Source organism: Athene noctua, chromosome 1 (assembly GCF_965140245.1).
Source record: "Athene noctua chromosome 1, bAthNoc1.hap1.1, whole genome shotgun sequence".
In the NCBI taxonomy this organism is placed as follows: domain Eukaryota; kingdom Metazoa; phylum Chordata; class Aves; order Strigiformes; family Strigidae; genus Athene; species Athene noctua.
Window position 1 is genome coordinate 173,716,719 of NC_134037.1, and position 121,896 is coordinate 173,838,614.

General features: G+C 40.4%; 1 protein-coding gene and 1 long non-coding RNA gene across 4 annotated transcripts; one reads left to right on the forward strand and one right to left on the reverse strand.

Moving 5' to 3' along the window:
- Positions 1-63,930: 63,930 nt before the first annotated feature.
- Positions 63,931-64,820, reverse strand: LOC141971951 (uncharacterized). The gene is made up of 2 exons (XR_012635336.1): positions 64,724-64,820; positions 63,931-64,169 (listed from the first exon to the last, which is right to left on the reverse strand). It is a non-coding gene; the product is annotated as an uncharacterized LOC141971951 (long non-coding RNA).
- A 362-nt stretch (positions 64,821-65,182) lies between these two features.
- Positions 65,183-112,977, forward strand: TAB3 (TGF-beta activated kinase 1 (MAP3K7) binding protein 3). 3 transcript variants are annotated; one of them, XM_074905576.1, is made up of 8 exons: positions 65,183-65,327; positions 93,343-93,531; positions 95,925-97,059; positions 97,204-97,377; positions 100,572-100,732; positions 103,944-104,037; positions 105,608-105,691; positions 108,444-112,977. In XM_074905576.1, exons 2-8 carry the CDS (start codon positions 93,430-93,432, stop codon positions 108,590-108,592), a joined length of 1,899 nt encoding a protein of 632 aa, XP_074761677.1. In that variant the 5' UTR covers positions 65,183-65,327; positions 93,343-93,429; the 3' UTR covers positions 108,593-112,977. The 3 variants fall into 3 exon arrangements, with proteins under 3 accessions (XP_074761677.1, XP_074761657.1, XP_074761668.1); XM_074905556.1 differs by having other exon boundaries at positions 95,925-97,377; XM_074905567.1 differs by lacking the exon at positions 65,183-65,327 and adding an exon at positions 79,800-79,816 and having other exon boundaries at positions 95,925-97,377.
- The last annotated feature ends 8,919 nt before the right edge of the window (positions 112,978-121,896 follow it).

The window sequence follows — 121,896 nt, forward strand, 5'->3', positions numbered from 1 at the left end:
CTTTTTCCTTTTGCCTCCAGCTGCAAATCACTCAATGGCCACAAAGAGCCAGCTGAGTGTGTCACAGCCTGCCATCATCCCACAGAAGGAAGAGCATTAGTTGCCTGTTGAGGCCGGGTTTACATTAACAAAGATAGTCATTGCCCTACTGCTTCCCAGCTGCAAATGCCTGATGATAGCTTTGGTAGTCGGGGTCTTGTCTTTTCTTCACTTTCCTACAGCTTCTTTTCTGCCAGGGAGTTATGGCCATGACCTGGCTGCAGGTGCTACTCACACAGCGGGGGCCACGCATGTGCTTTATCCCTTGGGAACCTTATATATCAGAAGAGCCTTCTCCTCTGTTGGTCAGGACTCTTCACAAGAGCCACCTTCTTCTTCCCCACCCTCTCTGCACTGCTTTTGAATTATTTAAAAAAGGAACAGCACTGAAGTGAGTCATCCCAAAAGGCCCTATGGATGGACGAGGGGAGGCTCAGTGAAAAGCCCTTCAGTTCTCTCATGTTCCTGGTGCCATACCCCAGAGCCCAGGCTTTGAACCTGCCCTAGGCTCTTCTGCCCTCTCCTGTAATGCTTTAAAGTCTGGGTGGGACAGTACAGAGGATGTGGTGGGACCTATATTCTCTGTATAGTGTAAGGCTCCTGGTATTAAGAAACCCTGCCTTTTCTTTCTGGGGAAGGAGTTTTAACCTAAGTTAGATGCTACCTAAATTTGGCATTTCCTAAGTCCGAGCATCTAACAGTCTCACTTCTAAAAGGAAGGACACTGAGGGCAGGGCTCCTGGCCTTGCTCCTTTCTCCTTTTTCTTCCCTTCCACCACTGCCCTCTTCGCTTCACTCTGGAGCTGTGAGAACTGTGGTCCTGAGCTGGCAGCAGTATCAGCATCACCCACACCTCTGACCACTATACGTGGCTTTCTTGGTGCTGCCAAAACAACTGTGCAACACCGAATCCGCTCAGCTTTATTATATTGGTTGTGTCTGCACGAAGTGCCACTGTGAGCAAGCCATGACTCCGCCAGGTCACAAAACAATGGCACCAGAGTGTGCGCACAGCCACGGTCTCAAATCCAGTGCAGAGGAGCAGTGTCTGTGTGTCTGTCCTGATGTTCTGCAGCTCCCGTTTGTGATTCAACCTGGCTCTGCGGTGCACTATAATGGACTGTCTGGGTATAACAAACACTAAGGGAAGTGCTGGATGCCATGAACTAGATCGTCACTTAAAAAGCCCTAAGATCCTGACAGACAGAGTTGCATATATCTTTTGTGTCATTACTGCATAAGAAACTGAGAAATCCACGGGTGGGATTCATTATGTGCAGCACATGATTCTGTGACATAGAGAAGAGACACGGGATCATTCCCAAAATATCCTTCCTACTGATAAATTGCAGCAAACAGGTTTGAAGCTGCGCAGCATGAAGGATAACCTACTTAGGATGAACATGTGCGTGATGCTATCAGCAATATTGATGCAGTTACCACACTTCACAAAGGGTTTGAGAAAGGGGTTATATCAAATCACAATTGGCAAAAGCACAAGGGAGCCTGTAGCCTCAAAGCAAAGGCACCTCACTTATCTCCCTGGCTGGGCTTTTCCCTCAGACCCAGAATATTTGTTCACTGCAGCCTTCCTCCTCCCATATAGTGCATTTATAAATATAAGAAAACAGAAAATAGGGGAATACTTTGTACGTAAATGGGTGCTGGGGGGAGACCTGGTGTATGTGTGTGCCAGTGCACACTTAATTTTGGGCAGCTCCTGCAGAGGTGCCTCTGGCCAATCAGCCACCCCACAGGGAGATGGCATGGTGGGGCAGGGGCCCCTTCGCAGGGGGATGAGACTTTGGGCATCCCCGAAGCCAGGCTGGGGACTGACCCCCAGCCAGGTCAGGGATTTGCAGGGGGAATTAAAATCCATGCATTCCAACAGTGCTGAGTGCAAGTGGGGGGGCGAGGACACACAGAGACAGCAAAGCAGCAAGAGGGCAGCTCACTTGTCAGGGTGGTTTGGTTTACACATGGTCCAAGTGCTTCAGAAGATAATTTCAAGGTGGCACAGGCAGTGGAGCATCTTGTTCAGCAGTGCGCTTGCAGTAAAGGCTTCTTTAAAGCAGAAATAGTTTAATTTATGAAAGGCTCACGTGGGGCTTTTCTGTCTGAGGCAAGAGCACCAGACGCCTGATGTTTTCCAAGGCAGTCATCCATTAACATGCAATTTCCCCATCCTTCCCTGAACTCTGCAGCCCTCTGCTAAGCTCTGGTGTGCATTGTTTCTGTAAGCACAAACCAGCATTTTAATTTTAAGTGCTTGACAGTGTCATGTTTTTCACTGCAGTTGTTCTTACAGCCTGCAAGACCCCGGGTTGTATGCTGTGCTCCAGTAAAGGCAGCAAATGGCAACACAAGGAACAAACCGCTTGGCACTTGGAAGGGAAGGGAAGGGAAGGGAAGGGAAGGGAAGGGAAGGGAAGGGAAGGGAAGGGAAGGGGGAAGGGGGAAGGGGGAAGGGGGAAGGGGGAAGGGGGAAAGAAAGAAAGAAAGAAAGAAAGAAAGAAAGAAAGAAAGAAAGAAAGAAAGAAAGAAAGAAAGAAAGAAAGAAAGAAAGAAAGAAAGAAAGAAAGAAAGAAAGAAAGAAAGAAAGAAAGAAAGAAAGAAAGAAAGAAAGAAAGAAAGAAAGAAAGAAAGAAAGAAAGAAAGAAAGAAAGAGACAATCTTTCAAACTGTAGGAGCTAACAAAAGACCCATAAAACATGTCTGCTTCCCCCCATAGATAATATTTAATATGATGTACAGTTATAATGCCATACTGGTCTAGCATGTCCGATCACACTAAATGCAGCCATACCCAATAATCAGGCCTGCCTGCACACCGGGAACACTCTCTTCAGTCACAGATAAGCAAACAACAAATCTTTCTCTCTTCTGTAGCTAGGCCAGTGCCTTTACCACCCTTTGGTGATTGCACTGCAGTCTGCAAAGCAGTTGGGGGTACATATGTGTGTAGAAGCAGCAGGGGTTATATAGAAATATATATATATCTAATCAAACTTTTATTAACCCGTGGCCTTCCAGCTGAAAAGAACACCGTCAAACCAGTGATGATTTGTAACAGCTGCAGCTTCCTGACTGAGTAGAAAATCATTTGCAAACTACTCCTGATTTTCTGGGAGGGTTTTCATGATGTGCCAGCACTTGCCGGGGGCTGAGCTTTGCAGCCCACGCTGAGCGTGCAGCCACTTGCGGTTTGCTGCGGGGAGGGGATGCCCAGGGCCGGCAGCAGGACTGTGGGCCCACGCCAGCCGGGGAGGAGGGTGCCTTGCCCAGAGAGGTGACAGAAGAAAGTCCAGCTGGCAAGTCCTTACTTTGGGTTGTTCATATGGCTTTTTGTTATGTTTCAGCATGGCGAGGTGCCAAGCCATGGGGAGGGCAGTCCCCAACACCTTGCAGTCTGCAGCACTCTGACGCTGGCTTGTAGTGGGAATGTCCTCTGAAATCAGGGTTTATTGCTCCTGCTGCCAGGCTGGATAGCTGGAACACACATCACAGTGAAGAAAACAGAAACAGAGAAGCTTTTTATTTCTTAAGCAGGCAAGTAAGCAACTCCATGTCTGAAATATCATCCAGCTGTACAAAAGTTCTGAGACCTTCAGATTTCCAAAATGTTTCTATTCCTTATTAGTTAATAGATCACATATGATCCCCAAAAGCTACCCCAAGTACTTTGGCTCACATTTACAAACTACCCCTCATTCACCGTGTCCCAGCCGAGTCCCACCTGCCCTGGGGGCTGCTTCTTCTTCACCACACAGCACTCTCCCTCCCCTCCTGGGATCTCCACAGGTTCCCCCAGTCCATCCCTCCTCTCTCATTTCCCAGCACCATGGGGTGGTGTCTTTGGAGTGCTGTGGGGAAGCCAGGAGCCTCCTCATCCTCTCTGGAGGAGCAGTGGCTTCTCTCGAGGTGGTAGCTGTCCATGGGGTCTGAGGGGCAGAGGCAGAGACTGAGCCGAGCCACTGTGGCCATGGCAGGAGGGGATGGAGGACCTGAGGAACTAGAGGAACACAGGGAGGTTTCTTCCAGGGAGGCAGGAGCAGAGGGAAGATCCTACCGCCTGGAGGTGTGAAGACCTTCCCAGCCATCCCACTCGTAATGGTGACAAGTGCGTCATCTGCGAGGTGGCAAGAACAGGATGAGGAGGAGGGGAGAGAGAGGGAAAACAACTTAGATTCATTTTAGCTTCCCATAGAGGCAAGTATGCAACAACACGCACCACAAGCTCTCTCACTCTTTTGCCTCAAAAGTGGTGGCTCACACAGGTGTGGAAAGCTCTCTGCTGCCGACCTTTTTTTGGCTACAGCCCAGTGCTTTTGATCACTGTTGCTTGCTACTGTTTGTGCCTTCTGACTACCTGTCTTTCTCCCACAGCTTTTACCATGCTCTCGCTGTGGTTGCCTTGTTCCCCCCTGCCATTTGTTTTGTCAGTGGTTCTTCTCTTCTTCTTCACTTTGTAAAGATGCCGTCAGCTCTACCCCCTCCCCTGCCTGCCTTCTCCTGTCCCCTGGCACACACCATACCTAGAAAACAGAAATTTGCTGGCCAAACCCTTCCAGCTCTCAGCCGCTCTTTCCCCAATACCTACTGCTGTCAACTCGATTGGAAAGTAGCTCCTGTTCTGCTTCCACCCCATAAAGTCAACGTGATCATACCTGCCAGTGTGCTCCAGTAGATGGTGATGAAGCACAGCTGGCACAGCTGGAGGGGGTGGTGCAAAGCCCGAGCCCCTTGGCCCGCTGGCCAGCATTCACGTTGGGCTTTGAGTGCAGTGCAAGGTCTCACGGGTTCACAGATCCTGGTGCAGTGCTTGCATGTGACTCCTGTGGACAAACATGGCGTTGGATGAACCAATTACAACCTCTGCAGTTCAAAATAGGAAAGGGCAGAAATGTCAGCCAGGCTTTGTTTTCTTTGGGCAGGCAGAGTAAAGGTTGTTGGTGCACAGCAGGTGGATGTATCAAACACAAATGCTTTTCTATTACTGCTGGATGAAGGTAAGTGCAAACAATCAAATGTCCTTTTTTTATTTTCTGTGTCTCCCTCTGCGACGCTGATAGAGGAAATCCAAATGTTTCCAAGCAAGCAGTGCCTATCTGCAGTAGGCAGACAATTTCTAAATGTATTAGCAGCACAGAGTCAATAGAGAAATAGCAGTCCAGCATATCATCCAATTTTCAAATGTAAATAACTAGACCACTTTTAATTTGAAGCACTACAGCAGGGAATAAAACGAACCCTAGAAAATGCACACAGCAATGACTGTTTGTCGTGATGCATCACCTTTAAGCGTGCCTGTTATTTTTCCCCACTGGCTGCTATCCCACAGTGCAGAGACAAACCAGTGGTCTCGCACATGAAGAGAGGTCTGAGCCCCCAAACAGCCCCACCACATGATGGAGAGGGCACTGATGCCTCTGCCTGCTCACAGGTGGCTCCTGGGGCTGCACGTGAGGCTGTGCCGCAGACACACAGGGCTGAGCACCCTGTGCAGGATGCAACCCTGCCTTGCCTCACCTCTCCTGCTCTGGCACGGTTGGAGGAGAGAGGACATTGAAGAGAGGAGCTGGCAGTGCAGCAGGTCTCCAGCAGCAATTCTTTGCCTCTCTCTAGAGACCCTTTGTGCTCCCCAGCATCGGCCTCCCAAGCAGCAACACCTCAACGTCCCAGCCCATAACCAGCACTGATAAGGCAGTTACGGGCAGAATAAGACATGGGATGAAGCATCTGCCTCCCTCCACAGCAGCTGCAAGGAAGAGAGAAACACCAAGAAACCCTGAGGGGACTCTGGAGAGGAGGGGGAAGAGGCAGAAGAACAATACTTTTAAGCAAAACTCTCTTGGGATTTGCCAGTGTAACTAAGAGCAAAACTCTTGAAGGGAAGCCTCTTACAGTCCTGCTGCTGGTGGCACATGCTGGCTTGCAGTGAAGCCCCAGGAGGAAGGAACGTGCTGCAGCTGCAGCCAGAGCTGTTGCAGATGACCAGGCTGTGCAGCTGTCCTTGCCCTTGCTGGGCACTGGGCTGCTCCCACACCACCCATCCCAGGGGAATGGTGGGGGCTCTCCCACTGAGCTGGGAAAATGCGTCTGACAGCAAGACAGGCAGTGACAAAATCAGTCTGTTCAAAGGAGAAAACCGATCAGGCAGGTTATATCTTGTGGTATCAGCCAAGTGAGTGGGCTCATTCTACTTTGAGCTTTCCTCACTCCCTTTCTGAACCACCAGTGGATGTTTGCACGGTGCACATGAGGTGGGATGTGCTGGAGGTGCTAAGCGTCAGTCTGCCAGATTGGAGAGGTCACCTTCTCAACACTCACCAGCCCATTAAAAAACAACTGTGCAAATGAAAGAAGAACATCTGCTGTAAAGCCCACTGCTTCCTGAGGCGAATCTGGTGCACTGGTGGAGGTGTGGCTCCTTAGGGAGCCACTGGCAATGCCAGGAGGGCTGGCTGAGACTTTCCCAACCATGAACATGTGCAGCTGGGCTGTGCGAAAAGGATGGGTTTGGTTTTTGCAAGAACCATGTCACAGCAGGTTGCATGGAGCAAGGGAGGGTGCAGGGAGCACATGAAAGCCTGCAGTGGTGATACTGCCTGCATAACAGGAGCGATGTTGTAGACGAGATGATCCGAGTATGTGAACAAGGCAAGATTCACAGTATCTTTCATTACAGAGCCTGATCTAGTTGGAAAAAGAGACCCTATTTCAGGCAAACATGACTTTTAAGCTTCTTTGCCTAAAAGTTAGTCTGCACTTGTTTTCATTCTTGGTTGTTTTTTTTTTCCCCCCAGACTCATGAAAAATACACCAGAGACAAAAAGTGAAACATCAGACAGAAACAATGGGAGACCTAAGACTTCCTATACGCCTAGTGTCAATGTGGAAGGGAGGTCCTCCGCACTTATGGGGGGCCTGATGCTGAGACCTCAAACATTCCTTTGCCAGTGCCAGGACCTTGCTGGCAGCCGCAGCTGTTGCAGCAGTGCAAAACCACATGAAGCTGCAGCCCTAGCATGGAAAGGCAGCAAAGCTGGGGGGCTGGTCCCCAGCCTGGTGCTCACTTGTGGAATGGATTTTTTCTTAGGGAAAAAAAATTAAACCACCACAAAAAGTAGAAAAAAAACAGTGACCAGAACTGGAAACTGTTAAAAGTCTGCTCTTTTTCAGATTTTTATTTCCCATGTAGATCAGCTGGTGTTTGGCCCCATGTGGTTTGACATGAGTCACAACGTATATGCTGAGGTCCAGCCAAAATTAGCTGGTTTGTATGGTGGTGTGCTACCTTGCAACCACTGATTCACTGCAGTAGAAATGATAGATGTTTTACAGGAGAAAGAGAAGGGGAAAAAAACCTATGAAGTCCCCCAGAACTTAAAACAGTGGCTGTGCTCCACCTACTGGCTAGTAACAACAAAGTGAAACGTGATAAAAGGCGGCATCCTTACAGAAAGCCAAACCAGCGCTTGATGCTGCCATCCTCTTGACTTTTTACATTTGGAGGGGAGCCAGGGGGAAGAAGAAAGGAAAAAGGGATGTGAAGTAGAAAGGAGAGTGAGAGAAGATGAGGGCTGCATGGCAGGAGAAAAAGAAATAAAAGAAAAGAAGACACAGCTCTTTTGATTTAAAAAAGAGATGCTTCAAGTGTATGTAAGCTTGCAGCAACCTTGGCCATATAAAGCCATTTTGATTTCCTTTAACACTCCCAAAGGAGAGTTCTTTGAACGCTACATCCTGGCTTTGATTGATGCCAACAGGGCTTATACCTAAACTAGCCGAGGACACATCCCAGGCTGCTGTTTGCTTCTTTTAGCTGCTGTAATCCTTCCTCTCCAAGGCTTTGGGGCTGGGCAGGGCAGAGGGATAAAATTCCCAGGGCTCCTGCTTCCCCTGCACCCTCTCTTGCAGTGAGCATAGCTTCTCCTACTGCCATTACAATGTGGAGTAGCTACACATTTATCTCCTGCTCTTGGTTCTTGAGAGCAAACCAAACCTTGCTTTTGTTAGCCTCCTTCCCCAGTCCAGGACTCTTTTTCCATTCAGGTCATTGGAGCCTGGAAGAAGTCACTGTCTATGTAGGATGTATCTTGTCTCATATGATCTTCAATCTCCACAACATCTCCTGTGAAAGACAGAAATACTTTTTCTCCACTTGCCAGGGCACAGGCAGAGACACAAAGCAGACTGAAGGTAAGATGTTCAAAAGTACACAGTGTCAGAGCCTCTGTGATGACTTAAAAGTAGATACGACTTGGACATTTAAGTGCCACTAGGCTGGTTGAAAATCAAATCCTCAATATAATCTTCTGGGAATTTCTTGGATTCACCAGTGTGAGGCTGCGGTCTGATGGTTTGTCAAATTCAGGGTGGAGCTGCTGCTCAGACCTGAGCAAGTAGGTGAGACACTGCTAGTCCCTTCATCAGCCAAAAGGTTTGTGCACAGGACACAGTCAAGGGAGGAGAGAAAGGGAGAGCTGCTATCATCACTCCAAATCCAAAAGAAAAAAAAAAAGCATTTGCAAAATAGCACTTCTGCAGTGCTCTGAGGTGTGAAAGGGGTATCTTGCTTGCTGCTTGCTTTTTCTTAAGAAAAGGAAAAAAAAAAAAAACAACAAACCAAAACACCCAACCTTTAAAAGATCTGTCCTGAAGAATTTTTTGCATGTTTAAATCTATATAATATTTTTATAAACGTCATATATGTGTGTATAGGTATACATATACACTTATATATGTGTATATATATACACACATACATATAAACGCACCTATATATACATATATATGTATATATACATATATTGTACTTATGTACATGCATACACACATACATATGTATATATACACAGATGCTTTCACATAGGGGTCAGGAAGCTCATTTCTGACAAGGTCTATTTTTAAAATGTTTAAGCACATGGGTGCACACATGTAGTCAGCTCTTCCTGCGCTTAGACTGTCCAGCTGCATATTCCCTCCGCTATAGTGTCATACTAATGTGAATATATGGCCCTGGGCTTGCTCTTGCTCTGCCCAGACAGCTTTGAGCACGACCACGGTGAGCATAGGTCCATCCCTATCCAGCCATATAGACCTGTCTGAAGTTGTTCAGATCCCTACTGTCCTTGAAAGCCTCGTGCAAAGCAATTGCCCAAGACAGTGAAGAGTGTTCGTGACAGAGCAGTAACTAACCATAGGTTGATGCAGTAACAGTATCATTTAATATTTCATGGGACAGCATCTGAGTATATTTCAGACCTGTCCTGAATACAGATGTTACCAGTGGGTTGTAATTTGTCTATGTCTTTGCCTGCAGCTGTTCCTTTCTATTATCCTAGCAAATATTGCAGAAATGCATAAAAGCTACGCAAGAGTGGTAGGCTTATGAAGTGCACTTCTGCTGCCATTTCCTTTTCTTGTTATTAATCTACTCTACTTTTTCATCATTCAGTATCAAGTCTGTATCCTACTAAAAAAAAAAAAAAATACTTCCTTTTTCACTCTGCATTGATATGAGCCTTTAATTCAACCCTGTCTGCTGGCTTTGACAGAGCCACGCTAATTTGTAATCAGATTCAGGCTATGACAGTGTTCAAGTGCACGCAAAATTTGAAGGGGAAAGAAGGAGGAGGCAAGATTGAGAGAGAGAGCGAGAGAGAGGGAAAGGATATATGAGTGCAGTCGCTGTTTCTGATGTTACATTCAACTTCATGTACTAGTGCAAAAAGGGGCACAGGGAAAGATATTTTCTTGGGGAAACACCGCTTCCAGCCAAAAACCTGCTCTGCTCTACCTCAGTGTATTACCACAACAGGACAAGTAGAGAGGAGAAAGAGACAACAAGGTCAGCCGGGGAATGAAAGGAGAGCTAACGGGGGCCAAGGGCACAGCTGAGGGTAGAGAGACGATGGAGATGCAAGTGATGAAGCAAGGAAGGGAAGTAAAACAATAATGTGGGAAAAAAAACAAAACCATCAAGAGAAAGAAAAAATAAGGGAAGAAAAGAGCAAAAAGAGCACAGAGAGGGGAAGAGAAGGTGTTCTGATAACTTGTGTCGCACCTCTGACTGCTCCTGGCTGCATCTGACTCTCAGGCAGGCAAGAATGAGTGTCTGGGGAGGTTTGCCATCCCTGTCCAAGCATGTATGGGGCCAGCTGCTACCAAAAATGAAGCTGCAGCACCCTGAGTTCCTTCTTTTCCCTGTGATCTGACAGTCGCTGAGTAAAAATAGGTAAGGTTCTTGCTTTTGCTCTGGCACTGTTCTGTTAAAGCCTCCCCTTCCTTCTTCATGGAGGCTTGGGATACTCCAGTCCCCTTTCTTACCCCTCCTTCTGGGTAGGAAGCCTATAGGTGTCTAACCCAACAGTTTTCAACATACCCTTTACTACAGATGGATTATTCTAAGCGCATTTAATTTTATTTTCTTCTCACTCTATTAAAGGTGCAAACTCTGGTGGACTTTTTGCATGACAAATCTCCAAGGCTGTCATGTGATGTCTATTTTTTTTCAACTCCCTTGAGGGGAAATACCTCCTGTTCTGCTATGCACATGAAATGGCTGATTACACATGAGTTAGTACACCCAGCACCCAGGCATACTGTATTAAAATTGAAATCCAGGGGCATACAGATTGAGCATTAGAGACTGTTAATGACTTTTTCTGATGATTTTGGTCCAGAAATGTGATCTTAGTTATTTGTTACTTAAAGGGACCTAGGCAGAAATAGAATTCAAAGCTATTGATCGTAAACACTTTTTTTCTACAAAGCAAGCCAATATGAAACACTGAGCGAGAGCAGGCTGAGTTATGTTATGGCTTCTTCTCTTTTTTCTCCCTCGTGAAGAGGTTTCAGCAGGGATTACAGCTTTACAGTGAAGAACTATGTTCTCCAGGTGAGCTGAAGCAGGATATATTTGAGGTTTGACAGTCTGTATCAAAGTCTTCCTCCGGTTTAGACAGAGTGTGCAGAGCTTTGAAAGCTCTTAGCACCAGCTCAGCTCTGCTCCCATCACACCGGTGGACATTGAAAGGGGACAGAGTCACAACAGTGCTCAGCTTCTGCACAGGGGCTGCTGCATGCCCCTGGATCCAGCCAAGTGGGTGCTGCTGGTAGGCACGTGCATACTCCCCCCGCCCCACAAACACACACAAACAGGTCTCTCAGGTGACCTCCAGACCCTACAGTCACTCCAGTGACTTGGACCTCCTGATCCCTCCAGTAGCCAACTGGAAGATTCTCTGGTCTCTCCCTGGCTCCCAGGCCACTCGACTTACCCTTTTCGCAGTCCAGCTTCAGCTGCTGCCACTCAGACACCCCCCCCACACACACAAAATGATCAGAAATGGAGCTTAATGAGAAAACAAGGAAAGACTGCACTGTCCAGGTGCAGGGCAGGGCCAGACAAGTGTGGTGACCAGCAACTTATGTAGACAACCACCCCCTTTTATTCCTTTTCCCACACTTGTTCCTTCCCAAACTGCCTTGATCCCTCTCCTTCCCCATCTTGGGTTCCCTCCCATCCCAAAAGAGCCTATGTCATGTGTGGTCCCCAGATGCTCTACTCTTCATCCCATAAAGAATCCCGTCACCCCACAGGCAGTGATGGGGGGAAGCCAAGGGTGTCTGGATGCCTTTTGTTGACCCCATTGCAATGGAGGTCCCACCTGGCCGTGGGGATGGTCGCATCCTGTGACAGCCTGAGGAGGGACAGGAGCAGGGTCATGTCCCCTCCCACCCATGTGCCTCTGTCCTTTTATGTGTGTGGGGACACCAGTCCTTCATCCAACTCTACCAAGTTGCCCTTCATTCAACATAAGCCAAAACTACTCAGTTGCTCTAAAGTTCATATGAGATTTTAGAAATGTCATAAGCAATAAACAAAATGGTGCTCTAATGGAAGGGGAGGTGATATGTTGAGATGACATGTCACCACCCTCAGCAGTTGCCATCACCTGTCACCAGTGTCTTGTGCATGCAGGCACGCACACACCTGGGATGAGGACAAGTAAAGATTTCTGAAGTGAAAGAGGAAGGATGAAAGAGGTGTGAGGAGAGAAAATATAAGCAGAAGGCAGAGACAAGCTGAGCGGTATGCTGGCCTTGACCTGCTGCTCTCAGAAAGGAGGCAGGGGACAGGTAAGGGGCAAAGAAAGGACAGGGAAGCAAGAAGGAGCACAATAAATCTTCTGACGAGGTCTGCAGGGCTAATTTTTCATCTGCAAATACATGGAAACACCCAGTGAAGGAGAATGTGAAAAATTAATTACATATTAAATGAGGCAGCGCATTCAAATGTGGTAATACAACAGCACAGAACTAAGAGGACCAGTGTCAAATAATCTGATTACACTGAAGTAAATTTTCCAGGAATTCAGAGACAAATAGAACTGTACCTAAAAACACATAACTTATGAAAAACTCAGCGTGACTCTGAGTGTGAAGTGAAAAGTAACCTTTTTTTGGTAAGTCACATAGTTGGAAAATTTTCTACAAGAGGAACAAAATGATATCCACAATGCAGGGTTTCATAGAAATACCTGTAGTAGAAATACCCATGCTGCCAGGAGTTCTGCCACTGACAAGCAGGGAAAATTACCCTCCCCAGGCTCTGCTCCTGCTTCAAAGCAGTACAGGGTCTGACTGGTATGGGAAGGGAGGTGAGCAGCTGGGAGGACCAGGCAGGCGAGCCTGTGCCCTGCCTGCCTGCTCTGCCACAGCACCATCAGTGAGGCACCTTCAGCTCTCACTAAGGTCATTCATACTAGCATGAAATACATTCATGAGAATCCTGTAATGATGGAGTCACAGGACGGTTTGGCTTGGAAGGGACCTTCAAAGACCAGCTAGTCCAACCCTCTCTACTGTGGGCAGGGACATCTTTCATCAGACCAGGTTGCTCAAACCACATTCTACGTAGCCTTGAACACTTCAGGGATGGGGCATTGCTCTTTCTGCTCTGAAACTCCATTTCATTATTCGCTTTAATCTTTGGCAGCTATTAAAATGAAGAGCTGGAAAACAACTGTTCTCTTCACTTCTTAGCCTGGATTCCAGCATTTAAATTTTTTAATAAATAACATGAATTTTTTAGCTCTTAGCTTTTATTTTCATTCTTCCAGCTCCACTCCTGAAAATAATCCTCTCTCATCTTTTCCTTCACATCTCACTAGAAAAAGGAGAGAAGCTCAACTTATGACTGAATAATTTTCACAACAAACAGACTTCGAGAGGGAAAAAGAAAAGCATGATAGACTAGAAAATTATTCTCCTGCTGAGAGAGAGCCTAAGAGACCTATTAGAGAAATACTAACAGTAGTGTTATAAGAATGCTACATTTTTAGAATGGACATTAAAAGAGCTAGATGCTCAAGGATCCATGTGAGAAATTTATAGAAGAAACTGCAAACCAGTTTAAATTCGTAGAGAGATTTAATTAATTGTGAGACTGATTTGTGTTGATTTCATCCCTAGAAGAGCAGAAAAATATAAAAATTAAATACTAGGGTTTATAGGCTGCACACTTTTTTGCATGCAAAAGTCCCTGTGACGAGGCATATCTGTCTGAAACCACGAAGATTACACTGAAGGCTAATGGAAGAATAATAATTATTTTAAAAGTAACCAAAGAACTGCATTGCAATTCATCCTTTAAAAACACTTTAGGAAATGCTATATTAGTGGTTCTGATTCCCACACTTTGTTTTGTTCTGGTGAGCTACCTGGAACCATGGTCCCACTCACTATGATTTAAAGCCTCTCCCTGTACCATAGGTACACGGCTCTGTCTGTGCCTGGGTCTTTGCACCATGACTTCTCCACATTGTCTGTCCCCCTCCGGAGTCACACTCACTGCTTCTCTAATCCGTGGATTCACCTGCTTTCTCTGGCACCTCTAGACATTTTCCAGTGCTTTTAGCTCTTTTTCTTTGGCTGGCTTTGTCATAAAACCTGTTGATGGTGCCTGCCCTGGTATTAGCTCATCAGTTTATCAATAGCAAAACCATCTGAAACAAGCATTGTCTTTTTGTCTTTGGCAAGTGCCGCCTCAATGACCTTATATGGCTGACTCTTTTGAAATCATCTATGAATTTTATTTTAATAATATACCAGAAGTAAGTCCAGAGCTCCTGAAAATTAATGACAGATTTAAAGAAGGATCATCATAACTATATTCATGCACACACACACACACACACACACACACATATACAGAAATGTCCCTGATAATAGAGTAACAATAAGAGAGGCAAATGGGGGGAGACTGGACAGATTTAAGAGGTCAGGAGGGATAAAGCAGCTTAGGGAAGGAGTGGGGTTTGAAATTAAATTGGAGAGGCTTTTGAAAGGAAAATGATACTTCAGGAGAGGTTAGGGCTTACTGGAGAAGATTTCTGAGGTGAGAATATAGCAGAATAATTAGGATCAAGTGAAGGGGAACATAATGAGATTGGATGGTGAGAAATGCCATTTCGTTGCTGTGACTGAAGGAGTTAGTGTTATAGGAGGTTTCTGGCTATGGACAAGCCAGTCTCATAGATAAATTATCACCCCGCAGCGCAAAGATGTGCTAATACAATTTTGTGGTTCAACAGCAGTTTCGTATGGGCTGTAAAGCAATTGGTTCATAAATTAAGAAAATTCACAAATTAAGAAAAAGCAATTCACAAACACCTTTCAGCATCCTCTGAAGACAGGCGTAACTGTGTCTTGATTTTGCTGCCTGTGCTGTTTTGGACCGTATGTCCTTGAGCATCTCTAGTAGCCTCCACCCCCACTGCCTCAGCAGCACCTGTTTTTTCCAGCCAGAAACTTTATCCCAGCGTTAAAAAGGTTGCTTGGGGAAGTCACCAGGATTTCAGGCCATCTGAGGGCTCGTTTTTCGGGACAGCAGTTCTGGTCTGAGACCTGATGGCCCCTGAGCCAGAGCAGGGGTGCTGTGCAGTGAAGGCGCACTGACTCCTGCGTGCCTCATGTCAGCTTGGACTCTGTGTGCTGAGTACCATGTCAGGTAGCTCAGCAAAGCCCTCAGTGGCCAGAACACACTGGATTTTACTGTGTATGCACTGCATGGGCATGCACACGTAAGTCTTTCAGGATTTCCCTGTGGAAAATATGGAAATCGTCCTGCTGAAAGTAATTTTTCTTGCATAGGCTGTTATAGACTGTTTTTCTGTATATTAATTACATTTTAAGTGCATTTGCTGAAGCCTTGTTTTGCTGGGCTTACTAAATTAATGCCAGGAAGACGCTCGTTACAGGCAATGGAATGTGAAAATTATTGAAGTCCAGAATATGGTTTTGTTCATTTGCAGCATATGTATTGGCTAGATAATACAAAACCCCAGGGTTTAAGCAATTGCAGAGCTAATGTTTCACAGAAACAGCACAATCTCTTTGTGAAACTACTGCAGATATGGAACAGTGCCTTTTGCCTCTACCACTTATTTAGCACCTTCAAATTGCAGACACCACTTTCTGATTCCCTTTGTGTGTTTATTTGATCTTCACCCATCATGGTGCTCACCTGGTGACTGGGAGCACATCTTTAACCTCTAACGTTGTCACCAGAGCTGCAATAACATGAGCACTGCGGTCCTGGCCACCCCCTGTCACCTGGTCTGTGCTCAGTGGTTAACGTCCAGCCATGAGAAGATGACACTGCTGGAGAAGGTTGAAGGTACAGGGGTCCTTCTGAGACCTTGCTCACATCAGTTTATGAAACACATACAGAAATAAGCGGAGCCTTCATGTCATGGTAAAGACTAACAGCGGCTAATTGCATTTTCTAATACTTTCCTGACGAATGTCAGATGTAGAGACAGAGATTGCTATCAAGCATTTGCTTGGAGAAAAATATGACATGACACACATGACACTAAAGCAACATCAGAATCGGGGCATTTGCATTTCCCAGTTCCCACTGCTCAAGCCCGCTATGTTTCCTTCTACTATCAGACCATGAGAGACACGTGCTGTCTGCAGCACTGATCTCCTACACACCCCTTCCAGACGACACAGAGCACAGCAAGTATTTTCATGTTCCCAGATGTGCTGGTTTGAGATCCAATAAGCCCCTGATAATAGAAGCTGAACCCTCCAGAAAAGAAAAACATTGTTCACTCTGCCACACGGTTTTACATGCCTTTGTAACATGTTATGTATAGATTTTGGTGATGCCTGATAGCCCTTAGTGTTTCCTAAGTGAGAAAAGACAGTGCCATTTTGTTACTGGCAAATAATACTGCAACTAGTACTAATATTAATACCTAATACTACTAAATAATACTAATATAGCAACTAATAGTGGAGCAGGGCTTTACAGCAGATAGCTCACTGAAAACTTTTGCTCAAGTAAGGAAAAAAATTAACACAGGTTCAGACACACACGAGACAGAAATGTTGGATGTTGAGAAATGTTTATCCCGTAATGCCACCAGTTTGCCTCTTGTATCTCCTTGAACCTTTGTTTTCTACTGGCATCTCCGACTGGGGCCAAATACCACTTACCCAAACTCGCAGCATGTTGCTCAGCTGACCTGTTATATACGTGGTAATGTCACCACCTGTCAGTTTGCATTGCCCTTGTTAGACTTCTAAAATGGTAATTTAATAAAGGAAGGTGATACGAATCATCAAGGAACAATCTGAATTATCATCTGTAGATAATTCATTATGCGCACATTTCTGGTGAGATCCTTAAATCAGCAGGGCTTCTTAATCACAGACTTAAAAATTTTGTCTGTAACAGCTAGAGACTTGACCCATAAATCAGCAGCCAGGCCAGCAGGTCCAATTAATGCTTCACATTCTTTCCCTGTGAGAACAAGACACTTAATTACCACCAAGGTCACAGAAAAGGGGGAAAACCCTGTAACACAGAGTTGGTTTTGACGGCGTCAGTTCTAGCAGCGCTTTCTGAAAGGAGAGCGATTTGCAAGTAGAAGATGAAACCATGGCTGACAACGCTGCTGCAATATTGCTGTCCTAACAGGATGATCTAAAGGAGTGCTAGTACTGTTAGAGTTAGCACAATTTTTCTTCCTCTGTCAATGGTAGATAATACTTGCCCAAGAGAGACAGTCATACTCTATGTCAGATTTTATTAGTAAAATTAGTTAGTTATTCTGATACAGCCTCCTTTTTTATTCTTCAGTGAAGAAAACACACAGTTTGCATGCTTTCCTTTAGGGGAGAGGAAGCATTCTGCACAATTTACGGGAGGAATCGGGTGGCCATGAGCTGTGCATGGTGCTGCTGGCTGCAGCAGCTCCCAGCTGGGATGCAGGGCTGGAGGCACGGCGTCCACCTCCCGCACTGCTCGGTGGTCCACAGGGGTGGGCTGCAGCCAGCCAGCAGCATTGCCAGGGAGGGACAGAGAGCTTTGGCTGAACCTACGGCCCTCCCTAAAATGCATTCACCGGGAGGCAAGGGAAAGGAGAGGGGGCATCAGCAGGTACAGCCACCTTCGTCGGTGCAGATGTCTTCTTCTGCCCCATTTTGACAGATGGCCCATGTAGAGAGGGATGACGGAGGACCAGAATTAGCACAGGCAGAAGAAAAATGTGTTGAGCACAGCTCTCTAAAGTGCATTAGCCTACCTTACGATTTCAATCTCTTATTTTCATGAAATGGCATGGATTTAGCAAGCATATAAAACCCTGCAATTTGAAAAGGAAGTATAGGTTTATAAATCCACACTTACCCAGCTAAGTAAATGGCTTGAATCTCAGAAGTGCTAAGCCGCTGCCAGATCCCCCTGAGGCAAACAGCACTGAATATCTGGTGCCTCTGAAAGCCAGGTGATAAATTTCCAAGTTTTGCAAACTCTGGGCCTAGAGTTTTGCTAATCAATAGTCGTCACTCAGATATAATGAGCTGTCTAATAGCGCCTAGTTTGGATGATGGATGCTTGTCTGATCCTGGAACAAAGATATTAACCAACCAGCCACATTTATTGGACTGAATTCAGCAAACCAGAAACAACTAATTAGTTCTGTTAATACTCCTTTGAAATAGAGTTAGGAGTTTGGACAGGGTTGTTTTTCCCTTGTTTTTCTTTCTTCTCTTTCTAGCAGCACAGGTGATACAGTTCATTCAGGTTGGGAAATGCCCAAATTCTGGTCCAGCTTTCCTTAATGGGTGGCTGAGCAAAGCAGACCCCCAAGGAGAGAAGGTGGAATCAGCCCTGCCCTCCAGGAAGAGGAGGTTTCTGTGACATCTTAGTGACTAGTACTATGTACTAGGAATCCTCATGTCCAAGATTTTCAAGGGTTCAGCAAATTTGAGATGTCCCAAACTTTGTGCTGGAGGAGATGGTGTCTCCTTTTGTTTTATACAATAAAGAATACACCTTTGTTTGTCCACAAGTAACAATATTAATTATTATTTATATTAATAAGAACCATCGACTAAACTCATCTTGAAAATATGGCTGGCTTTCAAGCATGACTAGTTAAATACATTTTCACTGGTGCCAAAGCCATCCGCAAAAAACCATTTGGGCTGTAGCATATATGCAAGGTCAGCCTTTCCGTGTAACTAATTCCACTTGTATCTTGACTCTTACAGGTGGTTTTCTAAGGTACCCTTTGGATAACAGACTTTTACTTGGAGCAAGGGTATACTGGAGAAAAGGAGACTGTAAATTGGCTGTGTTCCAGCTCCAGAATGAGGACTCTGTGGCTATTTTAGTTTCTTCCTGGTTGCTATATGGTAATTTGATCGTATTATTTTACTTCAGTTTGAGATTCTGCCTGTTTTTCCCAAACTCCAGCATGGGACATGTAAAGAGACAAGAGATTTATTTCCAGACTCAGTCAGTTTTTTAACATGGCGTGCTCAGTAAATGAGTGTACTCCTGGCTGGGAAGCAGCAATCATGTCAGCAGGTAGGATTCATCTCTCTGACAGATAATGGAGGGAAGATGTTTGATGTTTTGCAAGGTATGGACAAGTGGCTCCAGCATTCAGAGAGTGACTGAAGAAGGCATAAAGTTGTCAAGTGTCTTCCTCACCTCCAGGGCTGCGATCAGCTAGAAGCAGTTTGTCTAGAAGAGAGAGCTTGAAAGATTACATGCAGCACTATAAACTGATGATGCATGAATCTGAGCTGTTACAGTTTAAGTAGTGACTCTTAACTAGCAAAGATGCATTTCTTAAAAAGACACTGCTGTATTTACTTTTATTAGCTGCTGCGATACCATGTCAAAGGTTCTAGAAAGTGTCTCGCATTAGGTAAAACAGAAAAACATTTCTCCTCCAGTAGTACTAGGCTGATAAATGTAATTACTTCTAGGTATGTTTGAATGATAAAACCAGGTTGGCTTTGTTTGTGTTATTACTACTCATACATGTTTTGCTGTGGATAAGATTCTGGAAATAGCAAGCACAGCGCTCCCCTACCTGGAAGCTGTGCTGTACAACACAGCAGCACTTGAAGCCCACAAAGCCCCAGCGTGAGACTTGGGGTCTGCCCAAAGCAGTGGCGTGTCTCTTGCTCACAGTCCCTCGGGAGAGGGGATGCTAATCGCCTGCTTGTCTGCTCCAGCGAACATTTTTCATGCTCCTCCTTCTCTGGCCCTTTGCAGTGAATCTGAAAATTTTCCAATCCTGAAAATTCAGTCCTCTGAATACTTCCCCTAAATGCCCCAGGGACATCTGCAAGCCACGGCTACTGGGACACAGGGAGACAAAGTCCACTGACTTTGTTCATTTTAACTTGTTTCAGGCTGTCTTCACTTCCAGAGGAGTGTAATGGTAAAACAAAGCAGACCACAAAGTCAGCTATTTTTTTTTATACAGCTTTTCAAACAAATGTTTGAAGAAAAAGCAACACAAAATGCAATTTTAAGGGTAGGAATCAGATGCTTTTCAGATTGCTTAATTTATCTGAACCAGAGGACTGTGAAATGAACAGCCCCAGGCGGGTCTGACCAAGAGGGCTCCAGAGCTGGCATGGGACTGTGTGACTGATTCCAGGAGAGAGGGTCTCCCTCTCCCCTGCTGCCTTCCGTAAACCTGAAATTATTCCCTTTCCTCTCAAAAAACCTGCCTTTCTGGAGTAAATAGCATTTGTCATTACCAGGAGGGGATGCTGACACTCCTTTTTTCTTAAGGCTGGCATCAGTCATGTATGTGTGGTCAGACTATCAGACCAAGCAGACAGGCTACCTTACAGAAGTAGTATCAGCACATTTGACTCGATAACACATTTTTTATCATTAAATAAATAAGTCTCCTAAAAATTCCCACTTCAGCCATCAGCGAAATATTTTACCTACTAACAAACAACCACATCTTGCTGCTGTGCAGCTTTCGGAAAGCATTAAGTCAGGCCATTAGAATTCATTAAATGTTCTTAAAAATCACAATGGGCATATTATCTCATAGGCACACGCACTTACACCCACACATTGTTCTCTGCCCAGGGAACACTCCCTGTCACCTTTCTCAGCATTCATGCTCACCAGGAGCATCTTTGATTTTAATGAACTCAAGGTTTTCCCATAACTACCGGTCTCCAGGGCTCCGAGAAAACAAACGCTCAGGAATGGGATTCACATGGCTGCATTGTATCGGCTATTACAATCCTGTTCCTACAATACGGACTTAATGGCATTGGAGAGCCTTGCTGTTATGTCATGCATAGATCAAAAGGGGTTTAAAAGCCTTCCACAAGTTTTAAGGCTTGGTCCTGCCGGTAATAACATCAATGATGACATTGTGATTGTATTTGATAGGAGCAGTAGCAATCACCTTGGGTCTCATCCTGGGAAGTACTGAGCTGCTGCAGCCCCCAGGAAGTCCAAGGAGAGTAGTTCAGTGCCATTCAAAACCACATCCTTATTTATTAACAGTATTACCAGGTAGTCCAATTAAACCTGACAGTCTGTTTATAGAAGCTTTCTGCCCAGTAGCAGCTATATAGGTATCAGGCAACAAACTGTAACACAGCAGCAAACAGAGCAAATGATGTTCTTGCTGGTCTCTTCATCATTTGAGCATTGTGAACATTGTTCACAAACATTGGTACAAGTCCAATAATGGTCGTAGCACATTTATGTCTAGCTTTAGGTGAAAAAACACCAAAGCCTTTTTATGCTGACAATGCTTCCCAAAATTTATTGTGACCTTCAAGAACCTGAAAATGTTCTGCACCATCATCATCTCAGGGTCAGTATACATTCAATATTCATTAAAAAAAGAAACTGCAGGGATGACAGAAATCTGATGGTACACATTAGCTGCGGAGATTTCTGAATTCCCAAATTATCTGACGTGAAGGCAGCCAGGGGAGAGGGGGGAGAGGAGCGCTCTGGCAATTATCTTGTCTGAATTAATTATGCCTCCAGTTACAGTACACATGCAGCCATAGGTACTTCAATAACCGGTTAGCTCCCCTTTTGTCTAATCCCTCCTCCCCAGCACCATGTCTTTGAGAACACGACCAGACCAGACAAGCTTCCTTGTCTCATGTCCTTGGACCATTTGTTACTTTGACTCGTGTCGTCTCTTTGATACCTGAAAGCCTCCGGATGGGGTTTGACCTGGGGAGGTGTGACTCCAGCACGGTGCTCAGCAGAGCAGGAGCCAAGGTTTCCCCATGTGAAGAGGACTCCACACCTCCAGAGATGTGATCTGAAGTCCAACCATTTCAAACTCTGCTCCTTTCTAATCTTTTTTGTGCTTTAACCCAGCAAACAGGACTGCATTCTGTTTCCATCACTTTCCTTCCTGTCATTTCTCCAGTGTATTTTATGTCTAGCCATTTGATTTTTAAGTTCCACAACTCTCCAATTACAGTGTCTGCATGGTATGATTTAGACAGTGAAGAATGGACCTTGCCAGGATCCCAAATGCAGTGTCCTCTCTTGCCTTGTTATAGGAAAGCCTGCGTCTCTTACTGCTGTCACTAGCCTGATCCTCATTCACGTGGCTGGCCACAGGCAGGAGCCGACTGTCACTGTCACAGCTCCCTGTGCCAGGAGCCTGGTCCTGCTGGATGTAAGTGGATCCTGGTAAAAACTGCATGGAGTAGTCCTCTGCAACACCATATGTTTGCAGCTGGATTTTCAAAAATTCTCAGGAAAGGCCAGTAAGCAAAAGTAAATATGCAGTAACTGAATAAATGGGAAGTAACAAATAAATGGGCCACTTACACATGTTTTAATAGATAAGGGACTAATGAATAAGATATCTGTAGCCCTTGAGAGGGCTAACAAACATCTGCACGAGTACTCTGCTACTGGATGGTGCAGAGACACAGAGTGGGGCATTTCCAAATACAGAACTCAAAGGTACACTCTGTATCCCCAGCCAACAGCACAGCTCTGTGCAGGGTTAACATCTGCAGAAAGCCTCCGCTTGGCAAACAGGACATTAGGCTGCTGGATGCCAAGTGTGCTCTTTGACCACTACCTCTTATATCCCCCTTACAAAGACATGTCTCCAGCAGAAAAGCCAAGTTTTGTGCCCAAGGCTAGGCAAAATTAACTTGGTCTCTGAAGGTCTGTGAATACAGACAAACCAGGGCAGTCTTGTTAAGCCAGCAGCAATCAGCCTCACCCTGGAGGGCCAATATCGGGTCAGGGTCCCTGGACTACCCAGAACAACTAACGTTGCCACTGCTATGCCAGTACTGACTGGTGTGAGAGTAGCTACGGGGAGAGGCAGGTCCTGGAAGAAGCCGCCAAGAAGACCTGCCTTTGGCAAGACCAGATTTGATGAGATCTTTGCTCAGAAGTGCAGCGCAAACTGACTTGGGGCAATGGCAGGCTTTCGCTAATGGTGTCTTTGAAGATTTATGTACTCAAAACAACAAGAAAAGAAGCTGACGAATATTCTGGGCACAGCTTTGACTTTATCCACACTATTTTCTATCCTGGCGTATTTCTGACTCACATTAAAGATGTTTAGTGTTATGTTCATTATAGCATCTTTCGCTGGAATTCTTGTCTTGGGTATGAAGAGATAATTCACATGAACATTTTTTTTTTTCCATTATGGGCCACATTATTAAGTCCATTATTGTATTTTAATTGATGTTATTATAGTAAATGAAGTACTTTGGCATGGGTTAGAGATAGTTTGTTAATAACACTACTACTAAAACACTAAAATCTGCCTTTCTATTCTGGTTGATGTTGAAGCTTTCAAAATTGTACTCATTCTGCCACATAGCCTGCGATCACAAATCTGGCATTATCCTACTGTCTTTTTATAGTGCTTCTAACTTCTCTAATAATTTGCTGTTTTAACAATGCCCCAATATATCACTGAACCAGAGGTGACGCAGAACAATATGTCATGTCTGGTTATGGTCATTGTCTGTGCCAAACAAAATTTTATCCTACCCAAAAGTCTGAACAACTTCAGCTCTGTTATTTAAATAAGTATTGACAGAATAACTCTCAAGATATTTATAGAATTTACTCTTAGCAAATTGTGGGGCTTATTTACAGTCTGTTGGGGTGTTTTTTCCCAGTATTTGTGTCAGATGCCTTTGTGGCTCCTACAACCTCAGCAGAACTGTAAACATCTTTATCATCACCAAATCCTTTCCTGCAACACCCTGCATGTATTAACAGATTGAATTTGTCAGCCACAGTATTTCTATTTCTATTCATCATGGACAAATTTGCAGCTTTCTGTCCTATGTCATGTTCCAGGTTAAACAGAATTAAAGAATAGTAAAAAGCACAGGCATCTTCTTTTTCTAAGTAAGATGGTTTACAGTGAAATACAGTAAATGGGAACCTCTTACTAACATGTAGGCTGAGCTTTCTTTCAAGATAGGACTTTAGTTCAAAAAAAGGCTGAGATGAAACATCTAGTAAGAATCACCATCAGCACAAAGTAAAAAAGGTAATTATTTAAGCTTGTATACAATACTTATGCTTGGGTCTTAAACAGACAGAGGTTATATCTATACTATTTAACAGCATAAGACATTCCTGGTCATTGCAATTTAATCAGGTATTTTTTTTAATTAATACAAGTCTCTGGGACAGTTTTGGCTTAGGGTAAATTCTACTCTCTGTAGTCTGTATCCTCAGGCTATGAGTTCGCATAGGTCAGGGACCATCCCCATGACACAATTTGTATACAACTACCCTGCTTGGGAGGCTAAGAAAAACCAACCGTGTGGATGCAGACTCTTCTGCACTGACTTCATTCCCAGAGTGTGGTCTTCAGCACATGTAATTTGTTAACAGAGATGTAGCCATCTAGGTCCGCTGAAATGATGGCCACTTTGGCAAGTCACTTACCTATAGACTTCTATTTTCCACAGAAGACCAAGTCACAGAAATGAATGAGACAGCCTATTTTCCAGCCAGAATGTGGAAAGACCATTCCCATCAGCTTCAGTGAGAGATGAATCAGGTCTTATAGGCAGAAAGCTATAAACAAGTAAAGCATTCAAGGAAACCCAATCTTTTTTCTCTATGAGACTGCCAGTCCAAGCGTGTTATTCATGAAACTCAAACAACTCACATAAACTTCTGAAAGTTTGGGAGGAGGCTATCTGGATTGGACTATTTGACACTTACACCCCTCACCCAAAATACTACAAACCTGATCAGTACAGCCCGTTCCCGGCCCTTGAGTCATGGTCAGGTCAAGCACGGCCTCTATCCCCAGGGACTGTTCTGTGACCAGTGGTGAGGTAGCGCAGACTGCTCGTGACTTGGGAGAAAGCAAGCCAGTGGTGCAAGTTCATTTCACCACGTTTTATGGTGATCCAGCCAAAAGCTCAACCCCTTCCCAGCCATGAAGGATTCTAATTCACATCATGCTAGGAGTTTTCTTTCACTCTTCAAGGCATGTGGTGTATTTTCATAGCTTTCTTTTTCATAGCTTTCTATCACATGGCAATTTTTGATGTGCAATGGGTCAGGCAGGTGGACCCTGCCTTGACTCTGTCATTAACTGGTGTGAAGAGCTTAAATATGCCCCAAACCTACCTTGTTTGTTAAAGAGGTGATGTGATCAACTGGATGCATGTCTCTGACTGCATTGCTCTTCTTGGCTTTAATTTCTGTCTTTTTGCCCCAATTCACACTGTTCCCACAAAAAATACATTAGCCTTTTATACTGGTGAAAGAATATAAGGCTACAGGACTGTTCATCACAGTTAAATGAGATTCAAGGGGCACAGCACAGAGGGGCTTTCTTACAGATCTCTATCAAACTGACAACAACCAGTTTAACTTGTGTCAGCAGTATCACCACTGACTACGGGTTCTCTTTCAAAGGGAGAAATGCTACTCTACTACTTATTCCCACCTAACACCTCCAGAAATGTAGAGCAGAGATCAGGTATAAATTGTTATTTGTCCTAGAATTTATATGTAGATTACAATGTGTGGAAACCCTTAACTATGTGAAATAAATGAATTAAACATGACATCTGTAGATAAAGCAACAGTTGCACATTTTTATGGACTCTCTGTCATATTCTTTACTAGGCATAGGTATTTCATCTAACTCTGTAATGTACAGTCTTACTCTCTCAGGCTTTTAGTTTTTCAGAGGAGTCTTTCTCCTGTTCTCCCATGTGATAAATTTTACTTCTCCTCAGATAATTTACTCCTTCCAGGGAAGACTGAGGCGTGGCAGCGTGGCAGCCACTGCAACTAGTGATGGTAGCGCTGGAGCAGTGCCACAGTCTATGAACTTCCAGTTGAACTGCTGAGTTCTCTGAGCTCCTGTCTGGGTTGGTTGGTTGGGTTTTTTTAAGACACAACTGACTGAAAACAGCTCTCAAAAATCTTTACTTAGCATTATGGCATACAGTAGCCTACAGACTACAACTGCATTGACAGGACCCTTAAGCATTTCTGGAGAGCAAGAAGCAGTACTTCCTTTGTTATCCAGGTCTCATTCTTTCTTTGTGTGGAGGACAACTCATTTTGACTTCTAGATAAACTCAGCATTGGGAATGAAGGTATTTTGCTAATCCAGCTGCTTTCACTTCCCTAAAGAGGAAATTTTTTTAGGCTTAACATGATGACCTTCCCATCACCTTCAGAGCTTTTTTTTCCCCATATTGTAGCACTGGACTCCAAGAGTTTCTCAGTTTTAATCTTCATTCTGCTAGAAGGGTCCTCTTTACTATCAGGAGGTGAATTAATACTCCAATGCTCCATTTCCCCACAAACATCAAGGGATATTGTGGTAATAATCGGAAGTTTTTGACAGAGCTCTCATTAGTAGGAGTTTCATTAAAATTTTATTAAAAAAAAAAAAAAAAGACTCTCCGGCTGATATTAGAAAATAGTATTTTATGCAGAGGAGACAATCATTTTGAGATAAAAAAGTCCGAACGTGTTCAGCATGACTTCTGTTCTTGTCTAGACATAAAAGGCTCCCGTTTCAGCACTGTGCTGACTTCCGAGTCCCCTTTTGCATGACCTGAGGAAGCATCTGCTAGGTTGGTGCAACAAAGTCATTGGATTCTTGGTTTCTTTTGTGAAAGATATAAATATAATCCCCAGCCACTGTTGTAATATGCATCCCTTCTCTGCTCCCTTCCTTTACCCGCAGAGGGTGAGAAACTGTTACACCCCCTACATCCCCTAAGGAATGGCCACTCTGCTGGGAGAGACACACATGAAACACAGGGATCTCTGCTTCTTGAGCAGCAGCCCAACACCAAACAGTCATTGGATCAAACACAGGACACAGGAGCTGGAGGGGCAGATCGTCAATGCCCCATCTCCTGGGGCATGTGCCAACCATAAACCACATAAACTGGTTAGAAAAGGCTGAAAGGTAGGAACTGAAATCTGGGTGACTGAGTTCTTTCCAGTCTTTTCCATCTACTTGAGTAGTGCTATGTGTAGCAATAGTATATAGCAAGTCCCTGGGCAGAAATTAAAAAGGCTAATGGAATCCTTGTCATGTCTGTGTTGTTCTTTAATATTCACATTAACAGTTGGGAAGCATATCTTGGTAGACAGGTATTTAAAACTGTTTTTCCCTGAAGAGGCATCCTGCCTACTATACACACTAATCCTTTCCTGATAATGGATTTGGCAAATGGGCCTTTATTTGTGCCCCAAAAAAGCACTTCCATGGTCCTTCTAAAAACCCTGAAACTTGGTGTAGCTTGCGCATATTCCATTTCATCCAGAGTTTTGGGGGCTCAGACACATAGTGTGAAAAGTGGCTGGCATAAGGGAAGATGGGCCAAGGAAGACGTTATAACCAAACTGCTGCTTGCACTGCTTAAGTCTGTGTGTTTCCTAAGGGTTGTGGATGTTATTTTTTTATTTGTTCCTTACCACGTCTGATTGTGATGCTTTTGTGCATTTATATATAGAGCCTTCTTCCATGAACAGTGGGATTTTGGGGGCTTCCATTCTCTCAGCATGCCTGAAGCTGCCAGTGCAAGATCCTCTCACCATTTAAGGACTGCAATATTGGTTTATGTTCTTATCGGCTTCGGGTTCACCATCCCCTTGAGAAAAACAAAGCGCAAAGAAACGCTGTAAGGAACAAGAGGGCCACTACGTGGAGTAGCATAACGGCTGGGGTGTCTTCATCCCGAGAAGTACAATAAGGGCTTTTAGAAGATGGCTGGGGACCCACCCCTGACCTAGATCTGTAAGGGCGCTTGGTTAGCTTGCTGCAGCCTATGCCGGGAGCCATGGCACACTGGCCTCTCCTCACGCCAGGAGCCATGGCTCCCCACTCACTGCTCCCACCACATGGCCCTGGTGTCAGCGCTGCTGGTTCCCAGCCCTGTGGCAGATGTGGCTGCCCAGAACAGTGTCACAACCACTGGGAGCCTATTTATTTTGGTGGGTTGTAAAAGGGCTGTAAATATGCCACGCCTCCAAAACCAATTCCCAGTGCAACAAGAAGGCTTTCCTTTTCTCTCCCCACCCACCTATTTATTATTTTTCCCCTTCCTGTAGCAGTTGGGATAGACAGCCCTGGCAAGCAGAGGCAAGCTGCCCTGGGAGTGTGACTGACTGGAGGAGGAACAAGGAGCAGCAGCTGCATCAAAGGCAGCCCCACCATTGCCAGCTTTTCACACTCGCAGTATGGTGCTCCTTTAATTGAAAAAGGAGGCCTTAACAGGCCCAGGGAACTGCTCAGAGTCTGCTTCTAAAAGGTACTGAGTGCCAATTCAAGGCCACCAGGTATTTTCTCACTCCCTGGGGTTTGGCTTGAGGCAGATCTGTGCTTCTCAGGGGCTGCTTGGGGTTTACCAGCTCAGACTTTCTCAGGTACCATGTCCCGACAGAAGAGAGTGTTGCTGCCAAGTACTAAGAGGCACAAATAATGTTGTTATGCTTTGCAATCAGATACTAGATTTTGCTTTGGACAGTCAGTTGGCAGGGGTCATGTTTTGAGCATTTTAAAGTGTTACCCACACTCCTTGCTGACCAGAATGCTCTTCTTCAACGCTGCACACAAACTGGGACATCTACAATGAAAATCTGTGATTTTTCTGTGCAGCAGAAAAATATATTAGAGTGTTGGATGGTAGAATCAGATGAATGAAAAAAGAGGAAGGTGTCTTAAATATATTTTAATGTGTTTAAAATTATTCTTAATCTGTTAACTCGCAATGTTCACAGAAGCAGCAGGAATGAACTCTCATATTTCTGCTTTCAGTGCTGGTCAGTTTTGATGTGCACCAACAGATGAGCTTCCCTGGCATTTGATCAAGATGGGTCTCTATTCCCCCTCCTGTTTCTAAAAGGCTCCTCCTTTCTCGTCCTCCTTCCCCTGCTCTCCTCCCACATATAAATTAATTTAAAAGGCAAAATGGCCAGAATGCCCTTCTACTGTAACTGTATGTGGACTTCTTTCAAAACTCTCTTTTAGAGCTCACAAGTAATTGAAATCCTCTCATTCTGAGGAACCAATTTCTGAAGTCATGTTGCCCTGACTGGTTTTGCTGTCCTGCATACACCACACTAAAGAGAGGAAAAAGTAAACTCCAGTGCATCTGTGGTACCTATAGAAAAATCTCTCAGAAGGACAAAAAATTTGCTGAGAATTATGTATGCCATTCTAGCTTCTTGTTATGTTCAAATACTTAATGACAGCTGAAAAATATCCTCTGATCGCAACTGCTGAGAAATATTGTAGTAAATCATGCTTATCTGCATTGTTGTGGTTTTCTCCAGTATTTGTTTCTACAGTGAAAAGTAGTTTTTCCTAAAAGCAATACTGCACAATTCATAATTAAAGGAACAGAAGGTGTTATTATACAGTTATGCCATGTTTGTGCTTTTACCCAGTCGGTTCTGGCCTGACGCAGATTTGTGAGTGTCAAGTGCTATAAATGGCATGTGGGGGATATTCATCTTTCCTGGGTCCACTAGGTAAGACATACTGCTGTGTGCCCAGACTCTCCTTGCTAGCCAGCCTCGCTCCCCACCAACCCTCAACATGTGATCTGGTCTGGGCGCATCACACACTGGTGGAGAGGCCCTGCAAGGCTTCCTGATGACTCGGACACACAGTCCAACAGCAAAACCAGATGCATGCCCTTTACAGCCTGCAGGTTTGGTGCTTTGGTTTTCGTCACCCAGTGAAAACACTCACAAAAGTGACAGCTACTCTTTGTCAGAGACAGCTGAACCTTGAGTACAATTTCTGACAACACAGACTCTGAAGGCATTGCTTTGGGACATCAGCATGAATGAACCTTGTGAGTAAGTAGGTAGGGAAATACACCAAGATGTTTAAGATCCTCTTTTTCCTGGAGATATGCAGCAGTCTGCCTTAGAGCAATCACTTCTGAAAAATCAACTTGTAATAGCAATTATTACATTTATCTTTTGCTTTGTTTGAACCTCATCCTGGGAGAGAGTATAGAGGATTTGGATAAAAGCCTAAACCCAATTAATCTCTTCGGGTTTTATGTTTCCTTAATTTCACTTTATTTTTTTAGTATATTTTACATACAAAATTCTTTCATCTAGGGAAGCTAAGTTTACATTCTTTTGCTATGCCAGTTTATTGCTGAAGCAGGATGAGGCAGTCCATAGTTCTGCAATGCCATTCAGTGGTTGCAGGTTATACAGCATTCACACTGAAGCACACATTACTGATGGCATTTAATTTCTCTAAAGTATCACACTTGGACTTAACCAATGGGGAGCACTTTTGGCTTAAAGAAAGGGCTGTATAATTATTCTTGTATAATTATTCTCCCTCCCTTAGCTGTTTGCTGAATGGCTTCTTTGCTTATGCACATGGTGAAGACAATATCCAGAGGTTGGAGTCAGGAACTCACTGCGCACCATGTTTGGGTATATCCTCACTAAATCCTGAGGTGAACAAATTCCCGAGTAAGGAATTGAGTGTTTCTTAAACGCATAGATGCATAAGGGTACTGATACTTTTGCAAGACATAAAAACAAGCCAGGATATGATAGGAAGGCAGCAAAACCACGGCGATGTTAATTACACAGCAGCAAGAGAGTGGCTCTGCCGACATCCTGGTCTGTGCTTGCGGCTGGTAACACCAATTAGCATGTCGCTGCCTCACCTGCGGTGTGTTCATTAGCATATGCACATTCACACATCTCGTAAATTTTTATCACATTTAGTCAAAATTGTCCTTCTGTTCCCTTTCACCCTTCGGTGAACGGAGCGGGTGAGAGACAGTTTCAGAGGCTGCACTGGCCATTTCTTGACTAGTGGTGGCAGCTGCCATGTCAAGGCAAGGCCACTGACTGTCCTACACTGTGGAGGGAAGTCAAACAAGCTAGGACCTTTGGGCACCAGCAGAAAAATTGTAATATAATTACTGGAAGGAATAACCATTGGTACATCCTCCACCAAATTTTCTAGGGTTAAGCAACCCTTTGTTTTTAAGTTCCCATTCTAGCTGCTTATAGCAAACACAGCATCACACGTGCCCTTTATCCCCTTCTGCCCCTGCTGCTGTTTGCAGCAATGAAAGCCTTCAGGTGCTCCACAGCACCTCAGACGCCTCTTGATTAAGAGGCTTCTCTCTCCTTAGAGGGCCTGTCACTAGCTCACTCAGTGACATCACAAATTCATTGTCCCAGACTTATTTCTTTATTAAATTTCATTTTTTATTTTTAAAATTTTATTTAATTTTATCCTCTCCCATGATTCTTGAATTAAAATACAGCTTTTCTGTTTCCTGAGGTGTTGAATACTTTCAAAACTACTGCTTAGGAAAAAAAAAACACAACATTTTCAGATAGTTTCATTGTGTTTACTGAAAATCATAGAGAAATGTTTCATTTCTGCTAAACTGGGCTGCCAGGCCTCCTACTCAGGCAGTTCTGCAGACTTTACCTATCTGTGCACACACTGACAGACTACAGGCCTGTCACATGAATACCTGCAACCCGCTAACACTGTTGTCATTAAGAAGTTTGGAAAGCTGCTGTTTCTTCTCCCTGCATCAAAGGGACCTCTGATGAGCAGAAGCCAAGCAGTAAATCTCAAAAGAGGGCTTCGTCTGAAATATCACAGTAACCCCCGTGCTAACAGTGAATACCTAATGGAGACAGTTAATTCCCAGATAAGCCCAGATCAATAAACGCAGGATGAAGCTTGTGAGTATCGACAGCAAAGTCTCCTTCCTCCAGAAGCTGCAGCACAGGATGGGGCAGGAGGTGGGGGCTGAGCAGGGCTCGGCTGGAATATGCTTCCTAAATCTCATCCTTATTGACATCTCCCACTGCAGCAGTGACACTCATAGCACTGACCAGCTAAAACAGGTTAGAAAGGAAAGTCCTTCTCAAAGCAGTGTGTCTGCATCCTCCCTCCCCACCACAGAGCATCCCCCAAGCCGAACTTGCTGACTGCAGCCCTCAGGCTCAGATACTGTTGTGATGGGGTTTAGTACAATACCCTGGCTGACAGGCAACAGATTGAGGAATAAACAGCAAAAAACTTGTTTTTTAAAACCAAACAGCCACATTCCTCTTAAAGGAGAAGATCACATGCAGACAGTCCCTGTTTACTTGATCAGGCTATGGAGATTGTGGGGACTATGTCAATTTTTTTCAGAAACTATTACAGAGCCAGCATTGAAAAAAAAATGTGTATGATACTCAGTTTTTCACAAAACCTCCATTGATTTCTGTGGCCCAGATTCAACAAAACACTTAATGTATGCTCTTAATTTTGGCCTATTCCATACCCTAGTAAAGCAAATGAGCAGGGAAGCAGGGAATACTTCTGCCCCACTGAAATGAAACCTTTGTCACAGCAGAGACCAGCCCCAACCTTGCTCTGCAGAAGACTGTGTTTGTGGGCAGTCTGAATGCCCAAAGGTTGAACACAAGGAAAGCATGGAGCACTCTCAGATGGAAGAGCAAAATGGAGACAACAGCTGAGCAACATGGGGGTAGATGATGGAGTGCTGAAAAACGTATGTTGAAAGACAAATGGAAGTGCAATATTTGATGGTTGACATTTATTTAAATTTGAGGGAAAAAAAAGTATTTTAAAAAAGCAGGCAAAGAATGTGGAGAAGATCTAGAGACAAAAGGAGTCTACATTTTCATGTTCACATTGCTAGCAACATTTCTTAGGCTATTTACAATGATGTTTAAGATTAAAAATCTTTGGCATTACTTCAAACAAGCAGGCAAGCTAATCAAACTGACATCAGAAGCTATAGTAGCAGTTTGGTAGGGAAAAAAATAAACATTATAGATCTTTGTACAAACACAACCAGTTATATTAACCTAATATGAGGAAAAAACCTTTATTTAGAAAGAAAATATTTTAACCTGAAAAGCAATCATGTGTCAAGTAAGTCTCACTTCCAAATGACTGGAAGTGCTCTTCTGTGGAGATTTATATTTTAAAATGATTTTTAGAACTGTTTGACTTGCTCTGCATCCAGCTGAGTGATTCCCTTCACAAGAGGGCACTGGCACAAATCAGCCAAAGATCTTCCACTTGAAAATGACAGCAGTTTTGATAGGGTTCAGTATAATTTCACTTAACCCTGGTTTTCTGATAAGGATACTGTATGTGACCACAGCAAGCAGAAATAGTGGCTCAGCATTAGGCATTTAGATGTTGCCATCCACCTAACACTCATACAGATCAATCTGAATGCTACTTTGCTGACTCCCTTTTTGCAGGTATGTGATGACACAGTAATCAGGGGAGATATAACATAAAAATATGTTAACTGCATATCAAATCTATTTGATACTTAAAGCACTAAAATGATGGTTTCTTTTTCCAATGGAGACACCAAAGGTCTCCTGATGAACAGATGCAGTATTGGAGGAGGTCAAAGCATGAGTGAGGCATCCATCTTTTTCTGCATGTCAGCTCTGCAGTTGATCTACTCAGAGAAGCAGTGTTTTGAGATTAAGGAGTAAGGAGAGTTGAGGAGGGAATACAGTCACTTAGATGTCGTCTGATTCTTGGTATGCAACATTAGAATAACAGGACAAAAGATTCTGCATTATTTTTTTTCTAAAACTGGGAAAGTTGCCTTAGTTACCCATTCTTCTCCAGCTGGACTCTTCATGGTGAGGTAAGAAGTTGACTTGACTCTGAACTGAAAGGCTGAAGTTTCTATGTATTTCACCAGTCACAAAACCACGTGAACCCCATTGCAGCTCCCGGTAGCCTCAGAGGGCACCGCAGGACTGAATTGCACATCTCATCCCTACAGGGACGTACAGCACTGAACTCACAGGTGAGTATTGTGACAGACACAGCTTTCCAAACAGCATGACTATTGACATTGGTGGAGTAATCTCTGAATAAAATTACTTTGCAGTCAAAAATTTTGCAAATTTAGGCCCTGTTTACTTGACTTGTCCTTTGTTTCTGTGACCCATCAAATCTAAATCAAGTTTCAGGTTGGAAAAACATGCTAGATGCTGTTAGTTTTGTCATTCAATACATTGTGACTTTACAATGTTGAAAAATCCCCAAGGTGTATGCTATGCCAATTAACTTGCTTTCAATAGCTGAATACATCTGAATAATAAATTCAATTACAACCTCTGTGTATGTTATGGAAATGGGATGACATGAGGCCATGCTGATGTTTATTTAGCTGTCTGAGGATGATACACTTAATACGAGAAAAAAATTTAGAAAAGATTATCATCTTCATTGCTGAAACAGAAGTGAAACTAAGTCCTGACCTTAAGAAGTCTGACTATGGTTGTAGCGCTGCAGAGCAATGAGGGCCAGATGAGAAGACGGTGGAGCCGGCCAGGGGGTTCCCATTAGCTTCTACAGGCAATGACTCCGTTCCTGGGCTTATGCCCAGGTAATGATAATATTGTGAGTGCAGAGAGAATATGGCCAGCAAGACAGTTTTTTGCCAGGCAGCAGAGTATATCCCCTGAAAGAGTAATCTGGTGGCTGGTTCAAGAGAGAGGAGCAAAACCTCCAAACCCTCCTTTCAGACTAACTTAAAAGTTTCATACTGAGAGTTTCCCCCAGTGAGGTCCAGCAACACCCATTTCTTGCACAGGTCTGAAGGAATTGAAAATGTCTTAGAGAGCTCAACTGGTTTGTGATAAACTCTTGTGCAAAACTCTGAGGTAGAAAAAACTCCATACCTGTCTTGTGAACTATAATGTGTCCTCTGTCTAATTTGAATTAACCCACATTGCTTTATTTTTGTAGTTTCCACTTTTCTTGTTTTAACTGAAAAGCCGAAGGAAAATCAAAGGATGAGTCCTAAATAAAACTTGTGATAATCCGTCATTTACATGATATAAGTATATTCATGTTTGTTGAAATCACTTCCTCTGCAGATAAACGCATACAACTCCTCATCCTCGGCTCAGGAGAGAACATCAAATTGATTACATATGTGTACACTGTGAAAACATGAACATTTGCCTACTTTGTTTCACCAGCATTTGACTATTATGAAGGCATGAAAATATGACTTTAAGCATTGGCCTCAAGGACTAAATAAACAGAGCATAAGGAAAATCTTGCCTCCCTCACAACTTCTGTGTTATAACCCCTCCTGACTGACCTGAACACTCTTTATCATAACCTTGTATTTAATTATGAGCCAAATAATTATTTTGCACTAAACATAGCATAAACTGCATGTTAATCAATGTAGGTCAGTATAAGCAATTCCTATTGAAACCCTATTTATCGGAGTTATCACAAATAAAAAGAAGGACAATTTAAAGCACTGGCTGAAATTAAGAAAGCCTGAAGGCAATGCTTTGTCTAAGCAGTGCTGCTTTTCAGCTGCCCATGCAGCCCTGCTGGGTTATGCCAGCTCTGAGGTGTCCCCTGGTGGTTACTACATTAACAGGACCAGCCACTAACTGGGCAAAGCTTTCCTGAGGGATTAGATCAAATGCAAGTAATGAATCAGGTTAGATGTAGGTAAAATAGAAGAGATATTAATACAAAAAAGTATCTGAAAAAGCTTTTATAAGGTAAGGTTTTTTTCTTTGTAGCATGGGGAGTTGCCCACCTCTGTGGATTTCCAGTGTCATCTAATCCATCTCTCGCAATGGCAGGAACCTAGTGTGAGACCCTGTTCTTTTTCTGAGACACATTACACCTGCTTTGGTTACATTTTGCTTCTAACTATCAGAAGTGCTGGAAAATATTTTTTGTGCCCTGCAGTGCCCAGACATTTATAGTATAATGCAAAACCCATTCACATTGCTCAATTAGCAGCCCGTGGAAGTTTGCAGGGTGATGGTGGTCAATTCTGGATCTGATTTCCCAAAAAATATTTCCTTGCAGAAGCTAAACTGTATGATCTTGCCTTTTGACACATCCTGTGCAAAGCTATGCTTATTCAAACATATGCTCTTTACTACATTTTTGCTGCTCAAAACAGTAAGAACAAATGTAATATAACCTGTTGGTGCAGCAGAGGAATTGCAGGTCAGAGATGTGAAGCCCAGTCTCACTGATACTTACTACAGAGGAAATCTCTGTAGGGTAAACATTGGCCAGGCTAAAAGCAGGGAAGGAATATGGACAGAAGGAGAGAATAAATCAGCATCTTAGGAATACTTAGCAATGTGACCCTTGCTCCTTCTATACTACTGACACTTAGATCCTCACCTTTAACTGAAAATATGTATCCGAGGCTTGAGGGGATAGTAGGGTATAAAAATTTTATTGGAGCTAACTTGGTATGGCACACTGAGAGAAATACAGCTTGCAGGTCATCTCAAATTAGTGCCGATAAAACTTTTATGTACTCTTTCCAAGTACTTACATAACGTTCTCATCTCAGCACTAGCCAAGTGCCATGTAGCATCAAAGTGCCTTGCTACTCCACATTGCCATGATTCTCTATCTGTTTCAGATGTTTTGGGTACTACCACCCTAGAAGTCACATACCAAATCAAAATGCATGGAGCTAAGAATGTTTTGAAATTATTATTGAAGCAATTTTTTATCTCTCTGCCTAGAAAGTAAATTATTTTATTTGTCCCGGGTCATGCTGTCCCAGCCATACAAAATGCCAAAGGAGAGTCTCCAACAAAGGAAATTTCAGTGATGCAAAGCAAAAAATCCAGTGGTGATTTACTATACTTTTGTGAGTGGACTGGGACAGACTCATGTTGAGGAGCAATCTTACCTCAGCTCACTTGCAAACCCACCGTACCAGCTCTGCCCTGCTGTTTGTAGATGCCTGACCAGGAGCAAAGAGTTTAGGGAGGGCACTGTGCACAGGCAGCAACGTCCCTCTGTTATGGAGGCTCTCAAATAAACAAGCAACCACCAAAAATTAAGAATTTATCTTCAACACAATTAACTAGTCCTCCACAAATTACAGGTTCAAATGTCTGTGAGAGAAGACAGAACAAATTCCTAGGGTTTAAGGATAACCCAAAACGCATAACAAAGAACTCCTTAGGGTTTAACGACAACCCCAAACCCTTTAACACTCGCCTAACAAATGAGGGCTCTCAACCTTGAGGACCTTCTCAGGGCAGCGTGCTGACCCAAGTCACCTCAAGGAGTTTCCTTGGGTGGCATCATGACCCAGGGGGAGAGTCCTCGACCACAGTGTGCAGCTCCAAATGGCTCCCCCAGGGAAATCCATTTATACCCACACCAAATCTGACCTGTAGTTAATAGCAGCTCCCATTGGCCAAAGGCCCCAACTACCCTGAAGACCTGAGAACAAGGGCAATCAGTAGCTGCTACGCTTCAGCAGCCAAGAAACCATATTTTCATTGGGCGGATGCACCTGCCATACCCCCTGACACTGGATATTCCGGGCATACTCCTAACCACCCTTTTACTTTTCGAATTCAGCCTTGTCACGGAAGAATGTTTTAGATCACTTAAAGAATCACTGTCAAAGGTATCAGCAAAAAGTTATAAATTTATGTGAATTTATAAAAGTGCAACTTAACAAAGTTCAATGGCAAGGTTCACTCACTTACTTACTAGATGGGAGAATTACGCAAAAGAAAATCAAGTTAGGATCAATTGAAAACAATTTATACAGAGACTGAAGATATAAAACGGTAAGGGAGACCCTCCCATTGAGTCACGAGGTTCAGATTGGATCCCCTTGCTTTCTAGACTCCTTCTCAGAGAGGAGTCTAGGTGTGGCTAGATCCAATCTTAGTCCCAGACTTGGTCAATGGTTTATGCCTAGTGGAAGGGATACAAAGGGTAAGGAGACCCTCCTGTTGAGTCACGAGGTTCAGACTGGACCCCCTTGCTTTCTAGATTCCTTCTCAGAGAGGAGTCTAGGTGCAGCTAGATCCAGTTCTAGTCCCAGACTTGGTCAATGGTTCACGTCTAATGGAATTGATATAAAGGGTACGGAAAATGTCCTGCTGTGTTATTACATTAATTTGTCAGGGAATGAGTGATTATGGATCTGACACAACCTTGAGGTAGCAGCAATCTAAGATCTATTAGCACTATTACTGTAAATCACAAGATTAGGTCATATGATTTTTAACAATACTTAATGATCAGCCAAGTATCAGAATGGCTTAATAAAATTTGCTATAACCAACAGTATAAAGTTTCCTAAATCAAATACACACACGAACACACAGGCACACAAAGATATAGAGGTTAACATATGATAGTAAATTATTAGTACCAAATGATCATTGAAACTTCATGAAATCTAATTGTAGTTAATTACTCACTATTCTCCTTTGTCAGTATTTGTCAGCAAATGATTTTGAACCCTTTTCCTTTGTTGGCATGTACCAGTGGACAATCTTGGAAGCTTTTACAAAATCTGTTCTTCAAAATCCTCTCAAAATCTGCTCTGAGAGGCATCCCAACTCAGAGAGAGATACTGGGTCACAGCCTGCTGTGATCCCAGAGAGCTCAAAGGGCCTGACTTAGGATCATTATTTATAGGATCGCAAGATGATTGACTTTGGCCAGTACTTTTTTTCACTTTGGTCACAATTCTTGTCAGGTAACTCTGGCACCTTCCAGCGCAGGCTACAACCCAGGCAGCAGGAGTTTCAGGAATAGTTCCCAGACAACAGGAGTTTCAGGTACAGTCAGGGAGTGCCTAATTGTCCCAACTCACTGTTAGGCAGCAGGAGTTTGGGTAAAGTCAGGGAGTGCCTAATCATCCCAGCTCACTGCACTTGTATAAAGGACTAGAAAGGGTCAGGTCGTCCCAGCTCACTGCACTTGTAACCAAGACAATAGCACAATGTTGGCTGACTCCTGACTTTGTAATGTGGCTCAGGGGGTCTGCACCATCGCAAGCATTAAGGGGCTACTGGGAACTAGAAGGAAACAGAAACGGGTTTTTTGCACACGAGAATGTGCTGATTTTGAGATCTTTGAGATCTGACATTTTTAGAACTGGAAATAATATTACAGGGAGAAAGTAAAAATATCCCTGTTTTTTGTGGTATTGAGTTATACTTCAAACCCTGTGCACTGAAAAGCATTGAATTTTGAACATCTGAATAGCTGACAAACTGAACCATGCCTTTTTAAATGTGGGGAGATGTTTGTATGAGAGAAAGAGAAAAAAAAAGTAAAATCAATAATGAAGAGAGACTGTTCCAATGTGCTGCGTCCTTGGAAATTAGAGTTAATCCCAGAGAAATGGACTCACAGGTAAAGGGCAGATGCATAAATCATTAATGCATTAATCTATGCATAATTTCATATTTACTGTAGTTTCCTAGGGAAGCTTAATTTATTCTCGTACTCAGACAACAACAATGTTTTGACCAGAGGTCTTTCTAATCAGTTATTTGCACCTGGCTGAACCATATTCAGGACCACGCTCCCTGATACAAAACGGCCAATCCTGTTTCTTCTCCATTTTTAATACACTTTTTTGAAGGAAATTCTTCTCTGTGAAGAGATCACCCAGCAGGCATCCTAAAACTGAGAAATAGTACTGAGCTGTCAGGTTTAACATCCTCCTTTGGTCTTGCCCATTTCATTCTGCTCCAGCTGTTTTCCCTAGTGCTGTAATGAATAGGGCATTTGATTTCTTTTTTAGTACAAGTTCATATCAATTGCCATTTTTAAGTATGAATTGGGCACTGAAACCCAATGTCATACTGGTAGTTCTTCCTGTAGCTAATGTCGCCAGACTTAAATGTCTTGTTTTCAGATGGTCATGATTTAGTAATCTTTTAACATTTGCACCAAACTTTTCCAGGCAGGAGGTTTGCTTTGAGTTGTCTTTTGTTGATTTTAAGTTTAAGTCACAGTCATCCAGCTGTTTCAGGGAATTAAGAGAAAGAGTTGGTAGTGAAAAAAAGAAGTATGACAGAGAGAATCATGCTGGTGTCAGCAGTGTGTCCTGCCAGGAAAATCTATCCACTCCAGTGCCATAAGCGATGAGCATTAAAAAAGCAGAGTTTATTTACAGTTGGTAAAGACTTATTAGGGATTAACAGGGAACTTTCCAAACATTATAAATGAACTTTAGCACCTCGCAGCCTCGCTGCTTACATACATACTCAGTGTCCTCAGCAAGGAACTGACCACGCTTTCCCACTGAGCGATTGGGACTAAGCCAGTTTACTGCTCAGTTGTTCCTCTGACTGCCCCAAGTCAGAGAGACACAAGAAATGCTCCAATACTCATCCTCCCTCCAGCTGTCGAGTGGTGCCCTTGGTGCTTCTTCTGCCATTTGCGGTTTAAGGCGAAAGAAAAGGTCACTCACTGGAAACACAAGTGATGAAGACCCAGACCTGCAGAAGGCCAGGGCAAAGACGGGGACAAAGCGCCAACAAAGAGGGGGCCCTTGATAGAAGGGCGCTTGAACACGTTGAGCAATTTTACTTATTGCTTTCACCATGTTCTCTACCTCTGAATTCCTACTGATCTCTGTCAATAAGGTATTTGTCCCAGTTTTGGCAAGGTGCCCTCTTGAGTCAGTTCTGGACCTGCTGGCAAATGGGGCACCTGGATTCTCTGCAGGTGGGTGGGAGCTGAAGAGCATGTGATTTTGAAGCTGGTCATTCTGCAAGCACTTGTTGGGCATGCTGGGAACCCGCTCCATGATTCCCTTTCTAGCTGAACAGATGGGCTCTGGGAGATGAAGTACTAATCATCAGTGCAGATGCTCTTAGGAAGGGAAAAGCCGCCATTATTCTGATTATTACAGAAAAAAGATGAAGGATTTCCATTTCTCCCTGAACATGAGGAAGATTCTTGTGCTAGTAATTACAGAGGTTTGCTTATGCAGAATTAAGTCTCTGTATATCGGAAGTGACAACCTGCCTCAGCAGAAGCCCTAATCTGCCTCGTAATTAACAATGAGTTCCAAAGAGCCTGGATCAGCCATTCAGGTTGCCAGCTGCAAATTAGGACACAGTGAGCCTTAAGACCTTGGTATGCCAAGATAAAATGCTTTCTTGCTTAAATCAGAATGTCTCATTCTTTTACAGCTTTTCCAGATCAAAGTCTTTCATAACTAAGGTCAGTATCACTGTCCCCTTTTTCAACAAAAGGAGAAGTGGCAGCACAGGGAGATGAAATAGCAGTCCAAGATCATCCAGCATGCCCAATGGCAATTGTAGAAACATAAATGAGGACTCCTGAGTCTCAATTTGGTGCTGCAACTACCAGATTTTTTTTTATTGAAGAGAAACTATGTTTCAAATAGTCAGAAACACCATTTAAACCTGACAGGAGAATTAACACAGAAGAGAGGCTGGGGAACACATAGACCATATAAATGATTGCAGAGGGATTAGGCCTTGCCTTGTCTTCTGGTTTAGTTGGTGGGAAACTGTGCTACAGCACAGACCTGCAAATTGAGCCTCAAGGTGTCAGAGAAAATGGAATGAGCTCTGCAACTTCTTGTATGATTCCTAATAAAATCAAAAATTCTTACTCCAGAAGCCAATCCAGCACACTGATGTGGTCCAGCAGGACGAGGCAGATGGACAGCACTAGCTTACATAGCTTTTCAGAGTCTGGCACTCTGGCTTCTGTCAAGAGACTACTTAAATTATAGATGACCCAAGTGAAGCTTTTCAGAGGCACACATTAGACCCTGTGTAGCACAAAATGCATTGCCAGCATCTTTTCATAGAAAAACATAGACAGTGCATTAGGACTGGAGAGCGATTGTATTGTTTGGCTCAGGAAACCCAGACTGTGTTCTCACTGGCCTGACTCTGTCCTAACTGGTTTCTCATCTATAAAACTGCAGCAATGCTACCTTTTCCCAAAGTACTTTCTTTGTGAAACTACTCTGAGACAGCAAATTATTATTTCTTGCTATTCACAGCTGGTATACTTGCACTGGGGAACCTGAGAAACAAACACACAGATATGTGGCTAGGGAGAGAATTAGAGTGCACCCTGTCTGGACCTCCACCCATGATATGGGGTTCAGCAGATGGCCAAACACACTTATCCTACAGCTCAGAGTTTGTGTAGCAACCGCCTCAGCCTTAATCCCTGTTAATTTATTGAGACATTTTTCAGAACAGAATTCCCACATGAGATCACAAAATCCCCAATGAGATCACAAACTGGTCCAAAACTACTACTCTACCTTCAAATGCTCCGATTTGGATATATGCTAGAAAAGTCAGCTGTGTTCAGTTTGAGCTGCTAACATACACAAATCAGAAGCCTGCAGAAAAAATGCTGTCCTTTGGTAAGATTTTTTTCTTAATCTTCTGAAAAAAAAAAAAAAAAGCAAGAATAGTTCTACACATCTTTATTGAAAGTGTCTGAAAAATGCCACTGCATGGCACCAGTTTTGAACATGTTCTGTCAGAACCACTTATGTGGCAGAAGGAAGGACGATGTATGTGACACTGCATTGCTCTATTGACACATATTGCAAAATAAGTACCACAAACACCAGTCTAACAAATGGTTTCTTTAAATGTCATATTAAAGCTATAAAAGGAGCTAAAGCAGCTATCTGAACTCTGTTTTCACATCTGCGGCACACACCCAGAACACAGCCAGTGCTGAGAATCACTGCAGCCACTGCAGCTAGGAGGAGGATGTGGTCAGTGAGACCTCAGACAATTTACTGCTTGCCAGTTCTAACACCTTTCAATTCATGACTCCTTTCACTAAAATTAACTTTCTAAAGACAGGATATTATTTCCCAAAATCTAACATTTACTTTTCTCATTTTTCTAATACACTGAAGTAATCTCTCAGTGGAGATCACAACAAAACATGACTGGGTAACCCAGCACTTCCTGCCTTGCTCTTCATTTTCTACTTTGTTTTTGCACACACTTGAACTCCAAAAGGTCATCTTAGGAACACTGCACATCATTTCTGCTCATCAGAGGTACACAGGTTTTGAGTGCCGAGCACAGGTCAAAAAGAGGGAAATGCACAGGGAGTTACCAACACAGCCTCCACCATGTTATTGAGGTTACAGCTGTCTGTCTTCTCCTCTGCCCCAGCTTCTGCCACAAGGCTGGAGCACCCTCAGAGGTTTTTTTTTTTAACACTGGAACTTGCCTGAGGGACCGCTCTCCTTCCATTTCCTTGTTTTCATTCACAGTTCCTCACTTTCATACAATTATGTCCATGTAAGCCAAATACCATGTCATTATTCTGCCTTCACTCTGTATTATTTTAAGAGCAACCTGCACACTGATTCCATATCAGGTGAAGCCCCAAATCATTACAAACAGGGTACTTTCCACTAACTTCCATTAACTGGATACATACAACTACCATGTTGGATGCTAGAGAACAAACAAGTATTTCCAATGTCTAAACTTAGCCCTGACACAGAGTGCTGTCTCCTGTCTTTGAAACAAATCTCCAGTGTGTCTGTCACCATCAAAGCAGTGCTCTGCTTTCCTGCTTCTACCTGTTTTAATCACAGGCATGCTCATTTAGCTTACAGAAAGAAAGTGATTACATCTGCAAAAATCTCAACTGTGATGCATTAATGGTAACATTCTTAGGGTTGCATATGACCTACACTTTATATTATTTTGGTTTTGATATTGCCAGACTGAGCAACAGAGTGGAAGATTATTTTTCCTAGCCATTATACTTTCTGTCTTACAATCTGCTAAACAAATCTTTCTCAACTGTGAATCCCAGCTAGCAGTAATGTAATTCACAGCTGTTTACTTATCTTGGCTCAAGCCACGCTGAAATATATATGGCATACTTATCTTCTATTGCATCAACTTTGCTATTTGTTAAGAAATAAAAAAGCATAATTAAATGCTAAACTTGCATTTTTAAACAAAATTTGTGATTATTACAGACTAAATGATTGTCTCTGAAATGCTAATATACTGATGCATCTGCAAATTCAGGCTTTGGGTTCGATGGCAATACAAAACATAAATAGATGCCCAATGCCTGAAAATTTCATGTTAAACCTGAGATAAGAGACAGGAGCAGTCACTAGAGGGAGACAATGTAATAGAAGAACACCTCCAGAAAACTTGGAGAATATACAAAAAGCTGCATAATCCATGCCTGTGAGTCTTGAGGGACAGCACAAATGTTTACAGTTTCACAACCAGCTTTATTATGACTAAGATCTGGATAAAGTAAATTGCATACTGGATTCTCCACCAGGAGTACTTGGGTCAGTGAAGCCAACAGTTTTCATAGTAAATTGAGGAAATTCAGGCAAAACACTTAGTGAATACTGGCAGTAAAACAGTGGTCCCTGATAGGGACTGTAAAAGGACTGAAAATACTTCTTCCTCAGGGACCTCCTTGAAGTTTGTCAAAGGGGGTTTTTTTTCAATACAGGAAAATCATATTAGTTTAGCTGTGCTGAATTAGCAATATTCTTCCATGAGGGAATTGTTTATGCTAATCTAATCACCATTATTCATTTATAACAGTATTCACACCGAAGGCTACCTTTTTAATAGCTAAAACGATACAAAACTTGTTTTAGGTAGACTAAAAGTATGCAAAATAAGCATCCAGTGCAAAAGTCGGTACTTTAACATAAAACATTTCTAAAACAGACGCTTTACCGATATCTGCCACTCGAGTCTCATCATCTGTAATTATGGAGCAAAAGCTTCCTCCCAAAGCCTGCTTTCTATTTATCTCTCAGACCCCTCTTGAGAAAAAAATAAAGCATAATCAGCTTCACACTAATTTGTGTTCTCTGTCTTCAGGGGAAAAAATAATTCCACATTCTCCTGTTTCTGCCACTTGTAACAGAACTGAAGACATCCGGCATGCTAGGTCTGCTTGCAAGTACCCAGTGACAAGTACTGTAGCAGCTGCCCTCAAGTATGACAAATGTTTGTTGTTTTCTTTTACCAAAATGTTTTACTTTTTTACTTAAGAAAAAAAAAAATCCCTCTCTGCAATCCTTTTATCTGCTTAAATCTTATGCAAATGACAAAGGTAATTATATAAATTACAGAGAGTGAAAACTGATGTAGTCACTTACTCAGGGCCGAACATGAAGAGAATGAATATTCAAAGCACTGTGATGTACCACTGTGTGAGAGGAAAAGACTTCAGCCAAACTGAATTAACTGTTTATTGGCAGCACCTTCAAACTGAATCTTGCTTTTATGAGTGACAAGGTCACTTGACAACTAGTTCTCACCAAAATCAGGAATCAGAAGAAACAGTGAACCACCAGCTCCTGCCTTTGACCAGAAGCAGAATCCTGCACACAGCAATCCCCCTCCTTCTAAACTTCAGAAGATCTGGACAGCTTCTCTAGGAATGAACAGCATTTCTTGTGGAAACTCAGTTTCTACTAAATTGGGTTTAGATGCACTCCAATTCTGCCTTCACCCCAGGCATTACATATTCTTAATAAATATTAAAAAAACAAAAATCCAAGAAAAAACAAAATTAGAAACCCTACAGCTGGGATACAAGGATTTAGATGAAAAAAACACTAGGTCTCTTGTCACAATACTCAGCTTTTTTCTTAGTCTTGGAGATCAGCGTGGCACTGCCTTTGATGGAAGGGTGAATTCACCTGCCTGATCCTACACAAAGAGCATTCGGGCTTCACGATGATGGATGTGGTATTCAAAAGAGGTGAGGTCTGCTAAGCCATGAGTGAGCTGTATACTCCTGAAGGAGTATGGATTGGAAACCCTCTGCAAACGATCTTTTTCACCTCAGAGGAAGGGTCTGTTGCTTTTTTCTCCTTGTGCTATGATTTGTGGTTTTACTTGAGGGAAGAAGTGAAGAGTAGGCTGCTTGCTTGAATGATGTTGACTGGTTTCCATGTCTTTAGAGCTGCCTGAAAAGGCTTCTGTGCCATTACCAGGACTCTGCCTGTATGCATTATAAACCATAAACACTTCAGATGGCAAAGTAGATGAGATTTGAGTGAGAATTTGCGTTAATCTCTTTCAACTGGATAAAGTAGCTGTTCAAATTACTGCGCAAGGTACAGCACAGCAGGTGGACTCTGCCGTTTCCATCCCTTTAAAACCCTTCTCTGCAAGGGTCTTTCCTTGGCATGGTAACAAAATTTTCCCACAAAAATACTTTTAGTGTTTGTTTCAGAGTAACCTTAATGGATTTATTTACATTCTGACAATTATATCAGGCACTTCAAAATACTGTTAATGACTCTAATAATAGCAATAAAAATGCATCATTTACTCACTTTCTACTCCTAACTTAAATCAAGGGGTCATCTACAGATAAAATCTGTTAAAACTGTTGTCACTAATTTTAATCCTTCTATATAATACAGCAGACATTTATAGAGATTGTTATGCTGATAAATTTCTCTGTACCCCATGTTAATTCTAGCTTGTTATGGTTTCTGAATGCCATTCATTTATTATTGTGCATACAATTTCTGAATATGTAGAAAGTAGTAGTGCTGGATATGCCTGTATTGTTTTAAATTAGGGAACAATCCTTGTATTTTCAATGAGGTGTTATTTGACTAAAATATCATTATAAACCTCTATACCTATGTTGCAAACTTCAAAATATTTTTCTTCTTGTTATTTGAAAGTGTTCATCAAAAAAATCCATGCTGCCAAATATTACTTTCCTAAGCAGTCTGTTTTTCTTCCTACCACAATATTTTGTTCAGCGTCATTATAATGAATAATCATATTCTTGACATAATTAGCATTATATTAACAAAGCCTCATATCCTCACTGCTAATGCTCTACGATATTCTGAATACCCGTACTCACCAATAGGTAATTTGTGTTACGCTGCTTTGTTGTGCTCAGAGTTGTGCTAGACCACTTCAAGATTATTAAAATTAGGCATTAATCTGGCTTTTACCCGTTCTGTCTATAAGTGTTTGTAAAATCCAGGCTGCTTTTTTTCTTTCGTAGGTTTCTCTTTGTATAAAATCAAAAGTAACAAACCGGTGTCCGCAGACTGTTCTGCAGTTTCTCCTGCCCTCTGCTGGATGCGATGTTAAAAACAGCTCCAGGAATGGATTGCCTTAGCCAAGGTGATGAATTTACCCTCTTTCTGCATGTCAAGCGAATATTAGTATTTCTGCCCTTTCTGTCAGATGGTCATTTGCATTTGTGCAAAAGAAAGACAAAAAATTATAGCTACTGTTTTATTTAACAGGAAATATAAAATAGATAGGGGTTTTAGGTTTCAGCTTTGGCACACTTCTTGCTCATACTTCATCTTAAACTGGAGTACCTCCCCTATGAGCACAGGCTGAGAGAAGGTCAGCCTAGAGATGAAAAGCTTCTGGGGAGACATAGGGAGCGGCCTTCCAGTACTTAAAGGGGACTACAGGCAAGATGGGGAGGGACTCTATCAAGGGGTGCAGTGATAGGATGAGGGGTAACCTTGGAAAGAGGGTAGATTTAGATTAGATATTAGGAAGAAATTCTTCACTGTGAGGGCGGTGAGGCACTGGCACAGGTTGCCCAGAGAAGCTGTGGCTGCCCCCTCCCTGGCAGTGTTCCAGGCCAGGTTGGACGGGGCTTGGAGCAACCTGGGCTGGTGGAAGGTGTCCCTGCCCATGGCAGCGGGGTTGGAACTAGGTTGGTCTTTAAGGTCCCTTCCAACGCACACCATTCTATGATCCTGTGATTAAGTTTGTGGGCTCTCTGAAACCAATTTAAACATAGGGGTACTATGAAGTTAAACACTGCATGTTTGCTGTCCACTTAATCATAGAGTAACTTACACTGGACAGGCTTTCTGGAGGTCATCTGGTGCAAGCTTGAAGCAGATCCAAAAAGGTTGTTGTGCCCAGTGGAGTCCTGAGTACCTCCTGGGATGGAGACCCCACCACCCCCCTCTGGTCACCTGTTCCAGTGTTTGACCATCCTCATGGTGAAAACATCCTCTGATCATTATCCACAAGCTCTCAACTGGCTCATCACCCCACCACACATTTGCACAGAGCACAAGCCTTCCTCCCTGCCTTCCTGGCTTTTCTTTCCTGAAGAGCCTATATCCACCTATGCAGCACTCCAGTCATTTAACTATCTCACCGTGAATGTCCCAAGGAAGGCACAGCTCTGCAGCTGTACACAGACTTCTAATTTCTCCTCTTTGTTACCCCTGCAGCATATGTTTGTGTACAGACACTTGAAATGGACCCTGTCATGCTGCGTTCACAGAGAAGTACAAGAGCCTCCCCATGGTGCTGTCACTGCCCCACTGCTCCCTGTGCCTTCACTTGTCTATAGTTTATGATAGACTTTCCCCAGCTTATCCAGTTTCAAGTTGTCCTCACTAGGTTTGAAGCCTGCTGAAAACACTCTTGCCACACTTTTGCAGATGGATCCTGCTCCAGCTTTGAAATCATTGCTCCTTCAAAACAATCACATGTGTGCAGACGTCAAACTCCTGTCTGTGACAACAGCCATGCACCAATGCTGATCCATTGGAGGTACTCACTCCCGCCCAAACCTTTCCCTCTCACTGGAAGGATAGAGAACACTACTCGTGTCCCCTCCCGTGCCATACTGCCAATTACGGCTGGTAAAAGCCCACAGTTTTTCAAAAGCCCATTATGCTGTACCCTTGACCAAGTCACACATGTATAGTCCCACATGAAGGACCAAGTCATGCATGTATACTCCTTCACGAAGAGGCTGGTGTCTAAAAACAAACAAAAAGCTGTAACACTAGTGGCAAATTTCATAAGCATCAGCAAAGACAACAGTACGTTAAACATGATCTTAATTTGTGACATGCCTTTGAAGCTATGCTACATGCTGAGAATGCTGACACCACGTAAGTGGCATGTTCTATGCCCTTATCTGCACTGCTTTGCATACAAAATGAATCAACAATTTCTCTCAGATAGAGAATCCAAATCAAAAACGAGTAAAAATATATCTAGTCATACCACTGTCATAAATTATTAGCGGAGAAAAATTTCAAACAGCAAGAGGGAAAAATTCCTATGCTTTCTTTTTAATGTACTTTCAGTTCTCTTGGAAGACTCCTAACTAGAAATTCCAGTGAAATCTCCTGTTTACTCTCATGTCACACATACACTTGACAATACAAAATCAAAATTTCTTTCTGTGACTCATTAATGTAGTCAAGCCTAACCAAAAGCATCCATTCTAATTATGACAGGTATGGTCTTTGCTGCTGATACATCTTTTTGCTTATTTGCATTTCTGTTGAAGACACTGGTGAGGATGCTATATATTTAATTACCTTTCTACAGTTCACTTTCATCCATGCAAATATAATTACTTCAATCTGGACTAAATCTATATCTACAGAATGTACTAAAACATTATTTATCTGATTACTTTTCTTCATCACGATCAACTTTAGCCTGTAATCCCTATATCATTCTTTACTGTGCTATTAGAAAAATTATTTTGGATTTCCACACATGAATGTAGAATCTGATCAAGGATACTTGTATAGCCCAAGCAATCCTGTATGCTGCCCACATTTCAATGGCAAAAGATTCACTGTATTCACATAAGTGAAAAAAGGATGAAGGCTTTGATTTAAGATTAGCAAACTTATGCTATCAGGAGATAAATAAAAAATTAAGTGAGCTACTTTCTGTGTAGGAAGAAGATGAGATGACACCAGACATGGAAACATTCTAGCATCAAGGATTCCAGATGTCCAGTGTAACACACTGGGGCAAACTAGGGCAACTAAACAAAGCAGCATTTTCAGGATTTCTAGAAAACTTTAGAATTTAAAACCATAGAAACTAGGTGAAAGATTCTTCATAACCTTCTGAAAAGGAGGCAGCTACTAAAGGATCACAGTTACACAAACATAACCCTCTTTAAAAGGCCCGGGGTGGAGCTAGGAAATTATAGACCAGTTTGACCTTGGTGGTAGGCAAGATCCTAAAGATATTAATAAGAGATGAGATCACAAGGAACACAGACTGGGCAAAGTGATTAAAGGACATAATCTACTTGGATTTCAAAAAGGTATTTGACATAAAACTGCAAAGTAGATTAATGCACAATGGTTGCAAGCATAACATAGAAGGTGCCATCCTTGAATGAATAATGAGAAACACAGATACAGATACTATCTGCAACTGCACTCTCAGAGAAGGATGTTAAAAAGTCAGATTCATTTGACATATAGGCTGCAGATGTGCTACTAACACGCACTAAGGCTGATTTGCTATCCTAAGGCTGCCTGGTCTCTTAAAGATATAGTGAGCATACTTTGCTCGCAGTTACACTAGTGAAGTTAGTAGAGTTGCTTAGGGTCTACAATGGCAGGATAGACTGGAACCTACCCGAGGTCACTTGTCTTTGACTAGCAGGGGTGTTCCCTGCATTATTTTGCTAGAACTAGAGTTTTTTTGGTTGTTCCCTGCCCCCAGTATACTGCATCGATTTTTTAGTGTTAATCAATACAGGTAGACTGTTAGCTAGCAGAGATTTACCACAGGGGGTGCTGAAGGCTATGTACATTCCATATTAGGTATCACATTTTCCTGTGAATCTACATTATTTTGATTTGTCGGTATTATTTTGGATTTACAACAGTGTGGTTAAGTATTTAGCCCCTCTTCTGCAGTGCTAAGTACCTTGATGGTCACTTTCAGGAAGATGATTCTGTACCTTTGTATATTTATATCAATATAAATCCAGGGCAAACCAGAGAAAGCTGTTTCACTAATATAAATTTAAAAAAAAACTAGCATTGAAAGGATTAAATGCATACTTTGGGCCATATTATCCAAAAAGTCAATTGCAGCAAGAGAGAATTTGGCATATGTAGTTTCTTTACTGCCGATCCTTTTGTAATGCCAAAAGGAAGTTCCAACCAATTACAAGCTGACATATATAAAATATGAATCCACTGGGACATTGTAAGTCTCCTCTGGAAACCCCATCAACATCAACAGCTCACTCTAATACCAGCAACTGCTGTAATAGTTGTTCAGAACAGTCATTCCTTTTCCCAAGCATAAAGTTGAAATGGCAAGATAAAGTTGCTGCTTACACTCATGTCGTTACTTCATTTGGTTATATTTATCTCATTACTACGGGAGAGTTTGGCAGTTTGCTGAAGCATCGTGATGAACCAAAGTTAATGATAGTAGGGAGGCCAGCTCTGTTCCAGATTTGTCATGTGGATGTGATGCCATGCACTATGACTGCGATATCAATGAAAGAATTGGAGTCAGCCGATCACTGCAGATTCAGTCGCTAAAAACTACCACACCCCCACAACCTCAAGTTTCCCCACAGCAAGAGGCAACCATACTGCATACTTCTGGTACTAGGAGAGGCTGCTGGCAGGAAAAGGTCCAGAGTATGTATAACAAAGTGGCTATGAATCTCTTAAGTTCAGCTGACAGCCATGCACGTGCAAGTCACAATGCCATTCAGATGCGTTGTGTTGGGAGTTTGGTTTATTTTGGTGGGGGTAACGTCGCACCAAATCTTGTTCTGAACTTGGTTTTGTGTAGCAGGAACCCCCTTAGCTGCAGGATGAGGCTGTGAGACAAGACATACACCAATATGGTTAACAGTCAAGCTCCAATGTTTATTAGAAAACCAAGTCCTTATATATTCTAGTGACAGCAAATCCGTGTGTTGCTCTGGCGCATGCTCATTTCAAAAACTCGTTCCTCTCAGCACTTTCAACAAGCACTACTAAGCGTGCACAACCGGTAGATAAATTTCTGCTTTGTTATTCTACAGATTCCTTTCTTAACTGTTTCTTCCCTAACGAGCAAAAATACTTTTGCTTTTAGCCATCGTTAATCTAGACGCCGTTAGTCTTCTAACACAAGTACGTCATTAATTTAGACATCGTTAATCTTCTAACCTGAATGCTGATGACACTTTTACATTGCCAGTGATGCAGACGGTTCGCGACCCGGCATACGCACCCACAGTTTTGGATTCTATCAGAAGTATTATCAGAACGTGACAGTAAAAAAGTTCCATTAAATTCTTTCTACATCATAGACCTCATACAAACCCAGTCCTCTCATTTAGCAAAGCCGCACAACCTGGGTTGGGAAAATGCACTTTTCAGCTATTTGCATTTATCTTTTTGCTAATGGTGCTCCCCTTTTGTTAGATCCCTCTCAGATGAGAATTTCACACATCCCTTCTCGAAAGGAAGAGAAAGTCAAAGAAACTATGTACTGATCCCGCTTCTTGTTCATGTCACAAATTTCTTGTAAAACTGATTATAGGCAGCCTTAGGCCTTAGAGTTCATGATGCCTTTCTTGTGGATGAAATGCACTATAAAAAAGAACCTTATATTTTATTTTTAATTATGCCTCTGGTCCTTCTCTATGTCAGAATAGTCATAAGCAGTTAGAAATAAAAAGAAGGAAGTCTATTTGCCAAGAGACTCTTGGGGATGACAAATAAACAAAACCCAATCTTTCCTCCCTACAAACATTTAAAATCTCCAAGAGATCTCTCTCACAATATATTGGAGTCTGGTATTTTATCCTCTCCCTTTTCACTGGAAGCCTGGCTAATTTCTTGGGGGTTCCCGTCAACCCTCCTCAACACCTCCTGGGCTGATAGTTCAAGATTTTGGCCATTCAGATATGGTGGATTAGAGTGAACATGGAAAGAAACACGTGTCTGTAGGAAGTAATGTGACAGAGGAACTTAGTAAAGATGTAATTATAATTAAGGATCCAATTGCTTCACTACACAGTCTAACAGAAGAGAAAATCAAATTCACATATTTCCTAAAGCAGAGAGAAATGACCACTGGACAAAAAAATGGCACAACATTTATCTACTATGATCTATCCTATGACCACTGGACAAAAAAATGGCACAACATTTATCTACTATGATCTATCCTAAGGCAGAAAAAATGAGTAAAGCCAGGAAGAATAAGGTTTACTGAAATATGAGTATCAAAGGCATGGGGAAACATCTCACATGCCAGGAGCTGGCAGAGAGTATAAGACATTTTTGGAGAGTCATGGCTGAAACAATTTTGCTTTCCTATGCATGAATGGTCTTCTCTTCTGGGCAATACAGTTCACCTCAATGTGTTATCGAAAATATAACCAACGTTGATTTTTGACCCCATCACAAAAGCATTTTACATTAGTGACAAGCTCTGCTGAGTTTTATTTTTTCTTACATGGACCCTGAATTTTATACAGTTATGACTTTAAATCCTTAAGCTCTGTGTCCTGGAGCAAGCAGACCCAATTAAGCCCAGAATTCAGACAGCACAGAGATAGCATGAAATTACTTTTTTGCCCACCTTATTCTCTACTGAAGCCTTACACCAGACTAAATACAGAATATGGCCCATCATTCTACATGACTTGAATTAGAATTGTTAATCAAACTGAAGTACAGTTAGAAAATATGTTTTTACTAAGAACATTTATTTTAAAACATTAAGACAGCAATGATGTAAATATGTTAACATATGAACTGTGTTCACCTTAAAATTTTATAGAAAATGGGTGCTAATCCCTAAATAGCTTACTTAGAAACCTTCTTTTTAAAATAAAAATTATCAAACTGCATTTTTTCATGTAACACATTAGAATACAGTGGCTGATCGTTACTTATAAGTCAATTCTGCTGAGCCAAACCTGCACTCTGTTTTAGATTCATGCAACACCTTGGTACTAAAACTACCATGGCTTCCTAGGGGTAGCGAGCAGCAGGTTTTTTTCAGGGACATAAAAAAGCCCATGATGAGGAGAACAGAAGTGTTAATATTCTGTGCTTTCTGTAAAGCTGTGGAAAAAGATATACATGTCTAACAGATCCCTCTGTCTTCACGGATGCTTGCTTTCTTTTGCTACGGAATTGCCATGGAACTGCTCCCTTATCTATAAATTGAGGGCTGTGTTGCTGCGCTGGAGGTTTAGCCCTAAGGACAGTGTGTCTTCTAAGTCCTATAAAGGATTTCAGTGAGCAAAGGGTACTCACTTAAAGCTGCAAATCTGCCTGAATCTGTCTGTTTAGCCTTGTGACTAATTGAGCATCTCACAAAATGAAGGCAGCGGAGGGAAGGCGGTACCAACTAGGCATGCAAATTAAATTGTTACAAAGATATGTGTTGAACAACTTTAGATAAAATGAATCACATTACTATGAAAAATTATAGGCTGCACAATTACACACACTAAAGATGCTTCTAATTACCCCGTGTTAATTATCTACTTAAAATACTTTGGGGAGGATGAACGAATAGGAGATCTGTTAGGAACTATGCTTCTGCTGTTTATTGTTCAGGAAGCAATCACAGTATATGAGCTAAATTGTCTGTTTTGAATGAACACTTGGAGAGCAAAACAAAGGTGTTTTCTATCTTAGAGAGCAAATGTATCAATATAACCATATTTTAACTATACTGACAAAATCACATGTAAGAAAAAAGTAAACTGCCTCACAATTTCTAGGCCAAATTAAGGACTCGGCGACATGTATTACGAATGTTCTGGTATCACTGAAGATGCAGAGATGTAACTGAAGCAGGCACTTTTCACACTATTTATAAAAAAAAAAAAAAAGCAAACAACATCCTGTGCAGTTTTTTCTGCCAGTGTTCAATAGTTATGAAATGCTACTATTCCAGCCCAGAGTGTCTCCTACACACTGACCCTTCTCTTCACCATGTCAAATTATGAGACATGATGTAACATAATAAGTGCAATCACATGACAGTGTAAGGACACTTCCACAGCTGGTAGATACCAACATTAATAAATCATTATATTTATCTTAGAAATGGTTGCAGAACAAACAGAATTGGGATCTAACAAAACTTAGCAAGATGCTAAGGTCCCACAGAAACCTGCAAGAAACTGCACAAGAACAACAGTGTGCACAGAAGCAGGTATTTCTATACCTTGGCAGCAGTGTAACAGAAAACGTAAATGGTCAAAGATGAGACAGATGAAGACATAACACAGGCAAAACCCAAGAGTTTGGAGAAAGTTACGTACGTAAGAAGACGACATTAGACTGGAACTACCATTTCAATTCTAATTACAAAGCTCATCCTGTAAACACTTACCTAAACCGACCTGACAAAGTCTTCATTTCAGTTAGGACTCCAGGTTATCGTACTTCATGCATGATGGCAAAAGGACAGCGATCTAAACAGACCTATTTATAGACTTTTCCTGTTCATAGACTACATGGAATCAAAATTAAAACAATTTAGCCTCTGGCAACTTTGACCTGAAAAGCAACTGCTGTTTTGGTCTATTAACAATCTTTAAAGAGTATACTGCTCTGGTAAGAAATTCTGGGTGGTCACTTGGCTTCAGGGCTATGAGCCTGTCACAGTAAAATCTAGATAAGAATCTCAGCTTACACTGACAACTGAGAGGACTGAAATGGAAATATACATTGACAGTGCAGGTTTCTCTGATGTCTGTGGATCCTGTCATTAACAACTGAAAATCACACAGCAATGAAAATCTGCACACTGTCATAACTCATGGAACAAAAAGCCCAGAAAAAAACCACCAAACACCAAACTACAGGAAAAAAAAAGATATGCATGTTTAATTCTCTTTCAACTGAGTATGTTTTCTTCTTGATTCTCTTCTCATATATTAAGGGTCTGAGCCTACGTACACCAATTCAGGGGGAAATCTTCCAGTTATGTTGTTTTTAAATGTGCTCCTTAAAAATCTAAAAATAAAAAGACCTGTGATGGGTTTAAGAGTTTATTCATGTACACTATTTTTTCTATAGCTACTTGAAAATAAAAATAATCAATGCTGGTCCCATTTGATTATTGTCCTCAAATCTGCCTCATCTTTAAACAAAACCAAACCAAACCAAACAACAAATCATAAACTTTTGCAAGTCCTTGCAAGCTTATTGACATCAGTAACATTTGTGTCTGAGTGAAGCTGCAGGGCTGACAGAATTCAATAGCACAAACTTGCTCCTGGACCTACACCAGCTCCCTCTGTGTACACCTTGGCAGACACATCTTCGGGCTGAAAGACTGCAATGAGATAGGAAACAGAAGAGGTAACAATCAGCCCCAGCCTTCCCTGTGCTGATGGGTCCCAGAAGATTTATGGCATTGCTAAGAAAGGCACAGGGCCAGGAGTCCTGCAAACCCTCCACTCCAGGGATACTAGTGGAGTTTTGTCTACGCTTTGAATCTGGCTGCCTTCCCATGCAAACGATGCATAAGGATTAACTTCTGTGCCAAAGTAAGCCCAAATAATTTTGCCTTGACTTGAATGTTAACAAGTAGCAGACCCTCTGTAAGTGAGGCTTGAAAGGTAATTTTAAAAAGCAGCTGCTTCTTTAAACTTCACTGTAAACTAATCTCTGTAAAACTGAATGGCTTTCACTTGAAACCAGATGCAATATAGCCTGATAACTTGAGGTGACAGTTTTGGAGTGGGGTCCTCGTTTCTAAGGAGGAATGCCATTCCAGCTATTACATTGCTAAAGGTACATTTTCAAAGGCGTATGTAGACTCTGAAACAAAACATTTTCTTGGAGACAAGGTAGACACAAAAGTAACTCCAGACCATTTAAAGTACAGTCTTCAATAGTAGTGCTATCAGCCACTGTCTATGTGAAAAATGTAACCCGTCAAGAACATGCTCTGGTGTTTCATTGCAATAAAGGATTGTGTAGCTCCCTTGTGGTAACATAAATTAAAAATACACAGCTATCTGTGTTTGGAAATAAGTAGCTACCTCACTTTACATACAATTGAATGTGCATGTGAAGAAAAAAATTCTAGGGAGAGGTTGAAAAATATGATTCCTTATAGTGACACTATCATTAATGACAAATGAAATACTCTTAATTTGTTTACTGTTTCACCTAGTTCCCTGACATTATTTCTCTGAAATACCAAGTATTCACTTTCTCTTTTCCATTAATTTCAAAGTAATAATGAACATTCTCATTCTTTTTAACTTGCATTCACTGTGTTTACTATTGTGTTGGCACATACTTTGACACAAAGGAGAATACATTGCTTGGGAAGGACATTCCATTTCTCTAGTGGAAAGCTGCATGTCAGATTAAAGGGTTATTTAAAAGGTATTAGCTCCCTGAGTTACAACTCTCTGGTACTCAGCATTCATTTTTTTTTTTTTTTTTCTTCCCCCCTGTGAACTATGCCTAGGTCACAAATTATTGGCCTGAAGGAGACCATTGCACCCTAATTTTGCCTGGTTATACAACTCAAGAGAATTGCTAAAATTCTCTTTCCTTTCTTTTGCTTGCTCTTACTCCTGCAATACCTGACAGAAGGTTAATCAGAACTTGTCACAGAAGGTTAATCGGAACTTGTTTCCATGCTTTGCTTACCTGTGTAGAGAAAAAAACAAGGCTGGACTGTGACAGCCTTGAATAGTACAGAACAAATGTACCTAAGCTATGCATTTTAGAATAGTTGCCCAATTCTATACATTTCAAGTCTTCCATACAAAACCACTAAGTTCTTTGTCTTCAAGAGGATCTACCTCTTTGCATGAAGGAGAAAAACGGTGGACTAAGTTTGAGGAGTGTTTAGTTTTCAAGAGAGCGGAAGGTGATGAATCTTTATTACAAGTGTCTCAGTGAAAAGACTTCCATAGATCATTTGGAACTTCCTAAGAATAGCCTTATTCAACATTCATCCAATTCTGCCTGGTGACAGCAGTGCTTGTTTCCAGTTTTCATATGCTTTATATTAGGTCCTGTAACTAGCTTTTCCCAACCAGTGGTCTGTGGATCAAAACAGAATCATAAATACTTAATGCTTGTGGCTTCATTCATTAATTGCTTTGAAGTTATTACCAAGGAATATGCAGCAGTTAGCAAAAGGACCTCAGCCGTAAGGAGAAGTGATGATTTCTTTTTGTATCAGCCGTCATCACATTTCACTTCAGTTGAGATAAATCACATTGGAAGTGTTGGAAGCACGTGCTACTAGTGACCACAGCATCAGGCAGAAAGAAGGGACAATGCTTTTCAGCTAGCTGAAGGTGAAAGAAGTCCTGCTTGGAAACTAATGCAACTCAGCAAGCAAGTTTACTAACAAGTCAAACACCATGCATGACCTGTTATGATTTTGACAAGTAGAAGCTATGTGCCCCCAGCTCTACATGAGACACATTTGTCAGTGACTCTGCAAAATCTCATCGCTGCATACAATAGTCCGTAGCACCAAGGCTGCAGAGGGACACGGTATTACAAGCACTGAGGTCATATCGCACACAATCCTTGAGAACCACCAACACTGTCTCATCCTTTGCTCTGACCTTAGGTTACCATTAGACCTCTACAATTTTCACAGATGTCACAGCTTGCTGGGAGTTCAGTCCTTTACTGATTATTGTCCTGAGGTGGGAGATTGGAACAGGGAATGCAGTCCCAGATGTCTTCAGAGTTAAGTGTTAGCGTCTCAAGAATTGAGGGAACTATTTTGATAAAGTGTTGCAGCACAAACTGGGACTAAAAAAAGTCTTAGCCTCCACTCTCCCTGAACTACCAGCACTCTTCAAGAACCCCACCCTTCCTCTACAAGTGGTGCTGCTGACTAACAGAACTACTCCGGCTGTAAGGTGTTACGCAGTACTAGCAAGATAATCAATGGAAATCAATGATCAAGACATTTTTAACTATTTAATTACTGGGCCTATCTTAAAGCTTCCTTTTCAACGTCCCAGAAGTTCTAGGTTTTGTCCAGTGACTGGAGACAAAATCCTCCATGACTACCTAGCAACACGTGCAGGTCATAAATTATGTTAATCTCTGGCTGCTAACCCAGTCTATGTACTACACCACTGCAGCCCCTGTGCAGATGTCTCCCCAACAAGAGTTGGTTATAGTGTAGTTGGGCATGCTCACATTAATTTTATCTAGCTAGAAAAAGCAATAGGAGTAACACAGACTCAAGAGCACACCCTTCATCACAGACTGTACAAACAGGCAGAAAACCCTGCATATATATAAAGTTTATGAACCCTCACTAAAGCCTACAATGCTATGTTTTTAGGACTGTTAAATTGCATTCTAGCTAGGTTAAACTTGGTTTGGTTACGCCCCATCATGTACTGAGTAAAGACACTGTAAGTGCTAACTCAACAGACTGAATGCTGTTTTCCACACATCTTAAGCAGCCTTAGTGCTGCCCAAAACATTTTAGATGGGCTCAATCAAACATTCCATAGCAGGATGCAAAATACAATCAAAACAATCACATAATGAGATCTATTGTATTTTAGTTAACGAGTAGGAAACCCCCCAAACCTCACATAAGTATTTAGTTTTTATTCGTATCCTGCAGCACAGTTTCAACTTGCTGTAGTATTACAGAGTATGGCTTAAAAATAATTTTCTATTATACCTGTGTATCTTTCCAGGACTATAACAACAGATATCAAAAGGAAGTATTTGCATCAGAGTCAAAACACACTGTTCCTTCCCTCAACAACCCACACAGCTCTAACACCCTTTATGTCTCTCTTGTCCGACAAATATGAGCAGGAAAGCAAAAAAGAATATAAGAAACATTTGATCTTCAGGCAGTAGTGCTTTCCGTATGTTGCCCAAAACTCTTATAAATTCCCATAAGGACAGGTATTTCATTTCTACAGATTGGGTTTTTCTGACCCAATCATTCTGACTGCTCTTACTAGCAACCGTATCAGATGTGATGTGCTATCTGTCCATATTCCTGTTCACAGGATAAGCTGTCACTGAGAAATAACTGGGCCACTGTACAAAAGTACCATCTCCCTTTCAAATGTCACACCTCAGTGAAAAAATCTGGGAACTGGAAATACCACCCTGATACTACTAGATCCGATTATAGGAATTGTGGCAAAACTGTTGCTCTCATCTTGAATGGATTGCAAACCGCCAAATCATCCAAAATTAAGAAAAGCAAATGTGATCTTCTAGCACACCAATTTACAAATGTAACTATTACTCCTAAGAATTTCAAAATCCATTACCAGCAATTTTACTAATCACCAGTCTAGGTAAATCCATATAACACATGTAGCTCATAAATTGTCTTACATCACAGTCATTGTGTCCACTGCGGAAGTACAGCCACACCCAAGATAAAAAAGGACAACTAATTTTATAGAAGACAGTAGTCCCACACAATAGCACTGGCACAGAAGGAGCAAATAACATAATTCATTTAAATTCCTGCTACCGCAGGGAAACTAGGTAACTGGAACTGACCAGGGCATCAAAGGTAACTGTAATGAAAAATACCTCCAAATGAATCAATTCTATATATCATCCAAAGGATAAATAGTCTTCATGTGGATTTAGAAAAAAAAAACCAAACACCAAAACCACAAACCCTCTTTGAATTAGAGCCTTTGACCCCTAACAACAAAAATGCATGCTCATAAAGGTATACATGCAAGCATGTCTTTTCACTTCTCTCACGCTACATATCCCATTGAAACATTCAAAAAACACTTAGGCAACAACACTTACTTTGTAAGTTATTACTGATTTGATTCATCAGTCTTTCAGCACCAAGTAGTTCTAGTGACAAGGACTGCAGTAGTTAAGGAGACTATGCAAAGCAACACTTTGTTTTTAAGCATGCTTATGAAGAACCTGTATTTGTGTAGAATCTAGTTCTTCCAAGTCACAGACTAGAAATCTGCAAAGCAGCAAAATCAGTTATGGAAATTGCAGAGAGAAAAATGGAGACTGCTGTACAGCTCTTCTTCAAGGAGAGTGAAAGCCAACTGAAAGGTGCACGCTGGCACTAGCTCTACTGCTCTTCCCAGCATCTGCGTTGTTCTCTGTGCCAAAAGACCATTCCCCAAACAGAAGCAGAGTTCTGTCCCTGCTTGCTAGACTCACTCACAGAACTTAAGAATACAACGACACGCCTCGAAAACGTTCTGGTGTATGCACAGATGTGATTGCAGTGTTGTATAACTGAAGTGGACAATGCCAGACACAGAAAACATAATAAATGAGGGATAATGTCCTCATTTACTGGACATACATGCACATTTATTCATACACCAACAGCTTCTCCAAACTGTGTTGGGTAGCCCTTCAGAGCGTGTAACAACTAACTGTTGCTTAGATCTGCATTTCATAAGGCAGAAAAGATTACACCTTTAGACAAAGTAATAACATTTTTTGAGTGTTCTTAGGATTTTTTTCCATCTTCTCAGAGGTTTATTTTGACTTCTCAACTTTAGTATTGCTGTGTTTACTCTTTAATTCCAAGATATCTTCATTTTGAACACAGCTTCTTGATCCATGATCCCTGTTAAAACAATAAACATTTTATTCTGTTTTCTCACAGTCATGTGGCTGATGCTGCTTTGAAATAGAAAAATAATGAGGGTACCTAGTAGAGTCAAAACAGCTTTGCTGCAAAAGGAAAAGTACAAGAAGTGATGCGTATGTCCAAAAAGTTTTGACAAAATTTGGAATCTAGTAGATGAATTGTGCTCTAGAAATTGTTTTTAGGGCATAGAATTCACCTTAAAATGAGGGAAGGCCAAGGATACATTCCTTAAAATGTAATGAAAGACAGAAATGAGGTGGTCTTTATAAGCCAAACACAGGATTTATTAAAGAACAGCTAGATGGATTTAGAAGTTTAAACTGACATGTCAGGACTAAAAGTTTCTATTTAATTCTGTAGGCAGAATTAAAATTGTTATAGAAAGGATATCCTTCACTGTGAGCTCTGGTTCTACAGGCTTTTACCTAAATAACCCTGCTTAGACCTTTAAGTCTGCAGCTTCTTGTAGACAAGTAAACTATCGCAGGAGTCAGCAGGATCTGACACTAACACAAGGTATTACCACAGTCCTACAGATTATTCTCATTCCAAGGTAAGTTTCTTCCATATGGAGAATGGTATGAAAAAATGGCACCTCCTTACTCTAGACACACATTCCTAGCTTTTTTTTATAATGATGTTAGTTACTTAAAGTACACAAAGACCAAAAAAACGTTACTTCTTTTTGTAACTAAAACTATGACAAATGGATTCATGCTGTATTCTACTTTATGCATCATCAAATAAAACCGTTGGGTATATTTCAGTGACAAAACACACATTACTGACCACAGTGTAACACGCAGAAAGAACTTGGTTTGACTTTTTAGATTCAAGACTCAGTTTACAGTGCTTACATTGAAAAATTACACTTCTGATTTGTAAATGGAACTAACTCAGTATAGGAATCATTCAGACAGAAAACATGTGGAATCCTAGATGCCCATTTTATCAAGATACTTTTCTGGCTGCAATTCTTGGGCACAAACATGCAGAAAATTGCTTTCTTCCAAAACAGGAAAATGGGTCTCTCACATTGCTGTTCATAAAGAGAAAAGGGAAGCAGAAGTAACTACATTTTTGTTCTGCTTAAAAATGAATGTAGCATGGAATTTAAATCCCAACCTAAGGCCTTTCAAAGATGGGCAGTAATATCTGCCATAAGTGTTAAATTTAAAAAGTCACACAAAACCCAGGGGCATTTTCATCTAGAAGTTATTACAGAACTGGATTTAACAATGAATTCCATTCTACTTTGAGTTACTGTCTGAGCTGCAAGTATTGAGGTCTAGTTTTCAAATTTTTCATTGCATATATTGCATTTTTTAAAATACAGAGAAAAATGGTGGCGTATTTCAGACCCCTAATACACTAGTTCTCACACAGCTGTCCAAGAACTGCCCTGATTAGTTAGTGCCAGCTCTCCTTGTTTCTAGCTGCTAAATCCCATTAGAAGCAGCTAAAAATACATTAAATACTTTGCTAATATTACTTTTCCGTATAATCAATTGTTGCAGTTGTCACATGGATAAGAGACAGAAGAACTGGATCAGCAATAACATGAATTCCTTTCCAGAGATGTGTTCAGCAAAGTTAAAACACACAATCTTTGATTTCTGGGGTAATCAGGCACCTAATACCCATAAGGGGTTTTTTTCTAAATTCTTGAGCAGAGGATTGGCTCTGCTATGATTAATCATGAAGCTTCAAGACAGATTCACTTGCCAGTAGCATAGTCCTGCTCTCAAATCTATGACTAGCTAAGGGCAGATGAAAAACACAAAGTCTCTGCAATTTCTATTGCAACTCTCCTGCTTTGAAAGTGGGATGGGTGCAGATAAATTAAGCAATTGCTAGATGATAGCCTTCCATTACAGTCTATTGCAGAGGACTGCAGGGGAAAAGAACTATTTCCAAATAAAATTAAAGGATTGGTTGCTGCTGAACTGAAATGGAGCCATGGAGCTCTCTTACATGATGCTATGCTGGTTCGTCAAGAGATGCTGGAGCTGCAGTAACAGGGAGTTTACAGAGGGACAGTGAGAAACAGTAAAGGTTTGACGTGGATGTTGATTTGAAAGATTTGGAAGCAACAGATGACAGGATGAATTAAGACAGTAGCTCGACAGCAAAAAAATGCCGAACAAGTCAGGGGCAGTACATGTAACCCAGGGCACAGAGACTCATGTGTGCAAGGATCAACAGCTACACAAAGGGCTGTTTCTCACATTTTAAGACAGTGAGACTACGTAGAGCTACCGGAACTACTCATGGGATCCAAAAGCATGCATTTATATTTGGAAACGATGGATTTTTGCTGAGGAATGTGCACTTCAGCATCTTGATATTAATTCCAATCATAGGATAAGAATCAGTCTCTGTTAGATAACAGTATTGTTGCAACAAGTTCCTGTTTACTTCTGCTTTTACATCTTGCCTCTCCAGAAATGCCAGTCAGGCTTGGCTTGTTTCTGATGTAGGGATTAGAATACAGGAATTCCTTAATTAACTTCACGCAATCTCTAACACAGGAGCCAAGGCCTCCCCATACAGCAGACAACATGGAGAGTCGGTAATGGCAATACAAAATAGATGGCCCCTCCTTTCAGCCCTTCACCCTGCACTTCCCAGATCTCTACCAGAGAGAGACAGAAGGTGGTTACAGGAACTTAGCATCTGCTCTGATTAATTTCTTTGCAATGGTGTTTCTGTGGCTCTGATGAGCAGCGCCAAGCAGAAAAAAAAAAAAAAAAATCTATTCAAGACTGATGCTAGCTAAACAAAGAAAAATACTGGAATACAAAAAGAAATGAGAAAATAAATCATGGTCTTTATCATTTGGGACAAGACACTTTAGACCAGTTTACACAGGTGCACAAGCAGAACGTAATATCAAACTAAGGCCCAGCCTGTGGATGAAAAATCAATGTACACCCGCTGAAGCATCTGAAAGGCTCTGGCCTCAACAGGAACATTCCAGCCTCTGTTGACGTTAATGAAGAGACCAGGTTGGATCAACCTGTATCATCACAGTCGCCTGAAGCCAGTCCTGCAAGCAGACGGATGCAAAAACATTACTTGGAGTGGCACAGGATGATGAGAGCTGCGGGTGGGAGCACAGCACACAGGCGTTTATATGCCAACAGTTATCCCCTGCTTCGTGTCCACACACCTTACTGTCGCTGTCAATATTCAGCGAATAAAGCCCACAAGTTCCAACAACCGCCTGACCATGCTCGGGAAGAGGCTCTGGCCAAGGGGAAGCCCTGACACAGGGGTGCTGGCTCCCACCGGCTGCCCCTGAGCCCGATGCCCCCGCTACCCTCCCGGCAGCCCGACGCTCGCCCTGCCCGGGCCAGCCGCAAGCTGCCGCCTCCCGCCGGCCCGCGCAGCGCCACGGCGGCCCGGCCTCAGGTCACCTCACGCGCGGGCGCTGCCGCGCACACCTCTCCCCCTCCGCCGTGCCGGCCGGGCGCGGGGCGCGGCCGGCAGCGCCCTCACGGAGCCCCGGGGACAGGCGGGGCCGGGCCAGGCCAGGCCGGGCCGGGCCGGGCAGCCGCCAGCAAACCGGGACCTGCGGCGGGAAGCCTTTACTTAACCGACCTGAGGGGAGAGCTCGCGGGACGAAGGTGCGGGGGGACGGGGACGAGCGCGGCCGGGGCCGCGGACCCGCCAGCCCCCGCCTCCCCCCGCGGCCGTTTGTTACCGCGCGCGCTCAAGCCCCCGCCCCCCGCCCGGTCTCGCGAGAGCGGAGGCCGCGGGCGCGCGGGCCGCGCCGTGCCGGAGCCGGCTGGGCGCAGGCCGGGCCCCGCCCCTCGCCGCGCGCCCGGCGGCCCCCGCGCCCCGCCCCGAGCGTGCGGCGCAGCCCCGCCGATCCCGGAAGCGCTTTCCGGCCGCGCGCCGCGCTCAGGGGCCCCCTCCCCCTCTCCCCCTCCCCCTCTCGCGGAGCCCCGGTGCCGCCCGCGGAGCCCCCCCCCCCCTCCGCGCGCCCTCACCGGCGGGGCGCACGCGCCGCTCCCGCTTCCCCCCCCCCCCGCCGGCTCGCGCCCAGGAGGCGCGGGGGGGCCCGCGCGGGGCGCCTGGCGTGCCGCCCCCCACACCCCCCCCTCCGTCAGCGGCCGCCGTCCCGGAGGCCCCGGGGCAGAGCCGAGGGGCCGGGCGGGTGGGCATGCAGCCGCCGCCGGAGCCGAGCCCCCAGCGCAGCACGGTGAGGGGGCAGGCCCCGGGGACGGGACGGGTGGGGGGGACGGGCGAGGGGGAGGTGTGTGGGACCTGAATTCAGGGGCGGGCCGCGCTGCCCCGCTGCCGGGGGTGCCCCGTCAGGGAGGGAGGCTCAGGACGGAGTGGGGGATGACACCTCCGTGCTGCTCCCCCCGTCCGCAGGGTGGTGGGGTGATCCCTGCACCCTTCCCCCCGCCTCTCTCCGGCCGTGGGAGAGGCCGGGTGGGAGCCCGTCGGCGGTCTCGGGGGAGCCGGGCTGCCCCGGGTTGAGGGGAACCTCCGCGGGGTGGGGGTGTCCGCTGGGGTGTGCGGGGGCTGGGGTGTGGTGATGGGAGGGTGCTCCTCTTGATGCTGCCTCTTGTTATGCCGCCGCACTCCCCCGCACCGAGCAGAGAAAACTTTGGTCTTTGTTTTTGGAGCCCTTTGGAGAGGGTGGCAGGTTGACTGCCCGGGGATCCTCTTAGCAGGTGCTGTGGTGTCTGCTGGGCCACAGATGCTGCTCTTGTTGTCTAAAAAAATCTTAAACAGCAAACAAATTCACAGGTAGAAGAGCTGCCCCGGTCTCTTCGGCGTGTTGACTGCAGTAGGATGCAGCTGATGTTGTGGCTTGTCTCTGGAGATAGAAGGCCCCCAAAGGTAGCAAGGCCTTAGTTATGCTCTGTCCAGAGTCTTGTCTTCAGGTCAGACTTGAGATTTTATCGGTTGTTTGTACAGGTTTTTGGGAAGAATAGATTGAGTTTTCTTTTGGTTTGTTGGGGGTTTTTTTGGGTTTTTTTGGTGTGGTGGTTTTTTAATATAGGTGGATATAGTGAAAGGATGCTACTCTTATTTATGGCTTGATACAGTTCCAGTGTTGGCGTTTGACTATGCAGTTGGTGTGTTTTCCCCTTGTTCAAACATGACTTGTAATGTGATATTGGCTGTTCTTTCCCTTGCTTAAGCAAGGAGAAAACAAGGAGAGGAAAGGCAGTTGCTTAGATGCCTTGAGACTAACTATACTTTGGAGTTTGATAGAGAATCCCTGTCACCAAAAAAATGGAATGGGTCAGGTATGCCATGCTGGAAGCTAATGGAAAAACTTAAAGCAAGACGCTATGTTCAGGTAAATATGCATGAAACTGTCTTTGAAGGTTTTCATTGGTAACTAATTTGAAGATGCTATTTGTAGTCTATTAATATCTTTATAGCTGATGAATAAAGTAGATATTAGCTAAATAAACTAATTAGCTAAAAAGATATCTATTGATAATGCTTTTATAATTGCTTTTATAATAACTACATTTCAAGATATTTCAGCTTGATGATGTACAGTAGCTTTTCTTTTCCCTTCTTCCGTTCCAAGTAAATACTGAGAGTGGACAGGCCAACCCATCCCGCTGAGGTATTGATAGGCGTCTTGTTATTTTTAGTGCTGGTGTTCACTGTTAGAAAATTGAGTAGTAATTGTTTATAGGCTTATGTTCTGTGACAGGTCCATTTGACCAGTTCTGTTTTCAGACGCCTTAGTATAAAAGAACTCTGAAAACTTACAGGTAAAGTCTGCATGGTCAAAGGTCGGTGTCTGTTCTGATAGCTTTAATTTTGTTTTCCGGATCTGTGAGAAGAGCAACACTTTCTTCTGCCCCTTTTCAAGCAGATTTTCAGTTAACATATTTCATGTAAAAAGAAGAAATGTTAAATTCATTTCCTCTTAGTAGTGAGAGAGGAACAGGATTTTTAAAAATAAAGTATTTCACAACATTTGTTAAAGCCTGCCCTTTGTCCTGTCTTGTGAATGGTGTCAGTTGATAGGAGCAATCTGAAGAATGCTGTAACAGCCCGTATTAATATACATAGAGACTGTCTCAGTTCATCCATAAAATTATGTATCAAGTTTTACACATATCAGTAAAGGATAATAAAATCAGCATTTAAGTCTGCCTTTAATCTTAAGCCTTTTGATTTAGGTACAGTGACTTGGATAAGTGTGATGGATGCTTATGAAGCTATACTTTTATAATGTATTTTTATCCGTCTTGGGTCACAACCTTTACTATAAGTGATTGCAGATAAATGTAAAGAAGGTATTGTGAGATCTGTCTCCATTCTTTCTTGTTGTTTCCTGGATTTCATCGAGGTTCCTTTTTCCTTACATTAGTTGTCATCTTGAGGAAGACAAGATAAGTTGAATAGGTGTTATGAAAATGTGTGAGGTGTTGTGAAAATGTGTCGTATTTTCCACCCAACTTTGGCGAGATGTCCATGCTGATGTCTCTACATTGAGTTGCAGAGGAGTAACGGTAAACAGTAATCCTCATGGTAAAGGATTCCTTTGAAGTCATCCAAGACAATACATTAATATGACTCTTAAGGTTATCCGATAATAACCTGTCTCCTTCTGTTCCCTCTCAGAAATTATGTAGTGCTTAAATGAAGTTAAGTTTTTGGTTGCGCTGGTCTGTAGATGCTTTCTCCTGACTCTGTGATGATTCATTTTGTATGTATTTTTAAATAGCATAAGTAGTCTTAAAGTATGACTTGCAGAAGCATTCTTGGTTAGGATCAGAGTTACATGTTTCTTTATGTACCACAGTGCATAATAAGTATAAAACTTAAGAAGATGTTTTATTAAGTTATTTTTCAAAGAGCTGTATCTTCAGGTGGGATGATAGTTCAGATCTTCTACAGCAGCAGTGTTTTAGCAGAATCTCTAATGATACAAGCAAGAGCCTTTGATTTACTCCTTGACACCAAAGATATTTTAGTGATGATCCAAACATTGAGTAAATTATTAAATCTAGTAAATTTTGGATAACATCAAGTCTGTAATGTATGTTTAGTCATCCAGCTCAACTATGGTATGACACATTTTGCTCTAGGGGTGTCTGTATGATGCTCTTTCCACTGCTGTGAGCTGAACTAAGTGCAGTGCCTGGTGTGTATGTACCTATGTATGCATACATAAATGTAAATAAAAGTATTTGCAGTGAGAGTTATTTTTGATACATGGTACATTTAAAGGTCAGGTAAGAAATGGAGAATGAAACTAAGAGAGTTTATACAAAGCCTCAAACTTTTTCATAAGCACCTATTGGACTACCGACTGCAAGTGTTTCAGGTTAGAAGGTAAAATACCTGTGGCTTGTGGTTTTGCAATATTTTTTCCTGTCCCTGTTACTGCCTTTACTCAAACAAAAAAATAAAGCTAAACTGGAAACTGGTTGGTACTGCCTAGTGCAGTAAACAGATATGAGGATACTTTCAAACCCCTACCAAACTTTTGTGGTATTATTTGTCTTTTTTTTACAAGTTGGAACTATCCTTCCTTTCCATTATGTCTATAAAGTAAATTTTCTGTAGACTGTTAATTCTTTATGGGCATAATAGTCTAAAATATTGTCAAAAGGGCTATATTACCTGTCTTGGTTTTGTGAAAGACCCAGATTCATTTTCTTGAGATAGAATGTGTGGTGATGTCATGGTGCCAATTCGCATGTGAAGCATTCTTTCTAAATGGGAAGATGAGAGTTTTGAAATACTTGTTTAGACTCATGTATGCAAATGTTGAAGGTGTTGGTTGAAAACACTTCTACAATAGGTTCTTGTACTCTGCCAAGCCTTAAAGTACCAGAGTTGTCCTTTGAAAGGCTTTCAAGTTGTGAATATGGTAGTAATGCTATGCAAATTTGTCTCTCCAGCTTCAGACAAATGATTGACCTGACAGTGTGGATGGTTCTGTGGCACTGTGATTCTGAGTATCTCTTACTCTGAGTTGGTCAGCGACTTCTATGCTGTGTCAGTCAGTGCTTAAAAGGTGGCACTGTGGTGTTAGTATCCAGGAGACTCATATGCACAACTACCAGAAGAAACATCACTGAAGCCTTTTTTTATTGACATGAGAAGATGAAATACATGTGGCAAAATCCAGTGAGAAGGCAAGACAAAGTTATGATGTTGCTAATAAACCATACAGATCAAGACGGGCAGTGAGTTCTTACTGTTTGAGTTTTTCTTGTTCTTTTTCTCTTTTTTTGAAGATTAATTATACTAGATAGATCACACTCTGTGCGTGTCTCAGTTTAATGTCAGAGAACTAACATTTCAATATCTTACACTCCATTGATTGCTACGTTGAGCATTTCTCTCTCTTCAAGTACTGTTTCATAATAGCCAGCATAGCACTGTAGTATAAAAGTGAAAAATGTTATCTCTCTTAAGGTTATATACATCTTTGTGTTCTTAAGAAGCATTAGTTCTTGAATTCCAGATGGGCTTTATTTTATTCGGGGCCTGAATTTAAAGTAGTGGTATTTTAAAAGTGTCTTCAATGCCTTACCAGGTTTTGTCCTAACCTAGTTCTATTGTAAGGCAAATTACTTCTCCTTTTGCTCTCTTCAGAGGGTTCTATAAGGGAGGATGGCTTTGTAAGCAAACAGCAAAGCTACAGAATTGAGATAAAGGTCATTCTGTTATAGTAGTTTTCAGTAACCTGACTGTCACACCTTAAGTATAGATGTTTTCTTACCTGCATGTGGGTTTACTGGTGGATACTTAAGAATGTTTTCTTAAAAACATCTTTCAGTAGATGTTCAATCAGTCATGTTCCACACACAGTATGCTTTAATAAAATGCTTGCTTTCAGATGAAATTGTATATCCACTAAAGTGTATATTAATTTGAAAAGTGGATCAATTTCTGTGAAATTATGGTTGCTCTAGGGATAGTTTTAGAAAAAAATTCTAATACTATCAGTACTTGTCTTGGATGTTGTGGCAGAAAAAAAAATGGATACTTTTCTAAAATGTCTTCAGTATTGACTGTTTTGTCAGATTTGGTAACATGATCCACAGCAGTGCTAGTATTTTAATCTTGTTGCAGCTTTAAGCTTTCTTTTTTCCCTTCCTTGGTTATGTTCTAAGGTAATTTGTCCTCAAGTCTCATCTGTTTGAACAATTTCTGCTAGTTTACAACGTCACAACTAGTAAAAATAGCTGGTGGAAGTCTTGTTTTGTTCTACATATGTCATAGCATTTACCACATTGGTATAAATCATCAAGCATAATTCCTTTTGTTCTGTGAGGAGTTTGTATACTTTGGCTTTACTCAAACTGCGGACATTTGTTTGTAGGACTTGAAAGAGTTATGGATTTGTTTTCTTCTTTGTTTTTTGGCTTTAAGCAGGGGATCAATAATAGTTCAGAGCAAGTAGAGTGGGTGGGGGTTTTGTTGGTTATGATTTTTAATTTTTTCTTTTACCTGGGTGTTGTGCAAGTTACTAAAGGAATGTAAAATTTGGCTTTCATGTTGATGCTCTTGAAGATCAGCTTGCAGAAGTAGTAAGTCAGGCACTAGGTCTTTTGTGGAGATTACTGTTGAAATGTATCTGCCTTTCTTTCCTGAAATTCTTAAGATTATCTTGATGTAGTGTCAAATCACAAATGATACGTCCAGATAAGGCAGTGTTAACTTGGTACAATTTCACTCTGTTGCTTCATATTTGCTCAAAAGGTGTCTAGCAAGCATTTCTACATCAAATGCCATCTTTCTTCCCACTGCTGACTTGAAGGTGTTAAAAACTTTTTAGTATTTTGGGGTAATTCTATTGAAATGCCACTATGTGTCCTTTCCTGGTACAAATCAAGTTTTAGCTGATAGGTGATCTGGAAGTGTACAGATGTGACTTCAATAATCTTGGAATTGCTAAGTGGTGTCACTGAATTCAGGGCACTTACATGAAATTATATTTTAAAAGAGACATTTTTGTTAGTGCTTTTGTAGATTAGAATGGGTTTTTCAAGTCATTCATAAGTTTGAAATGGACAGCAAGGGGCAATAGTTATTTTAGCCTGGGTCTCTGCTTTATTTCCTGGTGTTAGGACAGCATTGTAAAAATGTGGTTATAAAAGTTTGCTTGCTGTTCCTTCTTCGTAAACATGAGTGTTTTATACAGATATTTCAAAACAGATCTCACTGTTGGTCTGAAAATGCTTCATGTGTTGTGAGCTTATGAGCTTTTTGAATAATTGTTCAAGATGATGTATGCAGTTTTGTACTTTCTATACTGAAGACGTTAGCCTTCGATGTGTACAGGTCTCAGTAGCAGGTAGTGTTAGTGAGGCAAGTCCCTGTTTGCATCCAACTTCCTTCTGTGTTGATTTGAGCTTATTAGCACTTTCTGTAACAAACATATTCTTTTACTGTTGTTTTCTTGGAATACCTAGTTGAAAGGAAAAGAGGACAGAAGAGGAAAACAGTTTCTACCATAACCGTTGAAGTGGAATTGAGTTTATAAATGAAGGATGCAGCCCCTCTTAAATGAAATCTGCCTCTTTGCTTTTGAAGCCCTTTCTCTAGATACACTAAGTTCTTTTGCTTTAAAGAAAGTTTCAAGTCAAGTAAATGTTCTACCTGCCAATCCCTTTCTGGATTTGGGAGTTGAAGTAAATGAGGCTGAAGGTAGCCTTACCTTAGGCCTAAGAGAGACCTAAGTGAGATCGTCTCTTTTGATCTGTCATTAGAAATTATTTTATGTGGTATTTAATTTTTTTAAGAAAGATAGAAGAGAGTCCAAAAGGCACAAAGTGTGGAAATAGAATCTCTTCATCTAGGAGAAAGGAGTCTGTGAGAGGGTGATGAAAGTGGCTTCTGTTGAGGACAACTTGTAAGTTTTCCAAAGACAAGAAAGGAACTTGCTCTCAGCAACTCTGTACAGCAGGCCTTGATGGTTTTAGTACCATTAGCTGGATGACATCTTCCTGTAGTAATGCTGACGTTGAGGGATCTTCACTGATCTTTCCTGTTGTTACTCAGTGAGGCACTAGTACTGACAACACAGACATCGCTGGTACTGTGACAAACAGTACTTCTCTTTCTGGAGAAACTCACAGTCACTTGAAAACTGCTTTTCCCTAACTAAGACCACTTTCTGTAAAAGTTGTAACAAAACCACATGACAAGTCTTCTAAGAGCATACGTCACCCAAGATGTGATCAGGGTACAAGGCTTGTGTTGTTTGGTTCTTATCTGTGCCAGTTTCAGTTCTGGGCTTTTCATTTTCAGAAGTCCTGGGTCCAGTTTGTTCTCATGTACATCCATTAGTGAGAGGTCAAAACACAGCATTAGTGGACAGGTGTCTTCAGTCTGATGGAGGATTCCCCTCCTAGAAACAACAGAAAAGATGAGGAAAGAGCTCCTTCTCACACATTTTAAGGAATCCATATCTTCTCAAAGAGAAAATTCTGGTTACTCTTCTGGTGGTTGGGGGAGGTGGAGAAAACTTTTAATTGCCAGTTCTGGACCCATGGAAGCAGTCCCTGTGGGGATTGCTGTTCACAGAATTGATCTCTCTAAAAACTGAATGAAGAGGAATTGGTGTTAGGGAACTGGCAGGAAAAGATCAAAAGAAGTTTGACTCTATTCTTCTGTGAATTCAGTTTTAAAAAACCTGCACAAACCCAAACAGCGAAACCCCAGTCTTTTTCTGTGTTTTTTTTTTTTTTTTCCCCTCTCATTGACTCCTGTTCAAATCTGCATCATGGATCATTTAGTCCATCTTTCTGCAAAGAAATCTAAAGAATTCTCTTAATGTCTCTTGTTTTTTGAAAGGTCCGAAAGGTAAGGTTTTCATAAGTACTCAGAGTGTGAGAAGAAGAGGAACAGCTTTAAGTATTTTTCTTTGATTTATAGTCTTTGATTCAGGAGGGAAAAAGTGATTATGACATTAACATTTCAGTATCTCTTGTTCTTATGTTTTTATTATGGGATAGAACACAGAATCTAGGAAATACAGATGTGTCTTATGGTAAGAGTTGTGCTCTCAAGACAGCAGCATATTTCTGCTTTGGGGCTACTCTGAATAAATTTGCCTGAACATAGTTACTGGTCAGTTGTATCCACTTGTCCATTCACAGAATATTTGAGTTTAATCTTTGTTAGCAGTAGTTTATAGTAAAGGTTACTGATAATTTGAATTAGTTCCTGAACACTACTTTCTGAACTGAGCATGTTTATATACTTTTTTGCCACTGTTGGTTATATTGCCATCAGTAAAAATAGTTAAGATGACTGCTGCATTCTTATGTGGCACTTGTTTTTAAATGAAGCTATTTATGATACAAGCTATTTAGTGTGTTTAGAAAATTAAAAATCTACATGCTTAGGGGGAATGCAGTTACACTTGCTTAGACCTTTCTTGTGTTTGCTTTCCCCAAGTCTTTTTTTTTTTTTTTTTTTCCTGCAGTTGGTTTTTGGGGAGTTTTGTTTGGCTTGTTTTGTTTTCCCAGCAAGTGTATAGTATACTTAAACTTGTAGGGCAAGTTATTTCTGTGTATAGTAGAATTTTTGAACTATGTAAACATGTTACTTAATTGCAAATTATCTTCATTTTTATTAAACTATAAGAAATGTCAAGCAATCAGAAAAACTTGATGTTTCTGGTAGGTTGTTCATGAGTAGCTATGATCCCATGTTATGTAGTATGAGCATCTTTGTTGCTTGGTTACTTGGTAGTGTGTACAGCCTGACAGAATGCTACTAGAAGACTGTGCAGTAGACAGGTACTCAACAAAAAAATTTCTGGGTATTCAGGAAGTATTGTGATGGTTATTTCAGGAATGCATTCTGAAAAAGCAGTAAAATTGTTGTATCGCAGCTGTATTAAACAGTATTTAACTAGGGTTCCTTTAATGGTTAATTATGTCACTAGCTATGAAAAAAAGAATGCTTAAACATTAAATGCATTTACTAAGGTGTAAACCTCAAGATTGAATTATAATGGGTTGTTATGCATATATTTGAGTACAGGTAAGTTGCATTCGTTTTATGGAGTAAGTTACAATAGTCAAAGATGAGTAACTTCTGAATATATTCATGGAATCATAAAACTTTCTGCTGAATAACTTTTCAGGAGGGATCTCTGAGGATTGCAAACTTTTTAGATGTTTTAGTTCTTTCACGATGTTAGATTAAACTCATCACTTCTGTGCATCTCATTAACATACTAAAATTTTTCAAGCACAGTATAGGCATTTTGTATAGTTTGCACTGCTGTTTGGCTTATTTTCTCTGTTCTGTGATCTTGTTTGCTAATCCCTGAAATTCATCTAAAACTAGTCTGGATTGATAGCCTTGTTTTGCTGTGATCAAGGCTAAGAACTCTTAATGATTCTTCCAAATAAAAAAGAAAATGAAGACTCTGAAAGGCAGGTTTTCATGGAAGTTGGGAACAATCAACTATTCACCAAGGTTTAGATTCCTGCCTTGCTTGGATATCATTTGGATTTTACAGGAATAGGGATTGTTCTATCATTTAACATTGAAAATAAGACTAGAAACATTACCTGGTTTTCTTCAGTGTCTAAAACACTAAGTGAAGTATGATCAACCAGATACGTTGGTTGCAATCAGAACTATTGGTTGCATAGTTGGTTGCAATGATGAGGTTCCCATGTGTCCCAGAAGGAAATCTGCTAAATGGAATCAAAGATTTATGGCTTGGGCTGCTTTTGTAATGGGATAGTCTAATTTCTAATAGTCTTCTCTGTCTTACCTGAAGGGAGAGCCTGCTTTGGAGGTCTTCCTGGCGGGATCTCATCATGACATTGGGATCTATCACTTCTTTCTCTCAGCCCTGGCTGGCCTTTTCTGTCTCAATGTTTTGTATTTGATTTCAGCACAAGGTTTCATGGGGTTTTGAGGTGAATCAGGGAGCTAGTATTTAGGGTCTGTAAATCAAAGCTCAGCTTTAATAATGTTCAGTTTGCTGTTTGGTCCCTGAACATTTGTGCTAGTGCATTGGGAGGAGCAAGCATTCTAAGGAAAAGAGAAGCAAATTCTTTTTCAGAATTACTGTATTTTTGCTGGTTTAAAGTGGTTATGAAACAGTGAGATGAGACTTCCTATGTGATAATTTTCTCTTGTGGAAGCACCCAGAGTTTGTGCTGTAGCTAAACATTTTATGCCAATAAATACTTCCCTGGACAAAGGGATTTTTTTTTTTTCCAAAACTTATTTCCTGAAGTTAAAGGGTTTTTGTACCTCATGCTCACTTGTTTCAATTTTTAATGTTTTTCGGAGTTCAACAATAGCAAAACCCCCTCTCTTTTTCTAGGATTGCCATTGTTTGTTTGGTGTTTCAGTTGTGACACCATATGCTGGAGAAAAAAATGGATGGTTTTGCGTGTTCAGTATTTCTTTTCCCTTATAACTGCATGTTTCTGTCTCTCTGCATAGAAGGGAAGTAGACTGCAGCCCTACGCTCCCTATTAAAAAATTTTGTAAGAAGCTTGATACTTGGCTGTAGTTATGTTTGTACTTCTTTTTCTGTTAATTATTTTGCACTTCTGATGTTTAAGAAATTTTTTTTCTTCCTTTTTTTCTGGAAATAGCATTCAATAGCACCTTAATCAGAAGTTCCAGCATTACAGAATTTGCTAGTAAGTTAAGTCTTTCTACTGACTCCCAGACTAGCCTAGGTTAGTTTTCTCTAAAGAGGCATATTTGGTTTAAAGTAGTAATTTAAAAACTGACTTAAAATGTAAAATACATCTGAAAGTTCAATTTTGTTTAGATAAAAGCAGTTGTATGAACAATTGTGTAAATTGGGAACATGTGATTTTCAATTCTGGTAATGAGTTTTCCTTTAATTTTGGCACTTATTTGGAAGTGATCATTTGAATTTTAAAAGTTGCTTTTTGTAATAAATTATTAATTCTCACCCTGCATACAATTTAAGCATGCTTATTATGATTCTTTGATGATGGTGTTCAATTATGGACAAGTTTGGTGTACATGGTGTAAGTAAGTAGGCAGTCAGTACTACAGTGTTTGAACTTGTAGCTTAAATGGATGCTTGTTTTTCTTTATGTGCAGTTTCTGTTTGCTCTGGAATCAGTTCAGTTGAATTGAGCATGTATAACTACATAAAGAATGTCTTTACTCTTACACATACTTGGAAATTTGTTTATTCTAAAGGCAGTGTCTCATTAGAAGAGTATTTTGTCTGTGTCCAGTTAATTTACTTTTCAAATACATAGAAAGTTGCTCTTCTGATCAAAGTGAATGTTTGGGTGTGGAAACCTGATGAATTATCAAAGTAATAGAGATCCTGTATTTGAGCAAGTATGTGCAGAGAATTGAACGTACATTTTCTTTCACAAGTGTTCAAATCTGTGTGAAATTTATTTTTAATTGACTTCAAAATTAGGCAAAATTGTACTAAGGTAGTTGAATTAAGAGTAACTCCATAGGTTAAACGGTTCATACAATAATTGAGAATTAGTGGGCCTCAAGTATCCCAGATCTTGTAAATACCCTGAATGAAGCCGAGTAATCCTTCCTGGCAGAAGTTTGCTAAAATACTATATTATTATGGAAATCTCGTAACTATGCTTTTGATTGTGGTTCTCAGGTAAATTTTGTTTTTAAAAAGATTCCACTCTTTTTTAGTCAAGAAAAAACCCAGACCTTAAACGGTACTGAAGTTGGGTTACAATATTGGAAAACTGGTGATGTGAAATAGTAATTAAGGTAAGAATCAATGACTTCTGTATTAAAAGGATTTTTAAAAAGGTAAGTTACCTTTGTTTTTTAAATCTGATGCTGAATCAAAGGAGCAGGCATCTTACAAAGGTATCTGAATACTTAGTTGGCATATTTCTCCGGCAATTGGAAGGAACAGAGAATCTGCATATGATATATAGTTGAACTTAACAGGTGTGCTACAGTATTGCTCAGCTTATCTGGCCATTCAGGTATTGAAAACCAAGTTTTAAATATACAGTTTCATTTAGCAGAATTATTTGTAAAATGTGCTTACCCATAGCATTTTAGAAGTATGTTTATATCTAATTTTCAGATAGGCTTGAATTCTGTTTCAAAATAAAGTAATACTGTTTAGTTGTCCAGGAGGTGTAGAATTGTGTTCCAACCTGTAGGGAAGAATGACACCGAGAACAAAATAGAGATCCTTCTGAATAAGGCTTTTGCTTAAGCAGCACTATAAATGTCAAAAGATTTTCAGCCCCTTCTTTCTCCTCCATCTTCTCTAAAACCAGAGAAAACCCAAAGCCTACACTTGAGTCCACGTCATGCAAATGCTTAGAGCTGTGATTTGTGTTTATGCTTGTGAGAATTCTGAAGAGGTCATTGGGCTGTTTAGTTTAGCCAAGGATACAAGGATACTTTGTGCTATGATTTCAGAATCAGGGCATCATATTACAATGTTACTTTAACTTATTTTTGCTTTCAACTACTTTTTTGGTTCTGAAATGTACAAATCTGTCACTTTGTGCTGCTTGTGTCTAGGGCAGGCACTATCTGTCAGTTACTGGCTTCAGGGGAATACTCTGGTGGCAGTGTGTTTGGCTGGCAGGGGGATGGCTGCAGATTATTTTAAACCTTATTTTTTTCTGCTGTCTAAACTCCTATTGTATACAAGACTGCATTTGATTTGCGGGAAGATACATGACATTGATTTTTTCCCTCTATGTTTTCAGCAAATGATACTCTTCTAAGACTCCAGGAAGTTAGACCAAAAGACCTGTGTTTCAGGTTGAAATTCTTCGTGTCTAAATGAAGAGCTGGGCATGCTCCATATTGTTACTCTCTACAAAACATGGATGTTGCCACTTCTTAACAGTAAAGAAATTGGGAGATTGGTTAAAGAACTGACAATACTGCATCTCCTCCTTTGCAGAACCATCTAAACAAAGAACTCACTGTACCATATCAGGTGAAAGAAAGACTTTTACGTTCTTGCAGCTTGCATCTGCAACCACTCAAACTGCTGGACGGATATCTGTTGCACTTCTCTGTTGTGAGGGTGAACACTGAGCACAGCACAAATACTAGGGCAATTTTAGTGTAGTGTAAAGAATGTTTCAAGCAGTTCTTTTGCTACTGCTTTATCAAGTTATCCACAAGACTCCATATATCCCATAAGAACAGAGAGGTCTGTTAAAACAAAAAAGGACAGTGTTTTTGGAGGATATACCTAGCTTGAGCTGCTGGACAGCATTTTCTTGTTTTAGAGAAATGAAATAATCCAAACCTCTTTAAGAGTAGAGTGAGTTACTAACTATTTTAAGTAGAAGTTGTCTTCGAGCCTGTTTGTTTTTTTTTCTTCTTCTAAAGCAGGATTATGAGGATAGCATCCTAAAAGGAAAGAGAAATCAGTGCAGGTTATCCTACCAACCTTAATGGAGTACAGTAGAGCAGATCATTGTGGAAACCATCTGGCTTTAGAGATGATGATTGCTTTAAGTGTTTTAACATCCATGTTTAACTTGCATTTGGAGGAATATTTGTCATATAGAATAAAAATAAGGTATTTTAAAAACTGAAATTGTGAATACAGACTTTTGGGTGAAATGCTTTGAAAAGCCAAATACTACTTATTCCTTAAAGTTTCAGAAAGTGTGCTTCATTCATCGTGTCTTATATTCAGATTTATACCTATTTTTTTTTCCTGTAACAGTACCTGATGAAAGTGAAATTTGCTCATAACTTTATCATCAGCCATGCAGTGTCAACTGTAGAAAGACTGGCTAGGAGTAAAGGACCTTTTTCCCTTTAATTTTCATACTGTAAGCCTAATTTTGTAAAGCCACAGAGTTGTTTAACATGTTCCTGCTACAGATTGTGATCACAGGCTCTGTGAAAGAGGGATTTAGCTCCAACGTTACAAAATCAGTCTTTTTATACTTAGCCGTGTGTAAAACATCATGCATGTTCCAGCCAGGAATTGTGTTAATCTCATCACTTGCATCTGAAATTTTCTGAGCTGGTACCTGACGAACAAAAATAAACAATTGTTATGCCTGATGACCTGAATACTGACAACCTGCCTTTGCAGACAATGTCACTGAGTAACCAAGGTGTCAGGACTGCAAACAGAGTTTTCCTTAACCTACCAAAGTCATGACTGCAAGCCTTTGAGAGAGAGGTAAAGCATGGTCTTTACAATCAGTTTGTGCTGTTATATAGCTATGAGTGACCATGTTCATAAAACTTCTAATTTAATGGTAAATTGATAGAAAAATCAGTTTCCAATCCTGTCCTCTCTCCAGAGCATACAGAAGAGCACCAAAGTTAATTGGCAATATGAAACAGGCATTAATATCGCTTGTGGAAAAGGTCAGTGTTGGTGGCTGCCCGTTTTCTGCTGCCATCTGTAGTTTCTCAGCCTGCCCTCTCTGGTGTTAAAACACCTGATCTGGTGCCAGGCTCTCTGTAAGGAAGAGGAGACTCTAAAGCTTTTATCAAGTAAAGCTATTGGATACTGTTCAAGTCCATTGAAGCTACAAGAATTTTGGCAGGAATGCATCAGTGCATTTTAGGATGAAGAATTGTATTCATATTCTGGTCTTTTGATTATCTGTTTTGTCTTGTCTTATTTCTGGCCTAGGATTATGGAACAAGTGGGTCTGAAATATCTAGACTTCCTCAGGGAGATTTTCCACTGAAGCAGTTTCACAGTCAGGGCAGCTACAGCTTTATGTGAGTGTCGGTTATTTAAATGTTACCTTATACTACCAAGGTTTCTCACTGTGACAGTTATAACATAGACTTTGCTTATGAAAAGAGGGAAAGTCACAGCTCTCCTTCCACCAGAGTCCTTTTGTATCCTATTAGTATTCTTTATAGAGAAGAACGAAGCTGGTGCAGAATGAAAATGTTTTAAAATATCTGCATTGTATAGTATCTAAGACACATCTCCCCTGAAAGTCAGTCTGGGGCTAAGCCAAGATAAAATTTTGCATCTTAAAATAATGTTAATAGAAAATGAATCTGGCCTTAAAAGAAAACAAATTATGTTGCAGAAACAAAAATCTAATATTAAGGCACTCTTACTTCCCTGCTCCCAAAAGCAAAAGGGGGGGGGGGAGGGAAACCAAAACAAAACCAAAAAACAAACCCCTAAAAGCTTAATCTAGGGTTTATGACATCTGTATATATACATATATATAGCTACATACAAACGTGTGTGTATATATATATATGTTGTTGACAGGTGAAGTTTTTGTTTTAAGGTATCTTTTCTGTTTTGCTAGGAAATGGGGTATGGCAGTTCCTCTCTTACGGAACACAAGCATCTACAGATGTGCACGTATGGTTATAGATAACCTCAACGTGTTAGTATATTATATTGGAATAAACATACACGGATTAATGTAATGTTATATGTAACCTTTTAACATGACCCCTTTTTCTGACGCTCTTATTGGGTGGGTATTCATGTAAAGACTTGTCAGAAGATAGCACAAAACAGGCAAGGTTCATGTTACAGTTCCTTATCTTAAAAAATTCTTCTGGAATGACAGAAATTACAGGCATGCCTGTCCACCATATTTTATAGCAATTAGTCATGTCGAAGAAATGTATGCAGTCAGGCCACCAAAGCTTAATTCAGAACTTCGAAAGTGAAAGTTTATGTTTTCTGGTGTGTAGGGAGTATGTGGTTCATATTTCTCTGTACTATCAATAATCTTTTGCATTGCTCTGTATTGACTCCTGTCCCTTGTTTTTTCTGTATCTGCTCTCTCCTTAGTTCTGTCTTATTTTTTGTTCCTGTGTATATGTGCCTGTCCACTTCCCTCCTCTGTTTCCTCTGTGTAGAGAGTCATATCCTCCATCAGTATGTGTTTGCTGGAGATCCTGAAATGAGGTCTCATCCCCTCGCTCAACTCCACTTCTTTCTAATTCAAGTTTTTTCTTCTAGTCTGAGGTAGCCAAAGTGTAGAGAGGCTAGTAGTGGTCAGGCCAGAAAAAGTGTTGCGTATGTGTTCATGCTTCCCAGTACCGTTTTCTTTCCTTTCTCAACTGGTCATCTTGGGTATAAGAGTTGTAGTGACTATAGTATGCAGGCAGTCTTTGCAGTAGATGTTGCTTTTTGCATTGTTGTCAGTTATATGGGCTGCTAATAAACTTACACAGGTCATTTAAATTGAAACTAATGCTAGTAGGTATCTCTTTTGTCTCTACAGGAAAATGAATACTTCTTTATACTTATGCTTTGCATTCATTTTCTCATTAATGCAGAAAAATATGAAAGTTTAAGATGGGGCATGTTGCAGAATTTGTTTGCATCCTATCCTGTAATGCTCTTCCATATATGCAGTTATCAACAAAGTAGAAATCTTTGATGCAATCAGTGTATTCAATACAGAGTGTGTTCAAGGTTTGTCATATAAAAACTCATCAGAGACTTTACATTGTGCTAGTCTGGTTATTTTTAACTGTTGTAAACAACACTATTACTGTTAGCCATCACAAAAGTCTGCCAGAGAGATTTCAGAAGCAGGAAACCTGATGTTTGAACAGTTGATTCAGAACTTTTTTCTCCTCTTTCTCCCTTAAGAATGGCTTAATTCAAATAGTTAAGTTTCGTTGGTAGCATAAACAATAAAATTTAATTTTTAAAGTTTATATTGTCATAAATCACTCATCCTATTGCTAATTCATAGCATGGTTGTCTAAAAGGAGTGAATTTACATTTTGTAGTTCTTGCACAGCTTCAACTGACTGAGAGGACAACCAGCTTTGCTGTGAAATTGCTTGCTGAGCCACCCAAGTAAATCAAATAACTGGTTAAAAATTCAAATGTTATAGCTTTGAATACATAAAGTACAGTAGTGTGCCTTTTATAGAAATATCACATTCAGATGGCTAATGTGATTATGTTGCTTTTACTCTGCAAGTGGACAATAATCTCTTTCAGATGTATTGATAGCAATTAATTTATTTAAAGCAAACGTTTTTAATAGGGAGAAGCCCAAATCAAGGTGAGAAGGTGAAGAAAAGTGAGGGAGACTTTTAGGCTAATGATGTGAATAGCCATTTGAATGTGTAACAGTTGCTTTGTGAAATTTCAGAGTTAACTATAGTCACAAGTTCTATGTGGGTAAACCAAATGATAGTTTGGTTCATATTTCTTTTTAAATCATGACTGTTGTCTTCAGACTTCTTGAAACTTCTGGCTTTAGTGAATACTTATTGCTTTGAACTGCAAAAGTATGTACAGTGTTTCATTTTGTGGAAATCTGTTGTGGAAGGACCTGTTGTATTTTGACCAGTGTAAATATATTTTGCAACAAAATGTTCTGAATGTCTTACAAGCAAATTGAAAGCACAGCAGTGAATTTGTGGTGTAGGAGCAGGAACTGATGCTGAGAATCACTTCCCTTGTGTAGGAGCTATCAAACATCTCTTAGGCTGGAATAGCATTAAATTCCTGTTGAGCTGGTTGTGATTCAAGCTGGTGACCTGCAGGTAACTCTCCATCTAGAGCAATACTCAAGAGACATTTCTTCTTCAAGAAATGCTAATCTCACACTGCTGGGAGGAAGCTCACTTTCTGGAACAATTTGTGTATTAAACAATAGGCCAGTATTTCAGAGTTTGTTAGCTCAGTTTCCCTCTAGTATAAACCTAAGCATCTACTAATTGTTAAACCTGGAAATATGAGTAGCAGACTGTACTTTTTTTTTTTTTTTTTTTAAAAAAGCTGAAGTTTATGATCTGTGGATTTGCAGTAGACCTTTTCCCATGCTTTATAGCATATACTCAGTTTCATGTTTTCTTGTATCCTCTGGCTTGTTTTGATTCCCAAAATAGGATATAATGGCCAAAAAAATTTTGCATCATTATAAAATTGGTTTTAGCAGGGCCAACACTTAAGAGTTTATGACTTAGGAAATCTGACAGTGTGCTGGTTCACTGCAGGTTTTTTTCCAGACACAGCCTGTATTTCACAAACATTCAGTCAATAATCATAGATCATATGTTCTGGTAAAAGTCAGTTCATCGTCCTCACAGCTTGTGGTACTAACATGACACTTGTGATAGTCATAGGATTATCTGTGAAGCATACAAACTCACTTGTGTTTACAACTTTTAGTTGGACATATTATTCTGCAGAACTCTTCTGGAAGTTAGTACTTGTTGCATAGTAACATCATTCCTGAACTATCTCACTGCCTTAAAAACTTACTTCTCTTGTAACTGTTACATAGCAAGAGCTGCTTCTAGTTGCTCCTTGGAAGTGAGAAAAACAATAATAAATTCCTAATGAAGTATTTACTAGTATCTGATGTGACCTTTCAATATATAAAAGAGGCTTGTAAGAAAGATGGAGGGAGACTTTTTACCAAGGCCTGTATTGACAGGATGAGGGGCAGTGGTTTTAAACTGAAAGATTGGAAATAAGGAAGAAAATTCTTAGGGTGAGAGTGGTGAGACACTGAAACAAGGCTGCTTAGAGAAGTGGATGCCCCATCATTAGAAGTGTTCAAGGCCAGGTTGGATTGGGGCTTTAAGCAATCTGATCTATGGAAGGTGTCTTTGCCCTTGGCAGGGGGATTGGAACTAGATGATCTTTAAGGTCGCTTCCAACCCAAACGTTTCTATGGTTCTGTGGTCTACTTGATAGAGGAATTACTGGCCAAGAACCTCTTAGTTACTTGCTAAAATGAGAATCATTGTACCAGTTAAGTAGTCTTCTCATTATCATTCAGTTTTTAATATCTCCTGGTGTAATGTGCTATGTAGCTATTAAAAGAAAATTCTACTTTATGGAGATGTGACTTGTATGTAGGGTAGAGATGGCTTCCACTCCTTTTCTTTAGCTTCAAAAGCAGTGGAATAAATAAGGTCTTATTGTCAAGTGCTAGTCCTACCTTAAAGGACAGAAACTTAAACATGACCAAGGCCATAGAATAATGTGTGACTTGTTTTGAAAATGTTAGAATCTTTGTAGAGCAATACTTCTTTTCTGCCTGGCAACTTGGTGTCTCAGTGCCTGAGGGTTTTTTTAATCTGTGTAAACAAACTGTTTATATTGTTCCCATGACATTTATTTTATGTCTTCTATCATAGATGGAAGAAGAAAAACAGTAAATAGGTAACACTAGTACACTTAGATGTTGATGGCTCACAAGGGTGACAGACTGTAATGAAAGGAAGAAAAGTAAAGCAAGTGCTAATGCACACAAAGCAACAGAATACATGCCTAAGGAGGAATAATGTTGGTTATGATGTTTTGAATTTTAGTAACAGCCTGTATCACTAACATGCTTTCCCACAGGTAAAACCTTATTATGCTTGAGTCCTGGTTCTAGGCAGTGCCACTGTTGTGCCAAAAATGGATTTCCTCCATCCAGGTTTCTCTTACCTCAGAATTGCATATTGCTTTTGTGTGATGAAGATGTACCACATTATATCACAATATTCCTCAATTATAAAATCTGTGGAAATAGTTTCGAACATGGATAAAACTGATCATTGCTTAAGTTTAAGCTAATAAAAAAAAAAAAAAAAGAATGTCTTCATTGCTTTACATTCCCATTTCATCAATGTGAGATAATGGTATTCTCATCATGCCAGCTTTAATGAATTACATTCCTTTTCAGTACTCTGAGCTGGTTTAGGCCATCAAATGACACATTTGTGTAACTATTGTATAGCTAAATGGACAGGGATATCAAACCAAGAATTGTCAGATAAGCTTGTATAACTTTAATATAAGACACGAATTGGTTACCAGTGATAGCTTGTCAGCTTTATTTTTAATATTATTTTGCTGTATACCTCGTTCTTGTGCTTCATATTGCCTTCCTACCATCCAGGAGCTTTATGAATCTGTTGATATCTTTTATACAAGTGAATGAATGTTTACCATAAGACAGCTTGCCAAACCATGAATTTATGTTTTTAGTGACGTTAGCCAGTCATTCAAAGCAGTGACAAGCAACATGCTGAACTCAGCTTTAAATATTGACTGCTTTTCTTTTGCTTTGTTGAACTTAAAATATGTCTGACAAAAAGTCTTCAGATTCTACTGTATGTCTTTCCTACTCTGTGAAGCAATACAGTGCCAAAGCTGTGGGATCTATCACCCTGTAAATAAAAAAGCTTCTGTAACAAATGGTCATTGTGATTTATGAGGTGGGAGAGTTGCTCTTAGCTATATGTAATCCTAAAAATAGTTTAAGATGGACAATTGCAGGGAGTGTAATCCTTGGTTTTTGTCATACATCATATTTAAATAGAGTGAGTGTGTGACTGAATATGGCTGTGAGGAAAAATTGCTTTCTTGACACTGTTATAACAGTTCAGTTTCTTGTATTTTATGAGATTTTAGTTCTTCCAGCTAGCAGATCTTTATCAAGATTACCATTAAAACCATAAAGATTACCAGGAAAATATTTGCCTGCCATTGTTTCAAGAGCAATCCAGAGTTTTAGCTGGATTGATATGAGTGTTCTGACATTTGTGGGCTGAATTGTTGTTGGGTTTTTTATTTGAATTGTTAAACAAATGGAAACTTAGTGTACAAAATTTTTGTCTTTATTATTCCCAGTATCAGTATAGTGTGATGATTTTAAACCATTTACAGTTAATTTAATATTCTACTGTGGGCAGCTTTAAATTTAAGCCAACAGTGGTTCCAGAGGCTGCTCAAGGATTAGAGGTGAGATTACATGATTGCAGCTGCAGCCAGGTCGCATGCCAGGCATGTTTACAAGGCTATAATTGGGTGCAGATGCCTATTAAATAGTAGGTATGTGTGGGATGGGATGTTAAAAACCATGATTTTGCTTAGTTAATCCTTTGTGCGAAGCAACTCGGTTTGAATCATCATCTTCAAATTTTGTGGGTTTATACAAGTTTATTTACAAAAATGTTTCTATTTAATAGCTTTTCTGCTGTGTGTTTGCAGTCATTTTAGGAAGCACCACAGTAATTATACACCGTAATGTCTTCTTGAATGTTGAAACATGGGAGTGAAATTGGAATGTGGTCATGTATTAATGTAGGATTCGGCAAAAATCCTATTTATTTGTTAAAACCATAGTGTTAGGTAAAAGCCAAAATATATTAATACCTTGACTATCTAATAAGGTGCTTTCTAAATCTGTCGGCTGAGCTAATTCCCTTCTTGTCTTCTCATGTTTTACTATTGGCGTGCAGTGTTATTCTAGCCTTTGGAAGCATGTAACCGATGTGTCAACGGAGAAGTAGGAGGTATAATCATATCAGTGATAAAGAGCTGGGTGCTTATAATTAGTTGGTCCGTCATAGTTTTCAGAAAGAATTTTTGTAGAGAATGGTATTGCATGGGAAGTGACGTGGAGTTTAAAGTACAGTTTCAGTTCTTGCTGGTGGTGTACCTTCTGAGCTCAGCTGACAGGCAGCTTTCCGGCAGTGCCGTAACCATGTTCTCTAATTTGAATACTGACAGCACTTGGCAAAACCCCCATCCTGATTTAGTGCAGTTCATACAAGAACAGCTTTGGTTCTTTTGTCGGAAGTCTGCTTCAGGTGAAGGTGTGTTTTTTGTTATGGACACTTGGCTGATCTCTTGGCTTACCTGTGCTGAAAAGATGGAAGTGTTGTTCTTGGTCCTGTATCCCTTTCCCCTTTTTACCCTTTTTTTTTTTTCCTTTCCACGTGGTGTGATATTCAGAGGGCCATGCATTGCACAGGGTGAGCTTAATAAAATAGTAAAAAATGACTTTTTAAAAATTGTTTTAGCAGGTTAAGTTAGTTCAGCTGAGTTGACTGGAGTGGGAAGAAAGGCAGAGAAAGCTGTTCAGTGGTATACATATGAGTTGTAACTCACTACAGCTGATATCACTACTTTTTCTTGCTGCCTCATATGCAGTAAATCTTGGCATCTTGGAGGACTGTAGCCAAATCTCTAGATGACTCTGGAGGCAGTTGAAGTTTGTCCACATCTATTCTAGAAGCTAAATTGACATCTACTCCCTAAGCAGTCCTTGCTTATTGGATAACTTCTTTCAAGAAACTGTAACAAATAAGTAATTGATTTAATAATTTTCCATTTATATACATGTATATGTAAATAAAAACTTTTAAATCCTTTGCTAGTAAGACAGTTTCTAGGGACTTAACTTGCCCAAGATTTTTTTTTATTCACAAATAATAATAAATGCTTTAGACTAGTTGCTGAATTAGTGCTGCAGGTGGAATAGGTGATATTTAACTTTTGTGAGAGGTGGAATGTTTTACCATCTTTCTTGGGCAGTAAGTTGTAATAAAGATACTTATAGTAAGTAGCCTAATCTTTTAAATGCAGCTTAAATCTTTGTGTTATAGTAGTACAACAAAATAATTTTCACAGTTGGGAAAATAATGATTTATTTGGAGAATCTGTTTATGCGCTGTGCTTGGTAAAGGAGAACACTGTCATTCAGTATGTGGGTGACACTTTGGTAGATTAACTTCTGTAAAACATCTTGAATTTAGGAATCTAGAAGTAAATAGTCATGAAACATGAATGTCATGAGGTATGTCATTAATAAGCAACTAATTTTTTTCAATTATATGTAAAAAAAAAAGTTGTAATCTATATAAAACTTTTTTTACTTCGTAAGCACTCTTTTTACCCTGTTTACTGTATACTTCAATAATACAACTTTGTAGAGCAACTTTAGTAATGCTTTTTGTGCTTTGAGAATGGCCTGTGTTCTTCTAAAAGGCTTTTCAGACTAGAGCAAGTTTGGGTTTTTTTCCAAAAGATGGAATAATTTATTCTTGAGAAGAACTTCATCAAAATAAATAGTAGGAAAATAAGTAGGAAAAATGCAGTAACAAAACTGAAAAAGTAATTTCAAGAAGTGTAGCTAACATGACCAAACTGAGAAAAAAATCTTATGGATTGAAATTACCTCAAGAACTAATATGAATCATAAGATGCACTCACAATTTTTTTCCATTTAATAAATAAATTTAGAACAAAATATTTAGAACGTCATTCAGATTCAGAACTCATGCTGTACAGCCAGTTAGTCTAGCATAGCTTTAAAAACAAAATGGCATATTTTAGTAAAGTCATTACAAGTGAGTATTAAGCTTTTATTATTCTTCTTCCATTTAAAGAACATACTTTTCATTTGGATGTGATCTCATTTTTTTTACCCTGCCATTTTTGGTGAAAGTAAAATTGTGTACTGATCTGGAGTAATTAAACTGAATTTTAAAATTTCCTGTCTTTTTTCTGCTTCCTCAGTTCCTGTCCTCACTCTTCACAGTTCTCCCTCTATTCACAGAGAAATAAGGAAAATTCCTGTTCAGGGAGAGTGTTCAGACTGCTACTGCACTTCTGTTTGGCTCAAAACAGGAATAAAGTTCTGAGTAGCACTGGTATTGGTGTTACTCAGAAGTATTGTTCCTAATTGTCAGGAGGCAAATATAAACAGAAATGAGTTGTTGGCATTGGCAAAGGATGTTTAAACAGATTAACACTTAAGAATTACTGTCATGAGCTTGCATTGTATAACTTTTATTGGATTTGCTCCTTCATATTTACTGCAGATGTGTTTGTCTCTAAAGTCGAAGTCACTTTTGCTTTGTGGAGATGTTATGTATGCTCATTTTTATTTCAGTTTACTGATTTGTGTTAATACTAGTTTTGTTCATTTTGATCTAAAGATACCGTAAGTAAGAAGTTGATACTTTTTTGCTGGTTTGTCCCCCTAAATTTCATAGCATCTTCATACTCCAGTTCCTGCAATGTTTAGACAGAATAGAGCATCCAGCTTTGCAAGTTTTCCCTGAATCATTTTCTACCTCTTGGCTAAAAGCCTGTCAGTCCAGTGCAAGTGTTTAAAGGAATTGCCCTATGAGTGCTTAAGTAAAAAAAATTCTGCTGCATTTATGAATCTGAAGGCCAAAATTTGTTTTCAGCACTCTGATCAGAGATGAGCAAGAAGGAAAAATAGATTAATTTGTAAATATTGGGTTGAATTCACATGAATGTGATTCAGTAAATCCACTTTTTATCTCTAGGCATCAGTATGCTTTTGATTAGAAGTCAGGACAATGAGATTTATGAATTGCATTTGTGTAGTATCTGGAGGAAAATTTGAGGTTCCTTACCTGACTGTACTTAAATCCATCTTTGTTTTCTCATCCTTGTGATCTAAAGATTTAAATAATCTTTTAAAATAAAAGAGTTTATGTAAAACGTACAGAAGCAGGATGCCCTTGAGGTGTTGCTTTTATAAACTGATTTGTTTATTATTGTGTTTTGTCTTGGTTTTTCCCTTTTATCCTTCAAGACCCAATTGTTATTATAATGCTCTCAACAATTAACCTTAAATTGATGAGGCCTGACAAACTGTCTTCCAGGTAACCTGTTTTCTAGAAATTCACTCAGGAATTATTTTAGCTACTGCATACATTGTAATTGCATAAGTGCACACCAGTACATAACTTATAAACTTCCAGATAGTATATATTGACCTAATTTATTTTCAGTTGGATCTCATTACTGGTGATTCATGCATCTTCATTTTAGGTGATTTAGTGCTTCAAATATAACACTAGTGAATTAGATTACCTTTTGTATGTATTTGAACACAACTGTGGGAAGTATCAAAACTATAGTAATTCTACATTTTTATTCTTTCAGAAAAGAGACATCAGTTGATTGATGGAACTCTTAACTGTTTTCCTTAACTTGCAAGGTACAAATTCGGCTTAAGGAAGGAAAATTAAGATTCTGTTTTCTTGTACATATAATTTGGGCATGTAAAAGGTGTGAAAAAATGATTACTGTGCTTGTTTGGATTTGAGTCATGCTTTGCATAATCCCCAGGATTGACTAGTAGCTACCGAGATCAAGTCTATGTGTTAACACAGCGGGACCAATTCTGCAACAATATCCTTTGTTTTTGCCATTAGAACTGCTGTGTATGTTAATTTATCCATCCTCATGAAATACTTGTCTGGGTATCCTCAACTCACTTTTAAAAGTTACAGATGAAGCAGTTTGCTTCCATTGTGACTCTGGGTTGGTTTTGGTGTGTTCTGCTCTGTGAACTTTCAGTAATTATAGGGCTGGTACTGTCGTGCACCTTGGCATGTCCCTTAGCCTGTACATGCTGTGAAAGAAAGCAGCTTTAAGGGATTGGTTTCCTAGTCTCTTGTGGCTCAGCAGGAGTTCTTGTTGTCTAAGCATTGTAGCTGTGTAGTCTGTGCTGTAAGCTCTTGGCTCTCTGAACAGCTTGCTGTTCCACCTGCCTGTTGTTGTGGAACTATATGGGAAGCAAGTATTGTATTCCAGCCAGTTTGTACCTGCTTAGAGTGGAAAACGTTCACACAGCTGGAGGCAGCGCAAAATGCTGGGCTTCTAGATACACCAGTAGTGAATTTTGTGATACTAGCTAAAAGATAATAAATTTCCACAGTAGTGTAGCCATGGAATCCAAGGAATTCTAAATCATTGTGTGTTCATGCTTTTCAAGACGATTATTTCAGGTATTTTGTAGACTTCCCAAGGCTATCTGTGTAACTGTAAAGGCTAGAAGCTTCAACTTTTCAAAATGAGAATGGAAATTTCTGTTATCCATTTTTTGTATTTATAAGAGGACTCTGTTGTAAAATTTATAGTTGGCCAATAACTGCCAATTATTGAGTGTTACACCTGTACTCACCAGACATATTCACGAAGTGTTAGAAAAACATAAATTAATTTAGAAATTGTAGAAAAACATTGTATGTATTGATGATGGCTCTCCAGTCTGCTCACCTGTGTTATATTTGAATTTGCATTTGAAGAGAGAAGTGATGCAAAGCCTTCTACTCATGCAAATGAAATTCTTAAAATTCTTATCTTCTATTTCAGATTTTCAGATACTGTCGTTGTTATTCCACAGGGGTTTTAATGGCAACTTATTCTGGTAGGATGTTCTTCCATTACTGCACTTCATCCCCTGCCTCCTGGGAAAAGGAGAGCTGTGTAGAACTGCGTAGAGCTTGATTGCTGTCAGGTTTTCTTTGAGAATTCTTGTGGATAATCTGCCTTTCAGAGTATGATGTTTGTTTGTGTGTTGGTTTAGGCCCTGCTGGGACCTGAGACCACATTGCCATTGTCCCTCCACCACCCTCGGACTGGACGGGGCAGGGAGTGAGATACAAACTCTGGGGTTGAGATAAGGAAAGATTTAATACAACAGTGTAACAAATAATAAACCAAATGACAACAATAATAATAACAATAAACAGTAAAAACAATTAACAGGACAAGAGATATACAGAGATATACCACAAGGATACAGCAGCGAAGGGGAGCGAGGACGAACAAAAGCCGTCCCTGCTCTTCCCGCACTTGGGCGCCCGGACCTGACATCAGTATGGTATTGAATAACCCGGCTAGAGCTCCCTCCCCACTGCTGGGGAAACTTAACCCTATCCTAGCTGAACCAGGACAGTTTGTCATTCACAAAAAATAACTTTTACAAAAGATCCCTACTGTGAGTGTAGATAGGAAGTTTCAGCTGGCTCTTGTAGTCAGTGGAAACTCTTCTAAAATAAAAGGGGTCTGCAGCATTACTACAGTGAACAGAACCGCACTGTGATTATACAATGTAAGTTTATTGTAGTATCTCTTAAATCACAGCAGGTTAAGTCACCTATCTTACTGTTCTCTAAATTTTTCACATCTTCAGAAAGAGTGTGATGTGACAGATGCAGTATTGGATACTACAATATATCAGATGTGACAGCAATCCCTTCGTGTAAGCATATGTGTTATTTAATGAATGGTAATGTCAGTTAAAAACTGTCCACATACAAAATAGCCAGATAGTGGAGCTGACTTCTGGTTTTGTGGTGGTTGTTGTTTTGCCTCTTTTCAGAGAAAGGAACTACTATTTAGAAAGAGGTGAAAAAAGGAAGGTGTGGTTATTAAATATTCAAAATAATACAAAAAAACCCCTTCCAAACCACCAAAGCTTTTTTACCCTGAACTTGACACTTTATATGTCTTTAAAGATACATGTTCTATTTCCTTGCTTGTGAAAGCTAAGACTTACTTAAGAAAGATACAGGAAACTGTTGGAGTTTGGTAGTGCATAGAGGTATACATATATGCTGATCTGTTGTACTGCTCTAGAGTGCTATTAGAAGTTGAGCTAACAAGTGAAAATCTTACTAGAATATATATATTATGTGCCACGCACAATTGCACTGAGGTTGAGATAAGCATGATCTAAACTTGGGAGTTTGAGTAGCTAATACATTACTTGAACACCAATTCAGTTAGTATCTCTTTCGTTTCTGTTTTTGAACATGGCACTACATTCTCTGCAGTTAAGAGTTCAGTTGAGTGTTAATGTTGGAAAGGCTTTTGAAGCTTATCAGTAATAGATGTGTTACGGGAGCTACATCATGCATCACCTTCACGCAAAGTCTTTGTGAATCTTTACTTAGACTTCAGCCACCTTTCGATTACTGCTGCTGTGATCATAAGCCACAAGCGAGAAAAGCATTGTTGACTCAGACTGTATTTGCCTTCTAGTAGTCCTTGGGTATTGAAGTTCAGATATATAGAATCTTTTCACTGTTGAACACAAGAATCCTGAAATGGAAAGAGGGTTTTCTGTCACTAATCATGTTAGTATGAATATAATAGGTGCTTTACAAAAATCTTACAGATGCTTATCATAATCCTAAGAAGGGGTTTTTCAGTGCTGTTTTGTGTTTCACAAAAATAACTTCCAACTTCTTGGATTTGTAGTGATGTAAAGAGGAAAGAGTTTAAGCCCTATTACTAGATGAGTATTTTTGGATAATTGTGCTACTTAGTTTTCCATCCTGTTATTTCTAGTGTGTTGTAAATAATGAAGACGTGCATGCTTTGCAGTAACTTCAGACTTTGCTACAAACCATTCAGAATGCCGCTGGGAGTAGATATGTAACAGTTCCATTTTATGAAGGTCAGATTAGTTTAGGTTTACATGGTACCACAGTGGGACTGTGTAAAGACCTGAACTAAGCACATTCCAGTGAAATGTCATGTAGACATATCTGTGGTATGTTAAGTGTTTTAATATTAGAATTTGAGACATGATGATTCACACTCTTGCATTTAAGCTACTGTTTCTCTTGATGTTGAGATCTGGAAATTGACTACAGTAATTCTTTTACCTGTGCAGCTGGGGAAGAAGGAAAAGATGTGATGGCTTAAAAGATAATTGATTGTGTTTTCTTTCTTATAGAAAATGCCAGAAGCCTCAGAAGACCACAATCATTGGAAGGCCTGTTGACTTCCATTTTCTGGTAATCTGGAACATCATCAGTCTGGCATGGCGCAGGGCAGTCAACAACTCGATGTGCAGGTACTCCATGATCTCCGACAACGTTTCCCTGAGATACCTGAAGGGGTGGTGTCTCAGTGCATGCTTCAGGTATGGTAGAGAGTTTTATTTTTAAGAGTCTGTGTATTTTTGTACTGTAAAAATTCTTTTTAGTAGCATACAGGGAGCGTAGATTTTCATGCTTCTGGTTTTGTTTTGAAAGGGTGGAAGATGCCACTACTTGCATTTTTGTCCTGTCTTTTATGTACAAAGATTTTATCATTCTTCACTTATGTTTGTGGGTTTTTTCCACTGACTAGTCTTTCTTGTCTGTGTGATCTGTGACTGTATGCATACAGGGAATAAGGAGAGTGGGTAATGGGATGATTATTGATGATGACTGCATAAATAACATACATATACTGGAGGAGATTTTAGCAAACAATGACTTCCAAGATAAGGAACTGGCCTTAGCTAGGAATCTAAAGGTTTTCTGTCTTCATGGCATCTTTATTTGCCACAGCTGTCCAGAGGTTTATTTTTACTCTCTGTTTCCAAGTCAGGTGGCAGTTGTTTTTTTCTTTTCCACTTCTTCCACCTTCATCTAAAATCACAAATTGGAAGTGATAGTAAGTGACCACACATTTCCATTAACGTTTTGCAGTACATGATCTAGATTTAAACCAGTGTGACTTTGGACCTAGCAAAAATTTAGGGTCATGTGAAATGACAAATACATCCTATACCCTGAGAAAATCAAGTTAGGGCTTGTCCTATCTATGTTCTCTCTACCTCCACCCTGATGAAGTGACCTGAGGATTCTCTTTGTGAAGTCCTATTTAGCTGGCAAGTGGCTGATGGTAGTAGCGGTTAACTTCTTTGAGACTGCTGTCTTGGTGCTGTGATGCTGGTTATTATTACAGAGTCTGATTCCCACATGTTCTGGTTTAAAGTTTTTCTGTGATACATCTGGATATTCCTGTTGACTTTTGGGGTCCAGGAGGGGAGCTTGGCATGAAGGGGAAGTAGTTGGAGCAAAGTATCTGTGGAGTGAGAGCCATGCATAATTAAGTGTTGGACTCTTGTCATGTTCAGTAGTAAGTCTTCATGTGAGAAGATGCTTAGTATGTGTGTTTGATAATGAAATCATATGTAATTTTGGGAAGGTAATTTTCACTTTAGTATTAAAACTGACTAGGTATCAGTCCTTTAGAAAAGAAGTGTAACTGTGACTTTTCAACCACTGAATAGGCTTTTGAAAATTCTATTGAAGGCCATGAGTATTAATACATATACAAACTTTATATAGTGATAGTGTTTAAAATAAAAGTGAAACCATTATTAAGGTATATTTCTTAGAATGATAATCTTAGCACACTAAGGAAGGCAGGGGTGTGTGTGTGTATATATAAATATGTACATACTTTTCTGGTAGTAGATGCTGTATGTCGCAGAAGGGGTCAGTCTTGGATCACATGTAACAAATTTAGGGTGCTGAGGGCCAGATGTAATTGAACTTAAAGTGAAATTTTTTTCTTTAACTACTGTTGAAATGAAAAACTGAACCACAGCTGGTACAGGCTGTTGTATGAGAAACTGGGGAGGAAAAAAAAAATCCACAATCTGGCATGCTTTCTAGTGATTTTACTCTTTTGGAAAAGCTATCATTCATGTCACACTTTCAGCAAGACTAGATTAAGCTGAAATGAGTGAAGAGGGGAAGAAGGAAAAGGGAATTCCCCATTATACTTTTGATTTGCTTCATAATGTATTGTCTGTATAGTTTCAGCTGCTGGTACCACAGAAAAAAATCAAATGTTTACAGGGGTTAATTGGGTTTCTCACTGATATATGCATAAACCTTTTTTAGCTTTGACCCTGAAATTCTTAAAGGCAGCTGAAATTATGTCAGAATTGTAAGGTACTTTATGGAATTGCCAGTAATTTTTCAAGCGATACTTATCCTGACTTCATTTTTAAGGCACTAAATTCTGTTCTACTAAGAGAAGCTGGTTGGGCTTTTAAACTTTCAGGTAAGGAGAAATACCCAGGTAAACAGTAAAATAAAGGTGAAAACAGTAAATACTCGGATACACATTAAAATGTTATCTGCATTTTTGTTTTGACTTCCCAGAGTTTGCAATTTTGATCTAGTTTGATCTGATTGCTGTTATCAGAAGTAGATAATTGTACATACCCGTTCCTTGCAGAAGATGCCAAGAGGTCTAACCATTGCTTTCCCCAAAACCGGACTTGATTTTTTTTTTTTAATATGTTGTACTGTACCTAGTGTTACTGTAGGATTTTGCTGGATGCAATGTGAGCTATGGACTACTTGCTTATCCTATGGCTTAGTAGGTAGTACCTTTATTTCAAAATCTGTGTCTCTAGTTGTGTTCGAGCTAGGTTTAATTGCATCTTCAGCTTAATGCTTGTTGATTGCTGAGCAGTGGCTTTTTTTCTTTTGCTATTTGACAATAATAGGTGTTCATTCTTACTCCTAGAACAACAACAACCTAGATGCCTGTTGTCGAGCCCTCGCCCAGGAGAGCAACAAATACTTATATATGGAGTACCATAGCCCCGATGACAGCAGAATGAATAGAAATAGCCTTTTGCACATTAATCTGGGTATTCATCCTCATACCAGCTATCATGCAGGGGATGGAGCTCAACTTAATGGTGGTCGTACACTGGTACACAGTTCAAGCGATGGACATATTGATCCACAACGCACAGCAGGTAAACAGCTGATATGCTTAGTTCAAGAACCACATTCTGCTCCCGCTGTTGTGGCAGCTTCTCCTAGTTACAATCCATTTTTCATGAATGACCAGAATAGAAATGCAGCTACTCCTCCTCCACAGCCACCTCCACAGCCATCTTCCATACAACCAGGAATGAACACGTCTGCTATGCAAGGCCCTCCTCCCACGTATATGCACATACCTCGGTACAGTACAAATCCCATTACTGTTACAGTATCACAAAACCTCCCCTCTGGACAGAGCGTACCCAGAGCTCTACAAATTCTTCCACAGATTCCAAGCAATCTTTATGGGACTCCTGGCTCTATTTATATACGACAGACATCTCAGAGTTCTTCAGGACGACAGACTCCTCAGAATACACAGTGGCATTCATCGCCACAGGGCCCAGTTCCACATTATACTCCCCGTCCTCTACCTGTGTATCCCCATCAACAGAACTACCAACCTTCTCAGTATTCTCCTAAACAACCCCAGATTCCTCAGTCAGCTTTTCGATCACCACCGGCATCCCAGTGTCCCTCTCCCTTTGGCTCTCCTCAACACCAAGTTCAACCTCCTCAGTTGGGCCATCAGAGTTCACACGTTTTCATGCCTCCTAGTCCTTCAACTGTCCCACCCCATCCATATCAGCAAGCATCCCAGACTTTTCAAAAACAAGGCGGTCACTCTGTATCATATCTTCCTCCTTTTGCTGGACCTAGTTTATCCAAAGGTTCCATGAATAAAATAGAAATTACAGTTGAGCCACCACAGAGACCTGGGACTGCAATGAACAGAAGTCCTTCACCAATAAGTAATCAACCATCTCAGCGAAACCAGCACCCGCTGTATACAGCCACTACTCCTCCTTCAAGCTCTCCATCAAGAGGTATGTCGGGTCAACCCAAACCTCCATTTAGTGTTAATCCAGTATATATTACCTACACTCAACCAACTGGACCTACAGGTGCACCAACACAGTCTCCTCGGGTAATGGTATCTCAGCCAAACCCAACTATTTTTAAAATCACAGTAGGTCGAGCACCGACTGAGAATCTTTTAAATTTAGTGGACCAAGAAGAGCGTTCTGCAGCACCAGAACCTATTCAGCCTATTTCTGTAATCCCAGGATCTGGAGGAGAAAAAGGAAGCCATAAGTATCAGAGAAGTTCTAGTTCTGGATCAGATGACTATGCTTACACGCAAGGTAAATGTTTCACCCTGCAAATTGTATTATTTTAAAATGCATTTTAAGCTTGATTTTTCTACTTGCTAAGTGAGAATTTTTGGACCTGTACAGAGAATAATAGAAATTGCACCAAAAATCATCTAATGAGAGAGTTTGTTCTGATTTCTAAAAAATTTTGCCAAATTTCTGTCTAATGCATAAAATATTTCTGAGGTTCTTGGAGTTGCTATGCTTTTGATGTTAGGGAATTTCTTAAAAGAAGACACTGCAGCTAACAAGAGTAAGTGGTTTGTTCATATACTGTGTGTTGGGTTTGTAAATTCTGCGTTGAAGAACTGTGTCATAAATTTGCATGTGGATTTTATTATTTTCTGTATTTTTTCCATACTCGGATGCTTTATAAAGCCTGAAACACTAACGTGCAGGGAATTTGAACCCAATTTATTTGGTTTAGATTGAAGAATATTAAGTGAAAGAGGAGAAGTAGGATTCCTGCTAAGATTACTTCGGGTGTCATTACAAATCATTTTTGTTTGAAAGGTACTGGAATAATTATTTTGAAGAAATTTATCAAAAGTATGCTTCTTCCACTTAGAGTTTTCAAAGAAGAGGAAGAGATTGGCAGACAAATGTTAGAATGCGTGTCCTGCTTCATAGGAATAGAACATAGTTAGTCTTAATACTACGTATAAATGAAGAATTAAGTAGTAAAAACAAATAAATGGTGATGTCTAACCTTCAGCTGAAAACTTCTCAGAGTAATCAGCTTTATAGATTTGAAACATTTGAAATTGAGCAAATGCATCAGTCTGCAAACATTCAAACCAATCATTTGGGGTAATAACAGAATGTTAATTGGCAGCAATTACTTAAAGATTGTGCTTTGTTTCTGGATTTGTGTTTGGAAAAGAGAGTCTTTTCCTTCATTGCTCCTTCTAGCCTTCCTTTCATTTTAGAGAGCTGAGATAGCGGTTATAATGCTGCCCTGTAGCTCTTGATTTCTTATTTTGCCTTGTGTCTTTTGAGTTATTCCAGCTCATCAGCAAAGACTTCTTCTGTACCTGGTAGATGCAGTTGGAAATGTTATTTAGAGAAGTCACACTAGTAGGTCTGTAAGTCTTAGGCCATAGGCTTTGCTTGGTAGCGTTCCTATTACAGCTTCATTAAAGATTGTCATTTATGTGAGAAAACTTATAAGTAGCTTCACATAACTGAGAAAAACATATTCTGAAAAGTAAAAATCTGGTTTTGCCTTTATCTTTGTCTAGACTTGTGTATTTGGAAAACAAAACCAAATAAAACTAGTTAGTATGTTGGTTTGGGGGCATCTGCTTTTGTGGCAATAACCTATCACAGCTGGGACTTGGATATTGCTGCACTCTGAACTGTTGATCGAAATAAATTGTAGAAGAATAAACATTACATTTTTTTACTACTACAAAGGAGTCCTAAAGAAGTGTATATTTAACAGCTTAGTATAGGGAACAAGTTTTTTTAATTTTCTTTTAAATATGAACCATTGTGAAGAGCATTACCAAAAATCTATTCCGGTGTCTGTACTTCCACTGGTTTTTTTGTAGTGTGAGTCATGTTTGATGAGTTGTACTAGAATATAATGTGAAGCTATGTAATGTAGTCATATCAGATGTTAAGTTGGAGGACTCACAGCGGCAAGGTTTGATAGTAAAAGTGGAAAATCATAAAGCCTAGTACTTGTACTTCTTTTTAAAAATTTTGTGATCTCTTAAACTCTTACTTGGATGACTTATCCTGCCTACTTCAAAAAGTAGAGAGCAGTTTTGTTCAGTAATACTGGTGCCTGTATTATAAAAATATCTGATGTTATTCTTGGGTAGGATTTTCAGTGTTTATTCTTCAGCTGTGAATTGGTGGATCCATACAAAATCAAAAGTATAGTGCTATATTTTTTGCACAGAATACTGACACCTGATAGAGAACATCATTAATTTTATGCTCCTGACTGTTGTTTTTTTATTTTTGTCCTCCACCAGTAACCTGTGTCATGTTGTTGCTTATTTTTCAAACTTTTTTTTTAGCTATTATGTAAATATTCTTGAGATACTTGTGTTTTTTCTTCACCTGTGTTGGATAGGGGTGAAGAAAAGGGCAGATGCTAGCTGGTGCTTTGTATCAAACAGCATTTTGTAGATTGTACATATCTTCATACATTTGAACAGTTTGCTGGAACATTGTGTTATTAGCAGTGAGCTTGTCTGAATACCCACAGCAAATTTCTCTTATTTTTCTCTGTCCTAGTAGACATTAATCAGGTAAAACCAGCCAGATAAGAAAGTGCTAAGTATGACACGAGTTGCCTTGGCCAGTTTTGCATCATGATGAAATACTGAGAAGCGCTCTTCTTGCAGAAAGTAAATATTATTTTCTAGCTAGTGAAAACTCTTTCTTTGGCTGGGAGCCCAACATCAGCTTTTAACTGAGAGTCCTAAATTTTAGTAGCATGACAAATATATGAAAGAATGATTAACAGCAGAGAGAGGTTAGAGGACAGCAAATCAGCTCTATTGTAGAATTAAAGACTGAAGCGCCTGAGCTTTCCTTACTTTTCATTTTCTGGCTTATCTAGTCTGTTTTATTGAAGTTCTGTAGTTTTGCCTTTGAGCACTGGGGAACTTAGAGTATTGAGAATTACAGTACTCTCTGAAAAGCTAAGACTACTTAAAGTTATTATAGCATAATCTATATTGAAGTGAAAAAAAAAAACATTTGAGGCTGACATTTAGCTAATGTCTCAAGGCTAGTATGTCACCTGCTGTTGAGCAGCAGATGGGGAGTGTGTGTTCCCTTCTTACCTCTGGTATTTTTATTTTATTTTTTGTCAGTACAGTATTAATATGACTAGGTCTCTGTTTAATCCTGAGAAGCTGTCTCCTTGCACAGGTGCCTTTGTATTTTTGAGACGAGAAAGAACAAATGCAAAAAAAGAAGCTTTGACCAAAATGGTAATATCAACTTCGCAAATGTCTAAAATGTGTTTTTATTCTGGAAGAACTTTGTTCTAAATTGTAGTTCATTTGGCATGAAAGCATCTTCACACTGATATTTGGCTGCATATTTATGATCACTTTATTTTTTTCCCAGAAAGATCACTCATGAATCTTACGCATAAGTTAAGAATTCTGTTTTCCAGGTTTGTGTGTGTTAGTAACTATTTATTCCATGTGAAACATTAGCCTTGCTGTTACATCAGCGAGCAAGGATGGAGAGATTAGCAAAGGAACTGAAACTTGAAAAAGAAGAGCTCGAACGCCTGAAGTCCGAAGTCAATGGTATGGAGCACGATCTAATGCAGAGGCGGCTTCGAAGAGTTAGCTGTACAACTGCAATTCCAACAGTAAGCAATTTGTTAGTATTTTAATTCAAGATACAAATCTATTTTTTTTATATTTTGATGAACTAAAGTATTATACAAAAAATATTCTTGGGTATAAAGTCATCTATCTTTTGGAGATTATTGTTTAAGTTCTTGGCTTGTCATAAGTCAGTTCGTATAATTTAAGAAACAGATATGTGTCAAGATTTCTTAGTGTTCATAACAGAATTTCTGAAACTTCTATATGTGTGCTTTTTTGGATCACAGGACTGAATGGATAGTTACTTTCCTAACAACCTATAAAAGTGTGTGTTAGTTTAAAGGGCCTGAGCCATATACAGCTTGGTGTTCATGCAGCAAAGTTTCACATTTTTTTAAAAAGGTGATTTGTTGTATTGAGGTATTTTGTTGTTTGAGTAGCTGCATGTCATAGACAATCTATTTCCCATTTGGTATGTGCAGGATGTGCCAAGTAACTTTCCAGTGGCAGTGTTGGCTCAAATAGTTGGCACCTCTCTCTCCTCTTTTCCTTGTTGATTCTTCCTGTCTGTGTGACTTCCACCTGCAAAGTGGCTCTTAGCCCAAACGTCTGTATGGCTCTGATAAGAGAATTCATCTGACTGAAAAATAACTTCCACTTTGTGCTGTTGTTAACCAGATCAGTTCAGACTTACTGTGTTGACATAAACAATGCATGTGATTGTAGGCTGGGAGGCATAGTAGGGGCTGTTAGGTGCTTAACTAGTGTGGCTGCTTTATGTCTCACCTGCATTGTGGCAGGTATGTTCCTGGAAGGAATACAGAGGCACTGTGCGAGTGTGCAAGGATGAGAGGTTGGGAAAGTCAAAGCTCAGTCAGAGTTGAATCTGGCATGAGATGTCAAAGACAAAAAGAAGGGCTTCTGTTAGTACATAGGTGACAAAAGGAAGGCTACCAAAAATGTGTGCCTGTTGCTCAACAAGATGGGGAACCTGGTTACATAGGGCATGGAAAAGGCTGAGGTACTGAATGCCACCTTTGCTTCAGTCTTTACAGGCCTTCAGGAATCCTGAGTCACAGAGACCTCAGGAAAAATGAAGCAAGGACAGTGTACCCTAGGTGGAAGAGGATCGAGTCAGGGAATACTTAAAGCAAAGCAGACATACATGAGTTCATAGTTCTGGATGGGATGCACCCATGAGTGCTGAGGGAGCTGGCAGATATCATTGCGAGGCCACTTGAGATAATCTGTGATTGATTATGGTGTTTGGGAAAAGTGCCTGAAGACTAGAGGAGGAGAAGTGGTACTCCAGTCTTCAAGAAGGAGGACCCAGGGAACTACAAGTGGTCAGCCTCACCTTGATCCTTGGGAAGGTGATGGAACAGCTAATCCTGGAAACCATTTCTAGGCACATGAAGGACAAGAAAGTGATCAGCCATAGTCAGCATGAATTCACCAAGGGGAAGTCAAGCATGATCAATCTGATAAACTTCTAGGATGAAGAGAGTGTCCTGGTAAATGTGGGGAGAGTGATTATTGTCTACCTAGACTTCGGTAAGGCTTTCAACTTTGTCTCCTCTAAAATCTTCATAGAGAAGCTGATGAAGTATGGGCTGGATGAGCAGACAGTGAGGTTGATTGAAAACTGGCTGACCAACCAGGCCAAGATTGTGGTAGTCCATGGCACAAAGTCTGGTTGGAGACCATTAACTAGTGGTGTACCACAGAGGCGTCAGTACTGGGTCTGATCCCATTTAAATATCTTCCTTAATGATCTGGATGATGGGGCAGAGTACCCTCAGCAAGTTTGCTGATGATACAAACTGAGAGAGTTGTGCTGCCATTCAGAGGGACTTCAACAAGCTGGAGAAATAGGCTGGCAGGAACCTCATGCCATTCAGCAAGGGGAAGTACTAAGTCCTGCACTCAGGAAGGAACAACCCCATGCACCAGTACAAGCTGGGGGCCAACCAGCTCAAAAGCAGTTTTGCAGAAAAGACCCTGGTGGTCCTGGTGGAGACCAAGCTGAAAATGAGCCAGCAGTGTGGCAAAGAAGGCTAATGATATCCTGGGCTGCATTACGAGTGTTGCCAGCAAGGGGACAGAGGTTACCCTTGTCCTTTATCTGGCAGTAGTGAGGCCACACTTGAAGTATGGTGTCCAGGAGTGGGCTCTCCAGTACAAGAGAGAGACGTGGTCATATTGGAGAGATGACTGAAGGGCTGCAAAGGTGATTAAGCATCTCTCCTATGAGGGCAGGCTGGGAGAGCTGGGACTGTCCAGGCTGGAGAAGAGAAGGCTCAGGGAGGATCTTATCAATGTATATAAATACCTGAAGGGAGGGTGCAGAGAGGATGGAGCCAGACTCCTAGCCAGTGACAAACTGAAATACAGGAGGGTCCTTCTGAACATCAGGAACCACTTCTTTTGTTGTGTGGTTGACTGAGCACTGGCACAGATTGCCCAGGGAGGTTGTGGAGTCTTCATCTGTGGAGATACTCAAAAGCTGTCTGCCATCTGGGCAGAGGAGTTGGACCAGATGACCTCCAGAGGTTCCTTCCAACCTCAGACATTCTGTGATTTTGTGACTTTGTGATACTGGAATGTATCCTAGGATAAGACTGTTATTCGTACATATGTGTTAATAATCACTGCTGCTAGCATTGAGAAAGCTTTGTATTTCAGTAACTTTGGGTTTCTTAATAATATGGAAATATATGGACTTAAATAACTGTTCTATTAAGAATAATTACTGTCTCGCAGCACTGAATGATTTAAATGTACTGGGCTAGAAGGTTTGACATGTTTAAGCTTCTTGGAGTTTTGCAAAAAAATGAAATTCTGACCTTATTTGGTTAAATCATGTGATAATTAATGTGAGCTGCAGCTCTTTCCTGATCATCTTGATGTAAACTTGTATAGCAAGTCACCACTTTATACGGGTTTATAAGGTGTATGGTTTTATAAACTTGAGCTCAGTTATGTCTTCTTACTAATTAATTTTAATACTAAGTAACTTGTTCATTTTTGTTGGTTTGGTTTGTTTTCCTCCTCAAATAGAAGAATGTTTTTTGAGGGAATACGTTGGGTAGGGGGAGTGGGACAGACTGTGGAATCTTGGCTGTTTCTTTCAGTGCCTTATCTGTACTCAATTTCAAATAAAGCTGTTAACAAAGACATAGCAATGTTATTTCTATGTCAGATAAGGTGTTGACTTTCCCACAATTACTGTATTGGGTTTTTTCTTTCTAGCCTGAGGAAATGACCAGGTTGAGAAGCCTCAACAGACAGCTCCAGATAAATGTTGACTGTACACTGAAAGAAGTTGATCTCCTTCAATCTAGAGGTATAGAATTGATATTTTTTTAAAAACAAAACAAATTTAATTTATATATGGGTGGGAGTGTTGAGGGTAGGAAGGCTCTACAGAGGGATCTGGACAGCTTTGAATTGGTGGGCTGAGGGCAACTGTATGAGATTCAACCAGGCAAAGTGCCAGGTCCTGCACTTGGGTCACAACAACCCCATGCAACGCTACAGGCATGGAGAAGAGTGGCTGAAAAGCTGCCTGGCGGAAAAGGAGCTGGGGGTGCTGGGCGACAGCCAGCTGAGTGTGAGCCAGCAGTGTACCCAGGTGGCCAAGAAGGCCAACAGCATCCTGACTTGTATCAGAAATAATGTGGCCAGCAGGACTAGGGAAGGGATTGTACCCCTGTACTTGGCACTGCTGAGGCTTCATCTCAGATATCATGTTCAGTTTTGGGCCCCTCACTACGAGAAAGACATTGAGGTGCTGGAGCATGACCAAAGAAGGGCAAGAGACCTGGTCAAGGGTCTAGAGCACAGGTCTTGTGAGGAGCAGCTGAGGGAACTGGAGAAAAGGAAGCTCAGACCTCATCACTATCTGTGACTACCTGAAAGGAGGTTGTAGTGAGGTGGATGTCAGTCTCTTTTCCCAAGTAACAAGCAATAGGGCAAGAGGAAATGGCCTCATGTGGCTCCAGGGGAGGTTTAGATTGGATATTAGGAAAAATATCTTCAGTGAGAGGACAAGCATTGGTACAGATGGCCCAGGGAAGTGCTTGAGTCACCATCCCATGGAGGTATTTAAAGGATGCGTGGATGTGGCACTTAAAGAGGACGTGGTTTAGTGATGGACCTGGCAGTGGTAGGTTAATGGTTGGACTTGATGATCTTAAGGATCTTTTCCAACCTAAGTGATTCTGTGGTTCTAACATATTATGTGCTTAAATGTGGATGCTTGGACTCTTTCAAGGTCAATTTTGATTACCGATATCAATTTACCTCTAAAAGATATCTTTTTCAGTTGCAACCTGATAAACTTGACTTGCTAATATTTCTGTTGGCCAAGTTAAATTACATTACCAAGGAAGTGGCAACTTAAAAATTACTTTGTTAAGGCAAATTAGAAAGAACCCAACTCTTTAGTGAAGATTCTTAAATTTTTAACTTTTTGCTGACAAAGGTTCTGACCAAGTGATACGAAACAGAACTACAGGTTGCAGCCAGGAAATTTTCAAACAGAAATCTACTGAGGTCTTTAAAAGCCCTCTTTCTGTGACAAAAAATTGACATAGATACAATCAAATAGATTAGAATACACATAGTATATCCTTTTTTACCAAGAAAATGTCCTACAGAAAGGTTTGTTTTCACATTTTTAGAGCAATACAGAATGTTGAACTAGGGTGGATTTTTCAATATGGGATTAGCCTGCTGCAAATCAACACAAAGCTGAAAATGCGTGATGAAAGACTACTCAGGAAGAAGCTAATGTATAATGTCATAATAAAAAGATGTATAAAATCTGAAGCCTCTAGATGTTCATATCGCCGGCATAGGGATGTAAATAACCTTTGAGTTACGCTTTCTTTCTTACTTTTGTTTTCTGACAGGGAACTTTGATCCGAAAGCCACATGTAACTTCTATGATAACATAGAGCCTGGTCCTGTTGTGCCACCAAAGCCATATAAAAAGGGTAGGTCAACAAACAAGCACCGTTACCCAGGATGCACTGAGAAAGCTTTTTTTTTTTTCCCCACGCCTCCCCCCCCTTTTTTTAAAAAACACTGTCATGACAGGACACAATTCTAACTATTATAACTTTTCTCTATATATAAACCAAACCAAAACATTTTTATAGAAGAGTAGTAATCCTGGCTACAACTTGTTTTCCTCAGGCAGGTTGTTGAGAAATTAATATGTTGTTTGTAAATACTGCTATTCACTATTAGAAAAAGAGTTGAAAGTATACCAACTTTTACATGTTGACATGAGCTTCCTGATTATGTTTTTTAAAAATACTTCTAGGTTAAAACCTCTGTCAGGTTTGCTTAGGTCTGTTCTTACATGTTGTTGTTAGGATTTTATAGTTTAGTTGGGATCTGTTATTGCAAGTTTAGTTGGTCACAGCAGCTTTTCTAAATTTGTATTTATATTTTTAATTATATTTTAACCTGACTGGTCACACTTTACCTATTTTTTGTGCAGAGTATGAATTTCACAGTAGCCCTGAAGTTTTAGCACAGCAAGAGCTTCAGACATTTTAAGGACCAAGACAGCAGAATTTCCTCACATAGGTCTAAAGAGATAACAGTGTCCCACTTGTACAAGTTCATTTCTAGTTTCTAAGATTTTTTGTGTTAATTGTATAGTATCTAGGATTCATGTCCAGCTTAGGACACAAGTTTTATGTAGGCACAGGAGCTATGTATTTAGTCTCACTTTTTGTCCAGTGGAGATTCAGTCAGTACTTGCCAGAGTGACTCAGTTCATCCTAAGTAGATACCTAGTCGCCACGTATCTCAGTTGCTCTCTGAACTCCACTGAATTCAGTGGTGATTTTGAAGCAGAATCCTACTTTTTGTCTCTGGTATCTTTGGTATCTTTGGACCTTTTTTTTTTTTTTTCTTGGAATCTGTTAAAAGAATAGTTTTAAATATTAATGGAAGTTTTTAAATGCATTGAGTCTTTCTGCTGAAATAGCCAATCTGTGGTCCTGTGCTGTGATACAGGATAAACAGTGGTCTTTTTTCTAAAATTTAAAAGAAAGAGAAGGCCCAGAACTACTGATCATCGTTCAAAAAAACCAACAGGCCAGTACTGGGATGAGTTCGCTGCATAGGTGGTAGTGTTCAGGAAAGACAGTAGCAGCAGGTGAGCAGTGGCATGAAGGCAGCTGCCTGGATTCATGTTAAATTGCAGTGGTCATGTGATTGATTTAAGGCACTGACACTTCATGATGTCTGTAGAAATTCTCTTAATAACACTAGCCTATTTGATTTATTATTTCAAAGCACAATGACGAATGTGCAAAACTTGCATGAAATAAGTTATTCTATTTGGCAATTGAAAAGATAGTGTCTTTAAGGATTTGAACAACTTTTATGACCAGCTTCCCAGTTTTGTCTGTCAACTTATTAGAGGTCAGTTTTAGGGCTAATGTACTGTATTCTGAGCTTAACTTTTAACATGGAGTTGTCAAAATACTTTTTTCTTAAGAAATTTCATTTCCTTAATTCTCAGCTGTTGAAGGTGTGGGCAGACAGGTATGGTCAGACAAGGATCTGCTCTGTGCTGCCACCTGGCTAGTCAACAGGAATGCAGTCTAGAGCCCACACTACTTGTTTGCTTGGAAGGAATTTGTTGAGGCCAAGCACTGTTAATGTGACTGTGCAACTTCTGGACTGGAGAGGGTTTACATTAAGCAAGGAGATTTCTTTTCTTCAAGTATGTTTCTGAAGACAAACTTAAGGACTGTTTGGACTAACTTTTGTCATCAGCCGTGATCTGGTAGATTTCTTAACAGGTGACAGCAGCGTGTACACTTTGAATTACAAATTGCAGTCCTTTTTTACAATGTAAATTCTATTTTAATTAAGCTGTTCTACACACGTTTGTTTATCAGATGGGTATCTTGACATTACCTTCTAGGTATGTGTGCTAATGCTTCAGATATTAACATTTCGTAAAATGCTGTGTTTCCACATTGTCACTTCTAGTAGATAACCTGAAGTGTTGAGGTGGTGGTAGGAGACATAGGAAAACCTAGTCTTTCCATGGGTTAATACCTAATATATGATTTGCATACATGCTGATTTTATGAATGAAAACAGACTTAAGTGCTGCTTCACATGCACACATCCCTGCTGCAAAGCCCTAAGGAATCAGAACAACCATCTTGTTTTGAAACAGGCCTACCATTTTATTTTTGTATTGTATTTTCTTCAGCCTGGGTAAATGCTAGAAGAAGATGCAGAAAATGTATCATCTGTCAGACTGTTTGAAGGAACTAAGTTAGAAGTAGCCTTTCAGTTCAGGTAAAGTAGGGTTATTGGAATTTAGAATTTGGTAATGGACTGCTGTACATAAACCTATGAAGTCATTCATTAACAGGATGGTGTTGCAGTTCCGGTAACAAACTTTTCAGTACGTTTTAAGCTATTAAACCTTTAGCAGTTCAGTGACCTAACACTGGTGACTGCTCTTTTTGTTTTTAATGTAGTATGATAAGTGATTCTTTACAGAAGTGAAATACTTTAAATACTCAGATTTCATAAGCTGAATTAGAACTGCTTTAGCAAAAGACCTTTAATGTTATCGAAGTAGGAAGGTTTCTACATGCATTTTTAGATAGAATGTTTAATGAGGTGACAAACCAGTAGTATGATTTTGCCTATCATCCTTCTCTTCCAAAATAAGAAAAAATGTTTTCCTTTTGCTTTTTTTAGAGCATCAAAACAGCTCCAAACAGACTCCACGGACTCAGCCAAGAGATGAAGACTTTGAAGGGGCTCCATGGAATTGTGATAGCTGCACCTTTCTAAATCACCCAGCACTAAATCGCTGTGAGCAGTGTGAAATGCCACGATACACCTGAAAATCAGGAAGGGGCTGCATTGGGTTGAAAACAGGCTCTCAAGCCAACAGCTGTAGGAGAAGGAAACATGGGGAACCTTTCAGTCCATCTGCCCGGCCTTTGCCAGTCAACAATCTTCATATTGCAAGGGGTGGGAGTAATGTGTTCAGATGTTTCTGCTTGTGCTACACTATAAATAAATAAAGGGTAAAATTCTTTCTTATCCCATTGCATTGAGCAAAGCAGAAAACGAAACCTGAAAATGTAAAAGGATTAATTTTTGGGAAGAATGTATACAGGAAAGCAAATAACTACTGGTATTTAGTCCTGTGGTTATAGTTACTGCTTAGTGGCTCAAAAAAAACCCCAAGAAACTGTTTTGTTTTGTTTTGTTTTGTTTTTTTAAGAAATTGTAGGACTCTTAGTAATGGTGTGAAATGTTACACTTAACCAGAAAAACTGAAGAGCCAGAGCTGACTTAACCTGGCCACAGCTAGCTGGAAAACAAAGGATCCCTGTGCTTCTAGATTGTAAGCTACTGAAAAAGAAGACAGGTAAATGCAAGGATAAATTTTTGCAATGTATCAAAAACAAGGAGAAGGGTATTTGTAACTGCTGCTTTTTTTCAGGGTAACTTATGTCTACAAAAAATTGCTGTTTGAAATAGTAACCTAAGGTGACTAAATGAGATGCCGTATGAGTGTTACAGAGAGTTTAATCAGAGGTAATTTTTTACAATCCCTTTTGCTTGTACAGTGCTCACCTGGCTGTGTCAACACTGGTAATAAACTAAGAATGAATTCTACCATACTACAGATGAAAATACTGCTGCATGCTTTCAATAGGCCGTCGTGTTTCAAAGCTAAAAGTATGCTTTTATATACAACAATCTTCTAAGCCTGTGCTGTGTGGCAGCACAGTGACGTATGCCAAACACAGACTACTCCAAATTTCATTTGAAAACTTGAGCTCAGCCATGGTTGTGTATGAGAAGAGTTTGTACCCAGTTCCTTAGGCCTTTTCAGCTTCCAATTTGTGAAGAATTCATGATGTTTACAGCACAGAAGGTACTTTGTGCCCCAGTTCAAAGTTAGCTGAAAAATAATGAATCAGCTCTTCAGTAAAGGTTTATTTGCACATTGTTAATAAACCAGCCTGTATAAAATAGCAGATGCCAGATCTTGGAAAATTACACACTGCGTTCTTTTTATTTTGTTCAGGAAATATTTGCCGTAGGTTGAAGAACACAAGACTTGCAACTGAAAATCATACTGGTACTTTTATGCCTATGTTATACTGTATTATAAAGGTGATGTTCAATTTGTTTGAATGTTTCAGGTTGCTGTAATAAAGCACTCAATACTTGTGAAATCAAACTCGGGTTTGGGCAGCTGAATGATTATGTTACACAACTGTGCGACTGAGTAGGATGTTCTTGTGTACTGATCAGAAGCTGGTACAGTGCATTTGAGTTTTTATGGTATAACTTTGTCAAGATTGAGATGCAACAAATCACATCAGCTGAGTTATGGTAATTGGCTTTGCATCTGTGAGGCAAAATGTGCTAGCTAAACCTTACCAGAAGAGATTTAAACTACTTCATTTTACATTGTTCTTAGCTCATGGCAGCCACATCCATATGGTCAATTACCACAATTCACTTGATGTGTGATAACATGTTAAGTTGTGGTAGAACAATCATGCGTCTGAATCCTTATTTAAAATCAAGCATCGTTTGTAAGAGGTGGGTGGAGAAAAACTCATCTTGACTGCATTGCTCAATCTGGTGTCTTCTCTCCCTGCAGTTTATAAAGATAACAGTAAAAACCAAACTGTGATCTTAGATGAGGAACCAATATTTTATCTGGCATTTTTCAATATGTTCTTGCACTAATTAAATCTTCAGCATAATTTTAAATAAGCTAAGAGATTCCAGCAATCAATTGTATACCACTGATGAGCAAGTTAAAGTCAAAAGCATCAGAGCTAGTCCCTCCCCTCCCCTCCCTATTATTATGTGGGGAGCTCATCACATGTGCAGAGGCATAAAAAAGTTACTGTCAAATGAAGTTAGAAGGCAGATAAGAATTTTGTTCATGTAAGTGGACAGTTTTGACAAACGTGAGATAAATAGAAAACCTGAGCAGAAGCATAATACCTAGGATAAGCAGTACCATTGCTGTTATCAGCTGTATAATGAACTCCTCAAAACAATACCAGTAACTTCATGACTTTTCTATCGTGATGCCTTTGCCTCTGTATTAGTTCAATTTTCTATTCATTTGTACTTCTGTTGAAGTTCTAGAAGCATTTGTTTTTGCTGGAATTACAAAATGATAGCAACTGAAATGTCAGTCAGCAAATGTGAGTAGGTGTGTCATGCATCAATAGAGTTGTGCCATTTTCAGACAGAATAGATGCTGCTTTTGAAGGAGGGGGAAATGCACGCAGTCCAATAATTCCCTGAACTGTAATAACCATAAATAGAGACTTGCTAATCTTAGTCATAGCCTCACCAGAGAAGGATAAGGAAGGCTGCCATGACAGCATGATACTTTTTGGAAGACTGAGTGAGTGCCATTAAATTCCCTCATACCAATAATTTTACTCCAGTTTTTTAATTACTCTTATTTGTTGCTTCTACAAAAAAACCCCCAAACCTTGTAAATGCCCGTACTCAGACGTTAATAGCAAAGACTTTACGTGGTGCTTGAATATTTCTAGTTTGTTAGAATGTAAATTGTATTTTGAATATTGGAAGATCCTTTTTCCTTCTGAAAGCAGGTGATGCCATTCATACCCCAACTGAATTGTAGATTATGCCAAAAAGATTGGTTTATGTAATATTTATTAAATGCACATAAAACCCTAATGTCAGCTGGCATACAAAATGCACTGTATTGTATAAAACGTGTGTGTGTGTGAGAGAGAGAATGGTGGGATGCTGATGCCATTGTGTTGAGTTAATGCACTACTTGTGTTTTCTTTTTTTCCTTAATGACCGAGCTTTCCCTCAACCATGCTACTAGATTGGTAGAGTTTGTAACTGACTTGGACATTCAGATATTCAAAGTGATTTCACTGTTTATTGCAATTTTATAAAGCTTATTTTATATTTACTGTGCCGTTAAGATGAATTCCCTTTAATTATAGAATACTACTGTAGTTCTTTCAAAGTTTATTTAGAGTGGGGCTTGTGGAAAATGATTCAGAATATAGTAAACCAAAAGAAATCCTGAACTTTGGCTCTACTTCTAATTTGATGTAATTATTAGTTCTGTTTGGGTGAAGAGGAAAGGGGTGGGAAATCAAGCAAAAGGAAGTACTTTGTAAAATGTAGTCTTAGATCAGATTGAATTGTGTATCTGTGTGTCTGTGGTATGTGTGTGTTTCCCTTGAAAAATGGGAGGTGTGGTGAAAAGATGTAATAATTCTTAAAAGAGCTGGTCTCAGTACTTTCTGATTATGATATGCTACTAAATCACTTTTTTAAAAAAACCCAACCTTTTCTTTCAGTTACTTTATCCCAGTTACACATCTCTCATTTCAATTTCTCGATACTTTTACATTTAATGATTGTAAAACCCCTTGAAACTGAAATAAAAATACCTGAGTTGAAATGGGGACAAAACAAAATCAAAACAATAAAGAATGTTTTAAAAAAGAATGTGAGAATATTACATGTATCAAAAACAAGCTTGTCATCAGGGTGATAGTTTTTGTTTTAAAATTCAGTGATATACCCTAGAATGTGAAAATTACTATCCTGACAGGAAGTGAACAGTTGGAAATAAACAATTCATCAGCTTGTTTCGTACCACAGAATTTATGTGTTCTGTACTACAGTGATTCTCAATCCCGTAAAGATGACATGAACAGATATCACATCTCATAGTCAGTACTGTCTCTATGTGCTGCTGCATTTGTTTTTGTTTCAAAATGTCAATATTATCTGAAGCTAGACATGACTGAATTTTGCCAGATTTCTTCAGTTTGGGGCTTTCACTGCTCTTTTTGTCCATAAATATTAATGCAAATATTTTTCTTGGTTTTGAATAATCAGAGATCAATGGAGTTAATGCAATATTATAATCCTGGATTTTCAGTACCTTTGAAACTGATTTTAAAAAACTGTGTTCTTGAAACTTATTTATTTATGGTGGCACCAGTGTATCTAATCCATATTTCCTGCTGTGTGAAACCCTGTTAAATTTTTTCATTAAAAAAAGAAGACACGATCTTGTTTAATCCTGTATATATGGTGTCTACATTCTAGATTTGTGTATGCTGTGAATGAACTTATTACTAAGAGATGAAATTGTATAAAAGCATTCAGAGGCTATGCATGCATGGTACCTCCAGAAAGTGCATACTCCAAGTTGCAGATTCCTGCAAAAATAAATTAATAAAACTAAGCAAACATAACATCCTGCATTTGTTCTTGTATGTAGTAGGAAACATTTAAAAAATACAGCCTTTTTGCTTTCATAGTCTGATTGTTTCTGATCTTCCACTTGAACCCATAGTTATTGCAGATTTGATTCAGGGGCTTTTGGGGTTTTATTTCTGGTGGTTCTCATTAGGCAATTGGTGAATGTTGAACTGGGGTCCAAATCCTGTTCCTGTGAATGTGGACAGCTTGTATGAGCAGGAGTGCCATATAGATGATGGATATTCTGTGCAGCTTCTGCTGTGGAAACAGGACATCGGATGTTCAGAGTGTGTAGTTGAGCTCATCGCTTTTATTTTTAAGTGGAAAGTTGTTGAAGGAGTCGCTTTCCCTACTATAGGAGATGGTCACCTTTTGTTTGTAGCCTTGATTGCAGGCATTCCTGCTTATCCTCGATAGTACTGAGTATCTGGATTGCAAAAGTTCATCCTCTGCTATAACCTCTTACAAAAATGTGCTGCTCTGGGAGAGGAGGGAGAATTTGAGTAAATCAGTACACAGGCAATTTATTAGTATATCTTCTCAATTCTCTTGATTGTAGCAGCTCACCATCATCTAAAACTGAAAAGTTCTGTAGCTGTCTACAGCTGTATTTTGTTCATGTACAGTTTCAGTCATTGAACACATTCTGGTCTAACAAATCTACCACAACTTTGGTTTTGAACTTTTGTCAACAAAGGTATAAGAATTTAGGTTTGATAAATTGAATTCCTTTTGCTGAATTGAATTTTTATAAACTTAAGGATAGATTTATATTTTAAGCAAGCATTTGATTCTTTCACTTTAGAAATCATTGCAATTGAAACTTTTCATTTAAAAAAAAAAAAAAAAAAACAAGTTTCAAAGCTTTCAAGTTTCACAATGGTAAGGTACCTGTAACATACATTATGCTAATAGCGAGCACGCAAAGCCAAAAGACACTTGATCTGAGAGCTGGCAGTGGCCGCTATTATTTTGTTGTTGTTTTTCCTGTGAAGGCAGGAGGAGGAGGATCTGTCTGAAGTAATTGCCTAAAAGCAGTGGATTTATTCACAAGAATTGCTTGGTTTTGACAGTACTGCACCATGTCTTAAACCTGTGGCACTTAGAGTGATGATTTGTCTTGTGATCTGGTAAGTATTCCGGGAATTAAATGCTGCTGCTTCTAATCAGTCAAGATGATCCATAGTGCTGGGTAAGTATATTCCCTAATTGCACCCGCTCTAAATACACTTTTTGGAAGGAGATGGCTTAGGTAACTAATTTCACCCAGCAGCTGGACTCAGATGATTATATATTAAATGGGTTACCTGATGTTTTGTGTTAACCTTATAAAATCATTAAGAGAAGGGGTATGTTTATTTTTAGCTAGAGGGTCAGTGATTGTGACATGTTCTAGATTGACAGTAAAAACCAGACAATGAAAGACCCATAAAAAGCCTCTTGCAGGAGTGACACTATTTTACAAAATATTCAATTTCTAGAAAACAATAATATTTTGATTTTTTAAAAAAGATATAAAGAATAAAAATACATTCATAAAAACTCCACTCTGCAGATAATTTCTTTCTGGTTAGGCAAGACTTAAAATTTTGCACATATTTGCTAATTTTACAAGTTCTGTTTTGAAAATTTTGACTAATTGTCCTTTATTCCTAAACCATAGTGATCTTGTTGATGTAAAAGTCTTCCGTGATAGGTTTGTTTAAAAGAAATAAAAGGTAAATACAGTTCTGTTAACTGCTTTAGAAACAAAACCAAAATGTCTCTGAATGAAAGGCAACACAGGTGCTAATTGATTTTTGATTAAGCTTCATTTTTTGGGAAAGGAAAATGTCTAGGCATGTGCGAGGTTTTTTTGATTTTTCTTTTTAGGAAAAATATGGAATATTTTAGGAAAAAAATCTGCCAGGTGAGGAAGGTTATTGTAGGTTTGAAAGTGGCATTCTGATTCCCATCTGGTACAGCTTATCAGTACGTTGTATAACTGTTGGTAGGTACCAAATTGTGGCGTTGGTTACAGACAGTGTGGCATCTTTTGGAAGCATTTAACAGCCATACGTTATGTCCCTGTGCTGTGCTGGGACATGCAGCCAGTGTGTGACAGCGAGGCATCATGGGTTGCAACAAGTTGGTTGTCATCCCCTTGTGCCATGGGACGAGCCAGCGAGAGCTGTCTGTCTGGCGTGCCCTGTGGTACCCTCTCCTGCTGACTGGCGATGCACAGGGCCTGCCTTCAGCTCAGTCACCTGACCTGTCGATGTTCCCATGGCAGGAAAGATGGTTGGCCTCTTGGGAAAGAGTAAGAAACCAGGACCAAACACTCCCCACCCTTACGGAAGAGGCCGTTCAGGAGCTGTCTGGGAGCTGTGGATTTGGGTCAGCCAAAGCTGGGGCTTCCCTACCCCAAATCTTAGACGTGATATCTAAGCTCAGTGAATATTCATCACAAGTTCTCAATGGCTCCATGCTCGTTTGTTCTCAAGTATCCTGAACCAGCCTTGCAAGTTCCTGACACTGAGGATTATATTTCACCTGAAACTTTCTTTGCTGATTTTGAGTGTATCAATGAACTCTCACCACTTGGCAAAGCTGAAGTTGCTGTTGGCAATGTAACTGGGTCTCTGCAGAGAGCCCTGTGCGTTGGAGAGTGCCTAGTGTGGCTGTGCTGGAGGTCTAGATCCACATGTAGTACCCCTCTGACCCATTCCCCAAGGAGGGGGAGAATAATAGATACACTTTCCGGACAGGTGCGTGGGTTTAGAGTAAGCAGGGTCTGAGAAAACTTTGCAGAGAATGACTTGTGTCTGTGATGATTTGTAAATCATTTCCCATAATTAGATTTCTGTATATGCTTTTCTTTCTTCGTGATCAACAGCTGTGGTGATGAAAAACCTTGGTCATCTTTCATCACTGCAGGTACTGAAGCCTAATGGATTGGCTTAGTTGTTTTAGCTTTTTTTTTTTTTCCCCCCCACATCAAACAATTGTTCATAAGCCAAACAGACATTCTTCCCTCTTTTTTTTTTTCTTGTTTTGACTGATAGCAATGTATGACCATGAATCCGGCTGATCATTATCTTTTCAAACTCTGAAAAATTCAAAGCTACAATGAGTAGGTAACGAGCTTTATGTGCATTCACACTCTTCACAACACCGATAAGTCAGTGTTGTACCACATAGAAATAACTAGATAAATACTTTATAAAGCGAACCTTTAAAAAAAAGCAATTTTCAAACTTACTTCAGGCTTCAGTATTACTGTTTAATAAAACTGAGAAGCAGACTGGATGACTTGATCCTGTAGCCCTTTTAAGAAACTTAAGCCAATGCTGCTAGTAAGAATTGTTATCTCTGGTAAAACAGCAAGTGCCAGACAAAATTGGCATATCTTGTTTTGTACGACTAAAGTGAGATATTTGAAATAAGTTTATTTTTTAAATGTGTATGTTGACCTTATCAAATGATTGATTAAATAAAAAGCTAAGTGATTTGCATGCAAAACATTTTGATTTAGTAGTCCATGTATTACGGTATTAAAACTGAGTACCATCAAACAGACTTTTCAAGAGCGTGATAACAAGATCCCTTTTATTTTCAACTGCAGCAATATTAAACTTGCTGAACATGATACCATAGGCCCTTTACATGTTCTATCATGTTTTCCTGGTTGATTGCCATCCAGTTCTAGTCTAAGATTAAATATATCCTGCTTTGACCAACGAGGTCTCCCAGGTATTTGATGGTTCCTTAACTGAAATTATCTGATGGATAGCAAAATTTCTCCAAATTACTTTCAGGTCTGTAACAGTTCTTGGTTCAAATTTTCACCTTGTGAGCGTCACCTTCTCTCCAGCAATGCTTCTATAAATGAAGTAGACTCTTAGAAGTGAAAAAATCCAACTACATTAACTATGAACTTTTAAAGACAACTCTGAGGGTTGAACAGCTGTGTGCATGCAGGTTCTGTCATGAAAAATAATTTGTTTTGAGGTGTGTTTTCATCTGGAATCGTGGCTGATGTGATTTGTATCCCAGTGCAAGTGCCACTGTTCATATGGCATTTCAAACGATTCCCCCTTCCAAGTCTAATCTTTTAGAAAAGCAGAGAATAGATCAGATGTATCAATGTGATTTTTTGACTGGTTCTTTTTCCCCTAGGTTCCTCTAGTGGGTCTGATGTGCAAAGCCCTACCATTTGTGATTCTTTATAGTGTCTATTTTTTCTAATAAATCCTTAGTCGGAATTATATTCTTGTGAGAGGCTGACTATTTCAAATTCCATCTATGTGTTATCTAGATATGTAGATACCTAGAACTGAGAAGCAATAGCCATTTTTCCTTCTCCTTGTCTTTCTGATCTCTCTGGACCAATGGCAATGCTGAGACTCCCTGCAGTCACCCAGGTCACTAATTTCTGAGTGCTGCCATGTCCTGGTGCCTCTTCAAACACACTCGCCCTCACTGGGAGTCACATGGAATTGTCTTACTGCATTGTCAGGGTGCCCTCACTACTGGGGTTATGGAAAATAGAATCCAAGCAGTACACCTTCAGTCCTTGTAGATGGGGGCAGGTAGATACGCTATCTTGGGCAAGGAGACTGAGGAGCCTTTGGAGGAAAACACAAGTGTGCCCAACGGATCTTTTGTGCCAGGTGCCAGCAGCTGGGGAGGACGAGGGGCTGGGGCAGCCTCTTGAGAGACCCCGGGCATCCACGTTGGACACATACGTGTGTACTGCCACTGAGACCTCCATCCTGATCCGCTGGAGAGGGGAGTGGGGTGAGACCGCTAGTGCTGTTTGTGTTCATGTAAATGCTGAGCTTGTCTGTCTGCGTGGATCCGTGTGCCCAGCCATACATACCCATACTTGTGTATCGCACCCATGGGTGTACGTGTTTCCTGTGGGGAACACACCTTCACCTGGGGGCATGGGGCAGCTGCAGCCCTGTCTTCAGCAAGCTACAGGCTTTGGCAACTCCGTGCTGCTGGCAGTATGTAGCCCTGGCAGTGCACTTCAGAAGGTGAAGTTGTAGCACATACAGCCCAGAAAAGAGCCATAATCATACCAGTGACAACAGAGTAATAACAGGATCTTGTGCTAAATATGTCTAAGCTATTTAAGTATATTCTGGCTGCAACACGAGTCATCTATCCACCAAGGAGGGAAATATAGATGTTTTCATGAGCTATAAAAATCACCAAGTGTGTGAAATTCCCACGCAGTGATGCCTGGCTTTGAAAATGAAAGCAAGTTTATTACAGCAATAAATGCAGAGTGTGTAAATGTTTCCCAGTAGTTTTGAAAGTTGTTCCTTAAAACGAAGTGAAAGATAACCACTTTGCTCTTTTTCCAGCTCACAAATTCTGCTGACATCAAATTTGTTCTATGAGAGGAACAGCTTTGAAAAAAATTCTCTGCCCTGACAAATGAGGGACCTGTTCTTTATCGAGAGGAATAACTTACTCTTTCCCCAAAGAATTTTGTCTCGTCTGTTTTTTTCTCGCTTCTGCAGATACACAGATCTTTATCAAGTCATGCTATTCTTCAGCTGCAACATTTTTTCACCTGACTTTGCCAGTTGCAAGTTAAGGCCTTGCTGGCCTCCTGCTGGTCACTGGTCTGATGCAGAAGACCTGCTGTGACAGATACACATGTGTGTAATCTAAATAGGTTTATTAAATATGTCATGCCAGTTTCTTATGGGAAGAGGTCTCTACTCATGCTGTTCCATTAGGATTCAGAAATCCCAGCACCTCTTCAGACACCGGTTCCTCTTATGATCTTGGTCACGTCTCAGAGTTTCTGCTTCTCTGTTTCTGATTTTGGGGCAAGCAGTCAAAACTACGTGTTTTGAAACCATCCTGACCAAAGGTCAGTGTGTTATCATTAACGACATCTGAACATCTGATAGTGCCTGTGCAATGCCTTATAGCTGACTTTCGCCTTTTCTCTGTGCCTGAGAAGAGAGTATTTTGGAGCTCAGTTGTACAACTGTGTGCCTGTGTCCTGCTGAGGAATAGAGGCTCTGGTTTAGTGTTCATATTTTGACAGATTAAGATTTTTAGTAACAGAATGTGAGAGAAACTACAGTCAGTTGCTTTTTTTAGTCATGATATTCAGTATTCAGGAGTGAGATGGTGGCAAGGATGTTATTTCCTTTGTGTAATTTAAACGAAACACTGTATTCAAAGCACTGTGATTAACTTTTTATCGGTAGAGCTTATCCTTCATGGTTGAAAAAACACCTCAAAAGAAGAGAGTGGGGAAATTTGAGAGAGAGACCTCTCAACCTGAAAGCATTATAGATATGCAATACTGATCATGCACAACAATTATATGAGACCACAGTTACAAACAGATCTTCTTACCTGATTATTTGGAAGGCTTAAACAAAGTTTAACACATTAAACCCCAGTCAGATTTTAGCTTTCTAATTTTCTCCAAGTATACTAATTTGGGGGTTTTTTTTGTATTACCTTTGTATTGGCGAACTTCAAAATTATTAAATGTTAACATATCTTTCAGTAGTTATACTGAAAAACCTATATCTTAGGAAGTATACAGAGATCTAGCTAAAGCTGGGCTTTCCTTATTACCATGGTAAGTTTTATGACTGGTGGTTGTCCTTTATTGTCACAGTGACACCAGTGCCCTTTAACTCTTCCCAAAGTCAATGAAAATGGGTCAGATAGAATATAGATAAGCTGGTCCTCTAGTTCTACCAGCCAAGAAATACGTGTCTCAGAAGAGAGAAGTGCATTGCTTCTGGGAGACCAAGGAGGGAGGGAAAGAGAAGCAAGAGAGTCAGCATGTGCCAGGGCTGCCCTCACTGGCTATGTCAGAGGTGTGCAAACACGGGCGTGCTTTGGCCTCTACCCTGTGTGTTTCCTAGACCTCAGCTGTCAAGGGGGCTCCCCCAATGCAAAAGCACAAGAACTGCTCATGTTTGCTTTCGTTTGATGTTCTCCCACAAACCCTCACAGCAAGAGCATGGAGGTGGTGACGGGGGAGAGTGTGAATAAACATCAAAGATAGAAATAGCAACCATATTTTATGCTAATGTGCTATTCAACAGTCTCTCAGGTTTCTTTCTTTCCTTTTTTTTGCCACTCTACCTTCTGTTTGTTAGTTAAATACATCTGATAAAAAGAACAAAGTTACGGACGTATCCTATTGTAGAAAAGAGCAAACGAGTGCCTTTAAAAAAACATCACTTCATACTAATTTGCTGCTACACTATTGAAGATGAACTGCAGCCAATAGGGACATGACTGGAAGCTGTTCTCATTGATGCTTGTTGCTCCCTAAAAATGAAAACATTCAATTGGCATTATAGCATTTACTACTAAGGAAATGTTATTAGTTTCTAGAAATATATGGCTTTTTGTTCTGTTTAATATTCTTTTTTTTTTTTTCTTTCCCCTCACTTGCTTCTTTATTCCTTATTTTCTCCTGTTTTCTGTCTGGTACAGTTGTGTGGCTGTTCCAAGTGTCTGTACTGTAGACCAAGTTCAGTGCTAACTTCAGTTTGATAGAGTATTACTATGTCATGATTTCCTAATGTTGTTATCTGTTGAATGAAGACTCTCTGCTCCTGAAACATTTCTTTCCACTCTCCCAGGTTTGCGTGACTGGCGAACACACCCCTAAAGTGGAAGAAAGCTCAGAGGAGCCAGGCAAGGACAGTGTGCTTTTGCAGCTCAGGGAAGAATATAGGGAGTAACTGTAGCTGTTGTAAAGGAAGATGAACTCATCTCAAGGCCAAGGGGACTAGAGGGCAGCCTTTGTTGTAGATAAATGGTTCTATCAGTTGAGTGGGCCAATGAGTTGTGTAAAGGGCCTTGCCCGTGTTTATCAGAAAAGCACGAAGGTCTCCCTGAGCCAGTCAGACCAGTATGGGATGTGTCTTCCATGGTTTTATCTGTTCAAGGAAAAAATAAACAAAACGTGTCTACATCTGGGTTGTCTGACTGCCTCCCCTTTAAAATAAATGTTGCAGAAAGACCACTTTTTTTCATTCTCTCTTGTGTTTTGTTGCAGACACATTGTACATTGAGGACACAAAAAAAGCCCCTGTCATAAAGACAGCTGACTTCATCTTCTTCCTGAGCTGCTTGCATTTGTCAGAGAACTGGCGCTCTGCTCACAGCTGCTGCTGGCTGCACATTGGCAGTGGTGCAGCCATGTCCTCTGGTGATTTTGGCCAGGGTTTAGGGAAATGGAGTTAGAAAACCCACATGATTTAAATAAAATTTTGTAACAGCCATGTTGTGCACACTAATTAACTTAGTAAACTCAGTCTTTGTAAACATAAAAAAAAATTGACTAGTATTACAGTGACAGTAGATAATGCACTGAAATATCCCAGCTACACAAGGCCCAGTGAAATGTCACTCAACATAATAAACACACACTGAACCATCACCTGCAAGCATGTTTTTGAGCTCTAAGCATTTTAGGCATCTTATGGCTAAGACTGGACACAGGACACAAACTCATCTCACAGTGGCAAGAGAGGGGCTGTGCTTTCCTGGTCTAATATATTGTAGTGTATTATCTTTGGTTTGCCACCATTTTAAAAATCAGAAATTAATAGTCTGCAGCAGATTAAGACACTTCATAGGCTGTAGGAAGAGATATAATCTAGATTAAGGCTCTAAATGTCACACTATCAATAAAAACTCCATTACTTTTTTTTTTCCCTTTTTTGATTCATTGTTTAAAAAAAGGTAAGGTGGCCTGATGCACTGCACTGATTCTGAACACTGCAGAAAGGTGCAATAATAGCACTAAATCTAAAACAGTTTTACCCTTCAGTTTTCATGGGATAACATGCTGGTAAAACCCCAGATATTCCTTTAAAATGTATCTCTTAGTTGTCAGGTTACATTT

What these genes read in the sequence shown, in the direction of transcription:
- TAB3 (XM_074905556.1), top strand. Translation starts at nt 93,430, where the DNA reads ATGGCGCAGGGCAGTCAACAACTCGATGTGCAGGTACTCCATGATCTC. An exon ending in TGACTATGCTTACACGCAAG is followed by an intron (nt 97,378 to 100,571) that starts GTAAATGTTTCA and finishes GTGAAACATTAG; the next exon opens with CCTTGCTGTTACATCAGCGA. An exon ending in TGATCTCCTTCAATCTAGAG is followed by an intron (nt 104,038 to 105,607) that starts GTATAGAATTGA and finishes GTTTTCTGACAG; the next exon opens with GGAACTTTGATCCGAAAGCC.